Here is a 144,179-nt window from a genome sequence, read left to right on the forward strand (position 1 = left end):
AATTTATAGTTACCAAAGGCTAACAAGGGGAAGGGATAAATTGGGAGTTTGGAATTAAAAGATACATACTACTATATACACAATAATAGACAGCAAGGTTCTGTATAGCACAAGCAACTGTACTCAATATTTTGTAAGAGCCTATAATGGAAAAGAATCCGAACAAGAATGTATGTGCATATATTTATATGGAATTGCCGCGCCCTCCTCCAGGGGAGCTTCCTGACCCAGGGATTGAACCTCTGTCTCCTACGTCTTCTGCATTGGCAGGTGGGTTCTTTACCACTAGCGCCACCTGGGAAGCCCTATGTTTACACACATATATACACGCACACACATGTATACATGAATTACTTTTCTGTACACCTGAAGCTAATGCAATATTGTAAAGCAACTACACTTCAATTAAATGAAATTTAAAAATAAAAAAGACATGCAGTAAAAACTTTCATTCCCATTGCATTCTCCAATCACTCAGTTCCTATGTGTCACCCTACCGATACACTTGTACTTTTTAAATTAGTTCTAAGATGCCATTTTGTAAATATGGATGTATTATAACTTCCCTCCCTTTTTACACAAAAGGTATCATTAAACACATGATCTCTAAAGCCAGATTGCCCATGCTCAAACCCCAGTTCTTCCACAAATCAGCTGTGTCTTTAAGCAAGTTTCATAACCTCCCAGTGTCTCAGTTTCCTCAATTGTATAATGAGGGTAACAGTGGCAGCTGTCTCCTACGGTTATCTGAGGATTAGATGAACGAATATATGTACAAAGCACTTCGGACAGGGCCTGGTGCACAGTGAGCCATCTACATGTGATGGGTGCTGCTGGCACCGTGGAAGTTGCAGGATCAGAAGTCTAAGTGCACGGGCTCTGGAGTGAGACTGCCTGAGGTCAAATCTTAACTTCCTTACATGTGAAATGCAAAAAATAATAGTACTTACCCTTACAGGGTTGTTGTGAGATTGAAATGGACAGTGCCTCGCACTGGGTAAGCATGGCTGTATTTCATCGAATCCAAAATGCCATGTACTCTAAGACACGTCATTATTTTATGGACTAGGAAAGGAAAAAAACATTCCAATTAAATTATGACACACCTTTGACTATAACACATCCTCATTTCAAGTGAGTCACAAAGTGAAAAAATGCACGTCTTAGAATTGATGAAATATGGGATACAAGTGTTAGCTATTACGCTCTTATTTTCACTTAAAAATACATCTTGGATATCACTCTGTATCGGTACAAAGAGAGCCTCTTCTTTTTTTTTTTTTTAAGTGGCTATATAGTAATCCATTGTGTGGTTGAGCCATAAATTATTTAACCGATCTCCTATTAGTTTCCAGTCTATTGCTGTTACAAACAATACCACAATGAATAACCTTGCAGACATGTCATTTTGCAAGCCTGCTAGTCTATCTGTAGGATAAATTCCCAACTTGGCATTGCTGGGTCAACGAGTACACGTATTCGCAATGTTGGCAGGTACTCTAAGCTCCAGTTTAAATGGCCAGGTTACTTCCAGCTAAGGAATCATGGATTGAGGCCGTTTGAAAATGACCAACCTCATGGAACGGGACAGTAGGATGACAAGAGTCTCATCACACAGGAATGGGAGAAAGGAAATTTTTGTATGCTACTGGTGGCCACCTAAATGGGTCAGACTTTTTGAAAGACATTTTGGCTCTATCTTTTAAATTCTCATTCTGGAAAACTACCTCACTGAAATTCTAGCACAAGTTGCAAAAACATATGTAATAAATACAAGAATGTGTGACATGGAGAAACAGTGCAAAATGCTTACTCTATAAACTCATCAAAATCTCACAGTGCTAATTCTTCTCACAGGGCTAATTCTTCCCATTCTACAGACACGGACACTTGAGATGGAGGAGAAGGCTGCAGAGAGAGGACAATACTCAGGGAGCCTGCTCCAAGTCTGTGCTCTTAGCGTTATACAAGTAGACTCTTTGAAATAATTACAAGAAAAAAAAAGACCCCTGAAAGTCCCAGAGTGAATTAGTTAATATTATTATGGTGGTGGTAGGGAATAAATTAAGAATTTTGGATTAACATTTATATATTACTACATATATAATAGGTAACCAACAAAGACTTACTGTATAGCACAGAGAACTATACTCAATATTTTGTAATAACCTACAAGTGGAAAGAATCTGAAAAAGAATATATAACTGGATTCACTTTGCTGTACACCTGAAACTAATATAACATTGTAAATCAATTATACTTCAATAATATATATATTATAAATTCACACTTTAGGAAACTGTATAACCATGATAAAGAATGAAGTAAACCTTTATACAGCAACCTTAACTCATGTCTACAAGGTACTGTCTTAAAAAAATTAACACAGTCTGAGTACACTCCAATAGATGCCAATAGTCATGTATCAATCTGACAGGTAGATAATACAAGCTCTAGATCAGGATCTGGTGCTTGATGATCTGAGGTGGAGTTGATGTCATAACAGAAATAAAGTGCACAATAAATGTAACGTGCTTGAATCATCCTGAAACCACCCTATCACCCCATTTTGTCTTCCATAGAACTGGTCCCTGGTGCCAAAAACATTGCGGACTGTTGGTCTAGAAGGATAATTCAACAATTACGGATATTTTCTCCAAATCCCCCTGATTATGAGCGAGTGGTAGAGATTTCACTTTGTATACTTCCAAATTATTTGAATATTTTTACTGACCCTCTTGTTACTAAAAGGTCATTTACCTCTAGACAAAAGTGTTCTTCATTCCTGCACCAATGTCATCAGAAACACCAAGAAATGTTTGGGTATAAAAGGCCACTATGGACCCTGTGAGTTAAAAGGAAAAAAGAACCCAAATTTAGGGAAATATAACACTGACCTGTGCAATGTAAGAGAGTCAGGCTCGATCCTTGGGTCAGGAAGTCACGACTTGGTGACTGAACAAGGACAATTACTTGGGAAATGATTCAGCACAATCACCTGCTAAAGTCACTTATCAAATACTGTGCCGTCGTGTGCTGTGCTCAGGTGCCCGGTTGTGTCTGACTGCAACCCCATGGACTATAGTCCACCAGACTTCTCTCTCCATGGGATTTTTTCCAGGCAAGAATACTGGAGTGGGTGCCATTTCCTCCTCCAGGGGATCTTGGACCCAAGGATTGAACTGCATCTCTTGTGTCTCCTACATTGCCAGGCAGAGTCTTTACCACTGAGCTCACCAGGGAAGCCCTAATCAAATACTAATATCAAATATTAGTATCAAATGCTAATAGTCTTTAAATAACTAAAAGACCATTCAATTTCCTTTAGCACTTTTTATATTGTTTCCTCCATTTTTAAAGTTCTTTTGACTCCCTAGAATCTTCCTGAGCTCACTTGAATTTCTCTCTCAGATACCAATTAAAGTAAAATTTAAGATCTCTTACAGCAGGATGTACAAGGGACCGGGGGTGGGAGGTGGGATGTCTGTGAATGATCCTAAAGGGATTTCCCTTTTTGAAAGGTCCAGTCTAGGCTGAGATGGTGAAGTCAGTCTGGGCACACAGAGCAAAGTCACTGATGATTTCAGGAGAGGGAATACCCTGGTGGCCCAGTGGTTGCTGCTGCTGCTGCTGCTGCTAAGTCGCTTCAGTCGTGTCCAACTCTGTGAGACCCCATAGATGGCAGCCCACCAGGCTCCCCCATCCCTGCGAGTCTCCAGGCAAGAACACTGGAGTGGGTTGCCATTTCCTTCTCCAATGCATGAAAGTGAAAAGTGAAAGTGAAGTCACTCAGTCATGTCCAACTCTTCGCGACCCCATGGACTGCAGCCTACCAGGCTCCTCCGCCCATGGGATTTTCCAGGCAAGTGTACTGGAGTGGGTTGCTATTGCCTTCTCCGGACCCAGTGGTTAGGGCTCTGCAATTCCATGCATGCATTTGATCCCTGGTTGGGGTGTTAAGATCCCACAAGGAGAGCAAGGCACAGCTGTCTAAAGAGAGAGGCAATTTCACCCCAAGACAGCTCATGAGGGAACCCTGCCCTATCCACTCTGTCCCTCAATGATGGAGGTGGACAATGAGTTCACAGCTGCTCAAGAAGAGACTTGCTCTCAAGGAAGAAGGAGAATCACTGAAAAAAATGGCTTGATCTTTGGAGAAAGTCATTTGAAGTCATATAAAGGCAATTCTTACAGAACCCTCTACTAGGAAAGCCAAGAAGAGGACTAAAGTTTCATCTTCTTTAAAGAGCTAGGCTGCCAAGGTTCTCAGCAGGAAGCATCTCTTCCAGCCCACCAGACCCTCTGAGGTCCAAGCTTTTCCACTCACTTCAAGCTCTGGATAAGTTCCCATCAGGAGATCCTAATTTTTCATGCCTCTCTTCTTTCTATCACCCTTTTCATACTTCTTAAAGTGGTCAGCTCTCCTTCCTCTTAGCTTTTTTTTGGTTAGATTTTTTTTCCCTCTTTCATTCTCCTATTGAGAGTTTTCCTAGAAAACTCTAGGAAAAAAATATTTTGTCTTCTTTCTTGATCTAAAAATGTGATGTTCACTGTATCCTGGGAACCCTGTTTCACTGTCCTGTCACTCACTTTCCCATTATTATTCTGTCCTGGTATCTTGGAGGTGACTGGAAGGGGTTCCTGAATTTTTTAACTTCCTTTGTGTCCCGAAGTCAGAGGAATCCGCAGTCTCTGGCCACGGCTGGAGCCCCAAAGTTAGAAGTCATATTTACAGGCTTTACAGCAAAAAGGAACAGAATATACCTTCTTATTTGAGATCTTTCCCAGCACAGCTCATCCTCACTGGTGGAGACTTACCACTGAGGCTTTGGAGTTTGTGTTTCCTTTCCTTTTTTCCTTATTTAACTAAAACATTGTCTTGGTTTTCTTCTGCTTCACAGCAGCACTCAAAGTGTCTATTCTTTTCTGCTGTTCTTCCTTCATAATGAAAGCAGCAGGGGTGGGGGCAAATGGGAGCCTGGAAGAAGCCTGCTGTCTGATTCTGCATCATTTCAAGAAGATGCTTGCTGACGGGGCACCTCTTCTCAGGGGCGGTCCATACATCTCTTCTTTCTCCACTGTCCTCGCTTCTCTTGCAAATCTCAGTATTCTACCCCAAGCCATCTGCTCAAGAAGCTCCCTATGCAGCCACAGCAACAACGTCTGCCTCCCATACTTTCGACTGGAACTAAAGCACTACTTCCTGGTTGTGTCTTTATGTGAAATATAAAACTTCCTGGATTGCATCACTTCCTGGAGCCCAGCATTTTACTGAACCAACAACTTCCCTGTTCAATTTTGTCCTTGTCACTGCCTGACTTTAGTCCCTGGTTCAAAATTTAAGAGGGTGTTAAGTGTTCTTAACACAAACAAAGGGACATAAAGAAACTTTGAATGGTGAGGGATGCCTATTACCCTAGTGGTTGTGGTAAAGGTATCACAGCTTGTATATGTGTCCAAACTCATAAAATTATAGACATGATCAATATATACTTTATCAATTATGCCATAATAGACCCTCTTTAAAATAACTCCAATCTTTTGTAATATTCTGCAATATCTGGTTTTTTCCTTTATTTCTCAACCAACTCCTATTTTTTGGATTTGTGTGTGCACATACATACTCAGTGGGCAAAACTGAAGCATATCTCTGGTGGGTCAAAGGTTGGAGCTCTTGGGCTCCTGTGAAGGATTTGGGGGATACAAATACAGTGGTTAAATACAGTGATTACTAATCACGTCAAATAGGTACCTGTCATAGGCCTGAGATCATTTCCTTACGTCTTAGTCTGCTATTTGCTCTAAGTGTTCTCTCAGTCTTGATTTCTGTATAAGTTAGTTGGGCATAAAAATAGTTCCCATATTTTATCAGTGTTTTTTTATCAAATTAGAATTTTTCATTTTGTACTTATTGAAAGTGCTCTTTTAGACTTGTTTTTATCATTCATCTGTCTTGTACACACATTAAAAAAAGAAAAATTGGTTGCGGCACCACTAAAACTTGTCCACATTTAGAGCCTAGCCCTTCTGAATCATCACTGCTGTCTGTTCAACTGCATGAGGTTATCCTCTGCGCTCTGAGAAGTTGGAGAGAGAGCTTTTCTTAAAAGGCTACTTCACTAGTCAATAGGCTTTGGAATTTTCTTTTCAACCACGGACACTAATTTTGCAAGTGCAGGCAATAAAACTACCTCAGGACTCCTGCCTGGCCAATATAATTATAAGACACATCTCAATATTGGAGAACTAAAATGGAAAACATGAGAGTTTTTGAACTGGAGTAGTAGGGAATGTATTTTACATCATGTGCTGTAATGATTAATAACCTGACTATTGTTTCTTCATAATGTTTTGTGATAAAGATCTTTTTTTCTTTTTAGGTTTGGAAACTCAACCTCAGAAAGGTAAGGTAACCTATAAAAGCAATGGGAGGAAAGTTAGCACCACTGTGTCTGACCAAACCATCCCCTCTCTAGGCTCCTGCCTCTCCCACCCTGCTCCAACTGTCTGACGTTTCAAAGCCTCTTATTTTGCCTTGGAGGTTAACATCTTGGGGCACTCTGTTTCTCCAGGCCACACCAGTTTGGGGGGCAAGAGGGTATAACTGCATCATAAATAACATGAATAAATCCATGTTGCTCTGACGCCTCTACCACAGAACTACAGAAATCCCAGAGGCTCTCATATTCCTCCCAAATATCCAGGTGGGTCTCATATGCACTTCTCAGTCAGTCCCCAGGCCTTTAACTCAGTAGGCTGCCTACACCCCATTTGTCCTTCTGTGAGCCAAAGGTCACTGGCCAGAACTGCTACAGGGAGGACCTCCTATCTAAATACCCTCCAAGTGGGACTCTAATTTTTGTTCCCTGTTCTCAGAACTGGGTCCTTGTACCAAGTTTGTGGGTTGGGTATCTCTTCTAAGAGAGGCTCTCTGACCTGACCTCTATGGAAACTGATTCTCTTCACTTCAATCATTCTGTCTATGGCCTACCCACAACCCCCAACTTTCCAGACATGGTTAGATGCCCAGGAATTCACAGCTGTGGCAGCTTAAGGCTAAGCTCTAGATTGAAAGACCCCAAGACGCAAGCCCCGTCTCCCTGTATTAGTTTTCTGTTGCTATGGTAACAAATCGCCACAAATGTACTGGCTTAAAACAGCACACTTATTATCTCACATTTCTGTAGGTCAGAAGTCCAAGAAGGCTTGGTTGAGTTCTCTGCTTATGGTTTTTATTAAAGTGTCAGGACTAGGCTCTTGTCTGAAGGCTCTGGGGGAGAATCCACTTCCAGGCTCTTTCAGGTTGTTGATAGAAGTCAGGTTCTTGTGGTTGTAGGACTGAGGTCCCTGTTTCCTTGCTCTCGGCTGGGGGCTGGTCTTCTGTTCTCAGTTCAGTTCAGTTCAGTTGTTCAGTCATGTCCGACTCTTTGTGACCCCATGAATCGCAACACACCAGGCCTCCCTGTCCATCACCAACTCCCGGAGTTCACTCAGACTCACTTCCATCCAGTCAGTGATGCCATCCAGCCATCTCATCCTCTGTCGTCCCCTTCTCCTCCTGCCCCCAATCCCTCCCAGCATCAGAGTCTTTTCCAATGAGTCAACTCTTTGCATGAGGTGGCCAAAGTACTGGAGTTTCAGCTTTAGCATCATTCCCTCCAAAGAAAGAGGGCTGATCTCCTTCAGAATGGACTGGTTGTATCTCCTTGCAGTCCAAGGACTCTCAAGAGTCTTCTCCAACACCACAGTTCAAAAGCATCAATTCTTCGGCGCTCAGCTTTCTTCACAGTCCATCTCTCACATCCATACATGGTCTTCGGTTCTACATGCTGCCTTATTCCTTCTCATGCTTTCCATGTACCCCCTCCACCACCCCTACAGTAAGTCAGTTGCCTGCTCATGCTTTGAATCTCCAACTTCCTCATCTTCCTCCTCTGATTCCAGCAAGATAAAGTGCTCTAACTTTAAGGGCTCATGTGATTACATTTGGCCTCACCCAAGTAATACAGGACATCTCCCTATAATCATAAGATCCAAAACCTTGATTACATCTGTGAAGTTGCTTACCATGTAACAAAACATATTTATAGGTTTCAGGGATAAGTGCATGGTTATTTTTGGTGGGGGGCATGATTTGGCCTACCACACCCCTAATTAGTTTGGAATCTCCTTGCAGAGTGGGGGCCGTAAACAACCCTAAACTTGCAGGCACCTAATAAATTCTGTTGCTCAGAGGACTTGGAGGCCTTTTGTCTAACAAAGAAGGTTAAAGAGAAGAGTTCAAATTCCAAAGAATTTAAAAAATTCTTTACTCAAAAATTATAGGGGAAGAGATACTGCCTCCTTGTGGGGGGGTAAATGCCTTTAAGTCAGTGGCTCTGGCTGGTGGCACTCCTAAAGCTTGGTGCGAGAAAGGCTATGGATACCGTCTGCTGTTTCTGGGGTGGATAGAGCAGATGGCCAAGCTCCTGTTGGTGATCAGACTGGGCAGAGTGGGTTTATTCAGGGGCAGGAAGCTGGCCTTGGAGATGCTGGCTTTTCCCAGGCTGGCTTTCAGCCAGTGCCTTGGGAAATCTTGGACGGGGAGGCTGTGTGAAAACAAATTCACATGCATTTGATCAAGAACGCTTTGTGCTGGGGACTTAAACATTCTGGACCTCCCTGAGCCTCACAGAAACCCACCAGTAGCCTGTAGGGGCCCCATTTTACCAATGAGGAAACTCAGATTCTGCGAGGTTAAGGGACATGCTCAAAGTCATGCAGTGAAGCCACAGAGGCAACACTAGAGCCTGCTCTTCTCTCATAGTTCAGCCTCTGTCTTCCATTCTGCAGGTGCTCCCTGGGGAGGTAAGGAGCCGTGGTTTATCACCAGTGTATTTGTTAGGGGAAACACACTGCTTGAAACCACCCACCATGGCCAGGCACCACAGTAGCCACTTGCGTGAATTATTTTACAAAGGCAGGTCCTAGTAAGGAACACAGCAGTAATAAGTCACCACCAACCAGAAGAGCTCAGGAGAGGTCAAGAGGAGATGCCACGTGTCCTACCACCTTCCAGAATCCTTCTCACTGGCATCCATGTTAGCTGAGCAATGTGTGCACCACTAGGAAAGACCCTGAGTCAGAATGATTGGCCAAAGACAACCTAGAGGCTAATCCCAATTGCCTTAAAACCTGAGACTTCGAGCCACGTGGCAGAGCAGTTCTCCTGGGTTCCCTTACCCTCCTGCTCTCCCTTCCTGGGCCTCACTTCCCAATAAAGCCTCTTGCTTTGTCAGCACGTGTGTCTCCTTGGACAATTCATTTCTAAGTGTTAGACAAGAGCCCACTCTCGTACCCTGGAGGGGGTTCCCCTTCCTGCAACATATTGGGTGACTATGAAAGCTTCTTCATTTGTCCTTCTAGTCCTAGCCTACCTTTTTCCTGACCACCCCAACCTTTTTTTTTCCCCTTTGAGTTTCTGCAATATCCATTCATTCATTCTGAACTCAACACACTTAAGTACCTGCAACACACTAGGCATGATGTTGAGTGCTGGAAATGAAGGTGAGCAAGACAGATCATTCAGTCTACCCATCAATGAGCTTACAGAACTGTCTTCACTCTTGGAGAAGACAATTATATAACAGCTGTGAAGTGTGCTGAGCATTAGGGTGAGGAAATCAAGGATGTTGTGAGAGTAGCAGGGTGTAGGTTCTGACCTATTCTAGAGATAGGAAGAACCTCCCGGGAGGGATTATCAAAGTCAAGACCTGAAGAATAGGAAGAAATGAGCTAGATCAGGAGAACTGGGCAGGAGCGATGCAAGTGGAAGGGACATGGCATACAAAGGCCAGGAGGCCAAAGTACATGGCAAAATACTTCATGAAATCAGGAAAACTCAGCAAAATTGAGCAGGACCCTGTGGGGGCCCTTCCAAGTACATATCCTTTCCATGGTTCCTCTTTCTCGTTTGTAGGAAATAGGCTTCATTCATCCTTCTAGACCTTCCCTCAGTTCCAAAGAGCAGATTCAAATAGTTATTAATCAGGGTTTGATCCCTGGGGTCGGGAAGATCCCCTGCAGAAGGGAAAGGCTACCCACTTCAGTGTTCTGCCTGGGAAATCCCATGGACAGAGAAGCCTGGCTATGGTCCATAGGGTCACCAAGAGTTGGACACGACTTAGCGCTAAACCACCACAGGGAAGGCAGGGGATACAGAAAGAAGGGAGAAGCAGTCAAGAAAAATGGTGCAGCGATGGGACTGGGTCCCAGTTCCTCCAGGGATATAACATAACAATATTTTTGAGTTCTTCTACAGAAACTAAGACCCCTCCACCCAGGTGGAGGATGGTAGTAACTTCAGGCTGAGCCCAAGACTCCCGGAACACCACTCTCTTCCCCCGTCACCAGCCAATAGGGGAAAGTCACACACCCTGTAGCCCTCACCCCAAGTTTCCCTACAAAAACTTCTCCCCAAAAACCATTGAGGAGTTTGGGGTTATTGAGCAGAGGCCACCCATTCTCTTTCCTTGGCCTTGTGATAAATTTGCCTCTGCTCCCAACTCCAACTTTTTGGTGGGTTTGGCATGAGTGTGTATCGGGCAAATGAACTTGGGATCGGTAACAAAAGCAAAACAAAGAGTATCCATCTGAGATGTTTTGGAAAACAACCAATTCTGCAACACCAGCTGGGTGTTCAACAATTCAATTTAATTGTGAAACAAACTACACAAGAGTTAATGTACACCCTATAGCTTAAGCTCAGTCCCACAAAACAACCTCTATTTCAGATGCCAGCTGTAAGTTGTAAGCTGCACAAACCTCTGACCTACTGGCTATAAATAAGGGGCTCCCAGGACACCCTCCTTGGGTTTGATAATTTGCTAGATCAGCTCACCAAACTCAAGAAGGCACTTTACTTACACTTACCAGTTGATCATAAAGGATGCAAATCAACAGCCAGATAAGAAGTACACAGGGAGAGATAAGGAAGGCTCCTGAGCAGAAGAACTTCTGTCTCCCTGAAACCGGGGTGCACCACCCTCCTGGCACGTGGATGTGCTTCACCAACTCCGAAGCTCTTGGGATCTTGCTGTTCAAGGGTTTTTACAGATCTCAACCTCCAGCGTTTCCTCCCCAGCTCCCAGCGGGCAGTTCTCACCATTTAATCACTCGGTCCTTCTGTTAAGCAGCCCCATCTGGAGGCTCTCTAGGGGCCCCGCCCTAAGTCACTTCTTTAGCATAAACTCAGGATAGAAAGGGATTCCTCGTGAATAACAAAAGATATTCCTATCAACCCGGAAATCCCAAGGGTTTCAGGAGCACTGCGCCAGGAGAAAGCAGAGACCAGATATTTATTTAATAACATAGCAGTCTATAAGAAGCAGAGTTCTAGGCAGCAAATGGCAACAGCTGAGGCCCAAGGGATAAGAGGACCAGATCAAGAAAGATCTTGTTGATGAAGCTAAAGAATTCTACTTTTAGGGCAGTGGGGTGCCACTATGGATTGAAGTTGGGGAGTGATAAGGTGAGATTTATCATGTTGCTGCTGCTGCTGCTGCTAAGTTGCTTCAGTCGTGTCCAACTCTGTGCGACCCCATAGACGGCAGCCCACCAGGCTCCCTAAAGATGCTATTTGGAGAACTGATTATAGGGACAAAGCTGGAGTCAGAGAGACTAGTAAGGAAGATATTATGGTAATCCTGGTGGAGACAATGACGGCTTGGGGAGGCCGAGAAGATGGAAAGAAGTGGGTGGGGTCATGAGAAGGTCGAGATGGATTGACTTTGACATTGAATGCATTGTGATCTCTATTATTCTTTCAGAAATTGTGCTCTCCCTTACAACATTTATTTTTACATTTATTCCCCCTTTTTTATGTATACATTTTATTTATTTATGTTCACTATTACTTTTCAATTATTTATTTATTATCCATGCTGAGCAGGATGGGGATCTTAGTTCCCTGACCAGGGATGGCATCCGTGCCCCCTGCAGTGGAAGAAAGTGAAGTGAAAGTGTTAGTTGCTCAGTCGTGTGACTCTTTGTGACTCCATGGACTGTAACTCGCCAGGCTTCTCTGTCCTTGGAATTCTCCAGGCAAGAATACTGGAGTGGATTGCCATTCGTCTTCTCCAGGGGATCTTCCTGACCCAGGGATTAAATCCTGGTCTCAGAATTGCAAGCAGATTCTTTCCTGTCTGAGCCACCAGGGAAGTCCAGTGGAGTCTTAACCAATGAACCATCAGTGAGGTCCCTATTACATTTTAATTTTTATTCACTTATTTTTACTTCTTTAATGTTGTTTGACTTTTCATGCATTCATATCTATGATTCCAACATTCCTTAAGATCTTAGATTATCTCTCATACCTAATCAAACTGTAATTTTTTATTCTTTGGGCCTCAGTTTCCTTATTGTTAACATGTGGTTGAGAACTCAGGCTTTTCCTGCTTCATAAGGTTATTTTGAAGACCTAGCCTTCAATGGGAGAAGGCAGTGGCACCCCACTCCAGTACTCTTGCCTGGAAAATCCCATGGATGGAGGAGCCTGGTGGGCTGCAGTCTATGGGGTCGCTAAAAGTCGGACACAACTGAGCGACTTCACTTTCACTTTTCACTTCCATGCATTGGAGAAGGAAATGGCAACCCACTCCAGTGTTCTTGCCTGGAGAATCCCAGGGACGGGGGAGCCTGGTGGGCTGCCATCTATGGGGTCGCACAGAGTTGGACATGACTGAAGCAATGTAGCAGCAGCAGCAGTAGCCTTCAATGAGATGATGATAAAGATGCTCTAAATAGCATGCAGCTGCAATAGATGATTATCAGAAAGGAGTTACCTATCTGTATTAGATTAGCACTGCCCACAGTGGCATATATTGGTCAGGATACAGTCAGAAAAGAGAAAAGCTGGTTTACTGTCTCTTGTATGTTTGATTCATAAATTATGACTGAAGTTCAATCAATAATAGCCACATAATATTGACTTCAGCAAGAGAGAAGCCTGGAAAAATGTTTATTGTGATAATTGAGTTGGGTAGTCAATGGTTTCTTGTGTCTACTGGGGTAATCCTGATGTAGGAAATAGAGGGACTTCAGGTTAGACATTTATATACATATATATGCATATATTTATATATATCCTGTTTCCGTTTCCTGAGACAAGTGATAGGTGGGTTCCAGTTGAGACATTTACAATCAGCCTCCTGTTTGCCCTCCAAAATCAAGTAACAACAAAAACAGGGTAAATAGCCAGCACTTATCTCTTGTAAACACTTTAACATAAGAGTCATGGCAAAGACAAAGAGGGACAAAAACCTGTTTGAACTGGAATTGAAAAGGATTAAGGGATCTCCCTCCCCCTATTTTGGGACAAAGGAGACACTACACACATGCAGAAAGGCTCCTTCTGGGTCAAAAGTCAAGGGATAATGTTAGGCCATAATGAGTCTTGCTCTACCCAGAAGCCTTCACTTCAAGATCCGTCTTTGTCCCCCAGGGGAGGGTTAGCAGGGTAGGTCAGGTGTGATAAAGGAAAACAGATGATTGGCCTGAAGGAAGGCCAAGACCCGGAAGAACTGCCTTATATAAATGACTTAACAGGCTCTTAACTGTGCTCCTCCTCATGAGAGGGAACGCCCACACCCTTTCTCTCCAATTGTGCATCTCTGCCTTTCTTCTGTCTCAACTAAATTTTCTCTATGTGCTTTCCCGCTTGTTGTTTCATGCTATATCTCTAATAATAAACTTTGTACCCGCATTTACAGTTTCTGCTTCAGTGATAAATGCATTTTTCACTGGGTGCAAAGATCCAGGGGAAAATTACCTTCTAGCCTCTAGCCCTTGCCGGTTTTGTGGCTAGGATTCCTGGTTTTCATTCCTGGTTTTCCCAGGATCAATTCCTGGGCAGGGAATTAAGATCTCGCTTCATGCCACCTTTCACTGCTGCCTCGCTGAGATCAATCCTAACATCTCAATTGTACAAGTGATTGGCTGGAACCCGATCTCACAAGATAGGGAAAACCTAGGTCTTCTCCAAGATTTCTATGACTTCCCTGTCAGACAGGAGGTAGGGCACAACCTTTAAAAGAATAGCATAGACCAAGGACACAACGTAAACTGTTTAGAACAAACTAGGTCCAAGATGGCAGGTGAGTTGATTTCCACTAGACCTTGAGCCTCAGTATGTGTTCACTGAAACACATCAGCAAGTTAAATGACACACCCACAGGCACCAAGATAGATCTAAGTCTGACCGTGAAGATCTTGAAATGGGCAGTGGCCCAATTCCTGGAAATCTCCACCCTTTCCGCCAAATAGCTGGAATAATCTTCCCGTTCATCAGCCTGTGAAATTATCCACCCCTATAAAAACTGAAAAGACCCTGACGCTGGGAAAGATTGAAGGCAGGAGGAAAGGAGGACGACAGAGGGTGAGATCATTGGATGGCATCACCAACTCGATGGACATGAGTCTGAGCAAGCTCTGGGAGTTGGTGATGGACAGGGAAGCCTGGTGTGCTGCAGTCCATGGGGTCGCAAAGAGTCCGACACGACTGAACGACTGAACTGATAAAAACTGACAACCCCATACCCTGGTGCTGCTCTTGCCTTCTCAGATGGCCCACACTCTGTCTGTGGACTATATTTCTCTCTAAATAAATCCACTTCTTACATATCACTTTGTCTCTCACTTTGTCTTTCTGCTCTGAGACATCAAGAACCTGAGCATCATTAATTCCTGAGGCCAGGTGTGCTCTCAGTTAAAAGACCATGGGTTCAAGTCCCAATCTGAGTTGCAGTTTCACCTGGACCTATGTTTCTCAGCGTTACCTGACTCTAAATTTCTTTCTTTGCTGTCTGTGGACACACCTTTATCTCTATCCTAGAATTGCCCCCAAAGTTGAACACAGTCCCTACTCTGCTGCCCACTGGCCCTGCTCCCACAAGGCAGCTTTGGGTAATAGACATTTATTGGAGATTTGGGAAATAGATTACATTGGAGAGAGGATTGAATTGCAGGACTGCAGTCCAGAGACCTCTTTGTTCTTAAAAATCTTCCCCAATTTTTTACAGACTAGGGCATTAGTCTCTGATCAGATTACTTGGTTTTCCTTTTGCCTCTCTCCTTTGTTCTTCCTCATCCCCAAATTCTTCATTTATTTATTTATTTATTTATTTTGCCACACCATGAAGCATGTGGGATCTTAGTTCCCCAACTAGGGATTGAACCCAAGCCCCTGCAGTGGAAGTGTGGAATCCTAACCACTGGTCTGCCAGTGAATTCCTCCTGAATTTTTGTTCAATTCTTAGGCAGAGCTATTTAGCTATCTTTGTTTTTTCCTCCCCACCCATGTCCTTAGGGCCTCACCTTCTATCCCCAAGGGGCCTATCAAGGTATTTTCCTAAACAATGACATTTCCTTCCTGAAAAGGAACTCTGGTGCCAGCTGATAAAATAATGACTTCTCTTATCTGCTTCAAGAATGACAAGGTTGCCAGATCATGTTTATTCTTCAGAGGATCTGACATTAGTTGAGCCTTCTGGCAAATGGGGAAAGCAACCTGTCTGTGTCCCTGGTAATTTAGGTTTGTACCTGTTATGTCATTTGATTTGATGCTCGGAAGTTTGGGAGAAAGAGTAGGTAGCTCTGAGTAGCTCATTTTATGTTGGGCAAAAACAGCGTTTAGAAACGACAAGTGACTGGATAAATGCGCTTCTAGGCTCAATCTTGAACCCAGATCCAGCTCATTCAGTTGTCTTTCCCCTAAGAGTTTTCATGAAAATTGAAAATGTCCCTGGTTTATTAGCCCAGTAAGCTGTTTTGAGAATGAACTTGGTGTCCCTGCAAAGAAGGTCAAAAGAGACAGGGGTTATTTGACAGATAGGTTTTACATAAATGCTGGAAGAAAAGATAAGCTGTCAGCAGATGCTCTTCTGTGCTAAGACTGAAATGTTAGCCTCCTCAAGATAACCATCTTCAGGCCATTAGGAAAGACTAAGGCTACAGAGGAATCCAGCCAGATTGCTAGGTATGCGCCTCCTTCTCCCTGCCTTGGGTGCCTTGCCCTTTTCTCTCCCACCCCAACCTTATCCTTCTTCAAGCCCACTTTCCACTCCTCAGAATCCTCTGGGAAGCCATCCTGAACAGCCTCATACAGATGGAATCTTTCTTTCCTGGAAATCCCACTGGCAACTACTCTCTCTGCTTTGCACCAATTAGTGTGCTCTAGATCAGTGGCTTCCAAACTTGGTTGATTGCGACCTACAGTGAAAGGCAATGGCACCCCACTCCAGTACTCTTGCCTGGAGAATCCCATGGACAGAGGAGCCTGGTGGGCTGCAGTCCATGGGGTCGCACAGAGTCAGACATGACTGAAGCGACTTAGCAGCAGTAGCAGCAGCAGCAACAGTGAAAAACACATATTTTTTCATTTCAGTACACTCCCCCCTCCCCCAACACAGAAAGCAATACACACAGTAGCAATGCACAAGGTTTCATGCACAGATGTGCTGTGCTGTGCTAAGTTGCTTAAGTCATGCCCTACTTTGCGACCCCATGGACTGTAGCCTGCAAGGCTCCTCTGTCCACAGCACTTCCCAGGCAAGAATACTAGAGTGGGTTGCCATTTCCTTCTCCAGGGATCTTCCCCTTCCAGATATTGAAGTGGGGTCTCCCGCGTTGTAGGCAGACTCTTTACTGTTTGAGCTGCCAGGGAAGCCCATCTTATTTCATATGGTGGACACTAGTATTTCCTTCCTGTTCTACTTAGTGCTTTCTTATTCTGTGATACTAAAAAAAAAATGCTGGTTGTAACACATTAAATTGATTTCAAGACCCACTAAGAATAATCCTTCCTTTGTGCATGAGTGCTAAGTCACTTCAGTCGTGTCTGATTCTGAGCAGCTCTGTGGACTGTAGCCCACCAGGCTCCTCTGTATGGGATTCTCCAGGCAAGAATACTGGACTGGGTTGCCGTGTCCTTCTCCAAGGGATCTTCCCGACCCAGGGATTGAACCCACATCTCCTCCTTTCCTGCACTGGCAGGCAGGTTGTTTACCACTAACACCACCCGCGAAGCCCATCATTCCTTTGATCTCTCTGCAATTCAGTGTGACATTTTATCATATTCTGGAGCCTCCCTCCACCTCCTGACTCTCGATCTGATTCTCCAGATCAGCTCACCTGAGTACTCTCAGAAGCTCCTCACAGCCTCTTGCCCAACGTGTCTCTCTTTTCCATCCTCCTCATGGATTTTTCGAAAATGTAAATTTCATCTGATCATTCTGACGCTTCTAAGGCTTTCCATTGCTTAAAACTGCCTCCCAAATAAATAGCCCAAGGAGAAGACCCTTTGCAGATGGTCCCCTTGCCAGCCTTTTCCTTAGCTCCAGCAACTCAAGGCCCCCTCAAGTCCGCTGTTTCCTTCCTCTGTGACTTTGCACACACTGTTCCCTGCCTGGAAGGCACCTCTCTCTCTTCTCTAGTGGAAAACTACTTTCACTTTAAGAACTCAGATTACTAGAAAGAAGGAAATCCTGTCATCTGTGACAGCATGAAGGGACCCTGAGTGCACTATGCTAGGTGAGATAAGCCAGACAAAGACAAATATTGTTTGTGGAATCAAAAAAAGCCAAATTTGTAGAAACAGAGACTAGAATGGTGGTCACCAGAATGTGGGGGCTGGGGGGTGGAGGTGGGGTGGGGCAGGGGTTTTGGGAATGCTGGTCAAAGGGTACCAACTTGTAACTAGAAGATGGGGATCTAATGTACATCTAGTGATTATAGTTAACAATACTGTATCATGTACTTCAAAATTGCTACAAATTTTTTTTAAGATTAAAAAAATATGTTTACTTGGCTGCACTGGGTCTTAGTTGCAGCATGCAGGATCTTTAGCTGTGGGATGTGGGATGGGATTGAACCTTGGGCCCCTGCATTGGGAGCGCAAAGTCTTAGCCACTGGACCACCAGGGAAGTCCTGCTAATAGATCGGAAATGTGCTCACTACAAAAAAGAAATGGCAGGTTTGATCCCTGGTCAAGGAACCAATGGAGAAAGAAATGGCAACCCACTCCAATATTCTTGCCTGGAGGATCCCAGGGACAGAGGAGCCTGGCAGGCCATGGTCCATAGGGTGGCAGAGAGTTGGAAAAGACTGAAGCGACTAAGCACGCAAAGGAACTAAGACCCTGCTGCTGTTGCTGCTGCTAAGTCACTTCAGTCGTGTCTGACTCTGTGCAACCCTGTAGATGGCAGCCCACCAGGCTCCCCCGTCCCTGGGATTCTCCAGGCAAGAACACTGGAGTGGGTTGCCATTTCTTTCTCCAATGCATGAAAGCATGCTGCATAGCTGCAAAAAGAAAGAATAGCAATGGTAATGACTTGATTGGGCTTCCCCAATGGTTCAGGGGGTAAAGAATCTGCCTGCAGTGCAGGAGACCTAGGAGACATGGGTTCGATCTCTGGATTGGGAAGATCCCCTGGAGGAGGGCATGGCAACCCACTCTACTATTCTTTCCTGGAAAATCCCATGGACAGATTAGTCTGACGGACTACAGTAAACGGGGTCGCCAAGAGTCGGACACAACTGAGTGACTTAAGCACACGTGAACAGTGATTTAATAAAGATGTTAGCTAACACTATGGTGGTGGTCATACTGCAATACACAAACACATCAAATCCTTAAACTTACACAATGTTATATGTCAATTATATCTCAATAAACAAAAAATAAAACTCAGATTACTGTCACCATGAGGTTGGTGTTTTGAGTGTTCCTATATAGTGCTCTGATCTATTACGTATTATACTGAATTATAATTACTCATTCACATGTCTGCATCTTGAGAGATGCAGGCCAGGAATTTGTGTATCTCAACTGGTTTTATATCACTGGCGCCTAATGTAATGTCATTATCCAGCAAATGCTAACTGAAAATTAGCAAAGGAACACTGTTCTCCAGGGACTTCCCTGGTCGTCCAGTGGCTAAGTTTCCTTGCACCCAATGCAGGGGCCTGGGTTTGATCCCTGGTGGGGGAACTAGATCCCACATGCTGTAACTAAGACTCAGAGCAGCCAAATAAATAAAAATCAATATTAGAAAGAAATAAATTCTTTGTATAAGAAAAAGAACACTGTTCTCCAGTTCCATGTCATTAATTAAATTTCCCCAGTTCTATATTATCTTGATCTGTGGCCATTTTAATGATCCTGTTGTGTATGTGTGTGTGCACACATGTGTACACATACGTGTGCACGCATGCATGTTGGTGAGGTGGGGGGAGGGTGAGAGGATGGATTTTGTAAACAGCTGTTGATCTTACTGTGTCTGAGATCTCTCCTCCCAGCCAGAGATATTCACTGCCTCAGGGAAAACTGAGATTCTGATAGCAGGAATGCATAACAAATAAACAGTCAATAATCAGATTTTGACTTTCCAAATGTAATTTCAAAAATTCGTGGTTGAAGCAATAGTTTTGACAGCCTAGGGTTTTGATTTGAAGAGGAGAAAGGGCTCAATGCCAGAAGAAGCAGGTCACAGGGTTTATGCCACAAACAGTGGATTGGGAAGAGGCAAGATTAGGGATTGGGGACACCTGGGGTAGGGTAGGAGGCGCTCAGTGGGTGGCACCAGACCTAAAGGGATCAGGGAAGGCCAAGTCAGCATCAAGAGGATCCAGGGAAGGCTGAGCCAAAGCCTGGGGAGAATCTGTTGTCACCTTTACGCAGGAATCCACGTGAGCAGCGTGCACCTCAGAGGCAGGGATTCTCCTATCAGGCCTTCCTCCCATCAAGAGTCCAAGAGAAGTGACACCTGGCCATATCTGTGTTGCTTACACCATCCAACTACCCACAGGCGCAATCTCCTCCTCTGGTCTAGAGGGGCCATGACGATGTGGGAGGAGAGGTCCCAGTTCCTGTACCTGGTGAACTGAGCAGAATAAGCCCGAGGTTTCATTCAACAGGAAACAGTGGCAAATCCTACGCTTTTACACGCATTTAAAATATCTTCCAAACTAAAAAATAACCTTTCTCTCTCACTGACAAAAATTGTCTATTGTAGAAAAATGTAGCTCTTCAAAAAGGAGAGTGCTAACCTGTCATCTCATCACCCTGAGAAAATCACTGTTAGTCATCTCGGTCCTCCCAAGCATTCTTTTCTGCCCTGTATGTGAATTTTAACTGTAAATTAGAGTGGAATCTCTTTGCAAACAAGAACTATATCCTGTTCATCTCTTTCATCCTCACATCTAGGATAATATTTGATGCAGAAAAGATGCTTGATAAATATTTTATAAAACAAATATTTTGTAAAATAGCTTTTGCATGAAAATGCTTCCTAGTAGGTGAAGAGAGACTAGTAGGCTTCTACTTGTTTCCTAGTAGGTGAAGAGAGGCAAAAAAAGCTATTTTCACTGTCGTTACAAATGACTTCACCGTTGGACAAATAGGTGAATGTCAGGCATCCTGAGGGGCAGGTGGGACAGGTAGGGTGGAAAACCCTAGGGTGCGTGGGGCCCTGCCATTTCACGGGACAGTATCAAGCAGCCCCAAGGGGAAGATAGCGTTTATAGTGATAAGAAGAACCCAACAGAGCTCTCTAAGAACAGTCATTCGTCTGTGAACTAGTCTGAAGGACAATTGCTAAGCTGGGTGCAACCAACACTGCCTGCTGTTGGAAGTTTAAGAGAAGTATAAAGCAAGGTACCAAGCTCTGTAAAGTGCTCCATCTGTTGGCAGGGGGTGACTCATTTCTCATCACAGGCCCAGCCTTCCAGGGCACCGATTCAGGGCTTCCCATGGTCTGGCTGACCTCTTTCTCTGCCCCTGGGCTGTATCTCTTGCCTGGGATGCAGCTCAGGTTTCTCTCATCAGCAACTTCCTGGAGACCTTGTAGGGCTAAAGCTGGTGAGCCCCAGGCCCGGGCTGGGCTGTGACCAGGGCTGCAGAGGTCTAGCCTGGACCTCTGCTCCTCCTTCTCTGGCGTTTCTTCCCTCCCCTTCATGTTCCTGGCTCTTCCTTCTGCCATCTCATCAGCTCCAGGCCTCTTTGAATTGTACTCTCCAGGCCCCTCCCTGCCATTGTCCCTTGGGCAGGACAGGAAGCGGGGAGGTGCTAAAGGTCGCAGAGTCAGGGGCTCAGCTGGGAAGGCAACCCCGGTTCAGCCCCTTTCCAGCTGCTCGGGACAGGCAGCCTCAGAGGGTGGTGAGGTGAGCGCCCCCCTCTGGCTATCTCCAGATAACTCCTGCAGCAGTCTGTTGACAGCGACTTGGGGCAGCGAGGGTCCTGCTGTCCCCCACTGAGCCTTCTTTCTTCTGTACTTGGGGTGTTTCAGATCCTGGCTATTCTGTGTGTCTGCTTTGCCTGAGGCCCTTGTGCCTATATCTGGGTCATTCATTCTGGGGTGGGATGGGAGGTGGCAGAAGGGACTCAGCTCAGGAAAAATGGGCTTGATAAGAAGGCCATAATCTGCCACCTGCTGGCTGGATTCAAGCTCCTAGCAAACTCTTCCTGGTCTTTGAATCTTGCCTTAATCACTGTGACCTTGAAATCCAAAATCGTAGTCTTCAGTGTTCCCATCGCCCTCCTTCCACTTGAGCCCGCCCCTTTTTCATTGCCCCCTTGTTTCCTTCCTTCAATCTGTCCACCCTCTTCACAACAGCAGCTGAATACCGGAGGAAATCTGTTATAGGTAGAGCTTTGGCAAGGGCAAAGCTTCGCCCAAAGGGACTGTGCTAACGGGGGGATTCCAGGCAATGGGACAGCCAGGTATGAGGACTGGGACAGGAACTTCATAGAACTCTGCAGACCCGACCATGTAGCTTCTCACCTTCTCTAAGTAAGGCTGATCCAATTGAGTTTGTCACTGAATTAATTAAAATTCTAAGGGAAGATAGTCTGCAGGTTGCTCCCAAATAGAAACACAGAGGCACAGAGCGCAAGAAGCTTCTGCCAGCCTCGCCCTCTTCCTCTCCCTGATCCAAGGGCCTGCATCCCCCTGCTCCTCAGGCTGGCGGACCTGGGTTGGTGGGGATAGAGGAGGGGAGTCTGGTAAGGCTTCCTGTGGTGGAGGTGAGCGTCTGCTCCTGCTCTAAGCAGCCCGGTCAGCACAGCCTTCCAAGCTGAGGGGCAGGGCCCTTGTGGTGCAGGTGTTTGCAATATGAAATCATTTCGCACAGGAAAGAAGCAGCCACGTTCTGCACGGTCCACTGGCAGTCTGGGATGTGTGCCCAGCACCAAGAGAGAGTCTAAAAATGCCCAAGCCCATCTTGGGATCTCAGGAGGCTGACTGAAGAGAATCCAGGAATCAGTAAATCTGCAAACAACTGCCTATTTCACCTGGAACCCGGCAGAGGGTGGAACTCACCCCAGCCTCCAGGGGTTCCACATCCCGCTGGGTGACATGATGCCTATTGAGGGACCACTGGTTGGAGCCCCTCAAGGGCAAGCCTGGTTCTTTTCCATCTCTGGGTTCCCAGCGCCCAGTACTGAGTAGATTCAGCCACTCAAGGTGAGTTAGGCTGAGCTTAAAATCCAAGTAGGTGTTGGTATGCGGGGGATGTGTGACCAGAGTTCTAGGCCTGCCCAGAGGGACCTCTCCATACAAGAAAAGGGTCTGGAGTTTAGCCTCAGATATTCTCACCTGGAGCAAAGAAGGGAGCAAGCACCTGGTGAGGAACGTGGCATTGGGAAAAGGTATGAAAAGCCAGATGGGCTTCTTCTCCTACATGGTTACACTAATCAGAGCAATGTGGTAGGTGAGGCCGTAACTGGCCGCAGGATCAGCAAGGCCGTAACTGGCTGCAGGATCAGTGTAATGAATGAGGCGGCATGGAGCATATTCTAGTATGTGAAGAACTAAAGGACATATGTGGACAGCCAATGAGCAAGCAAGGGGTTCATCAACAAATGCACCTGGGAAACGGGCTGCTTGGAGAGAAATCACATTCACCCTGACCTTGAACAACCTTCCATAATAAGTGATAATTAAAGAGCTTCCTAGTTGGACTGGGAATTGGGGATCCCATGGGACAGAGGCATACGTGAGACAGATCACCGTGTGTATTCACCTGCCCAGGCTGGGAGAAGCTTTGGTGAAAGACCCAGCTCTACCCACCTTCTTCCACATCCCTGGAGAAGGAGCTTTGGAGTCCAAACTCTCAATGACCTTAGCATTTCTTTCAAGCCCAGCACTGTGAATTGATCCACATGAGAAACTCTACGGCTGTCTTTTTCAAATTCATGTTTCCTTAGAGTATATTTCTGCACCCAAGCCCTGTTGGAAGCCACCCTACTACTTCTTCTCTTGATGATATTGGGTTAGCCAAAAAGTTTGTTTGGATTTTTCCATAACATCTTACGGAAACTATTTCTTGTCTGCATCACTTGTGCTAGACAATTGGTGATCTTGGGGCTTTGTTCCATTCTCCTAATTGCTAGGAGAAACTTGTGGAAACTCAAGCGTCAGATCATTAAGGGACCCTCCAACTGTCCTACACCCTCACTTTATAGAGAAAGTGAAGCCCAGACAGCAGCCCAGGAGCAGTGAATCACTTCAGGTCACACAGCCCATCAGAGGTGAAGCTGGGCCTGGACCACGCCCTACCTATCCCAGGTCATGCCCCCTGCTCTTCCACTGCCCTTTATCATTTCCTCTCCAGCCCTCTTTCCTGAGATTTTCATTGCTTTTCTCTGCTTTGCTTTCTCTGGAGTTTTCTGTGGTATCCACACTGTCACATGACTTTGTAGACTGACAGCTCTGCTCCACGACCACCCTGGCTCAGTGAGAGAGGGAGGGTGGCCCAGCGGCCTGGCAGCCCCTTGTCTCATGACCCTGAGCCCTAGTCCTCCTTCCAGAAGAGACCCTGCCCAGCGCTGAGCCTGGCTGAGGACTGGGAACCTGTGCCTCCTCTGACTCTGGGCTCAGGAGGTCCATGTCCCTGTGTGTCTTCCCCATTACACCAGCTAATGACCTTGATTGAGCATGTCACATTCTGGACCTGACTACTCTTTTTGAAAATGGGAAAAATTAGAACACACCACTTAGAGCAGCTGTGAAGATCAAAGGAGTCAAGTACACGGAGTAGTTCTTTGTAAACTGTGGAGCAGCATCCAATGTTCAATGTAGGTGTCCTCTAGACCCCAACACAGGGCTGGATGTGGATGCGGAATAGTGGTTCTCAACTGGGGACAATTCTGACATCCCAGGGGGGACACTGGGTGATATCTGGAGACATTTTTGTTTATCATGACGGGCTTCGGGTTGCTGTGGCATCTGGCTGGCGGAGGCCAGGGATGCTGCTAAATAGCTGATTGTGCTCAGGACAGCCTTCAGAGCAAAGAATCATCTGGCCCCAGATGTCAGCAGTGCTGAGGTGTGAAGTCACACCTGTAGACACAGACATGGGTTGTTGTTGCAGAGGAGCAACAGAGCTGCAGCTGGGGAGTTGGTCATCAGGACACCACAGCGACCAAGAGGAGGAACCGCCCAGGTGAAACGAGCCGGCCGCGCCCAGGTCTGACAACTTGAAAACATTTTATTTCAATTCTATCCTTGGGAGGCAGCATAAATAATCACAGAAGACCACAAAGGTCAGTGGGGAAGAAAAAAAAGCTTTAGAAGTGTGGGGAGGAGGAGATGTGAGCTGACGCAGTCTAGCAGCGGGGTCTAGGGGGGTGAGGAGACCCTGCTTTAGCTGGCTGTGAGCGTGGAAGGCTCTTGGAGAAACAGCCTGAGGGTTTGGGGGGCTTTCCCTGCCCAGGTCACTCGGAGGGGCTTAGGGAGCCCCACCTCTGTGGATGGATGTTCTGCAGGGTGGCTGTGGGACAAGCAGGTGCAGAGCACAATGCATCTAGAGGTTCTAGCTAATGAGAGAGAGGTGTAGACACCCATTTCTTAATCCCCAGACCAGATCTCCCCCCTCAAACTGTGACTTTTCTGAGAACAGTGTTCATACACTCTGTGAGTAATGAGAAATGAAGGGAGAAAAGGAGGAAAAAAAGAAAATGGTAGACCAAGTGAAATGTGGCATCTCCCAGGGTCCTGTGGCCTTGAGCTGCTTCTCAGTGTTTTCATCTGCAAAGTGGGGAGAATGCTCCCTGCCTCTGGGAGCTGAGATGCGGCTCAAAGGGGATCCTATATGTCGAAGGGCTGTGTAAACCTTAAAGTGCTACACCAATGTTAGGGGCTGTGGTCCTTCTACAAGCGAAAGGCTGACCGTGGCTGAGAGTAGGGAGGAGGGACACGCGCGCAGAGCAGCCCTCGGGGCCAGCAGGCCACTGCTCAGCCCTCCCAGGGCCAGCTCCACCCTCCTCGGCCTCAACCTCCAGGAAGACAAGGCCTCATCTTGGAGTGAGTCACCTGGGGGGTGAGAGCGAAGGGTGGAGGCCAGGAGGTCGGAGGGATACTGAGTGTGGGGGAGGGGTGTGGCCCATCGGCACTACTGCTGTTGGGAGGCTCCCGGCAGTCCTCCTGCTCCCCCGAGACTTGGGCCCTGGTGATGCCCCTGTAGGATTGGCATCTTGATGCAGTGGGAAGCGCCCAGGCCTGCGGTCTGCACACCACTGGTCCTGGGTCCACTGTTCACCTGCTGGGTGACTCAGCGATGTCACTTCCCCAAAGCAACCCTCAGTTCTATCATCTGTAAAATGGGGACACTATTCCCTACCCTCACAAAGTGAACAGGAAAAGGGCATTGCCAGAGCTTTAAGCGCATCAGGGGAGGGCAAGGGGTCATTATGGCCTTGGTGAAGGATCCTCTTAATTCCCTGAAGATAAGAGAGAGGGAGCAAGACACAGGAAGGAGCTGGGCTGCTTGCAACCCTGGTCAGGCGAATGGGCTTCCGGGGCTGCCCAGGGCGAGGGAGGTAGGGGAGGGGAGGGAGACCGCGGATGCCTGCAATCCAGCCCTTACTGCGCGTCCATCAGGGCCACCGTGAGCCCCAGCAGGAAGCGCGGAGATGTCCCGGCAGCCCCCTCTGCCGGGGACAAGTTCAACCTCTAAGACTACTGGGGTTCTGGCTTCCCTCTGCGCTCCTTGGTCCCCAGAGGGCACTCGTCGGGGGGAGTTCACAGCCTTTGCCCAGCCGAGGGGAAGCCGAGGCTCCGGGGGCGTCAGGGAAAGGGATGCCAGCCTGGACTCTGGGAGAGGCTGGGGACTCCTATTAGCATGAGGTCGAGAGGTCAAAGGTCAGCTTCCAGTTCTTGAGGTGGCAGCCGGGGGGTCCTCAGGCTCTCCCCCAGCTCCAGTCCTGGCGCTCTCTCTGGGGTCACCGGAGAAGGGGAAGTTAAGGGACGAGTAGAAACAACGGAGAGATCGGCTTAGAAAGCAGCCCAGCCGGGGAGCTAACAGTTCTTGGGGCTATTGCGCAAGTTTTTCAGTTCCAGCTGAAGCTGCCGAATGCGGATGTCTTTCTGGGCCAGCTCCTCTTTCAATCTCCGAATCTCATCCTGCTGCCGGAAGAACATTCGAAGGAGCTGGTGTGGACGAGAGAAGGGGCCAGAAGGGTGGGAGAGAACAAGTGAGAAGGTGACCTTCGCCGGGGGAGAGGTACCCGTACCCCGTCCCTCCCCCCATGCAGCCTCTGTCCCTCTGACTCGGGCCTCCCACCCCTTCCCCACTCCCGGGTCGAGGTGACTCAGGTGGCCACTCTCCCATCTCTAGACTGAGCTCACTCATGCCCACTCCCGCTCCTACTCATGCCCACCCCCACGCCACCCCACCCCACCCCACCCCACCGTGTGAGGCAGAAAAGAAAGGACCCTGATCCAAGATCACCAATGAAGGGCCCAGTCCACACAGGCCAGATATCCTAAGCTTACCCATTTAGGGCTTCAAGCCTTAATAACTTACTTACTTACCATTCAGAATGGAAAGCTTTCTGAAATGTTTTGTATCGGCTCTCTCTCTTTTTTTGTTTTTAAATTGGAGTATAGTTGCTTTGGGGGTTTCCAAGGTGACATTAGTGGTAAAGAACCCACCTGCCAATGCAGGAGATGTAAGAGGTGCTGGTTCAATCCCTGGGTCAGGAAGATCCCCTGGAGGAGGGCATGGCAGCCCACTCCAGCGTTCTTGACTGGAGAATCCCATGGACAGAGGAGCCTGGCGGGCTACAGTCCAGAGGGTTGCAAAGAGCTGGAGTATGCGCACATGCACAGAGTTACTTTACACTGCTGTGTCGCTTTCTGCAGTACACCGCAGTGACTCAGCTATATGTATACATACATCCCCTCTCTTTTGGATCTCCTTTGCATTTAGGTCGCCACAGAGCAATGAGTAGAGTTTCTTGTGCTTTACAGTATCTTCTCATTAGTTATCTATTGCATACATAATATCCTTCTCTTTTAAAAAAAAAATGTTTATTTCTGTCCAGGTCTTCGTTGCTCCCTGGGCTTTCTTTCCCTAGCTTCCAAGAGCGGGGGCTACTCCCTAGTTGCGGTGCGCAGGCTTCTTGCTGCGGAGCACAGGCTCTAGGCTCTAGGCTCATGCGCTTCAGCAGCTGTGGCACGTGGGTTCAATAGGTGCAGCGCCAGGGCTCTAGAGTGCTGGCTCAGTAGTTGTGGAGCACTGGCTTAGTTGCTCCGAGGCCATGTGGGATCTTCCTGGGCCGGGAATCAAACCCGTGTCTCCCGCAATGGCAGGCGGATTCTTTACCACTGATCCACCAAGGAAGTTAAGAATACCTAATTCCTAAGATTCATATAGTTCTCTTTCTATTCATATAGGCTTCCGCCTATTCTTCTCGTTTCCTTAAGGTCAGGATATAGAATGGTATTTTTCCTGCTGATGGGGGACTAGCACAGCATCCCGAAATTTGCACTGGGCATTGCTGGAGTGGCTGTGAGCAAAACAGAGGAATCTGACAACACCTTTGCTGAGATGACTCCCTGGATTAAACACCCTCTGCACTGCTTCCATAAAACAGACTGGCCCACACAACACAGCCTCTGCAGGCTCCTGAAGGACCCCACACACTTGAGTTGAATGTTACCAACAGACAGTTGCCTTGGTCCTCCAACTGCCCAGTGTGAGTTGCAGCTGTCTTTGTAATTGCATAATTTAAATACTACATGAACTGATGAAATAGAAATACAAAAAGAGAGTGGCTCTTTCTATAAAAACTAAGTTGAATGCATTTGAGAATCTTGATGAAGAGGGGGTGCTAAAAAGTTGCTACTGATAGATATGGATGATATACACACAAAAGATTGAGGAATATTCTGTATCTTGATTGTATGGTAGTGGTTACACGGCTGTAGGCATATGTCAAAACTCATGGAACTCTACCCTACAGAGGATGAATTGTACGGCAGGTCAATTATACCTCAATAAACCTGTCTTTAAAAAAAACACTGGGGAAAACTTTGAAAAAACAAGAGCTTTGTTTTCAGATTGACTTTAAGTTCTCATTCCACCTAAAAAAACACTGAAAATGGAAATTGGAGTTAAAATGTGATTTATTTGACAGATACATAGAAGATCCCAACTGGGATGTCCCGAGAGAAAAGGAAGGTCTTGATTCTACATCAAAACATGTGGAATGAATGTATATGTTTTATATTTTAAACAAAAATAAACTGTTTAAAGAATGTATATATCATTTATATGATTCATTCCTTTAACTGACTTGGAAAAAATTTATATTAACCAACAAACCAGTTCTAGTTACCTCTGTTTCGAGAGATATTATGCTATATGCCCCACACTAAATAATTCTACATATACCTAATGCCTTCCAAGTTCTCAAAGTTTCCTTGTATAATTTTTTTGGATCAGCTTTTGTTTAAAAAACATATTTATTGAGGTATACTTCATATGCCATAAATTTCACTCATTTTAAGTGTCAGTTCACTGAGTTTTAGTAAAATTACAGAGCTGTACAACCATGTCTTCTCCCGTGTGTCAAGCTACCCATGTTGAACCAATTTCTCCACTGTTGAACCAATTTCTCATTCGTTGTTTCTAGTTTTTGTACTAAAATTGTGGGTAAAAGGTAAAACAAGAGTTACCAGCCTCTGAGCAAATTTTTTTCCCCCCAGGGAGGAAAGGACACAAGCTGTAGTGTATAGATTGTGGCATTTGTGTTGTTTGCTTAGAGACCCTTTAAAATATTTTTTCAGGTCCTCTGTTCTGATTCATATAGACAAGTTCACTCCCTGTAACTGCTATTCAACCCTGCCCTCTCCACACCCAGTACTAGAACAAACTTCAGGCTCTTATTGAGGCCCTAGGCTTGCAACAATTCAACTATGCCTACCTTGTCAGGGTACATAAAAAATTTCTTTTAAAGAAAACGCCAAATATATACAAAAGTGGAAAGAAAAGCACCATGAACCTCCAAGTACCCAACTTCCAACTTCAGCAAATAACATGTAACCACTCTTGCTTCATCTTTATTTTTACCTACTTCCCCTGTACCACTCTCCTGGGTGATTATTTTGAAGCAAATCCCATTGATCATAGTTTCATCCAGCCTTAGAAATCTGAGCATCCCTCTATAATGGCACATAAACATATTTTATAGCAATTAAAAATTTACCTGTCAATTTTACCTTTAAGACTAAGCCTTGGTGGTCAGGAATGATCATACTTTTATGAACGACAGTGATAATTATAAGATGGCCCTCATGTTATCCCCCTCCTTTCAAGGATGGACTGAACCCAGTAACTTGCTTCTTATGAATAGAATATGGCAGATGTGATGGGATGCCATTTGCAAGGTGAGTTTACAAAAAGACTGTGGTTTCCACCTTTGACACCCTCTTTTCCTCAAGGCCATGCTGTGAGCTGCCCTGTTTTGAGGTCCATGTGGCAAGGACCTGAGGGAAGCCTCTCGCTGTCAGCTCTTGAGGGAATGAGACCCTTAGTCTAATAACCTATGAGGAAATGGGTCTTGCTAGCAACCAAGTGAGGAAAGCCAGAAGCAGATCCTTCCACAGGCGAGTCTTCAGATGTGACTGCAGCCCTGGCTGACAGTTCACACCTTCATGAGAGCCCTGAGTCACAGGCACCCACAGACACTGTGAGATAATAAAACATTTGTGGGATTTAAGTCCCTAAGTCTTGGGGTAATTTGTTACATGGTTCTCATTGTTCAGTCACTCAGTCATGTCCAGCTCTTTGTGACCCCATGGACTGCAGCACGCCAGGCTTCCCTGTCCTTCACCATCTCCTAGAGCTTGCTCAAACTCATGTCCATTGAGTCGGTGATGCCACCCAACCATCCCATCCTCTGTCACCCCCTTCTCGACAGCTAATGCAGTTAGCCTCTCTGTGCATTGCATGTGAGCAGGAAAAGTGCTAGATACTTAGGGACGATCTCTTTAACTCTCACAGCATTTCATATCCCCATTTTGCCGTGAGGAAATGGACTTAGGAAGGTCAGGAAACATGTTCAGGCACAGCCAGGAAATGAGAGAGCCAGATGCAGGTGGCTCCCTGCAGCATCTCCACTTCAGCTGCATCCAGCCCAGGGCCTGGCACACAGTGGGCATTCCATGAATCCTGGCTGAGCTGAACTGTATTTGTGCCAGGGACCAAGGGTGTGGTGGAAGGCAAGGCCTCTGGGGGGTGTGGACAAGGCCCAGCTCTGGTTGCCCTGAGAGAGCTGCTCCCTTTCCAAATGGTACAAAGAGTACTTTCAGAAACACTCAGCCTCTTCCACAAAAACAGGAAATCATCAGACCTCGCGGCAGCTGCCATGCCAGGGAGGAAGGCCGTGCTGTAACACATGAGGCTGGCTTTCCCTCGTGAGCCAGGAATTTACAACTGCAGATGACAGCGACATTCTGGTATGGATTCACAAGGGGACATGTAACTCCAGGTTCTGGGATTTGTGGGGATGGGGAGGAGCATCAATATCCTACCATAGCCCAGCCTCTATTTATTGGGGTCAGAGGAAACAGAAGCCCACAGCAGGCTACTTACGGTATTTGTCACAGAAAGAAAAATGCCTCAGAACTGAGCTGGCCTAAGGGCCTGAAGCTCATAATTGAAATGCAAAGGTCTCACTCTGCCAGTGTGTGTGGAGGCAATAACTTATTTTTCTTACCTCATTCTCTGTCCTGGGTGGGACATTTTCTAGTAAATCTATTCCGTTGACCACCACGCTCTTCTTTTCTTTGATGGGAGCCTTGAACACCATTTTTGGGGACTTCTTATAGCCTTCTTTCAAAGACATCAACACAGGATCTAAGCAAGGCAAGGCATGTATTCTCACCAGCTATCCTGTGGACTCTCCAGTGATGGTGGCTCTCAGGACACCATGCCTGACAGTTGGCTGATGTGAGGGCGAGTTCAACGAGGAGGATATGCAAGGGGAAGGGGGTGGGCTAGACTGAAGGCCAAGATTTCAGTCTCCCATTCTCTTCTGGGAAGCCCACCCCCAGTGGTACCTCGGTTGATGCCTCCCAGCCACTCATCAGGGGTCAGAGCTGGCTCCGTGCCCGGCGTCATGGGGTAAATATCTTCCTGGTAGGAATCCGACTGCAGTGGGGTGGAGCAGAAGAGTGGACAGGTGGGGGACTGCTGAGAAGGCCCCTTCTCTCCAGTCAGAGTCTCCCCTTCGCTGACCTCCAACCATATACCTGCTCTCTCTGCTCCGAGTCTTTGTATTTAGTGTCTCCCACTTGGAAGTCCCACCTTGCCTTTGTTAGGAGACCAGACTGCCCTCACCTTGGAGTGGCCCTCACCCTCTGCACCCCAAATTAGGCCTGAAGACCCCAATCCACAGGAAAACACCTCCTTCTTCTGAGCTCCTCCAGGCTCACAGCCCCAGTAGTGAGGAAGTTAGCTTTCAATGCCAGGGGCCCTTTGCAGCCAGCCCGGCCCCACTCACCCTCCGGGGCACGATCATGGAGATGGGCTCTATGAGGCCCTTGAGAGTCACCAGCTTGTAGAATCGGAACACCTCGCAGGCAGACACGTCCAGCCCATGCTTGGGCATGACCCCTGCGGACAGGCACACACACGGCTGCATGGGGTCCCAGGAATCCCCCCAAGCAACCCTCCTTCCTGATGACCTTGGCCAGGGGAAAGGTGCAGTTGGAGGGCACTAGGTTTGGAGGCAAGGACCCATGCAGTGGACAGGAAGGGGCTGGGGGCTTCCCAAGTCAGGCTTTGTCTAATAAGCCCCATGGGCCAGACCTGTTTCACCAAGGTGCGTACTGTAGAACTGGGGGCCTTTGAGACCTGAAAGGGGCTGCACAACTACTTGAATCTGATCCAATCTCTTTGTAGGTGAGACTCTTGAGGGGCAGAGGGAAAGGGGCTTTTGCCCACAGTTACACAGTACTGTCACTCTATATACCCCAGAGCCCATCACCTGCTGAAATGAACTGGCTTCCCGAAGCCTCTGTGCTCCCAGTCTTCATAGAGAAAGGAGGAGGGAGAGGACTTCCCTGGTAGTCCAGTGGTTAGAAGTCTACCTACCAATGCAGGGAACATGGGCTCGATCCCTCCCTGGTCTGGAAAGATCCCACATGTCTCAGGGCAACTAAGCTCACGTGCCCCAACTACTAAGCCTGCACTCTAGAGCCCATGAGTTGCAACTAATGAGCCAGTGCTGTGTAGCGAGAGAAGTCGCCGCGATGAGAAGTCTGCACACCACAACCACAGAGTAGCCTGGGCTTGCTGCAACTAAAGAAAGCCCACCAGTAGCAACAAAGACTTAGCACAGCCAAAAATAAAGAAATAAAATAAAGGAAGGAAGAAAGAAAGGAGAACACTCTCCTGTGCACTCAGAGGTTTAAATGGAGCCCAAGATTGCTGTTTCGTCATGTGCTTTCTAGGATTGACAGGCACATGTGCATGCATGCGTGTCTGCGTGTGTTCATGTGTGTCCGTGTGGGCGCCAGACACAACAGCCCTAACAGCTGCATCAGCTGAACACCTGCTGGGGGAGCAGTTCGGTGTGGGGTCAGACACACCAGCTTTGGGGTGGGATAGGATCCTGAGTTTGAATCTTGATTCTCCCCCCCTTTCTGGCTGGGAGTCCTTGGGCAAATCACTGCCTCTCTAAGCCTTAGCTTCCCTGGTTGCCTAGAGGAGTCCAGTGGTGGCCCCTCATGAGACTGAGTGTGACGATGCTTGTTAACTGCCCAGCAGTGATGAGCACAGACAACATGAATTTCTTTCTCCAGGATGTGAATACGACTGAAGGTTCTACCTTTCCTCATCTGGAATGGAAAGATGCTCTACCAGAACAGAGAATTCCAGAACCTGGAGGGAAGTGGCTTCGTGGTACCGTGAGAAGCCAGGAGACTTGGGTTTGAGTCCTGGCTCTGCCACTTAGAGCTATGTTACCCGCCCAGGGTGAGTTAAGTAGCCACCCAGAGCCTGCAGAAAGTGCCTGGCTCGTGGTCAGTGCTCAACAGTGAATTCAGGTGAGGAGGACAAGCAGAAATAGTTATCCTCAGTACCCCCTCTTTCCCTTCTCCCCAAGTCCTGATGACCCAACTTTCTAAACATCCCCGGATCCATCCTCATCTCCATGCCATCCCCCTAGTTACCATCCTCTTTTGCCTAGAAGTCCACAACAGCCTCCTAACTGGTCTCTCTGCCTGCCTCCTGCCCTCTTAAGATCCAGCCTCCCAAATCCATTCTTCCTACAGGAGCCACAGCAATCTCAAACTAACCTTTCAGATCATGTCACACTGTCCCACTCTCACCTACCCACCAGCCCAAGAAGAATAAAATTCTACAAAGAGTTCCCAATGAAATCCCAACTCCTCCCCCTGTGTGATGGCTAACGTTATATGTCAGTGGGCTCAGTAAAGTGGATGACCCTCCCCAGTGAGAGTAGGTGGTGGGCATCTCCCAATCCACTCTGGGCCTGCATGGAGCAAAAGGCAGAGGAAGGAGGAATTTGCCCTTTTTTCCTGCCACGCTGCTTGAGCTGAGACATCTCATCTCCTGCCCTTGAACTGGGTTTTGTACCATTGGTTCCCCGGGGTCTCAGGCCTTCACACTTGAACTGAATTATATCGCTGGCTTTCCTGGGGCTCCAGCTTGGAGAGGGTAGATGGTGAGACTTCTCAGCCTCTGTAATTATGAGCCAAATCCTTGCAATTCCTCTTTTATAAATACATTTGGTTGTTTCTCTGGAGAACTCTCATACACCCTGTCTAATGCATCCCATGGGATCTGGCCCCAGCCCACCTCTCCAGCTTAATCTCCTAACACTTTCCCCATCTGCCACCTGTTCCACAGTCTATGCTGAGCCACACTGACCTCCCTTCTGCTCCTAGAACATGCCAGGCTCTTTCTGGCCTCAGGGCCTTTGCACTAACTGTTTTTTCTGCTGGCACTACTCTTCCCCCTTCCTGCCTTTCAGATCGCAGTTTAAAATGTCACTTCCACAGCGAGGTTTCCCCCAGTCACCTCATCTAAAACAGTCCTTCTCACTCTCTGTTCTATGATCCCATTTGATTCTCTTCTCAGAACTTACTACCATACAATATTTTCCTTACATATTTGTTTATTGTCTGTCTTCCCTTCAGTGGGCAGTGAGAGAGGCCGTGTTCTGTTTTATTTATTACTGTACCCCTGGACTAAGCTAGGGTCTGGGCACACAGTTGTAGCCAATAAACGTTTGTTGAATGACTGTGTGAAGGAGCAGAAGGAGCCAGGGACTCTGCTAAATGTTTTGTATAAGTGATCTCTAAGCTTTACAACAGCCCTTCAAAGTAGGTTTAATCCCATTTTACAGATGAGGAAACTAAGACTCAGAGGGGTTAAGGACACAGCTGAATCAGAGTATAAACCTAGTTTGGACTCCAAAGTCCAGGCTGCTTGTTATACTAGTTGATGATGGGGTGACCGTGAGGGAGGTGGGGGTGACAGAGCCCTGGGGAAGGGTGAAGTCAGTGGAATGGTCATCAGGACCTCAGGCCTATCTCTAGCTTTCCAGTTTGCCGTTGGTCACTGGGGCAGGGGGCGGGGGGGGGGGGGTGACCCTTAGGCCCCTGCAGCCCTGATGTCTCTGAAGCTGGCCCTCAGGCCCTGTCCATAACACCAGATCCTCAGAAGGATGAAGCCAGACTCAAGCTCTAAGGAGAGAAGGGAATAGAGCCACTCCAGATATTTCTTCCACTGGGTGATCTGGACCCCACATGGCGGACTGCTGAGTCGGATGCCCTGTCAGTGTGAGTCCCTGGGCACAAAGGCTTCACAGTAAGGCTTTAGTGGTGGGAGAGGGTGGGCGTGAAAACCAGACACTACATTCGTCAATTCTGGAGTCCTCTCTGGGATTTGCCTGAGAACCTGAAGAGCCTGGGGAGGTGGGGAGGGGACCCCTGGAATTCCTCTTGTCTTCTCAGGCAGGGACAGAGCTGCTTCGGGGGACTGGGGGGTCCTGGCTTCCCAGCAGCTTCAGGAAGGGGCCTGCACTTGGACCTGGTTCTGAGCTGTAGTTACTGAACCTCCTTCCACCATGTCAGAACCACAGTGGGCTTCAGCCTCCCTATCTGCAGACAGGAATGCAGGGACCGTGCACAACCCTGCAGGCTGCTGATGGCCAGAGATGGCAGCGGACGCCAAGCACCTTGGATGGATGGAACCGGTCAAATAGGCAGTGACAGGCTGGCTGAAGACGAGTAGGCTGACCTTCACAGGGCAGCACTTGGAGGTTCTATTCTGACTGGTCCATGAGTTGAGCTTCAGAGGCTGATTTTTCATTGTGGGGGAGAGGTGACCCAAGAGCTCAGTTCCAGTCTCTCCTCTCATAGTGTAACAGGCATGGCAGTCCCAGGGCCCCCTTACCAAGACCTTTCTGCGGGGCCGGGGAGCGGAACTCCATGAGGTAACTCAGGTAGGGTTTCTCCGTGCTGATCTCGTAGTACCGGATGTTCCCATCACCCTGGGGGCCAGGGGAGAGGGAGGGGAGGAAGAAGGAGGGGCAGGGGTGGGTTCAGCAGATCCTGGTCCAGGAGGCCACTGAAGAGAGCCTCCACGAGCCCCCAAGATGCTCAAAAGGCCATGGAAGCCTGGCTTCTAGGCCCCAGTGGGGATGCCATGCGGGACTCGCTGGGGGTGGTGGGGTGGTGTGTGTTGGGGGGTGTATGCTGGTGGGCATATGGACAGTCTTCTCGACAAACAAGATCTCCTGGCAGGTGCCTCAAATCCCATCATTAGGGATGATGCACTCCAGGCTCTGAGCCTCATTCCCCTGTAAAATCTGCCTCCAGTCCACCCCCAAGGGATCCTCAGTCACTGACACCTGAGTAAAAGGAGCATCCAGTGCAAGGGGAGGTTTTGATAGAAGACGGTGGGATCGTTTTGGGTCGGGAGAAGGGCAGAGGTTAGGCTCTTCTTGGGAGGTAGGGAGGGACTGAGGGCCCAATGGGGGCAGAGGTCTCCCACAGGCTGCCCCCGTCCCTCCCCCACCTTCCACTACCTTTCCAGCCAGGTAGAGCATGTGGGTGTCAGCGTCGTAGAAGGGGAACAGAAGGCCAGAGAGCCCATCAATTTCCTCCTCGATCAGGGGCATAGACAGGTCCTCCTGCAGGCGGGGGCCCAGGATCAGTATCCAGGCAGGACGGCAACTCACCTTCCCCAACCCCAGCCAGGCCCCGGGGCTACGACCCTTTGACATCACCCTCCTTCCCGCCTCCTGCGGCTGACCTGGTCCCAGAGGGCGATCTGTCTCGTGTTCCACCTGGAGACCCCCGTGGTGAGAAGCCGCTTCATGTTCCCCAGGAAGACCACCCGGTTCACTCTGTGGTTTTTGCAGTTCGCCTCCTGATGGAATCAGAGAGCTGGTGAGCCAGGCCCCTGACACTAGGGTACAGGCTGGGCTGCCTGGAGGGCCCCAGACACACATCCATTTCCCGACTCCCTGAACCTGTGGATGTTTCCTTGTTTGGAAAAGGGTGATTTTCACATGTGATTTTAAGTGAAAGACCTCGATATGGGGAGATTCACCCTGGATCATCCTCAGGGGTCCTAAATGCCATCACTAGTGTCCTCATTTAGAAGAGAGAGGCGAAGGGAGATTCCACAGATGCAGAAGGGAGAAGGTGGCGTGACTGCGGAGGCAGAGACTGGGCTGGTGGGGCCACCAGCCAAGGAGGCCCCCAGAAGCTGGGGACACCTTCCCGTGGATGTCTGGCCTCCAGAACTGTGCGAGAGGATCGATTTCTGTTGTAAGGCTCCCCGCTTACGGTAGTTTGTTATAGCCGCCGCAGGAAACGAATACAGGTGCTGTGGAGCATGGAGCCCTGGGACCAGGAAACCAGACCATATCCCAGAGCGGATGGGGACACGGACCAAGCCCCAGGCAGGGCTGGCGCTGGGCCGGGTGCCAAGTGCCCTCATGAGGTATCTCTCCGCCCGTCGCCACAATGCCTACTGCAAGGGCTCTCTGAGGATGCGGAGCTTGAGGCTCAGGACGACCGGGACTCACGCTGGGTCACTGCCGGCTGACTCACTTCACCAGGACCTCCTTCTAACTGGGCCGTCCTCTGTCTCTGCTCCTTCCTCTGGGCACCTCCTTTTCCTCCTAACACACAGCGGCCCTTTGCCAGGATGAGTCAGCATCAGGTAGGAACCAGAGGCTGGTGGGCAGTGCAGAGAGCCGGGCTGGCGTCACTCACTCTGGATTTTAGTTCCAAGTTCTGCCAAAAAGTGGAACCATGGAGGAGTCCCTCACCCTCTCTGGGTGTGGGATGGAGGTTGGAGGTCTCTGCTGTTTCATATATTTTCTGCTCAGCATGGGCTCTGGGGTCCACCTGGCTGGGTTTGAATTCTAGCTCCCCCTGTAACTCTGAGATTCAGGTCTGTCCCTCTCCAAGAAGCAGTATTCCCATGAGGGAAACGGAGAGGAAGAGCAACAGCGGCCACCACAGAGGACCGTCACAAGGATTAAATGGGGGTGGGGGGAGGGCGACGCGGAGCCCACAGTTAGTGCACGCCACACAGTGAGCTCTGCGTAAATACTGATGACACTAATAACTACAGTGATTATTGTCTGTAAACAGCAGTTGTTGTACATGACTTTCTGGTCCTGCAGTATTGGGTTTTTCCAAGATGAACGCGTCAGTCTTGCTTGTGTTAGGAGGTAAACCTCAGATCCCATCCAAATTTTCCAAGCCATCTAGTGCCACTACTAGCAGGAAGTTGGTACTCAAGAAATGTAAATTTCTTACTCCAAAATGGCACCTAATCCCTTCCTCGGAGTCAAGACCCAGAATCAAGGACCAAAACTGGAGCTTAGTTCACCATCCACCTCTCCACTTGGAACCGCCCCTGAGGCTGGCACCGTCTACCATCTCATCCCATGCAAGTGGCTGGGCAGTGAGTCCAAAGTCCCCTCCTCCTGTGCCCATGATGAGCACCCAGGGATTCATGTGCAGAAAGGGGTCACCACTTTGGCCTTCAGAGCAGGCAGAAGAATCCCATCTGGGGAGGGGGTGGAGTCTGTGGGGATGAGAGAGGCTACCGAGGTCCCTCTGCATCCAGAACAAGGCAGCGCTCCTATGAGCAGAGAAGGGCCCAGAACAAATGGGCTGGTCCCCAGAGGTGCAGGGCTGGTCCCCAGAGGTGCAGGGTGGTACATGGAAGACCATCACAGTCCTTCCTTCCAGGGCTGGCTGACAGCAGAGCCCCAGCTCCCAATACCTTGCCTACCCCTCAAGAAAGGTGCGGGGCTTCACCTGCAGGACGCGGCCAGAGCGTGGCTCGATCACGCGCAGTTTCTTGTCCTTGCACGTGGTGGTAAGCAGGCTGCCGTCAGTGTTGAAGGACATGCAGAGGATCACGTCCGAGTGGCAGTCTATCATCTTCACCGGCTCACCCACGTCCAGGTTCCAGATGAGGACCTGGGAGGGCAGACACGCAGGAGGCAGGCTCAGCCCTGCTGGGAGAGACGCCCTGTGCAGGGTCGCCTTGCTGGGATGGGGGCCATATCGGTGGGCTCTACATCAAAGGTGGCTGTGTCCCCGCCACACAAATCCACCACTGTCCTCGGGCAGATCCCAGCCCCGGCCGGGGCTCAGTTCCTACTTCTAGCAAGAAGGATGAGTGTTCCTCGTTGGGTTCCATATCTATTTTGAGGGCATACCTGGGGGTAGGATCTGGGGCTCCATTCTCCCCGCCAGCAGCTTTGGGTTCTTCTTTTTCCTACTAGGAGGGTAGAGACTACTTCTTGGTTAAGAGGTGGTCAGGTAGAGAGTGTGGGCATAGAGTGGGTATTTTTTTTTTCTTTTTTAAAATTTTTATTAGAGAATAGTTGAGTTCCAGTGTTGTGTTAGTTTCAGGTATGGAGAGGGCATGCTTCTCTGGTATATCAGGGCTGGAGAAGGCAGTAAAGATGCCTCCAGCTTCTGTGGACCGCAGAAATGACGGGCACACAGAAAATGCTCAGCTGTGTGCATGTCAAATGAGCGAATGAATGAGTGACTGAATGGATGTGACATTGGCCAACAGGCTTGGGGAAGTAACAGTGCTCCCTACAGCCCCCTAAAGATGCCCTTCTCTCTCCCTCTGCCTCCCTGCTGAGCTGGCTCTGGCCACAGTGCCCACGGGCTGCCCACCTTGTAGTCGTAGCCAGCACTGAAGAGGATGTTGTTGGTGGTGGGGTGCCACTCGACCAGTCCCACACGCCGGCTGTGCCCGTGCAGCTCCAGGAGAGCCTCCGTCATGTTCCGCTTCAGCCCGCCCTCGGGGACCTCCCAGATCCGCACCTGCAGAGCGGACGGAGGGCCAAGGCTGGTGGGCACAGGGCCAGGAGAAGCCCCTGCTGCCCCTTCCTTGGACGCCAGATCTGCCTAGTAAGACACCTCCTGGCCAGGGCAGTGGGCAGAGCCTGGCGGAGGCTGGGGCGTGAGGGAAGCTTGCAAAGGGTGGTTAGAGAGAAGAGACCATCTTCTCTGTGCCTTTGGGAGGATCTTCTCTAAGAAGTCTCTGCAGACCTTGGCAACTACTATCCCTGGCATGTTTGTTATTGTTTCTGTCTAGCCAGGCCCAGGGGACCACACATTGAGCAACTTTTAACAAGTGCTGTGTTCAAAGCCTATCTCTGTTTCCCTTCCCACGCCCTTCTATGAATGCCTTCAGCCTCAGCACCTCTGTTTGTACCACATGGCCTGTCCTTCATTCTGTCCCCCACCCAGAATGGACACTTGAGCAGAGGGAAACCCATCTGGGAGGCTGCGAGGCCCAGGGCCTCTCCTGAAGATGATGAACTAAGGGGCAGACAAGGGTGAGGTGCTGGACGCTGAGCTGAAAGCATGTCGAGCCTGGACGTAGTCTTGCGGATGCTGATAAACAAGTGGGAAGAAAGAGGAAGGTGGAATTTAGAGAGAGGAGTGACCATGTGACCCCAGAGAGAGAAAGTGAGCAATTTCTCTGTCATCTTCGAATTGCACACATGCATGCTCAGTTGCTAAATCATGTCTGACTCTTTTGGGACCCCACGGACTATAGCCTGCCAGGCTCCTCTGTCCATGAGATTTCCCAGGCAAGAATACTACAGTGGGTCACCATCTCATTCTCCAGGAGATCTTCCTGTCCCAGGGATTGGACCCGCGCCTCCTGCATTGGCAGGTAGATTCTATACCACTGTGTTACCAGGGAAGTTCGATCTTTGAATTACCTCTTGATTATTATGTTAATGTTGGCTATTTCTCAAGCCAAACATACTTTGCACAGTTTCAACTATAAATGGGGGGGAGGTTCAGTTTTTACCTTGCCTTGCCTACTGGCAAAATAAAATAAGCTACTGATTGTAAAAACTTGTAAAGTATAAAATGCTCTAAAGACCTATGGGATTATAGTTCTTGTTATAATTATCATCGTAATCATTAATACCATTTATTATGATCTAACTGAGTGGAGAGGAAAAAGCACATGTGCTTACAGCTTAGGACACCTTTATAACAAATATTTTGAAAATCTGAACTCCACACTTCCTAGAAAGGAGAAAAACAGGGGAAACAGCTTTGAGATACCATTTATAATCTTCTATTAATAAAACAACCAACTGAAAGAAACAGTGTTGGCAAGATTATACTGGAGCTTATGGATTCAATTGGTGATGGTAGTATTACAAATCAGAGTAACTCTGTTTTGGAAACAATTTGTCAATCTTTAGTAGATTGTTCCCCCTTTGCTGCTGCTGCTAAGTCGCTTCAGTCGTGTCTGACTCTTAGCGACCCCAGGGACTGCAGCCTACCAGGCTCCTCCACGCATGGGATTTTCCAGGCAGGAGTACTGGAGTGGGGTGCCATTGCCTTCTCCGGTTCTGCCTTTAGTAGGAACTATAAAGACATTTGGATTATATTCTTTGACCTAGTAATTTCGCTCTTAAATTTCAATATAAGCAAAAATCTCCATGCATGAGGATGTTCACTGCAATGTGGAAAATTCACAAACACTCTAAGTGACCACTATTAGGGAAATAATTTAATATGTCATAGCAATATGAAATATTAGCCAAAGATAATCATGATGGCTCAGAACAAATAAGGGAAGTATACTAAAGAAAGTCAAAGGCAATCCCAAAGACAGGGGAGCAAGGCTGGCAACTGGGGGTGTCCCTAAGGGAATTCCCTTGATGTGGTTTCCTTTCTTGGCACTTTATCCTCAGAGTATAGAAATGAGTATTTCCCACACACGTGTTCTCCTGAAGACCCAGCTCTGAGCATACCAGCCACGGGAGGCTCCAGGTCTAGCCAGGGATTTATGGTTACTCTTGGGAGCACCATTCTCGGCTCCAAAAAACATATTTGAGAAAAAGTTTATAATTAGGGGACAGTTTAATGTTTTTCCATCCTCAATGTTATAATCTCCTGTGGTTGTCCCAGCTCTCTAGGAAAGCCCAACACTCCACACAGCCCAGCATGCTGGTGGCAGCTGGGGGGAGGGAGGTGACAGAAAGGGGACCCAGTGTGCTCCCTGGTCTTTCCCTGACCGCCCTCTGCAAAGGCCTTACGAGATGAGGTCTCACAGAGAAGTGGCAGAGAGGGTGGAGTGGGCACCAAGGTAGATGACTCAGTAGTCGTCAGTAAGACACGCGTTCTTGGGGCTTCCCTGGTGGTCCAGTGGCTCAGACTGTGCTCCTAATGCAGGGTTCAATCCCTGGTCAAGGAACTAGATACCACATGCAGCAGCCAGGAGTTTGGGTGCTGCAACTAAGGCCTGGCAGAGCCAAAAAAAAAAAAAGACACACATTCTTCTTGTCCTGCAGTGTCCCAGGGGAAGGTGACTGTTGAAGAGTGGAGAATAAAAAATGCTTGTGTTACACACACACACACACCACACATTCAATACCCTCCCCTTTCTTTTTTATCCAAAGGAATGCTATGATCCATACACTTCAGCGACTTGCTTCTCTCGTGTAACGAGAGCTGGTGGGCATCTTTCCACACCACTACACGTGGCCCTGCCTTAGCTTTTTAAGTGGCCAGAAGGACAGCTGCTTTGTGGCCATGCCATGATGGATTTAATCAACTTCTGTGAATGGACACCTGGGCTCTGCCCACTTTTCTCACTGTTGCAATTCATTCTGTGATGATGAGGCCTGACATGCAAGTTTGGGCACAGCCAGGAGTATTCCTGTAAGACACATGCCTAGCAGTGTTTCACTTTTTTAGTCCCTGTAAAATTGTCCTTCAAAGCTGTCTCCGGTTTCACCAGCAGAGTCAGTGTTTCTTTACCTATATCTCTAAAACTGTACCTTCAAAACCAGGTTTTAGGGACATCCCTGGTGGTCCAGTGGTAAAGAATCTGCCTGCCAATGGGAGGGATACGGGTTCAATCCCTAGTCTGGGAAGATTCCACATGCCACAGGGCAACTAGATCTGCCCACCACGACCATGGAGCCTGTGCGCCCTAGAGTCCAAGCGGCACCGCAGGAGAACCCACGGCCACGAGGAGCCCACGGTGTGCGGCAACTAGAGAGCAGCCCCCATGCAGTATTGAGAAAAAAAGACATTAAAAAGCCCACAGGTTTTTGTTCTTGGATCAAGAAGGGCTTCCTGGTAGCTCAGCTGGTGAAGAATCTGCCTGCAATGTGGGAGACCTGGGTTCAATCCGTGGATTGGGAAGATCCCCTGGAGAAGGGAATGGCTACCCACTCCAGTATTCTTGCCTGGAGAATCCCATGGACTATATAGTCCATGACCCCACAAAGAGTTGGACAGGACTGAGCAACTTTCACTTTCAAGAATGCCATCTCCCTGCTGTTGGATTTGCAGGTCTTTGATTTTTAGCAATACGGGGCATCTTTTTCCATGTTTGATAGACTACCCTTGTTTGCACTTGACAGGAACCTTGAGATGCTTTCAGAGTCAAGGGGATGAAACTCTAAGGGGCAGGAAGATAGGCCAATGGGGAGGTGTATGGGGACAAAAGATCTTGTCTACGGACACCTCATACTGTATCTTGAGGACAGCAGAGAAGCACAGACACACAGGAACCCACGGCATTCAGTGCACACACACTGACTGAGACTCGAGAGAAAATCTGGCCTTCAAGAAAATCTATGAAACAGGAAGTTGGGCCTCACTCATTCCATATACACCTCTCATGAGCCAAGCCCTGGGTATCAATGGGATGGGAGCTGAGGTCATCCCATGCCTGTGCTTGATTGGCACACAGTGGGGTCACAGGGCAGACAGCCCATGGGAGCACAGGGATGGGGGAGCCTGAATCCAGTCTGGAGGGTGATGGGAAGATCCACGAGGTGCAGGGTTAGAAGAGATGTTGACCTGCATTTGAAAAGACAGGTTGGGAATGTGGGGAAAGACAAGGAGACAGAAAAACGACTCCTGTGAGTGGCTGCAGGCACAGTGGGTGGAAAATTAGGGGTGGGGCAGCCTGGCTGGTGTGGAGCAGGCCAGCGGGTGACAGAGGAAGCCAGAGGCTGGACCCGAGCAGCCCTGCTTGGGCTGAGTCTCAGAAGAAACGCTTTTTCCAGAACAGCCTGATTCTTGAGGATCCAGCTAACTGAGGCATCACTGGGTCACATCACAGGCAGGGTAAAGTAGAGACACCAGGGAAGCTGTGAAGAGTGGGTCCACTCCGGCTGTAATCCAGGGCCCAACTAGATGACCTTAGATAAGCCAGTTAACCTCTGTGAGGCTCAGGCTCCTCATCCAGATGATAAATCGAGAGATACACACCTTTCAGAGGTTAGGGTTGAATGAATCTGGACTTCTGGGTCCTTGTGAGTCTGAGGCTTTCTAGCCGCCCACACAGGTTGGTTTGTTGGTGTGACAGCTCTGCCTGGTAATGAAGGGGCTAAGCCAAGGGGAGGGTGGGGGGCAGGTGGTGTATATGCCCAGGCACAGCCGCTGGACTGGCTCCAAGTCCAGAGGAACAAGGGCTGCAGCGGGGGAAGCCAAGAATTGTTTTCACCAATAACTGCTAGAATTGGGTCTCAGATGGAACATGCCCCACAGGGAAGGAAAGGGGAGTCTTGCCTTAAAACCCCATTTGATTCTAGCCACTTTGCTTCCTGGGGTCCAGTTTCTTCTGCTGCATAAAGTAAAATGAAAGTCGCTCAGTCGTGTCCGACTCTTTGTGACTCCATGGACTACACAGTCCATGGAATTCTCCAGGCCAGAATACTGGAATGGGTAAGCCTTTCCCTTCTTCAAGGGATCTTCCCAGTCTGGGCATTACAGGCGGATTCTTTACCAGCTGAGCCACAAGGGAAGCCTTGCTGCATATTGAGACAGTATTCGTTAATCTTCCAGACTTCTCTGCTTTTGACACCACTGAATGTTATCACTGGGGAAAAGAGACTACTTCTGTTTGATCCACCACAACAGCTAACAGCTGGCAGCACACGCAATGGGAGCTCAGAGGAGGAGCTGGAGTTCACAAAAGGCCCAAGTAGCTGGAAAGGAATTCCAATCCCTAAACATTCGAGGGATTTGCTGGGAACCAAGAATGGATGGGTGCGGTAGGTAGACCTGCTCACAGGTTGCTCTGGAAGCGGTTACTTCAACAGGAAACCCAGTAGAGTCTGCCAAGTTGGATTTCTGGAAGGAAGGGGCGGGGAGAAGTGGCAAAAGCGCTTTCTCCAGCTAAGCCAGCTGTGTCTGGGGCTGTCCCTTTCATAAGTCCCTGAGTCAGAGCCCTGTTTAGTTAAACTCAGTTACAATCAAGTCAACGTGTTGGACACTGGGGGCCAGTCCTCAGCCAGGAGCTCACAGTCTTGCAGGGTCGATGGCAGACACGGCTAAGGCAAGGTGGGTGAAAGGCACGGTTCATAAAGCTGCAAAACCAAGTGTCCTGGTGCACAGGGGAGGGAGCACGTGGCTGAGCTCCATTCAAACCCAGGCTCTGACCTTAGCTGCGAGACTTCAGCCAATGTTCAACCTCTCTGAATGTCAGTCTTCTCAACTGTAAGAATAATTCCACCTACCGTTATTGTTGTTATGAAGATGAAATAAACTATATACCCTGCCAAGCAGATTAGTAATACTTAACAATGCTTTGTTGTTTAATGGCTAAGTCGTGTCCAACTCTTTGCGACCCCCTGAACTGTAGCCTGCAATCCCTCTGTCCATGGGATTTCCCAGACAAGAATACTGGAGTGGGTTGCCATTTCCTTCTCCATAACAATGCTTGCTTAGTATTCACTAAGGATTATATACAAATTTTAGACAGGTCCCATTTTAGATGTGATTTCTATTTTTCATATGTGCTTTGTGGCCCCCTGAGTAGTCAATGAATGTGGTAAGAAGTCTGTCTCCATTTTATGCAATGCAAATACATTTCCTCTTTAAAATTATTATGTGATTATGAAGGTGTCTGGCTGGATCTCTCTGCTTTCTGATACATTGAGGACTGTGGCTGCTAGTGACTTAGGCCCAGGGCCTACTCAGCCCCTCTGAGAACACTGTTACTAAGTGACAGAATGCCCTGGTTAGAGGAACTGCTTGTTACATAGCTACAGCAAATAGTACTTACTGCCTACATCTGTGGTATAGGAGCTCAGAGGAGCGGAAGTTCATAGTGGTCCTAAGTAGCTAGGAAAAGATATGGATTCCAACTCCTTAGTATTTACTTAAAAAACAGTTCTTTTTGGCGTAGTGTAGGGAGGAACGGGCAAGTATAAGGTATAGTTTCTGCCTTCCGATAGTATCCAATTAAGCTGTACTACATTACATAGCCACGAGCCCAGGATTTCCATCCAGCAAATCCACAGGTACACTGCCTAGAGCTGAAGTCAGAGCAACTCTTCTCTTGTCTTTTCTGCAGTGAGAAGAAAAAAATCATGAGGGTCTTGCCCAGAAGGTCTTGGAACACCCACCTCCTTATTTCTTCCCAACTATTCGGTTTGCTACTAGAAACAGAGTGCATCGCCACTAGCCTGAACAAGGGGTAGAGCCTCCAAGTTCGCCTTAACGTTGATATCTTCTGACCACGTAACTGGTTCCTAATGTGGGAAACAGATCGCTCCAAAGAGAAGGAGGAGAGAAAGGCCAACCGAGGGTCCAGAAGAGAGCATGACTGAGCGTCTACTGTTGAGAATCTTATGAAGGGGCTGCCAGCAGATGAAATGAAATGGTAAACATGAGGTTGGACGCAGGAAGGGATATGTGTTACTTATCATCATTCTTATTGTTATTATTAATGGCTCTCCTTACATAGGTAAGGAAATGAGCCACAGAGAGGTTAGGGAACTTGCCCAGGTTGCACAGCTAGGAAGGGAGAAGCTGGGATTCAAAGGCTGGATTGGAACCAGGCCAAATGCCCTGTTTCTCTCCTCTGAACCCCTACCCCTGCTCATGCCTTCCTTCTTCCCTGGATGGAATCTGGCAAGCTAGAGAGGGTGTGGTCCGTCCTTCTGCTCATCTATTCCAAGAAAGAGGTGCTACTCCATGACCCCAAGAATCTAAAAATTACCCCATCTGGGGCACAGACAACCTTCCAGGCCTCTCACTGATGGTCAACTCCTCCATTCAAGGGTGGGTCTTTAAATCCACTGCCCTACTTCTAGGACAAGGAACAGTGCCTGGCACATCATAGACACCTAAGACACGCTTGTTAAATGAATGAACCAACAGAAGAAGCTGAGAGGCCCGGAAGCCTTCCGACCATCAGCAGCTTCAGCAACGAGTCACCCGTGGGGGGGCATGCTAGCTCTCGCTTTGGCCAGTAGTGAGCTGGGTAGATGGCAAAACACCCCTTTAGTCCTGAATTGGAAGAGGGGGGCCTGGTGGGGATTTCTTTCCTAGATTTTAAGGCTTAGCACTCAGCTTAGTCCTTTTGGGAAACCAATGATGAAAGGCCTACTGAGGCCTCAAGAAGCACAAAGTGACATACATAATGGAAAGAATTTTGGAAAAAAAAGAGTCAGGGTCTCTTTCTGTCCCAGCCCTTCAGCCTGCCCTCACTGGGACAGGATATCTAGACGCCTTGGCCCACATTAATGGTTATGAAGTTCTTAGTAGCCAAGAAACACTAGATTCATTTTGCTCTCATGATAAACCATTTTACAGCAGGGGAACCGGGGCCCAGAGAGGTTAAAGAAGCTGGTAAGATCACTGATCTGGGAGCCTGGCTGCCTAACGATTGAGCCACCCCTCCACACTGGTGGAGTCTCTGCAGCTGCCAGGCACACTGGTGAGGCCTCTCGGGGCTATGTGCTTCCATCTCTAAAAGGAGTGCGATGCTCCCTTCCAGCTCCAAGAGGTATTGGTTCTCAAGTTTATATGTGTGTGTAGGAGGGCAGGGGGGTGGGTGGCTTCCGGCTGCTTCCAGCAGGGCTGACATTCTGCCCCAGCCCACCCCCAGCTCCTGGCGGGGTGGGGAGCATCACCTCTCCTGGGGGGGTGCTGGGTGAAGACAGCTGCTGGATGGAAGAGCAGTGGAACAGAGGGAAAGGAAAGATGCTGAGCCCAAGAGAGGGGCCCGTCTCCCTTCCCTCCTCCCACTCTCCTGGGATCGCTCTCTCCTCTCCTTGAGATGTCAGAAACCTCTCTCTGTGGCTGCTGGAGAAGGGCTGGGAGCATGAGGCTTGGAAACCCATAGGGCCCTTCCCTGCCGCCTGCCAGCCGCCCTCCCTAGCTGCGGCAGAAGCTATAAAAAGCACAGCCCTTCAACAATAGGTGACATCACCCAGCGGCGGAAAGAACTGGATTCTGCCAGATGCCAGGGAGAGTTACAGCCCCCAGCCTTCCCTCAGGACGGGAGCCCCTTGGGAAAGGGCTTGGTATGCTCTTGGATCCCTGAAAAGAGGGGCTTCGACTCTTGAAGACCTCCTCATGCCCTAAGGGAGAGGAGACTGGTGGGGGGAGGGGGGCAGACCTGGGGGATGGACTTCACTGGAGATTTTTCAAGGGATGGAGATATGGGAAAAGAGCTGGGAGCAGGGTTGAGGCTGGCTGGATCCCCTCAGTGTCCTCTGAACGTTGTGAGACAAGCAGAGGGTGGGGAGTGGGTGTGCAGGGCCTGCCAGGGTCTCTCTGGGTCCCTTTGGGAGCTGGTTCCCTCCCCAGCTCTGGCACGTGGCACAGTGCCTGGTATACAGTGCATATGCTGACTGACCTCTTAACCTTGGTTCTGGGTGTGGTGTCTGAGGCGCAGTAAGTTGGTCATGTGATCTGGAGTGGGTTGAAGGGTGCCTGACGCTGGAGGGAGCAATGGCAGAGATGGGAAGGTCAATCAGAGCGGTGCTGGCAGCGTTGACCAGCCTCCTCACCCTACCCTGGGGGCAGCTGGTCCTCTGCCTTTCCAGCTCCCCTCCTAGGACCTGGGCAAGGATGCCCTGCTCTGTGTGCCCTCAGAGCCCTGCACGGGCTTGGCATAGGGAGCTCGCTGAGTCGGAGAGACTGTGTCAGATGAATCTGAACTGTCAGCCCCTCCAGGCTCTGAGCCTCAGTTTCCTCACCTAAAGCCAGGGCTGTGGGTAGTTGCTCAGGGTGCCGGCTGGGAGTCAGGAGACCTGGGTTCCAGGTCCGTCTGGGACGTAAGCCCCTGTGTGATCCTGGGCCCTTGGTGTGCCCTTCTCCAGGAGGGGCTTGTTTCCAGTCATGGCAGGGGCAGGGGGGATATTGACTCCAATGCCAAGACCTCTGGCCCTGAGGCTGGGGAGGGGCAGAGACATGAGCTGGCTGGACTGGCAGCCAGAGCGGAGAGTTTAGTTCCTCTCTGTTCTGGAGACTTAATCCCCTTCTCTCTGGTGAGCAGCCCCGGGCCAACTCCTCTCCCTCTGTGGCCCCAAGCCCCATGTTCTTTCTCTTTATACCCTCAACATGTACACGAGTCATACCCCGCTCCTGGGCACTCCCTTTCTCTCTGAGCCACATTCCAGCACCAGCCCAGCTGGCTGGAGTTCCACTTCTTCCACAAAGCCGCTGTGACCCATCCAGGCCCTTCCTTCCCTGACCCCAGAGCATTCAGTGTCTCCACGCCACACAGATGCAGGGGCTCCTGTTCAGATGGCTTGAGAAGCACAAGTCTCACTTCAGAGTTCAGCTGCTCACCCTGGCGTCCCAAGCCTTCCCTCTCTGCTCCTGACCTCCGTTCACAGCCTCCCTTCCTGCCCAGTCACCGTCTCCATTTTGCTGCAGAAAGTAACCGAACCTGATGGACTGTGCCCATCACAAATTCTTGCCCTCATTTCTTACGCTGTGCCCTGCCCCTGATGCTGCTGCTCTCAGGAATCCTCTTGAGTTGACTCAGGGCTTTGACTTTTAGGAGTTGGTCAAGCCTATTCTATTCTATTAGCTCCCTCCGCAACACTCCCTTTTACTAGACACTGTGCCAGCTGACCTCCTCCCTACCCCCTAATTTATTAACCAATGGGGACTATTTGCTGTGAATCTTTTTCTTTGGATAATTCATGAGATGGACTATATTCATTCTCATGTATTCATTTATCTTTCTGTTCAATTCATCTACCTACTCACCTTCATCCTGTCATCCTTCCTTCCTTCCATCCGTCCATCTATCCATTATCCATCCATTCAGAGATCTATGCATCAGTGTAGTCATCCATCCAAAGATCCATTCAGCTAGCCATCTGTTTGTCCATCCATTCATCCATCCATCCAACCAACCATCCCAACCAACCTACTAAGCATCTACTAGGTACTAGGCTCTGTGGTGGATGCTTGGGATTCAGAACCAAAAGGCCATGAGCTCTCAGGCCAGTCTGGAAAGACAGGAGACATGAGCACCAAAGTTTCTTCTAGTTCCAATATCCTGGGAGTCTATGACCTGCCCCCAGACTATGCCAGTGAGGACTAGCGAGATGCCTGTGGTCTGATCTTCCCTCATCTGGGAACACCAGGGGCTGGAGCAGCCCCTCCTCGCCAGCTCAGCTGAGGCTCTGAAATCCCGTCTTGCTCCCAGGCTGGTGTGTTGACATTGCTGAAGGGCAATTGAAGAAAGGCCTGGGGCCCTTCTCCAGAAACACAGACACTGCTGCCAACACCTGACTCTGCCTGCACGTGTGCAAGTCAGCAGAGCCTGGGGAAAGGGCGACCAGAAAGCAGCTTCACATGTTGCTCTCCCTGGATTCTTTATCTCCGCTTTCCAAATTGTCTGCCTCCTGTCTTCCCTCATCTCATCCCTCCAACCGGTTCTCTCTTCTCCTTCCCTCTGTCTCTCTGTTCCCTCCTCCTCACTTTCCTTCCCCTATTTCTTCTTTCTCCTCATTAAGTGGTAGGATGCATGGTGTTCAAATCCTGGGCCACCCCTGTGGGTCCTTGGACAAGTCATGACAAACCTCAGCCTGGTGCCCATCCCTAAAACCATGGCTCACAGAGGACGAAACTACCCAGGCTGCAAGAACAGGGTCTCTTTTGCTCATGGCGCATCCATTTCTCCCCCTTTCCCCTTCTTCCTTGCCCATATTCCTCTTCTGATCCTTTTCCTTTTGTGGTCACAGATAAGTGCCAAATCACAGATTTAATCTTTTTGTTCTGTTCTCACCTACAAAGTCAACACCTCTGAACGAAATCACGGTAAAGGCAGCAGACCTGCCATACAGTTCATGGACTGGCTCCCTGTCCTCTTCCTCACTTCCCGTCTCGGGGCTAGCCTAAGGGATGACCAAGAGGGCAGAAGAGGGGCAAAGAAGGGAGAAGGAGGAAATTTAGGGAGGAAGGGCTCCAGGAGGAAGCACGGAGGCATCCCCGTGCACCCACCCTCTCCGGGGAACACCCCCCGTGCTCACCGACGTGTCCTCTGAGCACGAGGCAATGATGTTGTCGATGAAGGGGTTCCACTTGATGTCCAGCACATTGCCCTGGTGGCCGCAGACCTTGGGATAGTTGGGTTCGATCCTGCCCGTCTGCCAAGGAGAGAGAGGGAAAGAAGAGAGAGGGGATTAGTTTGATGGCCCTGGGATGACCCAAAAGAAGAGCCAGAAGGTCCTAGAGGGCCCACTAATGTTTCTGGATCCCTGCATCCAGCTGGGCCAGACTGCTCTGTGGCTGCATCCTCCCAACCCTGAATGGTGGTGGGAGGGTCCCAGAGCAGGGTGGGTGGGGCCATGCTGGTCCACACGGCATCTGAGTGCAGCTTAGAGAAAGGTGTCCCTTCCTCAAGTGAAAACATCTAAAGTTAAGATGTACCCATCCACCTGAACCACCAAAGCCTGGTGGGCAGCAGCGCTGGCAGTTCGTGGGCCGTATGTCTGTACTTCCGCCCCATCTCTAGGGGGAGCTGACCCGGACATGTTTGGATCAAGAGGCGACTCTTTCCTGCCGCTCCAGGAATTGGTGGAGAGGTCTGAATCTCCGGGCACACACACACGTTAATCTGCCTGGGAAGTGAACGGTGCTGTTCCCAGATGCGGTGCATGCTTGTTCAGTGTGTGCCCGGTGCCCTGTGGCTGAAAGCACCGTCTCTGGAACCACATAGGCCTGTGTTTGAATCACAGCTCTGCCGCTTTTGAGCTCAGAGGCCTTCAGAAAGTCAACGAACTTCTCTAGGCCTCGGTTTCCTCATTTCCTTTCTTTCTTTTTTTCACTGCTTCAGCAACTTTATTTTCAGACACGTGGATATTAAATCAGCTGGAAAGCTTGAGAGTGCAGCTGTCATAAGAGAGGTTCCTCATTAGTATTGCTGTGAAGATTAAATGAGCGAACGTGCTTAACAAAGTACTTAGCGTGGAGATTATCATCATAGTGAATGCCCCATACCCAATACTAGTTATATCATACAGGTTAGATGACACCTCCTCCAGGAAGTCTTCCTTCAAAGAATTAAGCACTCCTCCTCGGTGAGCTCATTGTATTCTGTTCTTCCCTCTATTATAGGCACCATCACAAAGAATTGCAGTCTGCTTCTGTCTATGAGCAACTGAGGACTGCCTTGTCTCTGAATCTCCAGCAACTTACAAGTCTGGCAACAGTAGGTGCTCAGTACATGACTTGAAAGACATCCTGCAGTGGAGATGTAGTCCACAAAAGATGGAGCAAGGGGAGTCGGGGTGAGGGGTAGTTCCATGCCTACTGGCTGCAAAGGTGGAAGAGAGGAGAAATTGGAGACAGAGGCTGTGTCTCCATCCCCAGGTTAACATGAGATTTTTGGTGTGTGGAGGAAACAGGAAGGGTTTTCCCAGTCACTGCCCATCAGCTAACAGTGGTTAGGTGATCAGAGGCACCTGAGGCAGGTCAAACCTCACCCTCCTTATATTCCTCAACTGAATAAGCAGGAAATCAACCAGTTTCAGGCAAGCCCCTGCTACACGTGCCTTATAGTTCACCACTGTGATGGGGCAAGAGTTATTTTAGAATGTGTGTCCTGCCGTAACCTCTTCCCCACCCACTTCTTGTCTGAATGTCTATCTCCAGGTTGATTTTTTTTAATAACACAGCAATGGCAGTGGTATGGAGGGTGAGGCATGAGGCAGAGAAAGAGAGAGAGGAAAAAGGCCTCGGAGATTGTACTTGGGAGAACTTCACTGACACTGTATCCTGGGGGAAATTAGAGATTTAAGGAAAAGGATTTGGGGAATATGGCTCTCAGTTCAGAATGGGATCCCCTTTTGCATCTTATGAGGGACACGATATGACCTGGAACACCCTTTTCAATTACTTTTAGGCTGTTGGACTATGTTTCTGTAATTGAGACTCTGAGCAGAGACTGATCCACACATGGCCCTTTGGATTTACTAGAGTTACGAAGTAGCTTCTTAAACTCTCACAAAACCCTGGGAATTAGGCATGAGGAAATGAATGCCCAGAAATGTTAAGCAATTTGCCCAAGGTCACCCAGCTGAAAGCAAAGCTAGGATTCCCACACAGGGGTGACCCTCAAAGCCAAGCTGAACCCCACTGCTTATTGCTGGCCAACTCCCCTCCTCCAGCTCTGATGTCCACGGGCTGACAGGCCCTGCATCACCTGTTTCCACAGCTCACGCGCTCTCTGCCAGAGCCTTCTCTCCTTACATCTGATCCTGAAGGCTGCCCTGAGTAAAGCTGTCTGCATTTAGCTTTCGGTACCCAGGCAGATCTCAGGGGCACTGAATCAGTCAGTCAATAGGTAGCCAGAAGCTAGCAGCAGCTTCTGGTCAGCAGCCTGCAGGTGATGTCCTGGAGGGACAGGTGAAGCCACATCACTGGAGTGTATCAGAATGGGGAGAGGTCAAGTTTCTACACTGGGGGGTGGGGGGTGGGGGGTGGGGGGTGGGTGGGCTTCCCATGTGGTGCAATAGTAAAGAACCCACCTGTCAATGCAAAAGATGCTGGAGATGCAGGTTCGACCCCTGGGTCAGGAAGAGCCCCTGGAGAAGGAAATGGCAACCCACTCCAGTATTCTTGCCTGGGAAATCTCATGGACAGAGGTGCATGCTGGGTTATTGGTCCACGGGGTTGCAAAGAGTCAGACACAACTGAGCTCGCACCCATGCACCATCCTGACAGAGCGTATCCTTCCAGGTGGACTTTCCTTTTCAAAATGGATGCCTTCCTCAAAGGGATGGTTAACGTTGGTTTTCATGGCTGAATCACATTGTTGTTCTCGTAAATGGTGACCCGCAGAGTTCTGCAGTGCAGAACCTGCTCAGCTGTACACAGCATCCTCAATGGGAGGGACCTCTTTTCAAATTGGCAGCTCTGAATTTTTCTGTTTTATATAGTAGGGATCAAACTCTGGCCCACGGCAGTGAAACCACTGAATCCTAAACCACTGGACTGCCAGGGAATTCCCTAAATTTTGTTTGAAAGACAAGATTCATTGCTAAGGAGAAAAGTTTGAAAACCACAGTTATATAGAGAAATCAAGCAAATTTTAAAATACAATTATTAACACCAGGAGAAGAACTGCATAAGAAAGCTTATACAATCATAGTCATAATGACTTATGGACAATATTTACATTGTGGTACTAATGTAAATCCTGAATGCTTATTTAAACATGGACTTCCCTGGTGGCTCAGATGGTAAAGCGTCTGTCTACAATGCGGGAGACCTGAGTTCGATCCCTGGGTCGGGAAGATTCCCTGGAGAAGGAAATGGCAACCCACTCCAGTACTCTTGCCTAGGAAATCCCATGGACGGAGGAGCCTGGAGCAGGCTACTGCCCGTGGGGTCGCAAAGAATCGGACAGGACTGAGCGACTTCACTTTCACTTTCAATAATGTAAATCCTGAATGTTTATTTAAACATGAGTTGTGCTATAATACACTGGGCTGGCAGAGGTAGGAAAAATGTGTGTGTGTAGAGTTAAGACAGGAGACGGAGCTGCTAGAGAGCCAGATCCTCATCTTCCATAATAGGAAGTCAATAGACAATGTCTAAGATTTTTAAAAATCAAGACATTGAAGAGAAAGCATGTCATTAAGAAATACAAAGAGAAGTACAAAAAGACCCAGCTCAAAACACTGGAAGCAGCTAAGGAGTAGGAAATGAGGGGTGTAGCAAAGTAGGGTAAAGATCGAGGGGGGAGGGCCTGGTGTGCTAGCAAGCATTTAACAACTGATTTTCCAGGAAAGAAAGGCCCTGGTTTGGAACATTTGCCAATTTCAGTGGCAAATGCCCATCATTTCAAACTACCATGGTGCTATCACCAGAAGCAGAGTTAAAAGAGACTTGGGAGGCTTCCCTGGTGGGGACAGGGGATAAGAACCTACCTGCCAATGAGGAAGACACAGGTCTGATCCCTGGTCCCGGAAGATTCCACAGGCCAAGGAGCAACTAAGCCCAGGAGCCACAGCTACTGAGCCTGTGTGCTGCAATTACCAAAGCTGGTGTACTGCCTCTACTGAAGCCTGTCCATGCAGAGCCCATGCTCTGCAACAAGGGAAGCCGCTGCAGTGAGAAGCCCACGCACCGCAGCTAGAAAGGAGCCCCCGCTCGCCACAGCTAGAGAAAATCTGTGTGTAGTAACGAAGACCCAGCACAGCCAGGAAATAAATAAATTAAATAAATGAGATGCATTTATTAGGAAAAAAGAGACAGCAGCACACCAGACAGTAGTAAAATAATTAGGAAGAAATAAATTTTTAATATTTAGTTCTTCTGTTTTTAACATAATTCATTTAATTGAAAGTTGCATAAATTGTAATAATCGTGCTTAAAAAGTGGCAGGGAAAACTCCTAAAAATTTAACAACATGCAAAAATTAAACAAAAATTTAAACATGAGCTGGTGTAAGCCCACCCCAGCACAGCCCTTGCAGTGTTATAGGCCTCAGTACTATTAGACTTCATGACCCCTGTACAATTATTACTCTTAGAGACCTGACAAAGAACAAACAAATAAAATGCATGTATCAGGTGTTCTAAAGGAAGCTTGTTCTGAAATTGTTTTCCTGAATTTGTAATAAATGTGAACAATCCTCTCCCCAGACCCTTCAAATGCCTCTGTTTTCTGTTCTACTTTCTGGATGCAGGTGTGGCTAGAGACCAAATGCAGATCTGGTTATTCATGGCAACCCAACACTGCAGTCTCATACTTGCGCCCATGGCAACACTAATAGCTATTATTAACACAGCAATATAATCAAACATATTAATTTACAGACACCATCACATTTAATCCTCATAGCAACCCCAGCTTGTATCTGAGAAAATAGTTGTGTAAAGAGCTTCTCCCAGGTGGTGCTAGTGGTAAAGAACCCGCTTGCCAACGCAGGAGATGTAAGAGACAGGGGTTTGATCCCTTGGGTTAGGAAGATTCCCTGGAGGAGGACATGGCAACCTACTCCAGTCTTCTTGCCTGCATGTCCCACGGGCAGAGGAGCCTGGTGGGCTACAGTCCATAGGGTTGCACAGAGTGGGACGCAACTAAAGTGACTTAGCACAGCACAAACAGCTTCTAAGGAGTGAAGTCAAAGTTTCTCACTGTTTCATAACTTTAGAATCACTGTTGAGATGGTCAGCTCACAGAACTGTTCCAGCAGGAGGGTTCCCCGGGGTCCTGGGGTCTAACCTGCCATTTGAACCTCAAAAGGAGCTTGAGCCTCAACAGAGCTGGGACAGAAATCTTGCTGCATAGGGTGGGGAGGGGGTGCCTGTTACACGGTGTCTATAATCACTGGGGAGATCTTCAGGCTGTTAAGGGCAGGCCTTGTCCTGGCCACCTTGAAGGACAAATCCAGTTGGGACAGACCTTCGATGTCAGATGGCAGGGGCCGTGCACCCTGAGTCTTCTCAAGGAGGAGCCCACAGCTGGAGATCAGGCTGCAGCTCAAATATTCCTGAGCTGCCAAAAGACAGAGCTGGGAGGGGCTGGGACATGGCCTCTACAGGGTGCAGGGGAGGGCCAAGCAGGGCAAATTTCCCACAGATCTATTTGACAGGGTCTTGGGCTTCCCCGGTGGTTCAGACAATAAAGAATCAGCCTGCAATGCAGCCTACCTGGGTTCGACCCTTGGCTTGGGAAGATCCTCTGGAGAAGGTCATGGAAACTCACTCCAGTATTCTTGCCTAGAGAACCCCCATGAACAGAGGAGCCTGGTGAGCTACAGTCCATGGGGTCGCAAAGAGTCGGACACGACTGAGTGACTAAGCACACACAGGACAAAGACTTTCGTTTTTATTTGTATTATGTATTTTTCATATTTTGGCCGTGCCACGCAGCTTGTGGGGCCTCGGTTTCCAGACCAGGGATCGAATCTGGGCCGTGGCAGTGACAACACTGCATCCCAATCACTAGGTCACCAGGAAACTCCCTCGGAGACTTTTAAAAGTTTCTTAGCCTTTGATCAATAACTCCACTTTGGGAATGCATCCCAGAGAAATGAACAGGGACGCATACTAAGACATTCACTGCCTGGTTATTTGTAAGAAGGAACAAAAATAAAAGCTCAACAATGGTACATTGCGGAAATGAATTTTAGGATGCCAATATAATGGACTATTATGAAATCACTTAAAATCATATTTTCAAAAAATATTTAATGACATGGGAATTGCTCAAGGGCTAATGGTAAGTGAAACAGTCAGAATCAAGTTTATACCTGAAATGATCCCTAGCTATTAAAAAAAAAAAAACAGTCTGTAAGAAAATGCATCAAAAGGTTAATAGCGACAATCTCTCGTTAGTTGGATGTTAGTTTTTCTCACTTTTATGCAATGAACATTTATAATTTCTAATAAAATATAAATGTCATTTAAAACACACAGACACTCACCACAGTGTTTTGTTTCTGGTACCCCAGGTGGGAGATGATCACCATAGATTTGATTGAAAACTATCCCTCTCTGGTTTCAGTTAAGCAAGTCTTAAGGAAATGAGATGCAGGCTCATACTGACCAGATTTACATGTTTCAGAAGCTTTGGTGGAACATAGATATGGTTTGCTCATACAGGTTTCTTTACTCACTTGTTGCCACACAGATAGTTTAGGGGAAAATAAGATCCTTGAAAGTGAATAAAATTATATAGCTAATTGAAAATATGTTTCAGCGTGTGTGTGCGTGTGTGTGTGTGTGTGTGTGTGTGTGTGTGGGTGGTGCATGTGTGCAGGCAGGCCAGGCTCTCCCTTGGAGAGGCTGGACGGTGTGCCTCACCCAGCAGATTGCCAGGGGAACGGCGGGTACCCTGGGCCCCAGTCCAGGCTTTATTTGAACCCAGTGAACTGACTGAGATATTTTCAAAACAACCTGCATTGCAGCTTCAGCTTCCTAGAATTTCCCATGGTTGCAAAGCTGAATTTTGTACACAGAAGCAAAATGTTTTCTTACCTGGAGAATCAGCTTAGTGAGGCAGAAAGAAAAGAGTGAGCAGGAGGCAGGCTTTCTAGACCCGGTCTCAGGCCATCTCATCAACCAAATGACCTTGAACGTGCCCCTTGGCTTCTCCGGGCTTCCCAGATTCCTGGACCCTGGGCAAATACCTTTCTGCTTCTTCCTGGCTGCCCATTTTACGGTATGAAGCCAGGCATACCTGCAACCAGAGGGCCTAGCTTCTGGCACACCAGGACAGAAGGCATGGATGAGCATCAAATCATGGGGATGGCATCACTGGAGATCACAATGAAAAAGATGAGGATGGCGATAAAGATCGTTTGACAAGTGCTTACAGTGTCTCGTGCTCAGCAATTTGCATACATTATTTTATGTAAGTCTTGTTACAAAGTTTTAGTAACTCCAGCCAGGACCTACTGTATAGCACAGGGGACTCTGCTCAATATTCTGTAATAACGTAAACGGGAAAAGAATTTGAAAAAGAATAGATGCATGTATACGTATCACTGAATCACTTTGCTGTACCCCTGAAACTAGCACAACATTGTTAACCAATATAAATTTAAAAAAAATTAAATTTATTAAATCCTACAACTCCCCTATAACAATCCATTTTATGGATGAGAAAACCACACTCTGGTCAATGATTTGCAGAAGGTGATGCAGATGGGCAATGAGAAGCTGCAATTTGCATTGGGTGCTGTCTGGCTCTGAGGCACCTCGGCTACACTGCCCTCCTATTTCAGAATGTAGGTGAGGGCCTCCCCGGTGGTCCAGGGGTTAAGGATCTGCCTGCCAATGCAGGTGACATGGGTTCGATCCCTGGTCCAGGAAGACCCCACATGCCAGGGGTCAACTATGCCCATGTGCCACAAATACTGAGCCCATGCTCTCAAGCTGCGCTCTAGAGCCCGTGCTCTGCAGCAAGAGAACCCACCACTATGAGAAACCCGTGCACCACAATGAAGAGCAGTTCCTGCTCACCGCAGCTAGAGAAGGCTGGCACACAGCCACGAAGACCCAGCGCAGCCAACGATAAATGAATAATTTTTAAAAACAGCGTAGGTGAGACACTTGATAGATAAGTGGTGATTGTTGTTCAGTCGCTCAGTCCTGTCCAACTCTTTGCAACCCCAGAGACTGCAGCACACCAGGCTTCCCTTCACCATGTCCCACAGCTTGCTCAAACTCACGTCCACTGAGTCGGTGCAGCCATCCAATCATCTCATCCTCTGTCACCCCCTTCTCCTCTCACCTTCAATCTTTCCCAGCATCAGGGTCTTTTCTAATGAGTCAGCTCATTGCATCAGGTGACCAAAGTATTGGAGCTTCAGCATCAGTCCTTCCAATGAATGTTCAGGGTTGATTTCCTTTAGGATGGACTGGTTTGATTTCCCTGCGGCCTGAGAGAGTCTCAAGAGTCTTCTCCAGGACCACAATTCAAAAGCATCAATTCTTTGGCACTCAGTCCTCTTCATGGTCCAACTCTCACATCCGTAAATTAGGGGGGAAAGTCATGAATCAGAAGTAGGCCTTCAGAATTTCTCATAAGGTTATCAGAAGGGACTGACTGGCAACTCAGTTGTGAAAACCCTCATGCTTGCTCCTGAAGACCCTCCCTTCCCCAACGCTCTCTTTCCTCTCCCTCGCCCTAGTGGTTCTCAAACTTTGCTTTTGTTTTAGAATCACATGGGAAGTTTTAAAAATTCCAGTGCCCAGGTGGGGATCCCGTATCAATTTAATCCCAGTGTCTGGGAAGGGGGAGCCAGGCATCAGTGTATTTTAAAGATTTCCAACTGATTCCCTTGGGCAGTGAAGTGTGGGAGCCACTACCCTAAAGACTCCATATTCTGCTGGGCCCTCAGGGAAGTACCTGCAAAGCTCATTCCTTCTGGCACAGGAGCAGAGACTGTTGGTGTTGCTAGATGTGGATGCCAGGGGTGAGAAGTCAAAAAACAGCATTGCATGTTTAGTGCAGGTCCAGATAAAGCAAATAGGAAGAAAAATGGTCACATCAGGTGATGTGCGATTTAAAAGAAGCCCCAGAGCAATAGATAACCCTGACCCAGGAGATGGGTGAGCTCACAGTGGAACCCCAAGCTTCTGCATGAGAGATGTTTTGGGCTCTCCACCCTTCTGCCTCTGTCATCACACTCCCTCCTCCATGTGCTGCCCCAGGTGTCCCAGACTATCTGAGTAGGCTGCCTACTACTGTCTTCCCTTCTCTGGATGGACGTGGACATTAGTGAGAGAGTTATTATAAACTAGGCAATGTAGTCCTTCTCTCTAAAGCTCTGGGCAGAGTCAGGCCCCTGTGTCCAAGCCTCCTGGGTGTGAAGGAGGCCTCGGCCTCCAGCTCTCAGCCTTGACACTTCACAAAGCACTTGCGCCTGCATTATCTAATTATTAATGCCCAGGGAAGGGGTGACCCAAGGGAACTTGCTCCTGGTCATCTCCACGTGGCAGTGACACCAGAACAAGATTGTGCAGCCTCAGAGCTCCGGGTACCACCATGGCCTTCTCAGCAGGGCCTAAGCATTGTGTGTCCTTTGTCCAAAGCAGGGGTCCCCAGTGTCCAGTATCCAAAGCCTGATGATCTGAGGTGGGGCTCATGTTATAATAATAGAAATTAAGTGCACAATAAATGTAACGTGCTTGAACCATCCCCAAACCATTCCCCTCTGCCCTGGTCTGTGGAAAAATTGTCTTTCACGAAACTGGTCCCTGGTCCCCAAAATGTTGGGGACTGCTGGTCCAAAGTGTGGGTACCACCACCTCAGGTATGCCCAATCTGCCAGTGGCTGTCCCCAACACACGAGCACACACAGGCACGCACACTCACACATTTACACATGCCCTTTCCCCCCATATAAACTGCTCTCCACACCACTTCTTCCCAGGCCGCCGACTGCATTTCCTTCCCTCCATCCCGATCAGAACTTCCTGGGCTCATGTCCCACACTTCAGGGCCCTGCACTCTTCAGCCCGTTAATCTGAAATAATATGTATAATAAACAAGAGCCTGCTAAGGAGAACACTGGAGGCTAATGGGTCAGTCCATTTCTCCCTGTGGGCCATCGATGTGCATGTTCACAGCAAATTTTTAGAGAAGACCATTTAGCCCAGAGGTGGTCTCTCCTGGGTGTCTGGACCCCTGGGCAGTCCTCTGGGAGCTCTATTTTGGGTGGAGGGCTTTGTTCGTGCTAGAGCTCACAGGACTGTCCTCAGATTTCTGAAGTGGGCCTGCCGATTTGCCCCTGTCTCTAGTGTCTGCCCTCTGCAGTTCTCTCTGATCCAGCTTGCATACCGTTGTCTAATTTTTCCAGAGTACAGCTCTGCTGCAGTAAGTCTCCCACTCTGAAATTTTCAATGGCTCCCTACTCTCCCTACTATCTTGACTTTCAAAGCCAAATTCCTTATGAGACATCAGAACTGCTGTGGTCCCAGCCTGACCCTGCCCTGATACAATCGCCCACCCTACTGCTCATGTCACACGAGTGACTCTCCACACCCCCGACCTCCAACGCTCCCGCCACCTGATAACCTTTGGTTCCTGGCTCAGCCCTGCCTCCCGGCTGTGAGCACCCCGAGGCTGGTGACCTTGGCCCCCCTGCCTTCAGAGCCTCATTTAGTGCCCTGCTCATAACAAGCACTTGCGCTGGGTGAATGACTATCAGCCCACTTCCCACCTCTGAGTCTTTGCTCACGCTGTTCCCTCAGCCCGGATGCCCTTCCCCATCCTCAGCACCCAGGAAACACTGTCCAGGGAGCAGACATATCTCTCAACCTTTCCCACTCTGGGAGATAATACTGGATCCTGCTGTTCTGACCTTGAGAAATTCTAGGTCTGGGGCTGAGCTTCGGAGTAGATTCACAGTCAGAGGGCAGAGTGTGTAACAAAGGCTGTGATGCTCTGAAGGCCGTCACCCTGTCAGACAAAAGTTCATGGAGAGACCTCAGGAAGCCTCCCAACTTCATGACTTCCTGTTTTGAAATTTCCCCTCGGTCTTTTATCTTTGTGTTTCTCAAGCTGGAAAGGGTTTGCTGGTTTTTCCAGTTAAAATCCCCAGTGTGCATGCGTGCTTATGTTCTGGGGGAAAATGGTGGGAGCGGGTTCCCTGGGGAGGGTGGGTAGAGGGTTTGTTTGGGGAAGAGCTGTAAGGAATTCTCTTTCTCCTGGTATGTATTTGAGCACTTGGAGATGAACCTGGTTTTCCCAGGCTCCAGCAGGAAGAGGTAATAAGGCCACCTTTGTCCTCGGTCCTGGCCTGTGTCATGCGGCAGACCCCAGGGGAAGAGATAAGAGACTCCTTGAGGCTGAAATGGGAAAAAACTGAGTAACAATGGATGTGTAAGTGAGTGTGAGTGTGTGTGTGTTGGGGAAAGGGATGCCTGGGACCTCAGTGTTCACACTAGTCCCTGTAGTTTCCTGATTACTGGCCCCTTTTTATTAAGATAAAACCCCATGCTAAAACATAAAGAAAATAAGAAAACTCCAAACTTACTGTGCCTGAAGAGTCTACACAGAGTGGGGTGTTTGAGGGGGGGTCATGGGGGTGTGGGTTTCTGGCCCTGGCTGTTCACGGTCTCCTGGAGAGACAGACAAAGAGCTAGACAAGGTGCAGGGTGGGCTGTGCTTCGGTGGGGGAAATGCCGGGGCTGTGGGAGTGTGGAGGGGGGCAAGTAGTTGAGGCTCTGAAATCCAGAAAGGCTTCCCAGAGGAAGTGTGGAAGGCCCAAAAGATTGATAGCACACAGCCAAGGACGGCGTGGGGGATGCTTACGACACAGAAGGACCAGTCCCTGCCAGATAAGTGGAGAGAAAGACCAGAGAAGGGCCAGTTCAGACGGTTCAGGAACTCGCTGGCCTCATGAAGGGGTGCGGGCTTCACCCCGTGGGCCGTAAGTATAATGGGGCTGGGGACCACAGAGAGGAGAGTCCCTCACACCCCAGTCCTGCCTTCATGTCCCAGTGTCCCACTGTGGGGAAGAAGGGGAGTGAGCCAAAATCTGTGCCTACTGGAAATGTAAAAGAATTGGCAAAAAATACAAAACAGCATCCATGCAAATTGTGGGGGAAACCTTAGTTTTGTTTGTTTTACAATGGGCAGAAAAGCAAATCTCTGGTGGTGTCAGAAAAGCAAGAGAAAAGGAGAGTGCTTGCACCATCTCGAGGCTGTCCACACCAGCCCTGTCCTTCCTCCCTGTCACAGAGCCAAGAGGACAAAAATCCCTCTTTCTATTTGCCGTCTGGCCCAGGGAGAAAGGACAGAGAGGTGGACCCCTCTGCCTGAAGCTCTTCCTGCAACCTCCCCACACACCTATTTCTCCTGCAGAATGAGAGGAAATTCATTAGGGGCCATTATTTTGGGCCCATCCACCCGGGTTTGGCGAGCATTGCTACAGCTCTGTTCCAGTGGACGGGGCAGCAGCCTGGAGTCAGGGCTCCGGCAGATATTGTTAATTGCTTCCTGTGTCCCTCCTGAGTCCTGCCATCCTTGGAGATCTGAGCTGGACATGGATGAGATGAAGTCTGAATGTCTGCCTGGGGCCACGTGACCCCCTAGAGCTCTGACAGCTGTCTGCTAAGCCTCTGAGACCCCTGGGTACCTCTCCGCATTCACAGGAGATTCCCAGAGGCCTCGGGTAAGTTAATCCTCACAAATACCTTCACATCCGCCCCTTCCTCTCCAGGCCCACCCTGCCTCCCACCTCCAGGCACTCATACTCTCCCAGCTGCTCTCCTTCATGCCCGCCTTTTCCCAAACCCCACTGTGACATCGGCATTCTATTAATATAATGATTTGCACTGTGCAGCTCCTCCAGAACTTTCCACGGTTGTAACCATTTGTATGAATGTGGTAGTTTGGCATCCAAGCTTCCCTCCTGATCTGGGGGACTCTCCTGCTGTGGGCTGCTCTGATGAGACGCAGTGCCTCAGCTCCCATTGTGAGAGCTGAAATGGGGCTCCTCCGACCTGGGGTCCCCCGCTGGCAAGCAGGGACATGTAGCTGGGCTTGGCCAATCAGACCTTCTGCCAAGGGTGGCCAAGCTCTGATTTAACTTGGTGCTCACTTGTGTTCCAGTTCCATTTGCCAGCACCCAGCCCCTTGGATCTATGAAGGCCCCCAACCCTCTTTTGCTCAGGAAGATCAAAGGCGACTTTTATGGCCAGCTAGGGATCCAGACTGAGTCAGCGCCCTTGTCCCTACCTTGATTAGATCCAGCTCATCGGCCTGGCCCTTGAGGGACTCACACACCCTGTTCCACACCCTCCACCAACTTACCAACCAGTTTCTTCAACACTACTGGGGGTCTTACTTCTCAATTTAAAATATTGTATCTCAGGTCTTTATAAAATACTGCAATCTCCCTACATCCCAGTATTTTGATGACCACATTTTTTTTTTCCTCAGACTGCTTCTCACATCTAGAAGAAACACAGAACTTCTTTGCCAGGTCATATGTGTCCTAACCCTTGAGTTGGGAAAACACGGTCCCCAAACAGGGTGCTCCTCACTGGCCCATGACAGCCTCACTCCCCCTCCCCACCTTCCTCATAACACATGTCCTTCCCAGGCTGGGCCTCTGAACCTATGCAAGCCTTAGCCATCCTTCCCCTTAGCTTCACAGCTCTCCCCGTAACTCACCACTTGTGATAATACTGGTGATCACTGAGGGCCTTCGACATGTCAGGCCTGAAACCAAATGTTATTTCAATTATTTACCAAGATAACTGTATAAAGTACATATCATTGTGTCCATTTTACAGAGGAGGAAGCTGAAGCTCAGTGAAATTAGTTAACACAGTGTAAGGCCAGGACTCAAGCCTCAGTCTGTGTGACTTCTGAGTTAGAATGTAATCTACCTGAGCGGCAGTGCTTGGTCTAGTTCTCTGCTGTAAATCCAGTGTCTGGAATTGTGCCTGACGGATGGTAGGCTCTCAGTAAATTTTCATTGAATGAATTAATGATGCCATAAACTTTGGGCCTCATCGGGTCCCCTGTACAGTTGCATGGGTTGTGCACTGCACAACTCAATGGACTCCAATTCACATGGTGTGGAGCCTTCTGCAGTGCTCTGGGCTTAGCCATGATGCTGCCCTGCCCCTTCACTTAGTACTGCCTTGTGTTTGCTCTGTTTCATGGTTGTTGGAGATTATCAGTACCGTCATCTTAGATGAGATAATCATGGAGGTTTCTCAACAGAGTGTGGGACAAAAGTGAAACCTAAGACACGAGAGACATGCTTCTTATGCCCTCTGGCTACAAACACAAGGTCAGGTCTGTACTCGAGATGGAGCGACTCCCCAGCCTCATGCTGGCAGTTGCACCGGCGCTGCTTCTGTCAGCAGCGGGAGAGGCATCCACCTCCCCCAGGCTGGACCACTCCTCCGCCTTATCCGCTGAGTGAACCCACCATCCACCAAGAGCCTGCCGACTGTGCAGAGGGAGGCCCAATGCCTGCCATCTCCCGTGCTCAGACACCGCCAAGGCTCAGCCCTGGGCTGCCGCTGGCCCCTGGAAGCTGTGAAATGCATGGGCAGAGCAGCGGACCTCTGGCTCAGCCCCTCAGCCTTGCTCCATCAGGGACACCTAAGAGACCAAGAAAGGGATGCACCGCCTCCAAGGCAGTGGCCTTGGGACCTCAGTGGCCTGGAAAACTCCCTTTAAATAGGGAGCGAGCAGCCCAGTCCTTAGATGTCCTCCCTCTCCAAGCCTTCTCCTGGCTGAATCTGTGCAGGCTGGTGATCCTCAGGGGTTGGGGCTGGGCTCGTGGGAGAAGGAGCCTACTGAAGCACTTTAAGCTCTCAGGCTCTGGGGTCCAGTTTCGACTCTGCTCTCACTGATGGTGACTGAGCAAGTTCCTTCCTCCTGGGCTTCAGTTTCCTCATGACAATAAACGCATGCTCGCGTAGCACAGTGCCTGGCACTAAGTAAGCACTCAATCGATATCAGTTATCATTATCATCTCCAAAATGAGGGTCTGCACTCCCCTTCTACCCCTGTGCTCTGCACAGCAACCCCGCCCCGGACACTCCCTCCGCTGCCCTGTGCTGTATCTCATGGCTCCATCCCCCTACCATCCAGGGCTGGGTGTGTGTCTAACCCATCCTCATAGCCCAGGCCTAGCACAGTCCCACCCAGCACGCATGCCCAGAAGTGACTGGTGAACAGAACTGAAACCTCAGGGTCCTTCCAGCTCTGTCTATGGTGACAAGCTGAACCTCCACGCAGACGCTCATCAGACACAGACAAGGACCCTCCCTGGGCTTGCCACTGGCCACCTAGAGATGGAATCCCTTCTCTGAATGTCAGCTCCATGACAACGTGTGTTTTTCTCACCGCTGTAACCACAACACCTAGCACAGTGCCAGGCACACAGTAGATTCTACTGATAAACATTGATTGAATGAATGCGACAGGGAGAAGCAGGTGACGTTTCCAGGAAGGCGCACACCCTCTCTCACCCACCTGGAGGGCCAGGGCAGGGCTTCGCTCTTCAGCCCCTCTTGTCAAGCTGAGTTGGGCTGTCAGAGGGGCAGGGAGGGGAACACACCCCCTGTTTATGCCTGCCATCTGGCTTCTAGCCAGATCCATTATCTTTCCATTGACTTGGGGCTACGCTAATTCTCAAAGATAAATGGGACGGGAGGCCTGGCCCGGGCTGAGCACTGGGGGATGCAGTCATGGAAGCCTGGGGCTACGTGAGTGGTGCTTGTGTGTCTGCAGGCTCTGCATGGGAGGCGGTGTGGGCCGCTCCTCTGAGCCTGGCCCTGACTGCCCCACCTGCCAATCCCTGGCACACTCAGGTTGTCCAGTGGCCCCATGGCCACGTTCTGGGGGCTCTGTGTGGGGGAGGGCAGAGAGGGCTTCCATCAGTGTAGAAATTTGGGCTTCCTGATCCTTCAGAACCCACACTCTGCACTGAGGAGCCCTCGGCCATGCCTGGCTTGACGGTCTGCCCAGACTGGGTGGCGAGGGGTTAACCCACGAGCAGCGGCATGGGTGCTGAGCATCTCCTGGGGGGTGTCAAGTGCATGACCGGCCTCAGGAAGGGATAGTGGCACTCGGAGTGCAAAGTGGAGGCTCTTGTCAGTTTCCGAAGGCCAAGCTCAGTCTCCCTGGGCAAGCCTTTGGTCCTCACTGGGCCCCAGGAGGAAAGGGTTTTCATGGAACCTGATCTCTGCTTGGGAGGGGAAGGCAGCTCCTGGTCCGGTCCAGCCTCAGGTCTAGTTGCAAAGACCCTGTGGCCAGTGGAGTCAGAGGACCGGGGTCTGTTCTTGACGTGATGGTGGAGACCTTGTCCTCCAGCCGGAGGACAGGAAGGAGGCAGGCCCAACAGGAGGGGAGGGGAAACGTCACCCTCTGACCCCGCAGTCCCGACAGCTGAAGACAATGACCTGCAGCTAGTTAAAGGCCAAGGTGGGCCAGGAGGAGAAGCGGTTCCACTTGAATTCAGGGTCCTCCCTTGGAGTGTCTACTTAGCTCATAATGACTCCCTTACCAAGACTTTTACCCACAGATGTTGAGGCTCAAAGCTATGTTAATTCCTAACACACACTCACACTCACACATACAAAGCTGACTGGATCAGAATGAACATCTATTGATACTTCAAGTTTAGCCAAACAGATTCTCTGATCTGTCCCTCCCCCTCTTTCCCCTCCCCCACCCTCCCAATACACATGTACATTCAGCTGATTGGATCAGGATGAACATCTAATTCAAGTGTTGAGCCAATCAGATTCCCTGATCACCCTATTTAAAGTTATAACCCCCTCCTTCCTGCCACACCTCTGTCATCTTCCTTAATTTATTTCTCTTCCTAGCATTAGTTACATACGCTACGATTTACTTCTCTGTCTCCCCTACTAGAACACAGGTTCCACAAAGGCCAGAATTCTGTCTGTTTTATTCTCTGCTGGGTCCCCATTGCTTCCAACAGTGCCTGGCACATCTAAGGGGCTCAGCGAAAACTGGATGAGTAAGTTAATTCTTCCCAGGAAATATAATAATGGCTTACATTTATAGAACACCTACTATGTATTTGCGCTTTCTAAGGACCTTCAAGTGAAGTCGCTCAGTCGTGTCCGACTCTTTGCGACCCCGTGGACTGTAGCCCACCAGGCTCCTCCGTCCATGGGATTCTCCAGGCAAGAGTACTGGAGTGGGTTGCCATTTCCTTCTCCAGGGGATCTTCCCAACCCAGGGATCGAACCTGGGTCTCCCGCATTGCAGGCAGACGCCTTAACCTCTGAACTACCAGGGAATACATATCTAAGGACCTTAAATATGTATTAACTTGCTATAATCTCCATTTTACAGATGACTTGCCTAAGGTCACACAGGGAAAGCTATCTCACAAGTGCTATGTATCTGTATGTGTGTATTACGCTATTAATAACCGTGGTTTTACGGTTTACAAACATGTTTATTAACATCTTACTTGAGTCTCACCACTCCCCTGCAGGAGGCATTATTTCCTTAATTTTAGAAATGAGAGAACAAAGGCTCAGAAAGGTTAACTGACTTGCTCAAAAAAGTGAAACTTTTTTTTCACCAAAGAAGTGCCAGAGCTGAAACCACCACCAAGGATTATACACCCTCCCCCAAAGTCCCTGGGTCTTTCCAGACATCACAACACCCTGCCTGCATCTAGAAGATGCTGTTCCAGCCTCAGAAGCTTATGCTTTCTTCCCCTGGGAAGGTGAGTTAGAGGAAGAGACAGATCTGTAGGCCCAGGGGGAGGGGGAACTCATCGAGGATGGGGAATTGGCACAAGCTCATTTCCCTTCAGTTACTGAGAAATCCTGACCGAGGACGGACAGCAATGCAAAAGGCAGACCCTGGAAGGGGAACTCCAGAGCAGACTGAAGGGGGATACAAACACTCCAGTTCATGCTGGATCAGAGGTATTCTCAGCATCAGGGCTGCCTTCTTCAGATCACCTTCTGCTCTAGTTCCCAATTAAAGTATGGCTCACGGAGCTGAGAACAGTACGGTACTTCCAGCCTGTGGTCTGACCAGTACCAAAGGGAGGGGGAAAGACCTCCTCCTTCTTTCTTGACCACAGGATTTTGCTACCTTTTTATAAAAAGAACTCTGATTCTCTCAGCTCTGAAATTCCACCATTAGGGATTCATTCCTTACACTTCACAGCTCTTAACATATAGATACTATTGATTAGAGCAGAGTGGTAGGAGATATTGTTGGTCATTGTCTACTCATTCTGAATGAGCTCTGGGAACTTTCCTAGAGGCAGAACTAAGGGGGAAAGAGCATGAGGACACTGGTGGAAAGGTTAGAGAGGGGGAGAAAAAAAGAGGATGAGGAGACTAGGGTCACTGCGAACTCTTAGCCTCAGAACTATCTGTGTCCTACAGGGGAGCCCCTGTCCACGAGCCTGTCTCTGGCAGTCAGGGGCCCTGGCCCTCCACCTACCAGCAGTATAGACCCAGAGAGGAGAGGCATTTGTTCAAGGCCATGCAGGAAATAGCAGATGATGCTATGCCCAGGGCCACGCCCAGGCTTCCAGACACTCAGTCTCCAGTACCAGCCCTGTCAGTTTTGGAGGCGCCACTCCCAAAAAGGGGCAGTAAGGTCGCCCCAAGGAGACACAGGGCACACATCAGTTACCTGAGTGCAGTTTGCTGGCTTCACTCTACATCAGACACTGTGGGGCACTCTGCTGGCCCGTCTCGCCTTTCTGGCACATATGTACAGGGGCTATCCCCCCACTTCCTTCCTGAAGTCCTCTCATCAGGGAGCTCTTAGACCCCAAAGGGTTGCTTGTTATGTGGAAAGCCTACTGGAGCCAGAGGAATAGCATAGTGGCCAAGCAGGGAAAGCTGTGCTGCCGCCATTCCACCAGCAGAGGGCGGCGGCTGCGCTGCTCTCAGCTGCATCCAAAGTGTAACGGTACAGGAGGAAACTTACCCCACCAGCTCTTCCTAAGGCTCTGGTTCCTGGGACACACTCTTGCCTTCGCTTAAATGCTTCCAGGCAACTCTAGCTTACCACTGTGCTATATTCATTAGATTCTTCTTTATATTGAGATGAAAATCTGCCTTCTTGAAACTCTCACCATGAGCACTTAGCTATGCTTCTGGGCCACACAGAAAAAGTCAACCATTTTTTTATCTGCCAGGTCTTGAGAGTTGGAGCTGGCCACCTGCAGTGCTGTGTAACTTTTAGCAAGACGCTTTCCTTCTCTGGGTGTTTATTTCTTATCTATGAGACAAAGGGAAGGATCCTGATAAATCTAAGGCTCCTCCCAACTCTGACATTTCAAATGACACTCCTTTCACAGTGACCACTGAAGGACAGAAGAGGGGATGCTCTGCACACACTCTTCGGGGAAATTTCTGGTATTCACGCTGCCTTCCAGGCACTGTGTTATCACCTTCAAGCTACAGCCTGTTCTTAGACCCTTTCCAGGATCTGGGTTGTCCTGGCCACTACACACTCACCCCCTTCCACCTGAGCCCCTCCTCAGCCCCGGCCACACCTGACACCTTCACTAAGGGCAGCTGACCCAGCTGCCATGCAGGGGGCTGCTCGTGAGCCATGGAGCTCATACCCCGGGTCTCCTCATCCTGCCTGGCATCCCCTGGCCACTTGGTGGGGAGGGGAGGGACAGGCTCACGGGTGGCAGGTCCCCGCCTCATCACCTGGAAGCGCCTCGATGTGTTCTTTCCCTTTCTGCCTCCCCTTGGGCCTCTCATCCTGGGTAAGGATTCTTCTTGGTTCTCAGAGAGCCTTTTCTCATTTCCAAAGCTCGGTCACTGCACCATTTGTGGTTTCCTTTGAGAATCAGACGAACTCACTGTCCTTAGACATTTTTGCTTTAATTTCAAAAGTCATCCATACTCAAAGGAGACAACTTGAAAACACCCCGGAAGTACACACACACACACACACACACACACACACACACACACACACACCCCAACTCCAGATTCCCAAGTTGTTCTACTATCCTCAGGAATAATCACTATTATTTTTGGTATAAGTATTCCCTAATGTGCACTCAATGAGCAAGTGAAATAAGGGCCTTTTGTTCCTGTTCACTATCCCTGTGGGCCTCCTATCAGGCTCCCCCAAAAGTCAGGCATAAGCAGAACTTTGTGAGTTGATGCACAGCCGCCCACAGCCCCCTGGGACACTGTGTGTTCCTATGAAGTCCTTTAGTCTTGGGATGTGGTGGGAGGCAGCCTCCAGGTGGCCCCCTGCAATCTCCACATCCTGCTGTACACACTGTACCCTCCCACACTGTACTGGGGTCAGCGTGTGATGCTAAAAACTGCAGTGAAGGCTACAGAAGCTGTGGCTTCTGCCTTGGGCTCTCTTCTCCCCTTGGATCACCCTTCAGAGGAGGCCAGCTGCCATGAGTGGGGACACTTAGCTTGTGGAGAGGCCTAGGTGGTGACGAAGGAAGACCTCCTACCAACAGCCATGCGAGAGTGAGCTTGGAAATGAGTTCCCCCAACTGAGCCTTCAGAGGACTGCAGTCCCAGCCAACTGCTTAACCTCATGAGAGATTCCGAGCCAGAACTACCCAGCTAAGGTTGCGGGTCTTTTGTTATGCAGCAGTAGAAACTCATATGGACAGTTTCCATTTGTTGTGAGGGAAACATAATAGGCGTTAGCATCGGACTTTGACATGAGAAAATGAAGCACAGAACAAATAAGCCATGTAGGTGAGACTTTCACCTCCATGTTTGTCCACTGCCAGGGAGGAGCGAATCTGATGCATGAACTTTCTTGGGTCTCCGGTTTGAGGTCCAAACCCCTGATATTTCAGAGGCCCCCTCCTCACTTAAAAAAAGGCAGTAATTTTAAAAAAAGGAAAGATGGGAAATAGAGAGGAGAGATAACTGCTATTCTACCCTGGTGTATATTAGCTTCATTTTATACCCAGCTGGAGAGTTTTGTTTCCCTGTGCCATTAAATATTCTTTGACATGACCATTTTTAATGGCTGTATGGTATTTCATAGTAAGGCTATATCACAGAATATAACACAATCCCCTACTTTTGGATCCATAAGAGGTTTATAATTTCCATCACTTTAAAAAGGCCATGGTCAACACAGCAGAATCTTTGTACACATTTGTAATATTTTTTTAGAAGGAAAATTCCAGTACGTGTAATGGCTGGGTTAACAAGACTGCACTAAAAAATGCTTTTGTTATGGATTTTTAAATGTCCTTCAAAAAAGCTGTCCTAATTTATATTCCTATCAGCAACTCAAGGGGATGACTGTTTTCCTCATATCTCTAATAGCGCAGGATGTTGTAATATCTTTAACTTGCTTATTTTTAGATTAAAAAAATGAGATCTCATTGTTTTCATTTGCAAGTCTTTGATGTCTGGTAGGATTGATTATGTCTCCATTTGCTTACGGGACATTTGCATTTCTTTCCTTGTGAATTGCCTCACTGTATGAGGCACACAAATTTTTTCTCATGGGACGCTTCCCTTTTTCTTAGTAAGCGCTCTGTGTGTTAGTTCTTCACATTTAGTAACCCTTCTCACTTTTGACCCATGCGCTACAACGCATGATACTAAATACCTCTACTTTGCCTCTTGGTCCCTACGCGGTCCCATATCTGGCTGGTTATCTATAAATGATCTTTTAAATTATTTATTCACTTGGCTGCGCTTGGCCTTGGCTGTTGCGCATGGGCTTTCTCTCACTGTGTCTCGCGGGCTCAGCAGTTGCGGCACACAGGCCCAGCTGTCCCAAGGCCTGAGGGATCTTCCTGGAGCAGGGACTGAACCTGCGTCCCCTGCACTGGCAGGTGGATTCTCAACCACTGCACCACCAGGGAGGTCCATAAATAATCTTTTTATTAGCAGGATTTCTTTGTAGAACCCAAAGAACCAGCCTTGAGATGATCTTTCCAGTAAGTTCAGATTTATTGCTGGCCCAGGGGCACAGACTCATAGCTAGCTCGGAGGTAGTTTTGCTCACTGTTCTCAGTGATACACCAAAAAGTCAGGGCCAGTCACGGGAACGGGTTCCCCTTGTTAGCTCTCCTGGCCCCGGCCCACTCCTGTGCTTATGCAAAGAACTGCAACTGTTTTTAGAGTACATGCTCCACCCCCTGGGCCAGGAAAATCTACCACAGGCCTCACACCAATACCCACTTTGCCAGAGAGATGCCCTGTCATGGTTCCCATTATGGATTTCACCCATCTGTAGGTTAGCAAAGGCACCTGTATAGATTTCAGACACTCAGATGCAAATAAGCTACTGTCCAGGAGTAAACAAGATGCTTCACTTCTCAAGGTCAAGTCCTGTCTCCAGGCTTCCTAAGGAATCTATTATTATGTGAATTTCTTCACCAGCTTGAGTAAGAGGCAACCTTGAGCTTGAAATCCTCCAGTGGCTTCCCATCGCACTTAGGTGAAAATCCTAACTGTCAGGAGGTCTCCAGAGTTCTAGGTAATATAGTCCTGTCTATCTCTCCACCGCTCTCCTGCTCACCCACGATGCTGCCCTTGCGTCAGCCTTCTTTTCTGTGTTGGGCCTTAGCATGTACTATTCCCTCAGCTGAGACACTTCTTCCTGTGATCTTTAAAAAATTTATTTATTTATTTAATTTTACTTTTCGGTTGCATTCTGCAGCACGTGGGATCTTAGTTCCCCGATCAGGGATCGATCCCATGACCCCTGAAGTGGAAGCGCGGAGTCTTAACCACGGGGAGTCCCTTTTGCTGTGGTCTTTATATGACTGGCTCCTTCCCAGCCAAGTTTTCAAAGAGATCATTCTTGACCATCTTATCCTATACATACCTCCCAACTCTCTATTGCATTGCTAAGATGTTGTTGTTATTTTCACAGCACGTAGCCCTATCTGAAACGATCCTAAGACTGGATTGTTCCCAGTGTGTGTCCTTATATTGTCTGTGACTGGCCCACATAGCGCCTGAGAACAGGGACCCTGTCAGTACACTCTATCTGCATTGTATTCACGATCCAGAAGGTTCTCTGACCTTCTGTAGCGTCCCTTGCTGCACTCCCTCCCATCCCAAGCCATGCCTGCAGATTGCCAAATCTGGGCATTTAGGGGGCAGGCAGACACAACCCAGGCTGTCCTGCTGACTGAGACTTGCTAGGTACCAGGTACTGCTAACCTCTTGATCTACATCATCATCTTTCTTCTGGTTCTATCATTATCCAGCTGAGGGACTTCAAATAAGTTACATAACTCTCTTGTGCCTCAGTTTCTTCATCTGTAAAATGCAGCAGGCCCTGTTTCACAGGGTTGCTGTGAGCGTTCAGTAAGACAAGGAACAGTCCCTGGCCCACTCCACGTGCTCAATAGGCATGTGAGTGATTACTGTTCTCATAATAACCCTACCAGGTAGGATTTGTTAGTTCCAGTTTATAAATAAGAAAACCAAGGTTTTAGGGTCTATAGCTCAGCTGGGAAGTGGCTCAGTCAGGATTCTAAGCCCCAAGGCCTGTGACTTCGTGGGCACATGTTCTTCTTAAAGAGACAGACCTAACTGGTCTGAAGTCTCTTTTCCTTTCCAGTGACTGCCTCCACACAAGAACAGAACAGGCTCTTTCTGCATTTTTGCAGTGTGAGGCAATGCCACATTACCCCAGGCTTCAGTGCACTCTCCCATCTCACAGATGAGGCAACCTGAGGCTGAGAAGGAGCATGTGGGTGAGCAGAGAAGCCTGGTGCAAAGTTGGTTCACCTAATTCTGCTCCCAGACACTCAAGCAGGCTGAGTCTCCATGTGGGGGGCCTGACTGGGATCTGCTGGAAACTTTTGCCTTGCCCATAGGGGCTCACCCATTACATCTCTGGTCCAGAAGTTTAATTTCAAAGATCTGTAGTCAGGCAGGCTTGGAACTTTGGCCAAGACACGGCACCACCCTGAGCCTCAAACGATTTCCTCATCCGAAAAGATCTCAGTCTAGTATCCTGGTGGAACCCTGGCTGCTGGGAATAGAAGGATGAGTGGGAACTGTCCCCAGGCTCAAGGAGCCCAGCAGGTAGTAGCAGGAACAGGTGTGAAACAGACGGAGACCCTGGGAGTGGCAGGGATGGGTGTGAGCATAACCAGCTGGTAGATCAGAGGGAGAAGCAACACAGTTCCGGGAGGTTTCTCCAAGGTGGTACCCTGGAGCTGAGGGGGCAGGACAGGCAGGCATCAGCCATGTGAAGAGTCGGGGAAGGGCACGGAGGTGGGAAAGGCCAGGAGGGCTCAGGGCTGGGATGGAGGATGTGGTGAATCTCAAAGGAGGAGTGGAAGATTCAGTGGAGCCAGGCAGGTGTGGCCTTAATCCGGAAAGGGAGGGGGAAGCCTTGGGAGAACTCAGGGCCCCAAGAGAGTGAGAGGAGATTCAGAAGGGGTGAGGCTGGAGAGAAGGACCTCAGGGCCTGTTTGTCATGCAGATGGGCACGTCCATTGTGACTATGGATCCTCTCGTGAACCCCAGGAGGAGGTGAGACTCGTAACTTGCCCAAAGTCACAGAGCTAGTTTCTGGCACCAAGATTTGGACGCAAGTCTTTCAACCATAAAGCTGTGTATTACTTATATATAATGTCTCAAGGAGGTGATCCCAATAGTATAAATTTAAAAAGACAATGCAGAAGCCTCCAGCCCACTATGGAGGTGATAGAGACACAAGCTCCTTTGGCCCCTTCCTTACCCACTCCCTACCCCCAACCCCCAGCCCCACACGCCTCACTTTGATGCCCACTCCAGCTATCCAGGAAGAGCTCATTCAGGGAGAAGGGAAGCACCTTCTTAGGCCATTTCCCTTTCTTTGTCTGGGGCTCAGCCTGGAGGGCTCAGCTGGGCAGGAGCAGGAGAGGGAGAAAGAAAGGAAGAAAGGAAATTCCCACCAGCTGTCAGGAAAGAGGCTGTCTCTTAGAAATGCTACCAGCCTCTCCCTGGGTGCTATGGAAGACTGAACACTCGCAGTGGGGGAGGCTGTCACCTCTTGCTTTCACATGAGTATCACCACACCCAGTTCACATCCTAAAACCTCAGCTCCCCCTCCTTCACTCTCAGAATGTCTGAGATCATCTGATGGCTTAGCATATGCCAGGCCTTGTGCCAGCTGCACAGAATGTCACCAAGGGATTCTCTGTCTGAAGTCTCTTCTCTGCTTCAAACTGGGGCACCTAGTTTTGGCAAGTAGAGTAAGTTGTTAATAGTAGAATCTAGGTGGTGTTCACTGCAAAACTATTTAAACTCTGACGTATGTTTGAAAAGTTTCATAATAAAATGTTGGCAGAAAAAAGCTATCTTTCCCAACCCAAAGTATTTACCGGATAAACATCTGACGTATCACCACCATTATCTCAGGATAAGACACCGCCATTATTTAACACTTTCCTGGAGGTACTAGCCAATGAAATTAGAAAAGAAAAAGATACTAGAGGTATAAAAATTATAAAGAGGTAAAATTATCACTACTCACAAACGATACGATAGTACTCCCAGAAAACCCAAGAGAACCACTGAAAAACTACAGTTAACAGTGAATTTAGGAACATGGGGGGATAAAAAAATTAACATAGAGAAACCAGTGGCTTTCAAATATTCAATCACCAGTTAGCAGATATGATGGAAAGAGGGCCCTACATACCATAGCACGGAAAAAAACTAAAATAAACAAGCAATGAGGGTCAGCTAACATTTGAGAAAAGACCATGATGAATGATTACTAGCTTTATTGATATTAAAACATATTATAAAGCCTTAGTAACACAGCATTATGACATTGGTACATGAACAGAGAGACAGATCTGTAGAAAAGAATGGACAGCCCATAAGAAAAACCCCAATATATTCAGAAATGTAGAATGGAGTAAAAACTCCATTTCAAATCAGCAGAGGAAAGATGGATTTTTCATTAAGCAGTATTAAGACAACTAGATAACCACCTGGAAAAAAATTCAGCTGGATCTATATCTCCTACTTTACACCAAGATAAATTTTAAATCAAGCAAAAATTTAAATATAAAAATGAAATTGTCTAAGTATTGGAATGCCTGGTAGGAAGACTACTTTATAACCTCAGAGAAGGAAAAGACTCTACCCATAGCCCAAGATACAGAAGACACAAAAGACTGATAAATTGGACTTCTTGAAATTTAAAAGAGGAAATCCCAAGTGCAAAAAGCACCACTTGGAAGGTATATTTGCAACTTATATCCTAAAAAAGGGACTAATTTCCCTAATACATAAATAACTTTTAAAATCAATAAGAAAGGAATCAATTGAAAAAAAGGGTAAAGGATACGGACAGACAATTCACACAAAGAGGAAATGTAAATAGATTTTAAACATATAAAGATGTTTCAACCTCATTTTTGATCAAATGTTAAATGAAGTTACTCTGATAAAGCTTCCCACTTACCATCTTGGCAAAAATTTTTAAAGTATGGTAACATTCCATTTTCAAGGGGTGTAGGAAAATACACACATGTATACTTTGCTGGTGAGAATATAAATTGTTACAACCTCAGTAAAAGACAATTTTGTAAACGTCTATCAAAATTTCAAAAGCACATACCTTTTTCTCCTTAATTAAAAAATTTTAACTATGGCATATTTATATCTGATAAAAAACAGAGATCTCAGCTGTATAACTTCTTAAATTGGTACATAGGTACACACTCACGTAATTACCTCTGCAATTAAGATTTCTATCACCCAAAAAGTTTCCTCATGCCAACGCAAAATGCAGCCCCTGTTCTGACTTCCAGCGCCACAGGCCGGTTTTGTCTATTTCTGAACTGTGCATAAATGAAGTCATACACTGTGTATAGTTTTGTGTCTGGCTTCTCAGCATATGTTAAAGAGCCATCATTGCTGCTGTGGGTAACAGGAGTCATTCCTCATTACTGCTGTGTACTGTTCTATTTTATGAATCGACCACAATTTGTTTATCTTGCTGAAGGGTATTTGGGTTGTTTCTAGTTTAGGGCTATTATGAATAAAGGTGCTATGGACATGCTTCTACAAGTCTTTTTTTGGATACATGTATTCTTTTTTTCTTGGGTATAAACCTATGAATGGGATTGCTTAGTCATAGCATGCAGATTTGCTTAACTTTATTAGACAAGGCAGAACAGTTTTCCAAAGTGGCTGTAACATTTTACAGCCTCACCAGCAAAGTAGGAGAATTCTAGTTGCTCCTCACCAACACTTGACATTGTCAGTCCTTTAAATTTTGGCCATTCTGGTGCGTGTATAGTAATAACTTATGGTTTTCATTTGCATCTTCCTGAGTAACAATGGGCACATCATGAGGATAAACAATCTACACAAAAATGAAGGGAAATAAATGTTAAACAGAGAATTTCGGCCTCAGTCTTGATAAACAATGCTAATTAAAACTACTCTGAGAAAGTAGCATCTTTCATAGGTTTAGTGGTCATTAGAAGTTTATTGGTCATCCCACTTTCATGCAATGCCCATTCAAGTCTTACACACCCCATTTTTTGACCATTTTTAAATTCAGTCATGTATTGGAGGTACCAGTCTTTCCTCAGATATATGCATTACAAACATTGCCCCCATGCCTGTGGTTTGCCTTTTTACTTTCTTCATGGTACCTTTTGATGAGCAAAAGTTTTTAATTTTAATAAAGTCTAATTTATCAAATGTTTTATAATTATTTTTTTAATATCCATTTTTTATTTGGCTTAATCAGGTCTCAGTGGCAGCACTTGGGATCTTTAGTTTCAGCATGTGGGATCTAGTTCCCCCACCAGGGATCAAACCTGGAGCCCCCTGCATTGAGAGTACAGAGTCCTAGCCACTGGACCACCCGGGAAGCCCCTATAGGGGTAATTTTTTGTGTCCCATTTAATAATCTATGCCTACTACCATGTCAGGAAGAAATTCTTATGTGTGTATCCTTCCTGGGAGAAAGCACATACCTCTTGAACCACCAATTCAACTTCTAGAAATTTATTCTACACATATATGTGAGACAAGACATGCCCATAGTTCTCTGCAGCATTGTCTGTGAAAGTGAAGTTTGGAAACAATCTAGACACTCCTCAGCGGGAAATATGTGGCTCAACAAACGGTGGTACGTCCAAACAAGGGAATATTGTGCAGCTGCGAACACAAATGAGGACACTTTCTGTATTTGACATGGAAGGATCTCCAAGATACATAATTACATGAAAAAAAAGCAAGATACACAGAGAGCAACGTAAGTACTGTGCTATGTTTGTATAAAAAGGGGTAAGTGTGTGTGTAAATATATATACACATTTCAGGAAGGACATCTGAGAAACAGCACTGGTTGCCTCCTGGTAGAAGAACTGAGTAACTGGCAGATGAGCATGGAGGCACACTTTTCACTGCAGGTCCTTCGCTTCTGAAGTTTATGAAGATTTTACCTATCTGAAAAGAAATACTTACAGACACATGTTAGTCTCAGTAGGTAAGGTTTTGTGTTTGTGGATATTGGTGAGAAGGGGCAGCCCAGAGAGGGGAAGAGCTGGAGCAAAGGTGCAGAGGAAAGTCAGGTCCCCCACGCCTGGGGAGGTGAGAGCACTCACAGACTGTTTTGCCCAGCCTCCGCACGGCCTCGGTGCTACCTTCCAAACAGCAGCAGTGTTCACTGTCTCAGGGGTAAACCCCCAGGAACAAGCCCTCTGGGATGGCTGGTAGCACTGAGCCCACAGGGAAGTATCTACCACTGTCAGTATTGTGTTGGGGTACTTGATCTACCCTGTGTGATCTAAACCTTGTTCCTATCTAATGAGCAGTCTTATGAATTATGTCTCTTGTTGGACAGAGGAGGGCAGTGAAGCTCAGAGAGGCTGAGTAACTTGTCCAAGGTCACACAGCCATGACATAGCCAAACTGGACCCTGGCCTATATATCCTCCCTTCTCTAGACCTGTGCAAGAGGAGATAGGGAAAGGGAGGGTGGAAAGAGTTAAGCACCCAAGAGGAAGCAACCGGGCTCTTCCCTGGCTCTTTCTCAGGCAGCCCCTCCCCCCCACCAGGTTGCAGTTTGGCCTTGGGCCCCATCGGCACCCCCCCACCCCCCCACCCCCCTGCCGACTGCAGGAAGGAGGCACAGATGGCAGGCGAGGATGAGGCCCCCAGCCAGGCTCACCCAGCTGTCACTTTGGAGAGCACCATGCATCTCCTCCTCCTCCTCTCCTGAACAATTGGGAGCAGGCCAGCCTGGCCCCAGCTGTTCCCTCTTCCCGGTCCAAGGCTCCTGCAGAACCACGCTTCTGAGGCCTTTGTCTCCAGGGGAGGAGAGACACAGACTCCCGGGATGTGAGAGCCAGACAAGAAAGACCTCAGAGGACAATGGGTTTGACAAGTCATTTTATAGATGGGGAAACTGAGGTCCAGAAAGGCAATGGGACTTGCCCAAGGTCACAAAGAACAGGCAGAGAAGTCAGGCTTCCCCACTGCCAGCAAAGCTTAGGATTTGGGGGTGCCTCACAGGGGTGCTCGGGCAGGTTTACTTCCCCCTCCCCACCAAGCTTCCACCAGAGCAGTTCTGCTTGTCTCAAGTTAAATACAATTATCATCTGCCTGCGATTTTATGTCAGGGGTCTTTATCCTGGGTCCACACACCCTTTAGGAAGTCAGTGAGCTTGGCTAGGAGGAAAATCATGTCTACATTTTCACTAGCTTCTAACTGAAATTTAGTATGTCGTTTGTTTATAAATGAAGCAATAAACCCAGAAACATTAGCTGAACCTGTAACTTTTTCATCAATAGACTTCACAGATATTTTCAGATCACCTTACTCTATTAGAGTTATCTCAAATACTGTTTACGCTCATCACTTCTCTGAAACGATAGTACTGATTAGGCTGTCCACTTGAGCATGTTATTTAATGTGCTAATATAAAAGCACATTGACTACTAGATCACAATTCTGCTATATATTTTGATAACTAAATTTCAACTTAATTGGCTTTCTTTATAATTTGTATATTTTATTTTATGTACTTAAAAACTCTGCTCTGTGGAAGGGTCCGTGTGTGTGTGTGCACTTAGTCACTCAGTCATGTCCGACTCTTTGCAACCCCATGGGCTGTAGCCTGCCAGGCTCCTCTGTCCATGAGATTCTCTAGGCAAGAATACTGGAGTGGGTAGCCATTCCCTTCTTCAGGGAATCTTCCTGACCCAGGGATTGAACCTGAGTCTCTTGCATTGCAGGAGGATTCTTTAAGCCCCTGAAGGGGTCCATAGGCTTTTCCAAAGAGCCAAAAGTGTCTAGGCCTGCTGTCCTCAGAAGTTAAGAATGTTTTATTTGAACAAAATATTCCAGGGTTGAAAATTTAAGTTTGAAACTTTTTGTACTAGATCTGTAACCTTGTAAGACTGATAAAATTGGGACTGAATTCCCTTGAGATAAAGGAGTATGCCTGGGGGTGTGGGCATGGTTGGCTGGTGCCCTATGTGGGAAGCCCACACACAGAGAAGACTTGCTCAGTGCCAAGCACCCTCCCAGTCTTTATGTAACACATCACTGAATCCCCAGAATAGCCTTAGGGTGTGAGCGTGTGAAGTCGCTCAGTTGTGTCCGACTCTGCGACCCCGTGGACTGTAGCCCGCCAGGCTCCTCTGTCCATGGGATTCTCCAGGCAGGAATACTGGAGTGGGTTGCCATTTCCTTCTCCAGGGGATCTTCCCAACCCAGGGATTGAACTCGGGTCTTCTGCATTGCAGGCAGACACTTTATATCCTCTGAGCCACTAGCATTTCTCCCATTTTGCAGATGAGGAAACAAAGGCACAGAACAGTTAGGTCACTTGCCCAAAGCATGTGGCTAGTAAATGGTGGAGCTGGGACTTCAATCCAGATCAACCAATGCCAGAGCCTTTGTGCTTCATCACTGGGCATCCGGCATCCCTGTCTGGGTAGACGTGAGCCTCCAAGAAAAGTCCCTTTGGTGTGGCTGCTGCTTAGGGTCTGCTGCCCCAGCTGATCATTTGACACAGGGGGCACTAACTGGCTGGGCAACCGTGACCAGGTCCATTGACTTCTCTGGGCCTCAGTGTATCCATCCATAAAATGCGGAGTTCTAAGCACTGTCACCCCTACCTTCCCCCTCCTGGGATCACTTGAGGGATGACCCACTTGGAAACCTAGCATAGGTTGCTTAGCAACTAAAATCAAGGTCTTTGCTGAATAGAATGGAGAGTGGGGAGGACAGGCTAGCATGATGCTAGTTGGTGCCACAGAGCAGTCTCTTGTCTTAAGAGGCTGAGTGCTGTGACCTATCCCACCCCATCCTATTCCTCAGCCGACGTGACCTGACCCTCTAAGAGTCTTGGGATGGGGATGGAGGTGGGAGAGGGACTTGAGGAAGGCCTTCCTGAAGAGAAACATGCCTAAGGACAAAGGCAGACCTGGGGTTTCTGAGGCTAACACTCATGGTTCTGGAAGCTGCCAAAAGATGGCAGACTAGGAAGGGTCTCGGCCAAGGCCTCAGGGCCCCCCTGGAGATGCTCTGCTCCCAGCCAGTCCATCTTAGTTCCACTCCCCATTCTCCTCCGAGCCCTATTCCACTTCTGCTCCTCTAGTGTGGGAGTCCGTGGGCCCAAGAAGAGGGAGCTTCTGAAAGTGCAGCCTCAGGCCTGACAGAGTAGGGCATGGGGAAGGCTGCCCTGTGTGGACAGATCCCCCTGCCTGTGAAATTCCACGGTTAGCAACACACTCCTCTGGGTCTCAAGTGTTTGGTCTCCTTGAAACTCACTCCCTGGTAAAGGAAGTCATCATCATCCCCAGCACCTTAGGAGGTGTGACTTTGGACTCAGGAGCTGCTAAGTGCAAGGATTTCTGGGAAAGGGCACAGAGGGCAAGCAGACACACGGGGCAGAGTTGGATAAGACACTTCTCCTTGGGGCCAAGATTTCTCCTGGGTAGAATGAGGTGCTGGGTACAGTGTCCATGGAGACGAATCAGGGCCCTGGGAAGGTGGGCATGGGCTATGAGGACTGTGTGGCTCAGGGCATAGAATCTCACACTCAGGCCTACCCAGTGGGCCTGTGCCTTGAATTCAAGCCAACTGGATTTTAGAGAGCCTGTGTCCCAGATTCCCTTGCCCTTGCCCACCCTCACCAACCTGAAGCTTATTCTGGCAGCTGCAATAATAGAAGCAGAACAGCACGGGTTTTCTGAGCAGTGGCTGTATGCTGGGCGCTACGGTGAACCTCTGCACGCCTTGTATCTCATTTAACTCGGTGGAGAGGAGGACCCCAGACAATCAGGCAGGCTGAGTTAGAGGTACAAGAAGTACATGCTCGTGCTAGTAGCTCAGGCATGTCCAACTCTTTGTGACCCCGTGGGCCACAGCCCGCCAGGCTCCTCTGTCCACGGGGTTTTCCAGGCAAGAATACTGGAGTGGGTTGCCATGTCCTACTCCAGGGGATCTTGGGTCCCAAAGCAGGTGAGGCCCCTGCCCTCATGCCCTTCCTCCAGGGACTCACCCGGTACATGAGTGTGCCCCTCCCCCGCTCTGAGGGCTCTGGGTGCCTCCCCTTTAGGCAGTGTGTGGAATGCTCAGGGGATTGTCTGGAGGCCAAAGACAAGCCTCCCCACTTGCTGCCTGTGGATGCAGAAGCCCACGGGCTATTTCTGGGCCTGAGTGGACTGAGGAAGGGGAGGAGATGGGCAAAGCCCTGACGTCACCACAGCTTTTAGCTCTGGAGCACACACTCCGTGCCAGGTGATGTGCTAAGTCCTGATACAGAACCTCATTTAGTCATGGTGGCACCTGAGAAATAAATACCATTATTATTTCACAAACAGGGAAAGTGAGGCACAAAGAGGTTACATACCCAGGGCTCCTGGCTAAGGGATGGATTTCTAAACGTATGCGGGTCTCCATCAGGGGGAAACGGGGAGCAGCCCAAGGTGACTGGCAAACTGGCTTTGCTAGGGGAAACACTGACTGAGACCACCCACCCTGGCCGGGCCCCACAGTAACCATTTGTGTGAGTTATTTTACCACAGGAGGTCCTGGTAAGAACATGGAACTAACAAGCCACCACCAACTGGAACAATTCGGGAAGGGTCAAAAAGGGATATCACATGTCCTACCAACCTCCCAGGGTCCTCCTTGCTGGAATCCATCCTGGCTGAGCAAAGCATGTGCCACCAGGAAGAGCCCTGAGTCAGAATGATTGGGCAGAGACAGCCCGGAAACTAATCCCATCAGCATAAAACCCCAGACTCGGAGTCATGGGCCAGAGAATCCTCCTGGATTCGCTTACCCTCTTGCTCTCCTGGGTTCCCCTACCCTACGCCCCTTCTAGATAAAGTCTCTTGCTTGTCGGCACATGAATCTCCTCAGACAATTCACTTCCGAGTGTTAGACAAGAGCCACTCTTGGGCCTGGAAGGAGTTCCCCTTCCTGCAACAGTTTGGAATCTAGGGTGGTGCCTGTGGTCAGAGCGAGGGCCCATGGCCCAAGTTCACAGAACCTAGTGGACCAGGGCCTATTACTTCCAGCTTCACTGACTCTGCTAGGAAAGAGAAGAATGAATCAAATGGAGGCCCTGGCCCCAAAGCAGAGGGATGGACTCTTTGGCGCCTCCAGGATACCCACCAGCCCCTGCATCCCTAGTCTATATCCCTTCCAGAGACAGCACCCAGTCCATTATAGAGAAATAAAATCAGGGAGCAACATTCCCACTTCTACTGAAGAGCCTGCCTTCACTTTTCTCAAAAATAAGCAGTCGTTCTTCCAAAAAAGGGAAAAACACCAAGCAAGGCTGTCAATCTCAGGCCTCAGACAAACGCAACGAAGTTGAGGCTTCTCTCCCTTTCTTCCCCTTTCCCCCAAGTCACTTACTGTACGGGCAGGCTGTCACAGGCTTTGAGATGCAAATTGCACCAAGCAGAAGAACAAAGAACAATTGGAGAAAGATCTGAAAAATGGATTCGGAAAAGGTTCTCTTAATTCCTCAGGAGAGGGGAGACCTCTCCACAGAAGGGAGCGGGAAATGAAGATTTGGAGCCTTTTTATGGGAGAGAGAAGGATTGAGAAGCCCAGGGCTGACAATGGGGAGTGATGGGGAGGGAGTGTTATACAAATCATGCAAGCCGAGGCTCTGGGTGAGCAAAGAAAGTCTGCTTTGATTACAGTCCTCAGCACTGAGCTGGGCACTTTCCCCTCCTTCTTTTAATATCAGGCATCGCACATGTTACATACTTTGACTCATGGAGCTAACCTGTCTGCCAACATTCAGGTTTGATTCCAGAGCAGTTGGGTTGGGCAATACTGCTCTAAGGGCTTGAAGGGGAGGCTGCAGCCCTCTTCAGCCAGGGCAGCCCCTACAGGGCACCACACGGTCCTTGGCGCATGGAGGTGAGGGGCTCCCAGACCAGCAAAGAGAAAACCCCAGCCAGGAGACGTGGCATGGTGCTTCTGGGACCGAGCCGCAGGTCACACCCATGCCCACTTGCTGAGCGCCTTCTGTGTGCAGGCCCTGTACACATCAGACACCTCCCTGCCTCAGGGGCTCTCAGCCTAATCAAGGTGGGGAGCTGGACTGCAAACTCCGTGCAGGTGGAGATTGGTCTTATTTACAGTGGCGTCCCCAGTTCTAGAACTGTGACTGAAACAACAGGGGCTCAGTAATCATTTATAAGATGGACGGGTGAGTAAGCGGGTTGGCGGGTGGGTGGGTGAGTGTATAGGTGAATGGATGAATGAATGAAGAGACAGGTGGCTAGATGGATGGATGAGTGGATGCATGGATGGACAGATGGACAGACTAACCATGTAGAAAAGAAGGAAGCATATAGACAGTACTCCAAGCAATGGACACAAAATGCCTCGGATGGGTCCTGGGAGGGGGAAAGCTTCATGGAGCTGGCCTCATTGGAACTGGTCCTTGAGAGATGAGAAGGAACAGTTCTTATGCTCTGCACAGTGCCTACCAGCACACAAATGAGGACATATTTGCATAAAAGAGGGGAACGGAATGTGAGAGCTAAATTGAACTCTAGGGATCATGTGGCCCAACCCCATCACTCTGCAGAAAGGAAAACTAGGGCACAGAAAGGTAAAGTGACTCACCTAAGGTCACTCAGCAGCTAAGTGGCATGGCAGAGACTCAAGTGAGGTCTGTTTGCTTCTAGAGTCTGATCTCTTAGCCCTGTCCTATGCCGCTCTCTCACTCCAGGGCTCTGCTCCTCTCACTGAGATGCCTTGTGGATTTGTGCTGCTTTTTCTGCCCCAGTCCACCTCCACCAGCCATCCCTGCAGGGCTGGGGAGACCCGGAGCAACTGTCCAGCCTTGGTTAGACCTCCACCCTTGAGTAGCAGAGCCAGGAGAAGAAGCAAGAGGAGGCCACATTGACGGGGCTGGGGGAGGACAATGCAGCACCCCACCCCAAGATCCAGGGGGAAATGTTCCACCACCAGATTGCCAAGACTGAGCAGACATGAAGAGGGAAAGCGGAGGCCACAGGCTTACACAGGAGATAGGAGTGACCCCTACCTGGAGATCAAATGCATCCCAACCCCAGAATTCAGTTATGTGCATTATACACAGCTAAATCTGAACATAAATGAACCAGGGATTCCAGTTTCTGGAGAATGCAATTAATGTCCATCATTTTGAACCGCCAGCAGGATGAACAGTTAGGATGAACCTGTTCAACAGGGGCTTCCCTGCTGGTCCAGTGTTTAAGAATCTGCCTGCCAATGCAGGAGACCCGGGTTCGATCGTTGGTCTGGGAAGCAAGATCCCACATGCCATGGGGCAACTAAGCTTGCGCACCACAGTTACTGAGCCCAAGCTCAAGAGCCCGTGAGCTGCAAGCACTGAACCTATGTGCCGCAACTACTGAAGCCCACGTGCCCTGGAGCCCATGCTCCACAACAAGAGAAGCCACTGCAATGAGAAGTCTGCACACTGCAACTAGAGTCGCTCCCACTTGCCACAACTAGAGAAAGCCTGGGCGGAGCCATGAAAACTCAGCACAGCCAAAAATAAATACATACATACATAAAAATAGCTCCCTCCCTGAACCATGGAGTTGGTTCCTCAAGCAAGACATAGGGAGGACTCTCTCAGAGACCTCCAACCCACTGGTCCACCAATGAGATGCCCCTTGGACGTATCAGAGACAAGGCCTGATGCTACTTGGGTCTCAGTGCCAGGCATGGGGCTGGGTGCCCAGTGCCCGCCCCGTGACTGAAGGAGTGGTGCTCTCCTGTGTGGTCCTCTGCTCCGGGATGCCTCCCCCCACCTCTCCTTGGTGACCGAGATTGTTACTTCTGTCCTTCAGAGACAAAGCTTCCCTACCTTCTAGCAAATACCTGTTCTCATGGCTTCCAGAAAAGATGGACACATGAGGTGTCAGAATATCACAGGAGTTTACAAAGTACTGGCTGAATTAATGCTCCATGTTGAATTAATTCATAATGTTCATTCACTAACTCACAATTCATTAATTCATAATGTTCAATTAATGTCCAACTCTACTTGGAGGTGTGGAGATGTTCAAATGATGGTGATAATAATACAAGGCACCTCTAGACACATGGCTCTTCCGAGTCCTCTTACAGAGGTGGGCCGGCATGTGGCCAGGGGAGCCCTGGTTTTAAATTCGGCCACTCGTGTGCTGTACAAGTCTCCAAGGAGTCTCTTGACTTCTCCAAGGCTCTGTTTCGTCATCTGGAAAATGGGATGAACAACTGTACTTTCATCCTGGGGTTGGAGATGAGATTCGAAAAGAGCTGGTATGTGAGACCCCCAAAAGCTCCCCAAAGCTGAGGACTGCTGGTTGTAAGGGGAACCCAGACCCCTGATGTCCAGGCCAGGTTTCCTCCCTTCCTGCCATGTACCACATGGGTAGCAGGTAGCTGGCTAATGCTTAGCCATGCCAGGCCCGGCTTCCAGCTTCAGCCTGGATGTGGAGGCGGCAGGTGGGCAGCCCTGGCGGAGTGTGGCAGGAGAGGGGTGGTGTACCTGGGGAGGCCCGAGCGGTTAATCAGGCCTCTGGGCACCGTGCTTGCTCTCTGGAATATTCATAAGGCCCCTCCAGCTGTGCCAGGCAATCAGGGTGCTGATTGCTCCCCCATCTGCAGCTTAACATTCCACTCCAGAGAGGACAGAGCTGGCGGCTGAATGTTAACCAGGGGAAAATCCAGCCTTCACAACAGCCGCCTGAACACAAGCCTGGGAAAGACAAATCCACCCCTTTCAGATCTGCCAGCTCGGCCAGAACTTACCCGTCCACCAGCGTCATGGGCAGTGGAAAGAGTTTCAGATTCAGAGATAAGTGGGCTGGTTTCCAGTCTGGTTCTGCAGCCTCAGTTTCCCCAACTGTAAAATGGGGATGGTTCTACCAAACCCCTTAAATTCAACATTCAAAGAACTAAGATCAGGGCATCCAGTCCCATCACTTCATGGCAAATAGATGGGGAAAAATGGAAACAGTGACAGACTTTATTTTGGGGGGCTCCAAAATCAGATGGTGACTGCAGCCATGAAATTAAAATATGCTTTCTCCTTGGAAGAAAAGCTATGACAAACCTAGATAGTGTATTAAAAAGCAGAGGTATTACTTTGCTGACAAAGGTCTGTCTAGTCAAAGTTATGGTTTTTCCAGTAGTCATGTATGGATGTGAGAGTTGGACCATAAAGAAAGCTGAGCGCCGAAGAATTGATGCTTTCGAATTGCGGTGTTGGAGAAGACTCTTGAGAGTCCCTTGGACTGCAAGGAGATCAAATCAGTCAATCCTAAAGGAAATCAGTCCTGAATATTCATTACAAGGACTGATGCTGAAGCTGAACCTTCAGTACTTTGGCCACTTGATGTGAAGAGCTGACTCACTGGAAAAGACCTTGATGCTGGGAAAGATTGAGGGTAGGAGGAGATGGGGGAGACAGAGGGTGAGATGGTTAGATAGCCATCACTGACTCTACTGATATGAGTTTGAGCAATAGGGAGATAGTGAAGGATAGGGAAGCCTGGCCCGCTGCAGTCCACGGGGTCGAAAAGAGTTGGACACGACTGAGCCACTGAACAATAACTACCACCTGACTCCCAAGAGGGCTGATTAAGACAGAGTTTGTTGGACTGGAGTGCTAAACAAAGGCAAGCCTTCATTGTTTGTTATTGTTGCATACTTCCTCCCCTGGGGGAAAGCTTGTCATCACAAATATTGAGATCTCAGCAAGCTGGCTTGGGGGGAAACTGAGGAAGGAAGAGAAGCTTCTGGAAGAGTCGGCCTCAGGCTTGGCCTCAGGGCAGGTGCCAATCTTGTTATTCTCATCTGCCCCAAACCTCTCAGAGAAGCAAGAAAGGAATGGGAAGGGCATGTGACAGTAGATGGCCAAAAACTCAGAAAAGAACTCCAGAAGCAGACAGCAGCTTTTTGCATGCTCAGGAAAATAGTCTTGGAGCCACGCAGGGCAGGGACAAGAGTGTGCCGCTGTGAGTTCACAGCGCATGAGTAACGTCCAAGCAACGACCAGAACTCGCCAAGAAACGGCCGGAACTTTGCCTGTGTTTCTGTTGAGTAATACAGGAAACTGTTTTCAGAGAGATTTCTATCTAAACCAAGAAAATTAAAAACTGGAGCTAAAATAATAGAATCTTCTTCCTAGAAAACTGCCCAGTGAGGAACAGTTCATCTCTCCTACTGGCAGATCAGGAGGGGGCTCTGAACTGGGCATTATTGCTACTGCTGTTTGTTAGCCCTGTCCTCCCCACTCCCCCGAGACCAGCCAGCCCACAGCGGTGGGCTCCGCCCTGACCACAGGGGCAGGAGACTGACAGCTTTGACCCAGGCAGCTGGGGAAAGGCAGGCCCCTCTCTGGGCTCAGGACTCTGTTCCATAGTCTCAGACATCAGGGTCCTGCCTTGGACTAAACCAACTGCTCAGCCCCAGGACCTGCCTTGCCCCCACCCGTCAGCCCCTCACCCTCACTCAGGGTACTTCCTGCTAGCATTCACTACAGCCAGCTCAGAAGCACGTGTTACTTTGGGGGAAAACGCTGGGCAAAATACATAAAAGGAGGGCTGACCTGAGTCCCTACTCTGGGCTGTTTGTCTTCTGAAACCTCTTTACATCAACCAATTGTTTGTATTTCTTTTTTCCCCCCTAAAGTATGAAACATTGTGCTCATCTAAGATAAATTCAGTAGACACAGTTAAGGAAAAAGAAAAAAATGAAGAGAGCACTCATGATGCCAATATTCACAAATAACCACTTTTAAACCCATAAGCGTATATAGAAAGTGAAGTTGCTCAGTTGTGTCTGACTCTTTGCAACCTCATGGACTGTAGCCTGCCAGCCTCCTCCGTCCATGGGATACTCCAGTATTCTTCCCTGGAGTATGGGCAAGATCTTGCCTGGGATCTTCCCGACCCAGGAATCGAACCCAGATCTCCCGCATTGCAGGCAGGCTCTTTACCGTCTGAGCCACCAGAGAAGTTTAAAAAAGTGAAAGTAGCTCAGTTGTGTCCAACTCTTTGCAACCCCATGGACTGTAGCCCGCCAGGCTCCACTGTCCACGGAATTCTTCAGCCCAGAATACTGGAGTGGATAGCCATTCTCTTCTCCAGGAGATCTTCCCAACCTGGAGAGCGAACCCAGGTCTCTGCATTTCAGGCGGATTCTTGAGAAGTGCATATATTTTCCCAGTCTTTTCCAAAAAGGTGAATGGCTACATAGATATCATTTAATGGGATTAATTAGATTTTACCTTTTTTTTCCCAGCTAACAGTAGGTGATAAAATTTTCTTATTAAATATTCCACTGCATTGGTGGTTCTTGAAGTGTGGTCTGGGGACCCCTGGGGATTCCCAAGACTTTTTCAGGGAGTCTGCTGGGTTAAAACTATTTTCATAATAATAGGAGACATTATTTGCCTTTTTACTCTTGTTCTCTCAGTTAAGTATACAGTGAAGTTTTCCGGAGTCGTATGATGTTTGATATCTCAGCAGGCTGAATGTAGAAGCAGATATTCAAATTCAGCCATCTTTTATTAAGCCAGATTAATTTAAAGAGATTTGCAAAAATGTAGAACAATGTAATTCTCAATTTTTAAAAAAATATAATAATTTTTCATAAAATACAGTTTTCTGTAAGGATGTGAAATGGGTTTATTATTAGGCAAATAACAAATGCATATTTTTGAAATTCCTACATTTTTATTTTGAATATGCTATATATTTTTTTTTAATTTTATTTTTGGCTGTACTGGGTCTCCGCTGCTGCGGGCTTCCTCTAGCTACGGTGAGCAGGGGCTACTCTCTAGCTGTGGCTGCAGGCTTCTCACTGCAGCGGCTTCTCTTGTGACGGAGCACAGGCTCTAGGTATTCGGGCTTCCGTCGCTGCGGCCATGGGTCCAGTAGCTGCAGCTCACAGGCTCTAGGGCACAGGCTCAATAGTCGTGGCACACGGGCTTAATTGCTCTGAGACATGTGGGATCTTCCTGGACCAGGGATCAAACCCAAGTCTCCTGCATTGGCAGGTGGATTTTTTCTCATCAGGGAAGTCCCCTGAATATGCTAAATGTTAACAGGTACATAGCTATATAAGCAAAAGCTCTTTGGGGTCCTCAATAATGTTTAAGAGCATAAAGTGATTCTGAGGCTAAACTTTTGGGAACAACTACTCTACATCAGCACCTTTGGTGACTGTATAGCACCCCTCTGTGTGGATGGCCCCGAATTCGTTCACGCATTTCTTTATTGATGGATCTGCAGGTTGCTTCCAATTTTCGCTGTTATAAAAGTGCCACAGAAATCCTTGGGTCCCTGGGACTTCTCTGGCAGTCCAGTGGTTAAGACTCTGTGCTTCCACAGTAGGGGGCAGGGGTTCGATTCCTGGTGGGAGAACTAAGATCTCACATACTACATGCCATGTGCAGTGTGGCCCCAAACCCCACTACCACCAATAGAAAGCAGATGGCAACCCACTCAAGTATTCTTGCTCCCATAGACAGATGTAGCCTGGCGGGCTACAGTCCACTAAAGAAACAAAAAGACACCACCACCAAACAAACAAAAAACCCCAACACCACTCGCCTTCAAAAAGCAGATCGAGTACCTATATAGACTGAAAACTTCCAAAATGAAAGAAAACAAGAGAAACCAGCTGGAAGTCTGAGCCATCACTGTTAGTCTATTATTAAATTAAGCAAAAGGTATCACAGGATATGAACAGATGAAGTTGAAAGGCTATGTGTACACTGAACATACATGCATGTGTACAGATACATATGTTTCCAAAGACAGAAACTTATGCTCTATAAAGAGCTCTTTTCCCCCTTGCTGTCCATGAAGTGTTTACAGAAACGGACCATATTCTAGGGCAGAGTTACAGACAATATGAAAGTCTTTGGTACCGTTACAAAAATGGAGAGGAGTTTAGAAACTTGTAAGCAATTTGAGAGAGAAATTTCATTTCTCTAGAAAATAATTTTAAAAAATGATACTTGCAAAAAAATAAGTACAAAAATGCCATAAACTTTAAAATATATATATGCCTGAGAGTATTTCTGTAGAATACATTCCTAGAAGTGGAATCACTGGGCCAATGGACACATCTTTAAATGTCACTAGATATTGCCAAGTTACCTCTGTTTACACCTCACCAAGAGTAATATGTTAGTCCATCAAATACTCAGAGCATATTTGAGTGCCTGCCCTCACATCTTTGGCAACACCAAAGATTATGACTCTTTTAAATCTTTTTCTACTTAGTAGGCTAAAAGATATATTCTATCTTCTATAAATTGCTTATTCATAGCCTTTGTCCATTTTCTATTGGGTCCTCTTATTGATTTTTCTTAATTCTTTATATATATATATCCTGGATGTGCAACTTTTGTCTGTTATATATAGCAAATATTGTACTCAATTATGTTGCCTGCCTTTTAATTTTGCTTACATATCTCACTAGACTACAAAAATTACCTTTAAAAATACTGTTATAAATTTATTCTAATCTACTAATCATTTCCTTTATGGTTTTATGGATTCTTAACTAGCTTAGGAAGCCTTTCCCTGTTTTATGATTTTAAAAATACTCTCCATTTCCCTCTAATACCCTTACAGCTTTTCACTTTCTTTTTTAATGTTTAGATTTTCAATCCACCTGGAATTAATTTTTGTTTTATTACGGTGTGAGGCATTGACTGTTGACCTTTGCAAACCATGTAGTGGAGTATGGCAGGGTGTCAGCAATGGACTTGAGCCCCAGTAAGAACCAGCCCATGTGTTTCTAGCGACCTGCAAGCCTGCCTACTGCAGCTGGAGGTGAGCTGGTCCCTGCGGGGACAAATATTTGAGCCCATCTGGCTCAGGAGCAGAGACAAGCTACATTTCAGAATTCTTCCTAATGGGATAGAGCTGCTGTGAGCATCTGCAAAGTCAACAGGGAGAGCTGATAACACTTCCAAGAAAGAACCAGAACATCTTTACCAGGTTGCTTGGTTCTCAAAGAGCTTTCTGCCCATCACCCTCTCAATGCCAACATCACTATGGAAGTGGAAGGGGATTTAAGGGGTCCACTTTACCGCTACAGGAAAATAAGGTACAGAGAGGTTAAGTGACACACCCAAGGTCACACTCCTGGTAAGTGACAGAGACCAGCCAGAACCTAGACGTCCTGCCCGCAAGCCCACACAGCTCCTCAGCCGGCTCCCTGAGCCAGGCTCTGTGTCACCGTCACTGGCTTCCCTCTTCTGTGGAAGGGAGGGTCTGGCCTAAGGCTTTCCCAAATCTGAGCCCCCACCACTGTGGGCAGGTGAGACTGGAAAAACCCATCCTCCACCACCAGCTGACAGCGGCTTTCTGGCCCCAAGGATTTCTTGGGCACGTACCTCCTCCATTCCCCAAGTGTCTGGCTTGGCGGAGGACGGGAGAGGAGATGAGTCAGGCCGGGGAGGGAGAGCTCAGCCATAAACAAGCGGGACTGACAGCGAGCGCTTTCCCCGAAGCATGTGACCTCCCACGGGCCTCCGGGGACTCCGTCTGAATGGCAGAGCTTCAGAATTTCATGATTGAGGCTCTGCAGATTGAATTTGCCAGATTCACGAAGGCAGCCACAGAAGAGAAGAAGCTTTTAGAGAGGAGGTGGGGGATGAGAGAGAAGGTAAATTATTCCTAGTCCCTCAGTGAAGAGCTTGAAATGTTGTTTTTAATGGGTGTGTCATTTTTGCAGATGCCTGCCCGATGTGGCTATGCTGGATCTTTAGTGTCTCCAGCTCCAGAACGAAAGGACACACAGGAAAGACAATCGTAGAGCCAGATCTGGCCTGGAGATCAGATGATCCAATCTCTCAGGGTCAGTGGGAAGCCCGGGAACCCCAAAGCAAGTGACTTGTCCAGGCTGGGGGTTCTGGGAACAGATCTCAGTCCGCCTAGAGAAACGTGTCCTCTCCTGGATGTTCCTCAGGTCCCCCAGCTGCACCTGTTCCGGTGATTCCTGGGGAGAACTTTGGGGAAGGTGCAGCCACTGGACACATGATGAAAAAGTAAAAGGTGGGGGGGCAGGGAGCCATAGGGCAACGGGCCCACGGATGACCAAGCGGGGTTTCTCTCTGCCCTGGGGCAGCAGCCAGGCCGAAGGAGGTGTAGGGGGCCTACCTGTTCCAGGGGGATGACGAGGAAGGAGCCGCCCCCCGCACTCTCGGTGACGATGGCCAGGAAGCGGGCGTTGACGGCACAGAAATGGTTATCATGCACATTCTTGGTGATGGGGATGCCGTCAAAGCAGTGCTCCCGGTTGGCCACCTTCCCATAGACGTTCCGGAACTTGGAGCTGCGGTACTGCGGACGCCAGGACATCTGTAAGAGGCCGGGAGAGACACGGGTCAGGCCAGACTGTCCCTGAGGAGCTGAGCTGGGCACAGGCGTGAGGGAAGCGGCTCTCGAGAATTTAGGAGGTGAGGAAAGCCCGGTGCCTGCCCTCAGGAGGCAGAAGGGAAGGGACCTCCAAGAATCAGACGCCTGGCCCTGTGCAAGAGGACTTACTCTTTGAATAAATTCCCGCAAGAGCAAAGACTGGCACCAGGGCGCTCACCCATTTCTTCGTTCAGTACACCCGCCCACACCACCTTTCAGAAAGGATGGAGGAGCCTTTCACTTCCAAGGCATGTGCCATGTGATAGAGCCGACCATCCATCCAAAACATGTCTGGGCTGCCTCTTGCGTGTCAGAAACTGTGCTTAATTTAGTACGGGACGTGCAGACAGAGGAGGCTGGGTGTTCACAGAGACACAGAACACTTCTGATGATGAGGGGTGGGGGAAGAAGGCGGCCCCTCTATGTGCAACAAGGCAAATGACCCTCCTCTGATTGTCTCTAGGGCTCCTAACCCACAAGTACACCCCAGAATCTCAGTCCTATACATCATCATCAGGCCCAGAGAGGTTAAGTGACTTGTCCAAAGCCACACAGCTAATGAGTAGGGCCAGAGACACAAGTCTCCTGACTGGAAATCTGAGACTCTGCTATGCCAGATTACTCTTTGGAGCAAGGTTTCTCCATGCGTGACCCACAGGTCACTTGTATTAAAAATCTTCTGGGATGGGGGAGGTTTCTAAGCCTCCCATATCATTTGTTAGAAATGCTGATTCTTGGGTCCCAATCCAGACTTACTTACTGAATCCAATATATTGGGAATGGGGCCCAGACATAGGTATTTTAATCCAGCTTTCCTGCGCCAGTGAGACAGAAGCGCACTGAAGTTTGAGAGCCCTTGTTCTAGAGAATGGAATGGCACCCCTCCTCACCCTTCCTGCCCACCACCCACAAGACAGAATCCAACTGACCAACCAGCTGGCCCCTACTGCATGCATGTCCCGTGCTAGGCACTGCAGAGAGCACAGATATGCACGGACAGACGCGCAGGTGAAGGACAGGAGGGGCAGCCCGACCATGCAGTTCAGCTTTGCTGTAGGATGGCGCCTCCTATGGGAAACCCTACGAACGGGCGCCATGGCAGGTGGAGCCCAGAGGGGTGCTATCCTGGCAGACAGGCATCCAAGCTCAAAGCACCCAGCTGGGGTCTGGCATTCAGTAGGAGCTCAATAAGGGTCTTACAAATGTGAACATGCGGGCTTCTCTGGTGGCTCAGTGGTAAAGAATCCGCCTGCCAGTGCAGGAGACATGGGTTCGATCTCTAGTCCAGGAAGATCCCACATGCTGCAGAGCAACCAGCCCAGGAAGCCGCAGCTCCTGAAGTCTGCACACTCTAGAGCCCGTGCCCAGCAACAGGAGAAGCCGCTGCAAAGAGAAGCCTGTGCACCGCAGTGAAGAGCGGGCCCTGCTCGCCGCAGCTAGAGAAAAGCCTGCACAGCTACGAAGACCCAGCACAGCCAAACACAAATGTTTAAAACTGCAAAAAAAAAAAAAAATGTGAACATGCTTCTGACCCGACTCTGCCTTTATTTGCCATCATCCACCCCCTGCTCTTCCTGTCCCGTCTCCCGATATGCCTTGAGTCTCCCAACCCATCTCTGAACAGAAATTTCTTCAGATGAAATTCCCAAGGGGATGGAAGGCAAAAGGAAATAACCGCCACAGAATCAGGAAACCAACCCTGGAAGTTTGCCTGAAAACAGAACTTTGCATTGGATTTAAATAAAACCAGGAGCTCAGACACAAAGGCCTCTTTATTGAAGGAAGAAGTTCAGATCCAGCGAGGAGAATCCCAGGGATTCTTCAGGCAAAGCCTCTTCCTGCCAGCTCTCTGTCCTGCCTTCCCTCAGGCCACTGCCCTCCCCTCCACTCCACCCCACTTCCCAGCCTCTGCCTACACTGTACCCTTCCCACCTGCCTTCTCCTCTCTCTGCTAAGTTCTGCCCACGACCGTTCATGGCAAAGTCCTGCGGCAGAGCCAAGAGCACTTCTGGCTGTGTGATCTTAGGCAAGCCCCTTCTGACCAGATCCTCAACAGGATTACATCAGTGACGCCCTGACTGCAGTCCCAGGTGGTCACTCATGTTCCTTTACATGAGATGAAGTTTTTAATTTTACTAGCATGGTGTTTATTTTTATTTATTTATTTTTTGCAGGTGTTTTTAACGTGGGCCACTTTATTTATTTATTTATTTTTATTTTACTTTATTTTGCTTTACAATACTGTATTGGTTTTGCCATACATTGACATGACTCCGCCACGGGTGTACATGAGTTCCCAATCCTGAACCCCCCTCCCACCGCCCACCCCATATCATCTCTCTGGATCATCCCCGTGCATCAGCCCCAAGCATCCTGTATCCTGTATCGAACATAGACTGGCGATTCGTTTCTTACATGATAGTATACATGTTTCAGTGCCATTCTCCCAAATCATCCCACCCTCTCCCTCTCCCTCAGAGTCCAAAAGTCCATTCTATACATCTGTGTCTCTTTTGCTGTCTCGCATACAGGGTTATCATTACCATCTTTCTAAATTCCATATATATGTGTTAGTATACTGTATTGGTGTTTTTCTTTCTGGCTTACTTCACTCTGTATAATCGGCTCCAGTTTCATCCACCTCATTAGAACTGATTCAAATAAAAAAGTTTTTTTATTGAATTTGTTATAATATTGCTTTTGTTTTATGTTTTGTTTTTTTGGCTGCTAGGCAGGTGGCATCTTAGCTCCCCAACCAGGGATCGAACCCATACCCTCTGCACTGGAAGGCAAAGGCTTAACCACTGGACTGCCGGGGAAGTCCCTCATGTGTTTATTTTAATTTGTATTAGAAAAAACATGTAACTTAAATCCACGATTTCATAGATATTAGTGCTAAGAAAGCTATGTTTGAGAATAATGAATTAACTCAAAGAAAAATACAGTATGAAAAATATAGTATGGGTGGTACATGGTCCTGGCAGAAATTTCGTCTGATATTGAATACTGGCAATCACTCTGTCTCTTTCAGGTAGAACATTCTAGATTCCACAGTCCTCCCAAAGAGAAAGGAGCCTGCTCATTCCAATCTCCTGTTTCTTATAGGTGCAGATCTGGTCCGGAAGGCCTTTGCCCTTTTCTCTGCCCTGCCCAACCTTCAAGGCCTGACTTGAATCTCACTACCCTTCCAAAAGTCCAGCAGAGAGAATCTCTGTTGGGATCAGCCCCAGCCTGCATCCAGGGAAAAGCAGAGAGCATCTTGCAGCAAGCCTGGCCCTGCTTCTCCCCCATCAGTTGGTAGACTGGGGCTGATCTCTCCTCAGGACCTCTGGAAGGATTAGGGGAAGGAGGCCAGGGGGCCCTTATCACTGCACCTGTACCTTCACCCGACATGAAGCCACAGCAAGCATGCCTGGCAGAGTGCTGGACTGGGAGTCTGCATTTCTGGATCCCTACTAGCCTCGGAAAAACAATTTGCCTCCTTGAGATGTTCTAAAACAAGAACCATAGTTTCTGACGTTCTGTGGTTACTTTAAGAATCAAAATGAGATATGTAGATACAAGATCCCATCCAAGATAAGATCGCACCACTGCTCCTGTGGGCCCAGTCGACTGAGAGGTGTCTGGAAAGCATCAGACACAGACCCTGAGTTCAAATATCTTAGGAGCCTTTGGAGGAGATGAAACCAATGCTTGAAAAGTAGTGAGAGGCCAGGGAAGCAGAGGGCACTGGGGTAGGCTTCATGGAGGTGGGGGCATCTGCCAGCATGGGACACTGAGAGAGCCCAAGGCACTGTCCACAGTCCCCCGAGAGGTGCGAATTACGACGTCCTTGTGGTACGGAGTGGGAAACAGACCCAGCCCAAGTCGGACGCACACGATTCACTGGGACCTGCTCTGACTCTGCAGACCTGATTATGTTTTTTCCAACTTCTTATCATAAAAAACTTCAGAACACAGAAATAGTTGAGAGCATGGTACAGTAATCACCCACCACCTAGGTTCATGCGCATCAGCATTTGTCACAGTCCTTCTTCTCTCTGTGTGCCTGTCTTCCTTATTTTTTTTTCAGTTTTGTGGAATTAGCTGAAACGAAGCTGCCAGCATCATGACTCCTGTCCCCTTATTACATCAGCCTGCATTTCCTACAAAGGAGGACAGTTTCCTGCATAAGCATATCATCATTACCATATCTAAGAAAATTAACAACTCCTCAGTACCATCTAACACCCAGCCAATATTCAAAATTCTTCAAAATACCTTTTACAGGGACTTCCCCAGTGGTCCAGGGGTTAAAACTCCATGCTCACATTGCAGGAGGCAAGAGTTTGACCCCTGGTCAGGGAACTAAGATCCCACATGCCATGCTGTATGGCCTTAAAAACCAAAGAAATGCCTTTTACAGCTATTCCATATTTTGAACCGGGATTGGGAACTGTGTTGTTCCCACGTATTTCATTTGGTTGTGATCTCTCTTTTGCCTCCTTGAAATCTAGAACACTCCCATTACTTTTTTTTTTTAATTTAAAGTGACACTGACTTTTTAAACACACCAAGTCAGTTGTCTTACAAAAAGTCCTCGTGAGGGACTTTCCCGGTGGTCCAGTGGTTTGGACTTCACCTTCTGGCACAGGGAATGCAGGTTTCATCTCTGGGCAAGCAGATCCCAGATGCCTTGGGGCTAAAACACCAAACCATAAATCAGAAGCAAAGTTGCAACAAATTCAGTAAAGACTTTAAAACACAGAAGAAGAAAAAGAAGAAAAAGTCCTAGTGATTTGTCTCCTGTTGCTTTGTGGTCTCTTCAAAGCCATTCTTGGATTCCCTATAAAGCTGAGGAGTCAAACGTAAAGCTTTGATACAATTCACTTTAAAGATGCCCCTGTTATTAATCTCTGGCTTGGCTGAGGGCGAGCATATAGAGGAAGGGACAGAGGCAACTCGGGGGCACGCACCTGGCTGAGCTGGTGGCAGTGAGGGCGGCTGGCTAGCGCCAAGCTGTTCTGGAGGGTAGGGAACAGACAGCTGGAGGACCTGGGAGGCTGGCTCAGGCACTGGCAGACGCTGCGGGGCCAAAGCGGAGCATCTGGAGGCCCCAGAGGTCTGACCGCTCCGCCCGCGCTGACTTCATTCTGAGGTCAGATGCAGGGGTGTGCAGGCAGGCAACAGCAAAGCCTCCTCCCGCCGCTGCAGAGAGAGGAGGCCATGCTGAGGCTGGCACTGCAGGAGACACCCAGACCTCAAAGGGAAATCAGCGTGGCAGCCAAGAGGTCCCCTAAGAATCTAGCCCTTTGCGCTTTGCTCCTAGCCCTCAAGCTCAGCCCAGATCCTGGTGGATTCCCCAAAGCTAGTTCCAGTGAGGACAGGGCATACACAGTCTCTCTGAATATCCCAGGAGCAATCAGCACAAGACCGAGATACACTGGAGCTCCCTAAAAGGAAGGATTTTCTTAATGGTGAGAGCGCCTGAAATGGAAAAAGAAGGTATCATGACAGGTAATGAGCCTCCCATCTCTGGGAGGATTTAAGGTTCAGGTAGATGACCTCTGGTTAAGGGCAATGTGGAAGGGAGATGGGACTAGATGGCCTTCCAGCGCCTCTCAAATAGACCTTGTGTTGCATGAGAGAAGGGGGCTGGGGTCAGAGAGTCCCAGGTCAGAGGCCACTCTGGCCAGTGACCTTCCTTCTCTGTAACACAGGGATTTCAGTGTCTCCCCAGCTGGGTTGCTGTGACACAGAATGACAATGGTTCTTGTGCCATTTGGCATCTCCCCCTAGGCCTCCTCACATTGCTGATCAGTGCACAGTCACTTATTTTAAGGTATGAATATTTTCTCTCTCCCAGTACTAGACTGTAGGTTATGTGATCATCCTACTCCTTCTGGGCCCTGCAGAGCCCCTCCACCCCAGGCCTGGCCCTCGACTTCTGCTTAGCAGGAGTCTTCTGGTGACCCTGGTTGAATAATCTCTTGGTACGGCGGGAAGGCAAGGGCCAAGTGCAGGCACACTTGCCCGGTTCCTTGGATGCAATGGGATGAACCTCACTCCAGGGCTGTAACTTCAGTTTACTGAGATTTTGAATTTTCAGCTCATATCCCCCACTCCTGGCCACAGGATGAGGGGCCTGGTCCTTATGCTCAGCCCATGAGGGCTCTGGGCCCAAGCCCTTCTTTGTAGTGTTTGTCTTTCTGGTGACACAGCCCCATCTCCTCTGGGCTTCTTGTCACCAGGATGCCAAGGCCTCTTGAACTCAGTACAGCGCTCAAGATGGGGCTTAACGAGTCCCTTGCCATGGACAGCACAGTATCAGCAAGGCGACTAGTTCCATGACCCTCCCCAGACACCACCTCCACGTCTCCTCGTTTGCCCCCAGGTGCCTCTGTCCAGCGGGCAGCGCTGGACGGGTACTACAATCCCATTGAAAATATCTGGTACATACATGACTAATCTGAGGCTCAGGGAGGTTAAGAGGCTGTCCCAAAGTCATAGGCTGTGAAAGCCACAGAGCCGGGCCCTTTGTCCAGAACTTCTGACTCTTATAAAGACGTGAGTGACCTCAGGTCCTGGTTCCATCACTTAATGGCAAAATCCTTCTGGTCAAGTTTCTAAACTGACCTAAATCTCTGTTTCTGTAGCCATAAGAGAGAAACAACTATGTTATTTGCCCAGTAAGTTATAATAAGAATTAAATGAGATAACTGGATAGAGTGCTTAAGGGGAAAAAGGAACTTCTGATAGGTTACTGTTCTTTCCGACATAATACCCGCCTTCTCCTCTTTTGGCCTCTCCACCCAAGCTATTCATTACTCCTCCCTGCATTTTTCATACAACGCAGGTTTATATTTTGGCTGTTATTTGCTAGCTGTGTGACTTCAGACTAGTTACTCAGCCTCTCTGAGCATCAGTTTCTTTATCTGCAAAGTGCAAATAATGTCGTCCAAATCGCTGAATAAAATGACGTGACCAAATGCCAAGTGCCTGGCAAGGTACCTGGCATGGAGTGGCATGGGTGACGCTTATCACACGCTAGTTCCACCCTCTCCCTTCTCCTGTAAGGGAGAGACTCTGACCTCAATTAAGTGTTCACTTGGGGAGGCTGGGCTCTGGCAGCAGAAGGAGGAGGGAGGGGAAAGCTCTGGCCTCCAGATGTGCGTGGTTGCCGGGCCTGGCCCCTGGTGGCCTCTCCCTGGGCACAGGGCCATCCTGGTCTCCCTCTGAGAGGGGAGGGCCCGGAAGGAGGAAGTACGCATTTTGCAGCTGAACGGCTCTTATAGCCTCTTAAGAAATAGAGGCAGGCTTTTTTCTCCTCTGAGATAATTGTTATGAACACTCCACATGGAGACAAACTGTATCCTGTCCTCCAATCCCCAAAATGATGCATTTTGGCCAGCTGGAGCACTTTCTAGATGATGATGGCTAAAACTCAGTCCTTTAACTGGAACACACAAAAAAATACATGGGGTAGTTTTTGTTCTCATCTCTAACTAGGGTGGGGTGGGGAGCTCACGGCTACATCCTCGGGGAGAGTTGTCAGCCGGGGAGCGCAGGAGGCCTCAGGACCTGCCCTGGCGGCCACTGGATACTTGTTCCCACGGGCCAGCCCCTCAGGACCTGTGGGAGGGCCACTTCCTGTCCCTATGCCACCAGAGAAAGGCTGACATTTTCAGTCTTGTCTGGGTCATCACCCGTGTGACCCGGGGTAAGGCACCTTCCTTCTCCAGGCTCGGTGTCCGTTTCGACAAAATGTGGATATCAGCCACACCTACATCTTGAAATTCCTATCAGGATGGGACGCCTGGGGACGCCAGGGACAGAGGCTTTGCAGAGGGTGCGCCACTCTAATCAACGACAGACACTATCATCAATATCGCTGCCGAATTCGCCCACAACATTCTGGGTTCACAAGCCATCGCTGGTCAGCCGGTCCTCCTCCATCTCTGAGCCAGCTTTGCTTTCCAGAGCCCAGGACTGGACACATGGGAGGAACAGGGCACATGTTCTCAGACTGGAGGGAGCAGTAGATGAGCCCAGGGCCTTGAGAAGCTTGTCAGGTCAGGCGGGAATTACTGGCGGACTCTTCTCTCAGTTTTCTCCTCTGTGAAATGAAAAGCTAGGATCTTTTTTAAGCAGAAGAACACTTTCTCTAAATAAAATATGACTCAGAACTCCAAAATGTAAAACGGGCCAAGCTGGAACTGTTTGCATTCAAATCTAGCAGGGAACTGGGAGCACCTTCCAGCAATGGTCCTGGGACTGCACCGCGGAACTCAATCCGAGAACCGCTGGTGTGAGGGAAGTGGCCAGAAACCCACGTTCCAGCGGGCTCAGCCACTAGCCTACTAGGGACCCTCTGGTAGATCCCTGCTTCTTTCCCTGCAGGAGATGGCCCACCCTGCCAGCTCTGGCATTTAATAGTCTTACTGGGTTCTTACTGGCTTCCAGGACTTCTGAAAAGATCTTGAAACCACTCAAGAAATTTCTAGCATGAAGAAGCTGGACCACGAGTGTTCTCGCTTAAATGCTCTCTTTCTGAATCTGCTCAGTTTGAGCCTCCAAGGATCCAGGAGTCCCTCAAGGGTCTGCTTCTGGATTCTCTGCACCCACAGCACAAGCAATCTCAGCAGGGGTGCAGGACAGCGGAGGCTGACCCACTGCCATACTGAACAGCACAGATTATAGATCATTCCCATCACTGCAAACCGTTCTACTGCATGGTGCTAGGAGAATATCAATTAGCTCACAAAAGTCACACCCCAGAAGAAGAGACTCCAACAGAACCTCCACATCGGGGAGCTCCGGCTGGGGTGCACATCGACCACAGAAGGCCAGGATCTGGAGCCACCGCACTGACTTTCTCTCCATCCCCAGCAAATTCGGAATTCTTAGGTTCCAGGCCAACTCTCAGAGCCTCTTGGGCAAACCCCTCAATCTTCTCAACCATGAAAAGGGGCTTCCTCCCCTGTCATGCTCCACCCTGCCTGCCTCACACCATCAGGGAGCAGATCAAAGTCAAGCGGGAATGAACACGGTTGGGATGGCGCCTTCTCCACAGACTACAGATGGAAGATTCAGATCAAACATCCATGGATGCTGCACTCTGCCCATCACCCAACACAAGTCCAGCCAGATATGGAGTCTATTCCGGGAGCAGGCTTCCGCCCCGAATCCCTGCAGCCTTTCCTGATCTGCTGAGCAGGACTGGTGGACACATGAACAGAAGGCTGCCAGCCTCCTCTGCTCCAAGCTCTTCAGGAGAGCTTCCCATCTCCCCTGAGATGACTCCTGAGCTGGGCAGTTGCCAGATTCTGAAGTCCCCAGATTCTGTCCTGGGCTCCCCTTTTTCTAGCTCATCAGACTAATAACAATAGCTTACATTTATTAAGGGTGGACTGTGACCCAAATATTTTACAATCATTACATCCTGTAATCCTTATAATAACCCCAAGGTATAGATGCAATTGGAGAAGGCAATGGCACCCCACTCCAGTACTCTTGCCTGGAAAATCCCATGAACAGAGGAGCCTGGTGGGCTGCAGTCCATGGGGTCACTAACAGTCGGACACGACTGAGCGACTTCACTTTCCCTTTTCACTTTCATGCATTGGAGAAGGAAATGGCAACCCACTCCAGTGTTCTTGCCTGGAGAATCCCAGGGACGGGGGAGCCTGATGGGCTGCCATCTCTAGGGTCGCACAGAGTCGGACACGACTGAAGCGACTCAGCAGCAGCATAGATGCAATTATTATCTCTATTTACAGATGCAACTAAGTTTGTCCGAGGTCACTTAAGTGGAGGAACTGAGATCTGAACTCAGACCTGACACAAGGGTCTCTTGTTCGTTGTTCAGTCCCCAAGTCGTGTCTGACTCTTTGCAACCCCATGGACTACAGCACACCACACTTCCCTGTCCTTCACTATTTCCCAGAGTTTGCTCAAACTCATGTCCATTGAGTCAGTGATGCCATCCAACCATCTCACCCTCTGTCACTCGCTTCTCCTCTTGCCCTCTATCTTCCCCAGCATCAGCGTCTTTTCCAATGAGTCAGCTCTTGGCATCAGGTGGCCAAAGTATTGGAGCTTCAGCTTCAGCATCAGTCCTCCCAATGAATATTCAGGATTGATTTCCTTTAGAATTGACCAGTTTGATCTCCTTGCTGTCCACAGGACCCTCGAGAGTCTTCACCAGCACCACAGTTCTAAAGCATCAATTCTTTGGTATTCAGCCTTCTTGAGTGACTTTCTTGCCTACTTCCCAGTAGTGACATGACTACTGGAAAAACAATAGCTTTGACTATATAGGTCTTTGTTGGCAAAGTGATGTCTCTGCTTTTTAATACATTGTCTAGGTTTGTCATAGCTTTTCTTCCAAGGAGCAAGCATCTTTTAATTTCACAGCTGCAGTCACTGTCCATAGTGATTTTGGAGCCCAAGAAAATAAAATCTGCCACTGGTCTCTTTATGTGTCTGCTCCCCAACCACACTGGATGTTACTGAGAGCAGCAACTATGTCTCATCCTTCGTTCTCTTTCCTGGGCTTACCTTTCTCTAGGCTTAATATAGTATTGATGAATGTTTACTAAACGTGTGAATGAGTACAGGAACAAGAGGACAGGAAGAAGGAAGAGTGACCCTGTCACTTCCCCTTAAAGCCTCTAAAAGCCCCCAGATCAGAAAGCTTGACCATCTCCTTATGGGGATCTGCAGGCTGATTCTAACTTGCAAGATCCAACCTGGGCAGAAAGCAAGGAGAAGGAAGTATCTGCCTCCCTATGAACTCAACTTGTCTTACATGTGGTCCTGACACAAAAAGACTTTCATAGAACCATAGCCTGTCAGTGCAGAAAAGGACCCTTGGGTCCACTAAAATCTAGCTTCTCATTTCACAGACTGAGGCCCAGAAAAAGGAAGTGACTTGTCCAAGGTCACACAGCAAGGTCACCTGATGACCAGTCTACACACTGTAAGCCTCCTTGTGGGAAGGTGGGGGGTAAACAGATGTGAGGGGCGTGGTTAAGGGGATTGGATATGGCGCTGCCATCTCTCCCCTGCAGGCAGCCCTGGAGGGAGTGTCTGGGGTGGGCAGGCCCCATCCAAGGAAGCACCCACATTCTCCTGGGGTTCTGAGCTCTATATTCCTCTGCCTAGGGAGGGAGGGGGTGGTGGAGCTCAAAGCACAGACCCAACAGATGGTTTCTATTTGCAGCCACTGCGCCTGGTCTGTGCCAGACTCCTGACCTATTTTGAGGAACTGAGGGCCCCGCTGGCTCAGGGACAGCCTCCCACTCACACCCCTTAACCCATGATTTGGCAAGAGATCAGATGGGTGGTTCAGGGCCAGTGGAGACAGGGAGTGGAGGAGGAAAACCTTTGAAAATGAGGCTGGGGTGGAGGTCTGCAAGCTTGAACTCCAGAGCACAGATTCTCAAAATGTGGCATCACCTGGGGTGTCTGTGGAAATTCAGGTTCCTGGGCTCCTCGGCAGGCCTGCAGGACTGCGCCCTCGGGGAGTGGGCCAGGGACTCTACGTTTGAATGAAGCTTCCAGGCGATTCCTGTTTTTGCAGTGTACTGTCTGTGGGCCAACAGCGCTGGCATCATGTGGGAGCTGGTTAGAAATGCAGAATCCCAGGTCCCACCCAGGACTGAAGCAGAACCTGCAGAATCCGCATGCGTCAGAATCACCCCCGCAGGCTTGTTAAAGCACAGATCACCGGGCCTCACCTGATTCAGGAAGTCTGGGGGTCTGGGAATACGCATTTCTAACAAGTTGCCTGGTGATGATGAAGCTACCTAGGTCCCTGAGCTGTAGTACAAGGGGCACTGTGCCCTTTGGGCATCTGTAAAATGGATATAACTCATATCTTTTTTTTTTCCCAAAGCAGTGTGAGGCACCAATAAAATAACAACATGTGTGAAAGTGTTTTGTGAATACTTTGTGAATTATTATTTTTAAATAGTAAAGACTATGTAAATTACATCAATTTATACTTCACGAAGTGTTGTAGATGATCTCACTGGCTTTGACAATCACCCTGTCTTATAGTAAGTCAGTCAAAGAGCCATGCATTCCTTCAGGGCTTTATTCTGCATCCCGGGATTATCCAGCACAGGACTAGGCAGGCGATAGCTGCTCAATAAGGACTGGTGGAATTCAACCCAAGACGGCTGATTCACTCTCTTTCCAACCTCTACTTCTCACATCCTCTCCTTAGAGGCCCTCTGGTCCCTTGTTAGGTGAGACTTTTTTTTTTAAGGTTATTTGATAGTTGGGGCTAAAGGGTGAGCTTTAAGGAGACTCCAGGCCCAGTTGCCACCCTCAGGCTCCTCCCCTATGAAATGTCCTGTCTGACTCTCAGGATGAGTTGGGATCCCATGTTGAGAGCACCTGGCCCATCCCCTGGCACCTGGTGAGTGTGTCCTCGAGGCAGAGGTTCTTCCCCCACAGGATCTGATCACCCGGCTAACTCCAGGCCGGGGAACTGCAAGGCTTGTACGTCTGTGGGCAGATCTAGCATGGAGAAGGCAATGGCCCCCAGCTCCAGAACTCTTGCCTGGAAAATCCCATGGACAGAGGAGTCTGGTGGGCTGCAGTCCGTGGGGTTGCTAAGAGTCGGACATGACTGAGCAACTTCACTTTCAATTTTCACTTTCATGCACTGGAGAAGGAAATGGCAACCCACTCCAGTGTTCTTCCCTGGAGAATCCCAGGGATGGCAGAGCCTTGTGGGCTGCTGTCTATGGGGTCACACAGAGTCGGACACGACTGACGCGACTTAGCAGCAGCAGCAGCAGCATGGGCTGATGCTACTCCCTGTCAACAAAACCTCCTAAAATGATGTGTTGGCGTGGTCTTTGGGAAAGGAACAATTGGAGCTGTCCACAGGCGGAATCCCATGGGCCTCCCCAGAGCCCTGCAGCGGGGCCCTTCTGCTTGGTCCCTGTAAGCAGGAGGCTCTCAGACCGTCTACCTCATAGACAAGGACCATAGCTTCCTGTTGCCTGTAAATGCAGATAAAGATGGGCTGATAAACAGTCCTTGAGGGAACATGTAATGTGGCCCGGGCCTTCTCCTTCCCAAGAGGTCATTTATCTAAATTGCATCCAGGGGAGGGCTGCAGGATCTCTGTCAGTGAACAGAGGAAGCCGGCCCATCTCTCAGTGTCTCAAATGAGAAAGGAAAGGGGCGAACCCTTTACATTCCTCTCAGTCATCTGGGGCATAAGAGAGGGCAGTGAGCACACAGCAGGCCACATGCACAGAGCTTACTTGAGAAGACTCTGCACTGTCCTCCAAGGGATGTGTGTGTGTGTGTGAGTGTGTATGTGCGTGTGTATGTGTGTAAGAGTCAACATTTCTGCTAAGATGCTGGTAACAATTCAAGGGGACTCACCAGCTGAGGGTCTAGAGACAAGAACAGAAACTTTTTGATTAAATTTCACATTGTTGTTGCTGTTTAATCACTAAGTTATGTCCCATTCTTTGCGACCCCATGGACTATATCCTGACAAGCTCCTTTCTCTATCGGATTTTTCAGGCAAAGACACTGGAGTGGGTTGCCATTTCCTTCTCCAGAGGATCTTCCTGACCCAGGGATAGAACCCAAGTCTCCTGCATTGGCAGGTGGATTCTTTACTACTGAGTCAACAGGGAAGTCCAAATTTAACATTACTGAGAAAATAAAATGGCTTTTGTTTGAAAAAACCCCCTGACCAACGACTGTCTTATGATGTTCTGTGCTAGTGTGCTAAGTCGCTTCAACCGTGTCCAACTCTGCGACTCTATAAACTGCAGCCTGCCAGGCTCCTCTGTGCATGGATTCTCCAGGGAAGAATACTGGAGTGGGTTGCCATTTCCTCCTCCAGGGGATCTTCCTGACCCAAGGATCGAACCCATGTCTCTTATGTCTCCTGCATTGGCAGGCGGATTCTTTACCAGGTATGATATTCTACCTGTCACCTTACGAGAAGAATCTCGGAGTTAATTTAGGACCCGGCGAGGAAGGAAGACTCCACCTGGATATTTGGCTAGTTCCCCCAGCACAGCACTCGTTCCCCAGACTCACAAGGGACACAGCCTCCTTCTAGGTGGCCGTGTTGTGTCCCAGGGGACCTCCAGCTCAGCTCTAGAGCTCTGCCCAGTAGGAGGGACCCACACTCAGCGGTGACAGGCTGCGGGTTTAAATGTGAGCTCTATGAGGCAGTGGCTGGTTACAGAGAGAAGGGCATGGGGAGGAGGACAGAGAGAAGTGTGAAGAGCACCATTTTTTCTTCCTAAATATGTCACTGTGCTTTACTCTTTAGTATTTTCTAACCACAACCTGCCCTCTCTTCCTCCTCGGGGCAGCCGTTCACCCAGAGAGGGTTAGGATTGTTCAAACAGCAATCCGAACAACTCAGCTTCTGATATCCACGACAGGATCTGCAGCTACACAACAGTCTTAAGAGCCAGACTTGAAAGGCTGTTCTTGACTCCCATTTCCCCCTGATAGCCAATGAAGAGAGTCTCCTGGATGACTGGACGATAGAGTGTCCTGGTCAGACACCAGAACGAGGGGAAGCCCACTTCTTGCAGAAGGAGAGACTGAGAGTGAGAAGGAAACAGAGACGACAGGAGATTCAGATGCATGCCCTGATCTTCCACACGCTCGGCCTGAATCTCAGTGAGGAGGTGGGTGTGCTTTGTAGGTTGAGAGTGGTGCTGACGGCGGAGGGTAGAGGTGTTTCTCTCCAACTTCTTGACTGGTATTCTAGAAGGAGAGAGACCACTACTCAGGATGGCCCTGGGCCAAATAAGAGGTGACCTCTCAGAATTAAGATGGCCAAGGGAAATGGTCAGACAGGGAGGGCCAGGCATGCACTCTGGAGCCTCTTTCAGCATTTTTTTTTTTTTTTTAAAGAAAGACTAACTAAAACAAGTGTCATGAAGAAAAAAACTGGAATTCATACTGAAGCTTGCTTTAAGAAATGGATGTGCCTAAAAACTCCCCTAAAAAACCTGCAGATTTTGCCTTGCACTTTTAAACATCTTTTTATGTAAAATAGCGTCGATGCATCTCTGCATATTTCCAAGTTTTTTATCTTGCTGTGAGAGCCTATGTCGTGACTGTCATCGACAGTTTTATTTACTGGTTTCTTTGTGAAGCTGAAAAGGAACATTAAATGAGGTGAAAAAGCCGACTTATTTTTGAAGTGGGTACTTATAAATGAGACGTTATTCTATGCATAGAGGAGAAAAAGACCAGCAGTAATGTCAGGTGGGTGGCATATTGCATTAATTCTCAGGCAGAGAAAAGAATTCTGCTCGAGAGCCTTGTGATGTTTCTTCTAGCGCAGAATTTTTCCAAGGTCTAGTTTTTAGTTGCAAACTTGACTTTGAAATGTTTCTGTTGGTTATCACGATCAAGGATATTTGAAATCACTACTGTGTCGTGCTGCATATGGGGTTGGGGTGGGTGGGACAAAATTAATATTCTTGGTTAACAGTGGTTAAATATGCTCTTGGGTGGTGAAGGGAAGCCAGCAGTCTGGCCCTGCACACCCCACAGGGAGGACATGGAAGATCCAAGAGCCACAGGCCAGCAGGAGGTTGCCATGGCGAGGGGCAAGCTCACTGAAGCGGAGGCTGTGAGGAAGACAGACAGTGGGCCAAAGGCCCAGCAGGGGATGGATGCTGCCCTCAGGGCCAAGGGAAAATGGACTACGAGTCTGTCCACTGCAGACTCCAGTGCAGATGCCCAAGGAATGCCCTGCGAGGGGACACCAGCCACACCTCAGCAGACAGCAGCCAGGACATGTCTGAGGACCGGCCAGAGGTCTCCCTCCCCCTGACACCCCAGGTCAGGTAAGCCCTGCTGTCGACATCCCCAGGTGCCATTCCACAAAAGAGTCGGAAGGGGAGGAGCTCTGAACAACGACCCTTGGGAGTCACTCAAGCAGAAGCCAAATTAGCTCAAAGAGGCCGAGTCTTAACATCACAAGACTGTCTAAATCACTCAATCAGACTGGCTCTACTGCGTGGAGCTCCACGCATTCCATCACTGTGGCCCTTCAAGGCGGGGCTCCTGAATGAGATCAGATCAGCCTTAGAGAAGTAAAGAATCTGTATCTCCTTACACTCTATTATACACAAAATAAACAAGGACCTACTGTATAGCACAGGGGAGAAGGAAATGGCAACCCACCCCAGTACTCTTGCTTGGAAAATCCCATGGACAGAGGAGCCTGGTAGGCTGCAGTCCATGGGGTCGCTAGGAGTCGGACACGACTGAGTGACTTCACTTTCATGCATTGGAGAAGGAAATGGCAACCCACTCCAGTATTCTTGCCTGGAGAATCCCAGGGACGGGGGAGCCTGCTGTCTATGGGGTCGCACAGAGTCGGACACAACTGAAGCGACTTAGCAGCAGCAACCATATATCACAGGAAACTATATTCAATATCTTGTAATAACATATAATGGAAAAGAATTCGAAACAGAATATATATTCTGTGCACCACATGAATGGTGTCCCCTGGAGTTATGCACGCGGGGGCAGGGGTGCCTGCGAGTCCCTTCACAATGAAGAAGCGGCCGCAGAAGCAGGAGGTGGAGTGAGAGAGATCCCGTCACCACCACAGAGGCCAGGCTTGAGCAGACAAGACAACCAGGGGGACCCCATGTACGTGTAGCTCTGAAACGTCATCCCAGGCTTCTGATGCCTGGTCTTGTGGCTGCTCTGGGATCTGGGGAGTCAGCTTGCTGGTCATTCTCTTGTCTTCCATTAGTAACGGTCAACAGAGAGAGTCTTTCTACCAACAGAGATCCCACTCAAGCAATGCAGAGGGACAACGTCTGGCCTTTCTTGGGCAGCTGCCCTCAGCCACTCTGGCCCCCAGTCTACACTGGCAACTGGAAGTGTCTCGTCCCTGGCAGCTCAAGAGAAGGGACTCTTCTTGAACAGGCATGTCAGGACTTTCTCTGCTGTGGTTGCTGGTGTGAAGAGGCTAGTGATATGGCTGATTCATGTTGATGTATGGCAGAAACCATGACAATATTGTAAAATAATTTTACTCCAATTAAATATAAAATTAAATTAAAAAATGAAACACACACACACACAATGAGGCCAGTGGATTGGCTCCAGTGGGTCTCTGACCACACTGTCCCTGGAAACTCGCCCTTCCTGCGCACTTGCAGCATTTCCTGGCCGCAGGTCCCAGTGGGTACTCAGTGTACACTTCACGGTCTGATCTGTTCTCTTTACATGTAAAAGGAAGATGCAAGAAGGCTGTAAGCTGGGCCCACATGCCAGCTTTGCAGGTTGGAAAGAGCAGGCCTCTAAAATCAGACAGACCTGTGTTTAAATCCAAGTACCACCACTTACTTAAATAAGCAGGGTGACAATACCCAGACTTGACATACTCTTTTCCCAATTTGGAACAGTTGGTTGTTCCATGCCTGGTACTAACTGTTGCTTCTTGTCCTGCATATAGGTTTCTCAGGAGACAGGTAAGGTGGTCTGCTATTACCACCTTTTTAAGAATTTCCAACAGTTTGCTGTGATCCACACAGTCAAAGGCTTTCGGATAGTCAAAGAAGCAGAAGTAGATGGATATATATATATTTTTAATTCCCTTGCTTTTTCTATGATCCAATGGATATTGGCAATTTGATCTCTGGTTCCTCTGCCTTTTCTAAATCCAGCTTGTACATCTTGCACAAATTGGGAAAGGAGTACATCAAGGCTGTATATTGTCAGCCTGCTTATTTAACTTATATGCAGAGTACACCACACAGAATGCCAGGCTGGATGACTCACAAGTTGGAATCAAGATTGCCAGGAGAAATATAGCAATCTCACATATGCAGATGATGCAACTCTAATGGCAGAAAGCGAAGAGGAACTAAAGATGAAGGTGAAAAAGGAGAGTGAAAAAGCTGGTTTAAAACTCAGCATTCAAAAGGCTAAGATCACGGCACCCAGTCCCATTACTTCATGGCAAATAGACAGGGAAAAAGTGGAAACAGTGACAGACTTTATTTTCTTGGGCTCCAAAATCACTATGGACAGTGACTACAGCCATGAAATCAAGAGATGCTTGATCCTTGGAAGAAAAGCTATGACAAACCTAGACAGTGTATTAAAAAGGAGAGACATCACTTTGCCGACAAAGGCCTGTATAGTCAAAGCTATTGTTTTTCCAGTAGTCATGTATGGATGTAAGAGTTGGACCATCAAGAAGGGTAAGCACCAAAGAATTGATGCTTTAGAACTGTGGTGCTGGTGAAGACTCTTGAGAGTCCCTTGGACTGCAAGGAGATCAAACCAGTCAATCCTAAAGGAAATCAGTCCTGAATATTCACTGGAAGCACTGATGCTGAGGCTGAACCTCCAAAACTTTGGCTACCTGATGGAAAGAGCTGACTTATTGGAAAAGACCCTGATGCAAAGATTGAGGGCAAGAGGAGAAGGGGGTGGCAGAGGATGAGATGGTTAGATAACATCACTGACTCATTGGACATGAGTTTTGAGCAAACTCTGGGAGACAGTGAAGGACAGAGAAGCCTGGTATGCTGCAGTCCATGTGGTTACAAAGAGCTGGACATGACTCAACAACTTAACAACAATCACCATCACTTGCTAGGTATGTACCACACTTTGGACAAGTTCCTTAGCTTTTCAGAATTTGCCTTCTCATCTGTAAAACTGGAGGAAAACAATGCCTACCTCTCTGGGCTGCTTCCACCCTCTTGGTCTCCCTCAGAGTGTCCTGCACATAGGGTCAATAGCCAATTGTTGGGTAAGTGACTGGATTTTTGGGGTTGGAGGGAGGGAGTCAAGCATAACTTTAGAACTGTTCCATGACTCTGCCATCTGGGTATTCCCTGAGAGCACTGGGACAAGTGCCTGGAAAAAGGGTGTTATGGCAGATGCTCCTGACTGGGTACATGCCAGCCATCCCCATCCCTTTCCACCCACTTCACTACAGGAGGGATACTCACTGTTCTAGCATCCCTCACACTTAGGAGATACCCTATCACCCAGTTCAGTGGGGGACTCTTGGGAAAGATTTTTTTTTAACTCATTAATCGAATGAGAGACATAAAAGCTCTTTCTTACCAAACTTGCTGATATACTGCTTCCAGGCTTTGTTAGCATTTGGGAATGTAATGCCTGGAGCTGTGGCAGCCTTTGTGGGCCCATGAGGTGATGAGCCCCTGATCAAAAGCTAACATGATAAAGAGGCAGACAAGAAGGATAGAAAAAACCTGGGTTCTTAATGACACTGAGTTAGTGAGTGATAGTTGCTCAGTTGTGTCCAACTCTTTGTGACCCCAGGGACTACAGCCTGCCAGGCTCCTTTGTCCATGGAATTCTCCAGGCAAGAATACTGGAGTGGGTTGCCATTTCCTCCTTCACTTAATGATACTCAGTTCAGTTCAGTTGCTCAGTCGTGTCAGACTCTTTGCGACCCCATGAATCGCAGCGCACCAGGCCTCCCTGTCCATCACCAACTCCCGGAGTTTACTCAGACTCGTGTCCATTGAGTCAGTGATGCCATCCAGCCATCTTATCCTCTGTCGTCCCCTTCTCCTCCTGCCCCCAATCCCTCCCAGCATCAGAGTCTTTTCCAATGAGTCAACTCTTTGCATGAGGTGGCCAAAGTACTGGAGTTTCAGCTTTAGCATCATTCCTTCCAAAGAACACCCAGGACTGATCTCCTTTAGAATGGACTGGTTGGATCTCCTTGCAGTCCAAGGGACTCTCAAGAGTCTTCTCCAATCCCACAGTTCAAAAGCATCAATTCTTCGGCGCTCAGCCTTCTTCACAGTCCAACTCTCACATCCATACATGACTACTGCTGAACCACAAAACCAACGCTAGACCTCCTCTCTCCAGGCCTCTTGTTCAATAAACTGTGAATATGTCTAGAGCTTGAGTCATTCTCAATTGGCTGCTTTTGTTACTTACAGTCAACAGCATCCCAACTAATAGAGATGTAGCAGAAAGGGTGAGGGTAGCAGATGTCTCTGGATATGGTCATTACCTGTGACCTGCCTCCATGAGGTCTCCACGTTTCAGACGCTCTGCCCCCACGACCAAGAACCTAGAGATTATGAAGAAGCCTCATCCATGCCTGGCAGACCCATCTCTGCCAGAGCGCGAAGGAAACCACGGCCCCTCCACTCCCTTTCCAGGTTTCCTCTCCTCTCTGAGCGGGGTTTCTTGGGGTGGGCTGATACCTCTGCCTCTTGTGCACGTGCAGGAAACGTTGCACAACTCGGGGTAATAACACCGACCACTCGGGGAAAACGCGGTCGTCAGACTCACACTGCCCGTTGCTACACAACCACCCACACAGCGCCTTCCCATCCGGCAACACTGTTGAAGCTTGCAAGAAAATTTCCTCTACCATCCAGCCTCCCCCCCCACCCCAGCCCATTTTCTTTATTCCACTGAATGCTGTCATTACTACAGAAACTATGAGGAAGGAGGGTGGAGACGAGAATGAGGCTACGTATGTAAAACATCTGGCACAGTGCCCAGAGGGATAATGAGCAAAACCGCCAGCACCCCGTCTTTCCCTTTCAACAGAACGGCAGCGCGGTGACAAGACACGGCCGTCGGGGATGCCTCTGGCAGGGCATCCTACTGTCCTTGGTTTTTTAAAGGAATTTATTTACTTATGTATTTTACTTTTGGTTGCACTGGGTCTCCATTGCTGCACGGGCTTCTCTCTAGTTGTGGCGCGTATGGGGCTGCACTCTAGTTGTGGTGCGTGGGGTTCTCGTTGTGGTGGCTACACTTGTTGTGCAGGTCTATAGGGGACAGGGGCTCAGAAGTTGCAGCTCCCAGGCTCGAAAGCACAGGCTCAACAGTTGTGATTCAGGGGCCCAGCTGTTCCATGGCATGTGGGACCTTCCCAGATCAGGGATTGAACCCATGTCTCCTGCATCGGCAGGGGGATTGCCATCCACTGTGCCACCAGGGAAGTCTGGGTTCTTGGTTTTTGAAGTGCTTTCCCCTTTCTCTCATGGTATTCACACATACACTCACCCAAGTTCCTTGACTTCCCAGTGAGTTGAGGTCACAGTCACAGGGTCAGGGTTCTCAATTAGCCTTTTCTTCAGCCCCATCCCAAAGCGCTGGATCTGGTCCCCACCAAGGCTGCTGCTGGTGCTGACCATTCTATGGGCCCCCATCCACTTCATGAGCACAACACAGAGCCCGTGAAGTTGCTGGGTGCTCAGTGTTTTCTCATCCATCACTGCATCTCAGTCCTGGCCCAAGGTTGGATTCTTTGCTTCAGGCCTCCCTGGTCACTATGGAAATCAAAGCTGAGGTTCCCTGAGTATCAACCTACTGGCAGCATCTGGCCTCTTGCAGCCTCACCTCTGCAGGTACAGTTTCTTTATTGACCCAATTATGGGAGTCAGACCACCCCAGTCTGTACGGTGCTTTGACAAGAACAGACAAAGGGGCCCCTTCCTCTTGGCAGATGCAGCTCCAGGCCAGAGCCCATTGCTCCATGGGTAGAACTCAGGCTGGATCACAGCCCCAACTGCTTCTCCGCCAGGTGCCCCTGTGCAGGGCACAGCTCACACAACTCTCCATGGCGGCCATGCATGGAGCTTTTCCAATTACCCTCCTGTGTTTCTGACCTAAATGCTACTCTCGAAACTGATAACTCTAGAACTTTTGACATGGAGCACTGACAGAACACCAAGACCTGCCTAGTACCCCCAGCACAATCCCAAGGCTAACCCGGCACTCCCTGGAGGGCTCACCTCCTGAGCGCCTCTCTGCTAACACAAGTTGAAGTAAAAGCACCTCTGCCACCTAGTTTCAATTCATTCCTCCCTGTCCCACCTGGAGGAGAATCACACAGCTGTCCCTGGAGACACAGAGGTCCCTTCCTCCTGTGTTAGCATCCCACCCTGGTTAGAAGTCTTCCTCTACCATGAACCAGCTACTGTCATGGACCAGTTGCTTTACTTCTCAGGGCTCTGTTTGCAGGGCAAGTGGAGATAACAGTGGTGCTTCCTCATGGGTTAGATATGAGGATTAAGTGAGAAAATGCAGGTAAATTGCTGACGACATTATCTGACACATACTATGCGATTCCATACATGCAGCTAGGCTGAAAAATCCTTTGACTCCGAGTTCCTACTTCTTTGTCTGTGACATGGGTAAAGCGATACGTTGCAAGTTTTCATGTTTTTGACAATATGTAGGATTCACTGTGTGTTAGGTACTGCAGTTATAATTTCACAATATCGACTTACGTCAATCTCACAGCACTCCAATGAGGCAGGTGCTATATCTTCTTGCAGGAGAGGAAACGGAGGCACAGTCAGTTGCCCAAAGTCACCTTGGGAAGCGGTAGAACGGGGATTCAAACCGAGGCCTTCCAGCTCCACTGGGTGTGTGCTTAACAAGTAAGCTGTGGGGCCTCGGTGGCTATTGTGAGAACTAAATGAGATAATGCATGCGAAGTGCTTGGCACGGAGAAGCCATTCAATATACGGTCATTATGCTAATGAGGCATTACTCTTGAATGTTCATCATCATTATTACTAATATATGCAAAGTGCCCACCAAAATCAAGCTGCCTTTTCATCTTTCTCCCTCCCTCCAGCACTGAGGCTGCTGTGTTTTGGTGGTGGGTGGGATTCCTGGCACTCTTTGTAGAGGGTTCCTGCTGGGTTTCCAGTTTGGGGGCAGGGAGAGATTTGGGGTACAAAGGAGAGGGCGAATAAACGGCGTAGAGCCTCATCGAGCTAGTGATACCTCAGACACACAGCAAATCAAGTTGGTCCAACGGGGACACTGGGAGGTGGGAATAAGTAGGGGGAGCCTGGGGGTCTGTGGGATGTGGAAGCAGATGGAGGGAGACCAAGCTGCCCCTGCAAGATCCAACTCAGCAAACGATAACTGAGACACCTAAGACCATCTCTGAGGCCCAGTGCAAATGCCCCTCCCTTCAGGAAGCCTTTCTAGATCTCCCAGTTGAATCAACGTCTTCCTTCCCTCTGCTCCAATAATACCTTTTTTTTTTTTTTTTCAACTGTACCATGTGGCACTTGGGATATTAGGTCCCTGACCAGGGAGTGAATTCATGCCCCCTGCATTGGGAGTGTGTAGTTTTAATCACTGGACCACCAGGGAAGTCCCTGCTCCTATAATACTCTGTATTTCTAGCCCAACCCCACCCATATAATGCCTACTTTGTTTTAGATTCCCAGCACAAAGAGGCCAAATGTCTCTGACTACAGGCTTCTGGAGAGCAGGGACCAGGTCTGTAATATCCGTATCTCCCGCAGGGCCTTTCGTACAGCAGAGGTTTAATGAGGGCTTGTTAATTGAATGAATGAGACACACCTCCGCCCGCTTGGGGCCTCTCTCTTCTGTGGGCTCATCACTGCAGAGCGACTGTGTGGTTGGGGAGACTCTGAGTTGGCCTGAGAGGTGAGCAACAAGGGCCCAGTGAATGTGGGGGGACGTGGGTGATGATGGCCTCCGTTTCCACCAACAACAAAGGTTGGGCCTCACCAGGAGGAGGGCAGTGTTCCCCAGGTCACCCTTCCTTCCCTGCCTTGGCTCTGGCCAGTGCCCAGTCACCCCTGAGTCACCCCTTCAGGCTGGGGGGTCTATCCAGGCCCCCCTCCCTCCTGCACACTTCCTGCTCACATCATCCCATCCCATCCAAAGACAAAGACAGGACCAGACCAGCCCCTCTCACCAAACCATCACTCTGGGTCTCCCCTCCCAGGAACTGTGCTGCAGCCAGACTCACCTCGTCCCGGGCACGTGGTTACTTTCTCTTCCCAACCCCGAAATGGCCCAAGGGGACTCCTGTCCTCTTCTCTCTGTGTGCTGGGGTGCCACCAGTCCCACCTCTGCCACACAGCTCCAGTGCCCTCCCCACCAACATGTTCTTCCTTGCTAGGATCCCTTCCACACTTTGGGTCCCTTCACAGGGATTCCAGGCACATAGAGTAAGGTGCCCCACCCTGATGTATTGCTTTTCCTGTGTTCAGATCTTGCTTCTAAATTTCCTGAGGATTAGAATAGTGCCTTAGTCATCTCCAAATCTCCCTATGAAACCCACACAGAACAAAAATAATAATGAATTCACAAAATAAACGCAAAACAGATAAGCAAGCAAAAATAAAAATTAATAATAAGTAATGGAACAAATAACATTCAGGCACTGTTAGAAGCAATTTACGTGTATTAACTAAGTCCTGATTATCTTTCTTAGGCTGACATTATTGTACCCATTGTGCAGATGAAGGAATGGAGGCAGAGAGAAGGTAAGTAGCTTGCTAAGCAGGCATGAAATTAAAAGACGCTTGCTCCTTGGAAGAAAAGTTATGACCAACCTAGACAGCTTATTAAAAAGCAGAGACATTACTTTGCCAACAAAGGTCCATCTAGTCAAAGCTATAGTTTTTCCCAGTAGTCATGTATGGATGTGAGAGCTCGACTATAAAGAAAGCTGAGCACTGAAGAATTGATGCTTTGAACTGTGGTGTTGGAGAAGACTCTTGAGAGACCCTTGGCCTGCAAGGAGATCCAACCAGTGGCTCCTAAAGGAAATCAGTCCTGAATATTCATTGGAAGGACTGATACTGAAGCTGAAACTCCAATACTTTGGCCACCTGATGCAAAGAACTGACTCATTTGAAAAGACCCTGACGCTGGGAAAGATTGAATGCAGGAGAAGGGGACGACAGAGGATGAGATGGTTAGATAACATCATTGACTCAATGGACATGAGTTTGAGTAAGCTCTGGGAGTTGGTGATGGACAGAGAGGCCTGGTGTGCTGCAGTCCATGGGGTCTCAAAGAGTTGGACACAACTGAGTGACTGAACTGAACTGAAGGTCCCACAGTCTGCAGTGATGGGACTGGAGGTTGGACCCAGAAGTCTGGTTCCAGGGCTGATGCTCAGAGCCCTCATGGCTCTCATCAGTAACTGCTAAGGGGCTCAGTGATTCGGGCCTCTTAGCTGATCTATAACTTCCGCAGCAAGACTGGCAGCTGAGGGGCTAGGGCTATGGCCCCAGCCTCTCGTCATACTTCCAGGCCACTATTTCTAAAGCAGTAGTTCTCAGCTCTTGCAGCACCTTAAATTCACCTGGGAAGGTCTCTTTTCATAAGTACTGATGCCTGGGCCATCCCAGCCGAGGAGAGAGAAGGTTGATGAGGGGGTCTGGGCATCTGTATTTTTAAGAGCCCCTCTCAGTGACATCTAAGAGCCGCTGCTCTAAAAGCGGTGATTGCCATGGGGACCCCAGCTCGATCTTGCTATCTTGTCCCCTCACTCAAAAGCCGGCAGTCCTGCATCTGTTATCATCCAGGCTGCTGTTTTCTTTCTGTCCATATCACTCCTCCCCAGAGGGCGCAGAGGAGGCGAAAGAGCAAAACTCAACCTCGTCGTGGCACCAGGCTCCCCTGCATGCAGCCACAGAAGGCTTTGGGGTGGAAAGAATCTGGAGTAGTCTCAAGAGCTTTTTTCACTTTCGCTCTGTCCTTAAGGCATAATGACATAATTCAAACCCCCTAGGGATTGGTGCTATTTTTCCATCATTTACATGTTTGTGCCATTCGGTCTTCATCTTTCCTAGGAACTGGCTTTGATGGTATCACTTGTAGGGGCCCTTGTGTTCCTTTGATCTGCCGAGCATATCGGGCAGAGGGCTCCAGAGCCCTGGACCTCCCAGGGGAAGGGCTGAGCTGCCTGAAATGAGGCCACAGCTTGTTCTCCAAAGGGTGCAGCCAGACTTCCAGGACAATGGCACTGAAGCCTTTGACAGGGTGTGCTCTAGGAATAAAACAATCCAGGGGCAGTGCCAACTTCCTGGTTTGAAAATAGAGCATCTAAGGGTCAAGTCCATGAAAAGAATGGATTGTGAATCAACCCCTGTGCCCAAAGCACCTGCCCAGACCCGCTGACCTGCCACGCTTTGCAGGGTCCAGCCTCTTCCATGCCACACCTCCCCACCCATGCTGATTCTTCCAATGGCCTGTCCCTCCTAGTGGCAAACTCTTACTCATCCAAGGTCACCTCATCTGGGGAGCCTTTCACTTAGTCTCAGGGACTAGGTACAGTACTGTCTTCTCGAAACACATTTTCACATGGCTCACGGAGCCCCTACCCCAGGGTGCAGTGTCTACACTTGTGGGTCTACAACTCTGGTTTCTCCCACTAGTACAGGACCTCGGGGCAAGAGTCCTTCCTCTCCGCATCCCTAGTACTTAGCACAGCACTAGCTACGGGCCACAAGACAAGATCCAGAGACTCAATCTGGCTTGCAGATGTGGGGCTCGAGGGCCAATGCCATAAATCAAATGTTCTGAATTGGTTGCCAAGATTTAAAAAATCAGGATATTTCTCATCAAGATTCAGATTTCTTGATTTTTTTGAAACACCAGAAATCAGAAGATGTGTCCCCTCTAGGCCCATATTTACATCGCTGCCTCTTCAGGAAGTAAGTGGGTTGTCCCTGTCCTGCTCAAGTCGCCTCCCTAATCATATTTCTTGTCTGTATCTTGTAGACACTTGACCTCTGAGCCCTGGAAGAGGCATGCTGGAGGTAATTACAAAAATGTTGCAGGAGAATGAACTACTTTGACTTTTGAAGCAGCCAGTTCAGAAAGATGTATATGTGAATCAAAGGAACAGCATTTCTTGCTAGACAGGATTTCTGGACAACAGCTGGGGATAATTAAATTACCCCAGGAGGATCCTTGGGACCTTGGACTGCAAGGAGATCAAAACAGTCCATCCTAAAGGAAATCAATCCTGAATATTCACTGGAAAGATGGATGCTGAAGTTAAAGTTCAATACTTTGGCCACCTGATGAGAAGAACTGACTCATTGGAAAAGACCCTGATGCTGGGAAATATTGAAGGCAGGGGGAGATGGGGATGACAGAAGAGGAGATGGTTAGATGGCATCATCGACTCGACGGACATGAGTTGGAGCAAACTCCAGGAGACAGTGAAGGACAGGGAAGCCTAGCGTGCTGCAGTCCACAGGGCTGCAAAGAGTCAGACACAGCTTAGTGACTGAACAACAAAGAGGAGGATACACTGTGGCACCTCCATACTATGGACCACTACTTAGCAACAAAAAGGAGCAAGCTGCTGACACACCCAAAGCCATGGAGGAAGGTGTGGAACAAGCCAGACACAGGCTTCCTGAGTGACTCCATTTACAGGCAGACCTCGTTTTACTGTATTTCGCAGATGCTGCAGTTATTGCAGCTTGAAGGTCTGTGGCCACCCTGCAGCCACTAAGTCTACTGGGACCAGTTTTCCAACCGCATTTGCTTACTTTGTGTTTCTGTGTCCTGTCTTGGTAATTCTCACAGTCTTTCAAGTTTTTCATTGATATTATATTTGGTGATCTGCGATCAGTAATCTTTGATGTTTCGATTGCAAATTTTTTGTTTTATATATTTCCTTTTTAGAAACATTATTTTTAATTTTTGGCTGTGCTGGGGTCTTTGTTGCTGTGCATGGGCTTCCTCTAGTTGCAGTGAGCAGGGACTACTCTCCAGCTTCAGTGTGAGGGCTTCTCCTGGTGGTGGCTTCCCTTGATGTGGAGCACAGGCTCTAAGGCACAAGCGAGGGCCTCAGCAGCTGTGGTTCATGGGCTTGGTTGCCCTGAGGCAAGTGGGATCTTCCCGGACCAGGGATCGAACCTGTGTCCCCTGCATGGCAGGTGGATTCTAATCACTAGATCATCAGAGAAGTCTGTATTTTTCAATCAAGGTATGTACACAAAGAGTCGGACATGACTAAAGTGACTTAGCACGCATGCCTATTTTTTTTTTTTAGACATAATGCTGCTGCTGCTAAGTCGCTTCAGTCATGTCCGACTCTGCGGCCCCATAGACAGCAGCCCACCAGGCTCCCCGATCCCTGGGATTCTCCAGGCAAGAACACTGGAGTGGGTTGCCATTTCCTTCGATGTGTGAAAGTGAAGACGCTCAGTCATGTCTGACTCTTAGCAACCCCATGGACTGCAGCCCACCAGGCTCCTCCGTCCATGGGATTCTCCAGGCAAGAACACTGGAGTGGGTTGCCATTTCCTTCGATGTGTGAAAGTGAAGTTGCCCAGTAGTGTCTGACTCTCAGCAACCCCACGGACTGCAGCCCACCAGGCTCCTCCGTCCATGGGATTTTCCAGGCAAGAGTGCTGGAGTGGGGGGCCATCGCTATTACACAGGTTTAAGTGCATATAGGCTACATTAGAGTGTAGACATAATTTCTGTAAGCACCTCCAAATTTTTGTGACTTGCTTGACTGTGATATTTGTTTTATTACAGTGGCCTAGAACAGCAGTATCTCCAAGGCATGCAGGTATATGATATTCTGGAAAAGACAAAGTTATAAAGACAGGAAACAGATGAGTGGCAAGGCCTGGCGCTGGGAGAAGTTGACTGCAAAGGGGCAGAAGGGAACTTTGGGGGGTGGTGACAGCAACGTGCCTTACGATCATGACAGTGGTTACATGCTGCACGCAGCTGCGGAAACACACAGACTGTACACTAGGCAGGACGACTCTTACTGCGTGCAAATTATACCTCAACAAGCCTGGCCTTTTTTTTTTTCCCCCTTTTGAATCAACTTTATTTCAATATCATGCATAGACAATACAATGCATCCATTTTAAGCATATAGTTTGATGAGTACTCCCCACAAATAAGAAGCTGAACAATTCCACCATCCCAAAGAGTCCCCTGATAGGTACCTTTGCAGTCAGGCTCCGCTCCACCTGCTGTTCTGGCCCATGGCAACCACTGGTCTGACTTTTGCTACTAATGGACTAGCTTTGCCTTTTCTAGAATTTCACATAGATGGAATAGAGTATCGACTTTGACATTTGGCTTTTTTCCATGCAACATGAAGTTCTTTTGAGATTCACCCCTGTTGCTGCGTGGATTAGGTTGCTCCTTTCTACTGCCCGGCAGAGCCCCAGTGAGGGGGCAGTGTCCATCCACCGGGTGCTACAGACAGTAGGTTGTTTCCCGTTTGAGGCTGTTGCAAATAAAGCTGCTGGGAACGTGCCTATACCATTCCTTGTGTGGACAAACGTTTGGAGTCAGTACCTAGGAATAGAATTCCTAGGTCTTAGAATCAGAAGCCTGGCCTTAAAAACAAATTACTGAAAGAAGTTTTTGTCCTGGCCTCAATGCAGAAAGTTTCATAAAAGAAAGCTTCCAGTTGAGAGATCCTAAGCCCTGTTTGGTGGACCGAGCAGACCTGGGTCCCTTTGCCTAGGCAGTGATGTGCTCTGTACACCCGCTGTCAGGAGCCTTACTGTAGCCAGGAGAAAGGGTCCTTGGGAATGCTGCCACTTGTCCTGTAACGTCCCTGCTCTGGACGGGTGAGACCTTCAGCCACTAGCAATGGAGCTAAAAACAGAGACTCTCAGCCCCACCTAAGAGCCACTGAATTAGAATCTCTGAAGTCAGAGCCCAGGAACCTGCTGGTCTGATGTTTAGAAAGCCCCTCAGGTGAGTCCAATGTATAATATTAGAGATATATCATATATTGGTTTTAGGTCCTATAGATAGTAGTTCCCGATATGAGTTCCAGGTTGGAGAAAATAGTGAATGGTGTCTTTCAAAGGCATGGATGCTCTGAGCATCATCATTAATATGTTTGTCAGTAATTATGATCACTGTTGGGTCTAAAAGCTAGCCTCAGCAGGGTGCTTCCAGCTGACAGAGCACCCTGACATGGATGACCTTGTCTAAGTCGGGCAGCTGGCTCGCTTGATTTATCCCCATTTTTTGGAGGAGAAAACAGAGAGAGGTTAAGTCGCTTGCCCAGATTGGGCAGGAGAAGAACCTGTGACCCTAGTGGTTTGAGTCCACTTCATCCTGTCCCTAAGGCTCAGAATTGTCCTTCCCATGGAGGATGAACCCAGAAGGGTTGGGCAAAGAGGGAGGAATCGGAAGGGGTTTCCTCTCAATCCAGCTGTCAATATCCCTGTTTGCATTCCCGGTGCCCAGGCTCAGAGCAGCAGCTGAGATCATGGCGACGGCAATGAGGGGGTGGGCTGCTCAAGGTGTCAGCCTCCGATCTCATTCCAGGCAAGTGGTGCAAACCAGGATTACCCAGGAGTTGTGACCCAGCATGCAGTGATCACATCCACTGTTGCCTGCCTGTGTCTGCTGCTCCTGGGATCCTTAGGTGCCCGGGTGCCTGGATGGAGAAGCCATCAGGATCTCCAGAGCAAAGGGAGCTGAGGGCCGCCCTTGGCTTCTCACACCAGGATGCCCACAATCTCTCCTGGACATTGTCCAAGAGGGACTCACCCACTTCTGTGGCTGTAGGAGGCGACAGGGTGGCACTGAGGAGGCGGGATAAACAAGGCTATAGGCAGGAGAGGCTGGAGGTTACTGCTGGCAGCCTGTACACGGCAGATACTGCCCGGATTCCCACGTGGCCTCCCAACAGTGCTGCTAGGGGCCCAAGGTCTCAGTCCAGCTGCTCAGTTCTTGCCCCAACGCTGCCACTCTGGCAAGTCTCAGGACCTCACTTCTAGAGGCACAGAGTGAAGGTGAAAAGGACAGAGCCATATCCTTGCTGTATGACCCTAAGCAAGCAACCTCAATTCTCTGAACCTCAGCTTTCTCATCTGTAAAGTGGGGATGATATTTATGGTGCTTACCTTACAGAGTTGATGTGAAGATTAGATTCAATAAAATATACAAAGCACCTCACACATTCTAGGCCTCTATAATTTCAGCTGTCACCACCACCACCATCCTCAGTTTTCCAGTTTGCAAAATGGGATTAATTCTAATCCCTGCCCTGCCAACCTCAGAGGGGTATTGTGAGATAAGGTAAAACTGTAAATTCCATGAAGACAGAGCCTGAGTTTGCCTTCTCCTCCAATGCATCCCTAGGATTTAGAACAATGCCTGGTGTTAATAATATTTGCAAGAGTCACATACAACTTAGTGACTGAACCACTGGTAATTTTAGGTGCTTAGCAAATATGAATGAATGAATGAGTGAGTGAGTGAAGCCTGGGGATGTTTCTTGTGACTCTGAAGGCAGTCTACATGGGTGAGCTGCTTTTATGTCTAATGAGTAGTCAGTGATGTCCAATGACAAAACAGGTCCTGTTTGGAAGTGCTGGGTTCCCCATCACTGGAGGCAATTAAAGAAACTGGAAGGTCACTTGACTCAGGTGTCAGATATGGGACTCACACATCACGTGGGTGACACCTCACGAGTCCTTTCTAACTTACACTTAAACACATCCCATCCATATCCTTCAGCCACGAACTGCCTTCTCTTGTCAATTCACACTTCAGTGACTGTAAAACCACCCCTGGCATCACAGACTCCGCTCAGACAGACGGCCTCAAACTGTGCTCACGTCCACACACACCCCACTTTACACACCCAGCCACTCACTGAGCAGTTGCCACCATCACCACTGATGACGGCCACAGCTGACGTACTGAATGCTCACTCAAAACCAGGCTTTGGCTAGGTCCTCCTCAGACGTGGTCTCATTCAGTTCTCACTCCTAAGAGGAAGGGCTCCGTATCCCCATTCTGGAGGTCACATGGGTTGGTGGGAGCTGTTTTGCTCAAAAGCCTGTCCTCTTGAGCCACCCTGCCTTCCTAACACAAATCAGCAACCAAACTAAAGTGAACTCAACCGGTTCTCACCAGGCTGCTTCCAGCCCAGCTGACATCCCAGCCTTGATGGCAGAGTCAACCTGCCCACTGGGAAAGGCGGATCGTGAGGCCAAAGGCACAGTCTCACCTCAAGTGCGTGTGTGCTGGTCTCCAGGCTCCCGTGCGGAGCCCCCGTCAGCAGCGGACTCCCGCTGGGGCATGAGCAACACAGCTTGTGAATGGTTCCAACCCACCTCTGTAATTCGTCTCTACTCCTGCCTCCCTCACCCACATAACCCAGCCAAGCCAGACACTCCCTCGGCACCTCTGGGCCTCTGCTCAGGCCTGGCCTCTTATCAGGAACGCCTTCTCCTCTCCTCCTGGCAACCCCCACTCTCCTGCTCAGCTAAGCCTCTCTGGTCACTCCCTCCTCCACGCTCCCTCCATGACACTTGGCCCAGTCTTCCATGCCAGCACTGACTGCAGTGTTCTCTGCCTTGTGGTTTACATGTCTGCCTCCCTGGCCAGACTGTGAGTCCCTTGGGGTGAGGGCAGTGTCTGGTTCAATGTGCAAGTCGCTCTGTGAGCTCAGGGCCTGGCATGGCAAAGACGCCCAATCAATGCTGTAGTCCCATTACTCACAGCCGGGAAGGTCCCCACACAGGCCACGGGCAGTGTTGGCAATCATTATAGAGTAGAGAACACTCATGGCTGATGTCATCCATCCACACAGAGCCGAGTAACAAGCCCTGTTAGCAAGCAGGCGAGGAGAACATCTGGGGCTCCTTTGGAAAGCGACAGATTCTGGGAAGTGGATCGTGCAGAATCGGGACGTACTGTTCACGCTGCTCCCAAGTGCAGCCCGGCTCACAGACCGCCTTGATTTCACCCGGCTGACTTTCTACCATTTGTTGGGGGATTTCATCACGGAAACTGGCTCCCTGCCCGACCCTGCCTGACACTCACAGGGGCCAGTCTGGCAGTGCTCGAACCCTGGTCAGGCCGATCCCGTTCTGGGCCTCAGTCTGCTCATCCGCAAAGCAGAAGAAACAATGACCCCTGCTATGTCTGCCTCATACAGCCAGGAAAAAAGGGGATGGTGAGTAAAAGACAGAAGGGACTTCGGAAATATAGAGATGATTCAAAAGCCAGAGGCAGGGCCAAATGAGGTTGGAGGAGGAAGACTCACTTCACTCCTGTGGTTTCATACATCCCACAGGACCCACATGCAAGGTCCTTTCTGGGCCATGACTTCGTTACTTGTCAGATTGAGGTTCAAATGAATCACAGTTTTCCAAACTTCATAATTTGTGTACCCCTGTCAACATGACTTCACTATCTCTACAAGTCACCTGAAACATATTTATTTTTAAATTTTTTATAAACTGACTTTCTAAAATTTAAATATCTAATTCAGCTGCATCCTAGACAATTTTATCCACAACCAAACTGGGTTGATCTGTTAGCTGCCTTTGTTTATAATACACATGAAATAAATACGTGACAATTAAACCAAACAATGTTCATTCAGGCCCCACTGAATGGTGGCCTGGTGTACAAGGCCCCCTCTGGTATACCACTGGTGGTCCACCTCCATTCTTTAGGAAACAGAGGGACTTCCCTGGTGGTCTAGCAGTTAAGACTTCACCTTCCAATGCAGGAGGTATGGGATTGATCCCTGGTTGGGGAACTAAGATCTCACATGCCTTGTGGTCAAAAAAACCAAAACATGGAAAACAGAAGCAATATTGCAACAAATTCAATAAGAATTTTTAAGTGGTCTACAAAAATAAAATTTAAAACAACACAAAGAAAGGATCCTTCAGGCTTCTTCCAGCTCCAGTTGTCCAGGGTTTACATCTATGTGATGCACCTACCTGGCACCCAGTCCTGGGACAGAAGCCATCAGTTCAGTTCAGTTCAGTCGCTCAGTCGTGTCTGACTCTTTGCGACCCCATGAATCACAGCATGCCAGGCCTCCCTGTCCATCATCAACTCTCGGAGTTCACTCAAACTCACGTCCATCTAGTCGGTGATGCCATCCAGCCATCTCATCCTCTGTCATCCCCTTCTCCTCCTGCCCCCAATCCCTCCCAGCATCAGAGTCTTTTCCAATGAGTCAACTCTTCTCATGAGGTGGCCAAAGTACTGGAGTTTCAGCTTTAGCATCATTCCTTCCAAAGAAATCCCAGGGTTGATCTCCTTCAGAATGGACTGGTTGGATCTCCTTGCAGTCCAAGGGACTCTCAGGAGTCTTCTCCAACACCACAGTTCAAAAGCATCAATTCTTCGGCGCTCAGCTTTCTTCACAGTCCAACTCTCACATCCATACATGACCACTGGAAAAACCATAGCCTTGACTAGACGGACCTTTGTTGGCAAAGTAATGTCTCTGCTTTTGAATATGCTATCTAGGTTGGTCATAACTTTTCTTCCAAGGGGTAAGCGTCTTTTAATTTCATGGCTGCAGTCACCATCTGCAGTGATTTTGGAGCCCCCCAAAATAAAGTCTGACACCGTTTCCACTGTCTCCCCATCTATGGCCCATGAAGTGAAGCCATAGGAAGTGGTAATTCCCACTTTCTAGGAGAGTCCAATCTTGTTTGTGAAAAACTGTTTTCCAGTTGTTTCAGTGCGTTTCACTCGTATTTCATTTAAAGCCTGCTCTAAGGCACTATGGGGGCTTACCGGGTGGCACAATAGTAAAGAATCCACTGCCAGTGCAGGAGATGGAGGTTTGATCTCTGGGTCTGGGTCAGGAAGATCGTCTGGAGGAGGAAATGCAACCCACTCCAGCATTCTTGCCTGGAAAATCCCATGGACAGAGGAGCCTGGTGAGCTACGCAAAGAGTTGGACATGACTGAGCACGCACTCACACAGGCACTTTCGAAGGCATTATCATCAAAGTGTTAGTCACTCAGTCATGTCAATTAGTTGTTGCCAATTCCTGCTCCATTGCCATTTCCTACCCTAAGGCGTTATACCTAAATATGTATTATTATAGTGGGATGAAAAATTAAGCAGGTGACAAAAATCAGATTATAGGAAAGTCAGGGTAGGAGAACTAAGGCAAGGCAAAAGGAATACATAAAAGGCCACTGATTAGAGCACTGAGCTTCCTAGCGGCCAAGTAAAAAGGGAAACATGACTCATTCTCACCAGTGTGGTATATATGAGCAACGCCCTCAACTGCATTCCCGAGATAAATATGATGTGCTGGTCTCTGAGGCTGCTGACCGGGGCGGAAAGATGCTGCTCCCTTCTCCTGACAGGTGCCCTTGCCTCTCCTTGAGCCCATCTCCTGTGCTGATGCCATTGTGACAGCCCCCCTCCCCAAATAAAGCTTTGACCAGATCACTTCCCTTTCTCAAAAATGTACGTTTTCATCTTACCTCCAGAATGAAATTCGAAAATTTCAGGGTTGCATCCATGCATCACCATGAACTAGCCCCAAAGTATCTTTAGGGTCAAACCTCTAGGAGTCTCGTATTTGGATCTCAGTGAAACTGCCTGAGTTCAAATCTTAGCTCTACCACCTAGGAGCTATGTGATCCTGGGCAAGATACGTAGCTTCCCAAAACCTCAATTTCCTCATCTGTACCATGAAGGCACAAAGAGCTCTGTCTCATGGGGACATTCTGAGAAGGGAACACGATGACCCTGGAAAGGCGCTGCTCACATTCCATTAGCTCTTCTTTGCTCTTCCATGGGGCCCTCTCGTAGCTCCACAGCTTGGGCTGTGGCTTCAGTCTGGATGACCATCCTCGTCTCTGTTGACCGAAATCCTATCCTTCACCCAGATGCAGTTCAAGTGCCACTTGAGCCAGGGGCTTCCCCTGACTCTCCCAATCAGAAGAACCCATTCCTTGTTCTGACTCCCCACAGCACATCGTTTAAATGCAGTACAGTCTGTGCACCATGTGCATTTCTCACCCTGGAGGGTCACCTCCTACTAGGAGGTTATGAAACCCAAGTGGTAGGTTGCTACTGGCAAAAAAAGAAAAAAAAAACTAGAAAATATCGGTATGTGTGGCATGACTTTGGATTTGATTTTGTATATATGATGTGTGTGTGTGTGTGTGTGCTACTGCTAAGTCGCCTCAGTCGTGTCCGACTCTGTGCGACCCCAGAGACGGCAGCCCACCAGGCTCCCCCATCCCTGGGATTCTCCAGGCAAGAACACTGGAGTGGTTGCCATTTCCTTCTCCAGTGCATGAAAGTGAAAAGTGAAAGTGAAGTCGCTCAATCATGTCCAACTCTTAGCGACCCCATGGACTGCGGCCCACCAGGCTCCTCCGTCCATGGGATTCTCCAGGCAAGAGTACTAGCGTGGGGTGCCACTGCATTCTCCAGTGTGTGTGTGCATTTGATCACAAAACAAAGTGATTTTCTTACTAGAAGTGACAGCCAAAAAAACGTCTGAAAGCCACAGCACCGTCTGTGGGTTCCTGGAGGGCAAGGACCAAGTCAGGTGCACCTCTGGGTCACCAGCAGTTTGCACAGAGCCTGGCACATAGTAGGCACTCAGTAAACACTGACTGAAGTGAACTGAAAATCTAGTGATCCAGAACAACGTGTTCACTAGGGCATTCCAGGTGCCTGAGCTTCAACCATAAACCCCAAGTTCAGCCACAACTTCTGAGAGCCCCATTCAGACACAGGGTCAAGCCAGCAGGATTCCAGTTACCCAGTGGGGATTCAAAATGAGGATGCTGGGGGACTTTCCTGGTGATCCTGGGGTTGAGAAGCCACGTTGCAATGCAGGGGATGTGGGTTCGAACCCTGGTCAAGGAACTAAGGTTCCACATGCTGTGGTGCCACTGCAGAGCCCAAGAGCCGCAACTGGAGTCTCCACACCACAATGAAAGATCCCACGTGCTTTTAACTAGGCTCTGACACAAGCAAATAAATGAATGAAATGGAATAAAATCGAGGGTGTTGGGAAAAGGACAATGTGGCTTAGTCCATGCTTATCTAGGGCCCGCTCACAGGACTCTCTCTTCCGTAACAAGAAGTGACGATGGCAGCAGGGCCCACCCCACAGGGAGAGAACACAGGGAGGAAAGTCCTAGACTTGACCTGCTCCTGCTCTTCACATCGAGTCTGCTGAGAAAGAACACACACAAGCACGTGCTTCTACTCATGCACGCATGCACCCACTCCCAGGCACACACACACAGTCACAGACACGCACGTACACTGCCCTCCACTTCACAGGTGGGAACGTGGAGGCCCAGTGAGGGCAAGCGACTTGCTCAAGGTCATGCAACAGACTAGGGGCAGAGCTGGGATCAGACAAGTCCCTTGGTTCCTAGACCAAGGATGAAGAGAGGACAAATGATGTATTAAATAGAACGAGGTTCAGAAAAGCACAGAAGGTCCCTTTCAAGGCTGAGAGGCGGTGTCAGGCCCAGACCCACGGTCTGCAGGGGCTGACATGGTCCTCTCCCTCCACCCTGCCTCTGGGTCCCGGGCCACCCCAGCCGCCGGCCCCCTACGGCCACCTTGCCAGGACAGCCTGTCCCCTCAGGAGGGCCGGGGGAGCCAATGTCTTTGGAAAGCTGTAACTCAGGCCCGTCAATTCCTGGGCCATTTTCTTAACTCCCCAGAGCTGTAGCTCCTCATCTGGGAAGCACAGTTACTGCCCCACTTTCACGGTTTGGGGAGAATTAAACGAGACAAGATAAGTTAAGGGCCTGCACGTGTAAACCTGAGCTCCTCCGATTCCTCCCTCCTCCTCAGAACTTGTTATTCCATCCTCAGAGATTTCTTCCAAATAAGAGCAAAACACCTCTGGTCACATCTTCCTCTGCGCTAACACCTTCAGTGTCCTACACTAAGAGAAGAAAGTCCAAGCTCCCCGCAAGACACTCACAATCCTTCATGGGTTGGATTCTGGTTCTTTACCTCGTTAGCTCTTTGTCCATCAACAGAGCCATCATTTTTATCCAGCCCGTCACCTGCGATCTCAGGGTTTGCTGGGAATGAATACATGCACACACCTAAGCACGCACACATGCGCACACACACACACACAGAGCATTCGTTCCTCACACTTGCCTTCTCCACACCATCCTTTCAAACACCCAATTCCAAAAGCCTTCTCAGACCCATGCTATTGGAATTAGTCTGCCTGTGTGAGCTGCGCTCCAGAACCTAGTGCACTTCAGCACGCCGTCCAGTCCCTCCTTGCATGTCTTTCCCCTGAGACCGTGAGCACCCAGGAGGGAAGACCCTGACCTTGGGCCACTGGGCCCAGACGCCCCAGGGCTCTCATGAACGATGGTGCTGTGGGTCTCCTGGTGCGTGTCAGCATCCACGTGCCGACGCCTGCACGCAAGGCCTGTCAGAATCACTCGGGCTGCAGCCTGGAAGATTCTCATAACTGCTCACGGCTTCCAGCAGGCATTTGATCCAAGATCCAGGGCAGCCGCCGGCTTTTAAGGGAGTGTGGCATGGCAGAAAGGTCAGCGGGCCAGGCAGCAAGAGACCCTGGTGGGGGCTGGTGACCTTGAGCAAAGACTTCTCTTCTGTGGGACTCACAGTACAATTTTGAAACCTATAAATAACACAGAAAAAAGGCTAAATGCCTGTCTGAGAAGGAACTAGGACAACTGAGAGCTTTTTCAGGCTACATACATCCTGCCCAAGATTCTAAACCCTCCTCTCCCTAAAAAATGTGTATCAGAAACTGGGTGGGGGGCAGGGAGTAGACAAGAGGCACGAATATTCTTTTGAAAGAATTCTGATTAGTCATGTCCCCAACAGCAATCATGTGGGGCCCATGACTATACTGTCTGGTACCAAAGCGCAAGCTCCAGGGTCAGTCCCTGGCCCGTAGGTTCTACACCAGAGCGCGATGCTTGACCAGTCCGAAGCAGGACACGATGCGCTCCAGGCAGGGTGCAGGGCAGTGAGAGACGGGTTCTTCAGCATAGAGGGGAGGAAAGGGTTTGCTGCCCAGGCTGCTGGGTGCGGGGAGGCAGTGAGCCCACGTGTCAACCAGCCGCGTGTCTGGTCCACAGACGGGCTCTATAAGTGGCAGCCTCCCCCACCCTCCTCCTCTGGGGGAAGCCTGTCTTTCATCAGGCAGGTTCCGTCAGGCAGGAGTACCTAGGAAGGAAGGCTATGCATCTTCCCTCTGCTGTTGCTCCAAGCCTGACCATGGCCTCTCACTCAGGAATGGACCCATTATGTCTCAAAAAAACCCTTTCTCATTCCACAGGCATTTACTGTGTGGCTGCCAGGTCCTCAGGTTAGGGGCTTCAGAAGAGCAAGACCCCCCTGCACTCCCAAGAGGTTCCCCGTCCAGGGGAAATGACTGATTTTCTGTCAACTCAGGTTAGGAAGGTCCATGTCAGTCCTGTTCCTTCGGTGCCCGGCCACATCACAGGTGCCTCAGGGAATTTCTGGCTGGCTGGAGCCAGGGTTAGCCAGAGAGCCTCTCTTAATGACCAAACAGTGAGTTCTGAACAGGTCTGGGAGCCCTGGGAGCTGGCGGGATGGGGACCATTCCCCTGACTGTGCTGAACTCGCAGTGGGCTATCGTTCCCCTCCCACCTCGGTCAGGAAGGCCTGCCTGGCACCCGAGACGCTCACCCCTCTGCTCTCAGAGGCCCCGCTGCAGAGCTCACCTCCTGCACCCAGCACCCCCACCATCCCCTCCTCCGGCCATCCAGTGCCTGGTAAACAGGACTCTGTGGGGGGCCGAGCCCCCATCCCACCCGGCTCCCACACACAGAAGCTTTGTCTGAGCGGCTGATGCATAATACATGGGCACAGGCCTGGACCAGCCGCAGGCCCATCTTGGACAACAGGCCCGTCACTAAGAGGTTGTGAGGGGTGCAGCCAGGACACAATGTGCTCCAGTCAGAGCTGAGGGCAGCGGATAAAGGCCCACTGGGGCCCTGGGACCGGCCCCTCCCCCAGCGCTCAGGGCAGGGATGGAGAAGAAGGCTGCCCTCAGAGGGCCCCGGGGGTGGGGGTGGCTGTCCTGAAATCCTCCCAGCCACTTTCCAGGGCAGCCGCATCCTTGGCTCTGAGCCTTGGCTGTTTTTCCCCGTGGCCGGTGGAGAGCCGTCTAGGAGCCCTCCTTGTCTTGGTCACCATGTTCCTGTTTTAAGTGGGTTTCTCCAGCAGGCACTGCCACTCTCAGGGTATAGCGTGCTCCTTGAGGTCTTGGGCTCCTGGATCTTGGCTGCTCCAGAGGCCCCACACGTACCCACGCCCAAGCATCAGTGGGAAACAACCGGGGATAAGAGAGGATAAGAGGGAGGCATGATGAATCACCCGCTACTTCCTAAAAAAGGCCTTGCGCAATTTTATGTGATGGAACAGCACCCTTCCTCTTGCAGGATATTTAAGTAGGATAAATCCACATGCAGTTAGCTCTATGTAAGCAGAACTGGGGAACTATACATATATCTGCCTTAGCAATAAAGATCCGCAAGATTCCCTTTTGAACCACCATGCAAACACATTAAAGATGTGTTCAGAGGGTCTCACTAGCACAGAGATGCTTATTCTAAGGCCCACTCCAGAAATTCCAATCCAGGAGGTCTAGATGAGAGCCCAGGAATTTGCATTTGAATAGGCACCTAAGAGACTCCTGTGTAGGTGGGCCACAGATGACGCTTTTTAAAAAAATATATGTTTTACTTTTGGTTGCGTAGGGCCTTCATCACTGGGCCTGGGCTTTCTCCAGTAGAAGCAGGCGGGGGCTACTCTTCATTGTGTTGCACGGGCTTCTCCCTGCAGTGGCTTCTCTTGTTGCAGAGCACAGGTTCTAGGCACGCCAGCTTCAGGAGTTGCAGCTCACAGGCTCTAGAGCGTGGGCCCAGTGGTTGTGGCACATGGACCTAGCTGCTCTGAGGCAAGTGGAATCTTCCCAGACCAGGGATTGAATCTGTGTCCCTTGCACTGGCAGGTGGATTCTTATCCACTGCACCATCAGGGAGGTCCCAGATGACACTTTAAGATGAACTGGTTAATTAAAAATTATAGGTTTCAGATATGCAAATAAGTACTACCCAGGGCTGGTTCACTAAACAACCCTCAACAAACTAAATCAATAATGATAGAGTTAAACTCACAGCAATTTTCAATTAAAAAGTAGAAACATCAGCAATTGGACAGTGGCACCAACTCAAGATGACACCAGGGGTAAAGTAATGCTTACTGAGAATTTCTGGATTTCTAGCACACAGTAGGAACTCTGCTAAAAACTGCAACGGCACCAGCCATCCTTGTAAATTTTAAGGCCTCAGTAAACTATGGATGTACTAATTTGGATTTCCAAATACCAAATATGGCTTAATAATCCTTGTTGATACAGGAAGATGCCCATAAGCAACTTTTGGTTGTGTATTAAAACAAAAATCAATGGAATTGTGCTTCATTGGCTTGTAATTCCAAATCTGTTCTCAACCGTTCAGAGAGAGATTAGCCCCTTTATGTTCACTTTTGGTCCTTGTCAACATGCACATGTAATTGCATCAAGAGCCTCTAAGACTTTCATTAATTTCAGCTCTTCTGGGAGTCTACTCGAATAAACAATGACCAATGTGGACACACTTCACATATCCGGAAGTTTCTGAAAAGCAGAGAGTTGCACCCAACTAATTATTCAACAATAAGAGGCTGATGACATTGAGTATGTCTGTGTTCAAATGACAGAGCATCATTTTCAAGCATAAAAAGTATGTTTTTGAAGCATATACCATATCTTGTCACTCTAATTCAATTGATTGTGGGGCTGACCATTAATTTCTGTTCTTCTGAGAAGGAAAAACATGTAGTGATAAACTATGATATGCTATCTATTGAAAATATATCCCAATCTCAGAGATCACAAAATGTGCAATATTATAATCAAGGAAATATAGTATAGATAACCCCATGGGGAAATGCTCTTGATATAATATTATAATAATAAATGTCAAAAGGTAGGATATATTTAAATACACTCATAGGAAAAAAAGAAAGGGAAAGCAGAAGAATACAAAGAATGGTCCAGGATGAACACATATCATCTTTATTGTCTGATTTTTTTTATCATTAAAAAAATAATTATAAGAATGAATTGGTACTGGAATGGCAATGTCATGGTGAGCACGCACACAGTCACAGCCAGTCTCAGGGCTGGGCACCGTCCCTCTCGCTGAAGAACCACAGCTGGCTTAGCTTAGTAGTTGCTCAGTACAATTTTTTGCTAACAGAAGCTTTAAAGAGCCCCTTTCATTTTCCCTCTTGGGTTATTTCCTTGGCCACTTGCAGGGTGTGGCATGGAACATGTTACTTGGCAGCCCTGTGAGTTGAAGCCAAGGGACAGGCTGGTGTCTGAGGTCCATTTTCACTCTCATCCCATTTCTCTAATGCGAACATTCTTGACTGGCCTGAGGCCTTGCTGGCCTCCCAAACCCACCTCACAAAGGCTGAAATTCTTCAAGAGAATCACACTGAGAGCAGAGAGCAGAGTATCACACTCTGCAAGGTGGTAAGTCATTTCAATAACTGAAATGAAAACATCAGTTCCTGGAGAGATGGGAGCCTGGGAGAGACAGAGCCTCAGGTACTGAAGATGGATATAGGATCTAGTCTGAGGCCAGGTGTCTACAAACAGAACTTAAAGGCACAAGGTGCTTGGGGGGATGAGAGGGAGGGATGGAAGAGCAGGAGGAGGTGAATGAGGGAAAACGCGGAGAACCCATGACACCAAAGGAAAGGGCACGAAAAAGGAGACCTGGAGCCTGGCAGACAATCTTCTCCAAGGAAAACGGCAAGCAAGAGTTTCTGCCTGCCTCCCTGCAGAGCTAGGCAAAATGCTGGATCTCTACCTTCTCTGGGCAATTCCCTGGTAGCTCAGCTGGTAAAGAACCCCCCTGCAACGCAGGGGGATCCTTGTTCGATTCCTGGGTTGGGGAAATCCCCTGAAGAAGGGATAGGTATTCTTGGGCTTCCCTGGCGGCTCAGCTGGTAAAGAATCTGCCTGCATCGTGGGATACCCGGGTTCGATCCCTGGGTTGGGAAGATCCCTTGGAGAAGAGAACAGCTACCCACAGTACTGCCGCCTAGAGAATTCCATGGACAGAGGAACCTGGCAGGCTATAGTCCATGGGGTCTCAAAGAGTCAGACACAACTGAGCGACTTTCACTGCCATCTCTGGATGCCATGCCAAACTCCCTAGTTTGATTGTAGGAAATCAGAACCTAGGAATTTTGATTGTAGGAAAAAGGGAGGAAATGGAGGTGAGCAGAATGGTGTGAAGATGTCGAATTCTCACAAAGGGTCCACATCCCCATCAGGATGTCCCTTGGTTGTGTTCATGACCAGCAGCCCCAAGGGATCAGCCAACATGTCAGGATCAGTCAGAACGTTGAACTGGAACCTGGAGACTAAGGTTTGAATTGTGAGTCTTTCAAGCGACCCTTAGTACATCATGTCCCCTTCAGTACTCGTTTTAGGAAAAATTAAACTGATCGCATGAATCAACTGATCCTAAGGTCCCTTCTGATCTGGACAGCTTAAGGTTCCAAACTAGACGTGACTCAGGCAAGTCATTGATTAAAAAATGTTTTTATTTTCTTTTTTATCTAATAATAATAGGACATACTTAAGGTGTGATGGTTTGTTATACTTAACATGATGATTTGGTATACACATACACAGCGAGATGAGCACTGTGTTCAAGCTAGTTAATTCAGTCATCTCCTCACATGGTTATCATTGTGTGTGAGTGCGCGGTGACAGCACCTGACACCTACTTCAGCTCAGCTCAGTCACTCAGTCGTGTCCGACTCTGTGTGACCCCATGAACCGCAGCACGCCAGGCCTCCCTGTCCATCACCAACTCCCGGAGTTCACTCAGACTCACATCCATCGAGTCTGTGATGCCATCCAGCCATCTCATCCTTGGTCGTCCCCTTCTCCTCCTGCCCCCAATCCCTCCCAGCCTCAGCGTCTTTTCCAATGAGTCAACTCTTCTCATGAGGTGGCCAAAGTACTAGAGTTTCAGCTTTAGCATCATTCCTTCCAAAGAAATCCCAGGGTTGATCTCCTTCAGAATGGACTGGTTGGATCTCCTTGCAAGGGACTCCTTGCAAGTCTCCAAGGGACTCTCAAGAGTCTTCTCCAACACCACAGTTCAAAAGCATCAATTCTTCAGCACTCAGCCTTCTTCACAGTCCAACTCTCACATCCATACATGACCACAGGAAAAACCATAGCCTTGACTAGACGGACCTTAGGCGGCAAAGTAATGTCTCTGCTTTTGAATATGCTATCTAGGTTGGTCATAACTTTCCTTCCAAGAAGTAAGCGTCTTTTAATTTCATGGCTGCAATCACCATCTGCAGTGATTTTGGAGCCCCCCAAAATAAAGTCTGACACTGTTTCCACTGTTTCCCCATCAATTTCCCATGAAGTGATGGGACCAGATGCCATGATCTTCCTTTTCTGAATGTTGAGCTTTAAGCCAACTTTTTCACTCTCCACTTTCACTTTCATCAAGAGGCTCTTTAGTTCCTCTTCACTTTCTGCCATAAGAGTGGTGTCATCTGTATATTTGAGGTTATTGATATTTCTCCTGGCAATCTTGATTCCAGCTTGTGTTTCTTCCAGTCCAGCGTTTCTCATGATGTACTCTGCATATAAGTTAAATAAGCAGGGTGACATCTACTTACTCGTAGCAAACATCCAGTATTCAGTGCAGTATTGCTAACTACAGTCACCATGCTGTGCATTAGATCTCTAGGCTCATTCATTCTGTTAACCAGAACTGCATCCTTCGACAAACCTCTCTCCGTTTTCCCTACCTTCCTGCCCCTGGTAACCACCATTTCGAGCTTTGCTTATATGTATTTATTTAGATTTTTAAGATTCCACATATAAGTGAGATTATAGTTTTTTTTTTTCTTTCTGTGTCTGACTTACTTCACTGAGCATAATATCCTTCAGATTAATCCACGTTGTTGAAAAATGGCAAGAAATTTTAAAAAATTTTTTTAATTAAAAAATTTTATTTATTTTTTGGCCATGCAGGATCTTAGTTCCCCAACCAGGGATTAAACTCACACTTAGGCTGTTTCTATATCTTTCCTATTGTAAATAATGCTTCAGTGAACATAGAGGTACAGACAGCTCTTCGAGAATCTGAAGAGGATTCCGACTATAAACCCAGAAGAGGAATAGCTGGATCATATGGTAGTTCTACTTTTAAATATTTGAGGAACCTCCAAACTGTTTTCCATAATGGCTGTGCCAATTTACATTCCCACCAACAGTGCACCAGCGTTTCCTTTCCTCCACTTCTGTGCCAACCTTTTGTTACTTTTTTTAAATAACAGCCATCCTAACAGGTCTGAGGAGCTCTCTCATTGTGGTTTTGATTTGCCTTTCCCCAATGATTAGCGACATTGAGCACCTCTTCATACGCCTGTTGGCCATTTGTATGTCTTCTTTGGAAAAATGTCTGGTCAGATCCTTTCCCCTTTGTTTTCTGTTTCTGCTCTTTGTTTACCCTTTGTTTCGGAAAACAACTGTTTTCTGTTGTTATTCATTTGGTTTCTGTTTTATGCTATTGAGTTGTATGAGTTCCTTTTAGACTTTGGATATTAGCTCCTTATTGGATACATGGTTTGAAAACATGTTCGCTCAGTCCCCAGCTTGCCTCTTCTTTTCGCTGATAGTTTCCTTCGCCGTGTAGAACTTTTCAGTTTGATATGGTCCCACTTGTTTATTTTTGTTTCTGGTGCCTGTGCTTTTGGTGTCATATCCAAACACTCATTGCCAAGGCCAACGTCAAGGAGATTTCCCCCCATGGTTTCTTCTAGGAGGTTTACGTTTCATGTCTTACATTTAAGTCTTTACTTCACTTTGAGATGACTTCTGTGTATGCTGTAAGATAAGGTTCTCATTTCACTCTTTTGTATGTGGATATCTGGTTTTCCCAACATTTACTGAAGAGACAATTCTTTCCCCAGTGTGTTTTCTTGGCACTTCTGTAGAAAATTAGTTAACGGTGTATGCTCAAAAGTTTATTTCTGAGCACCAGTCACTCATTTCGATCATCCAAAAATTTCTGAATATATTATCTGTGCAAGGCACAGCATAAGGACTACAGATGCTGCAAAGCAGAATGAGAGGCCACATTCACGGAACATTTCATACTTGTCAGGCACCCATTCTACAGACAGTAAAACTGAGGCTTAGACTTGTTAGGTCATCTGCCCAAGGTCAAAGAATGATAAATAGTTAAATTGAGAGCCGAATCCAGGTTAAGCCATTCTGCTTCATCTTCCTGCTAAGAAATAGAGCTCCACTTTTGCCTTCAAAGAACTCAGAGTCCAGTGAGTGTCTGAGTTAGGCAACCACAACAATACTGAGTGGGAGACAGAACAATGCCTGATTGACCCAACGGAGAGATGAAGGGGAGTCGAGGAAAAGCTGGCATGGAGTCTGCCTGAGGCTTGACTCAGATTCCAGATCCGCAGTGTGGCAGCAGGGGCGAGGGAGGGAGTGGCATTGGCTTTTCGGGAGGAGGAAACAGCACAAGGGGAGGATCCAGGGGACGAGCTCACGGGCCACCAGGAAAGGGCAACGAGTCTGTTGCTGCTGGAACAAGGGAGCCTGGAGACTAGCCTGGGAAGATGGGCGGGGCCAGGCGGCAGCGGGTTTTGGATGTCAAGTTAAGGATCGGCAGTTGAGGGGGTGTGCCTGGACCTACGCCAGCCCTATGGTCAGGGGGAAAACCCAGAACTTCTGGGCAGGGAGTGGCTGGCTCATCGCTTGCTTCCTAAACCACTAGAGGCACCAGAGACCCCATCCACCCTGCAGAGCCTAGGCTCCTCCGCAGGGCTTTGAGACCAAAAACTCCCTGAGGACAGGGCCCATTTCTGACAGGTCTTCAATGCCTGCCCTGTGAGAGGTGTTCCATAAATTCTCACCTACCTCATTTTGAATAACAAGTGGAATTATCACCACATCCTTTTTCTCTCCGTGTCTGAGTCTCTGGGCAGGTTTCCAACAAGAAAACTAAGGGTGGAGGGGAGAAGCTGGTTACACAATTCCAGGGCCCCACGGGGATGGGCTCGCTGGCCAGTCTGGATGACTCATGCGGATTCCAGGCTGAAAGGGACCTCTTCACCCTCCCTTGCCCCATTCCAGCCTGTCTGCCATCATTGCCAGTGACAAGGGCCCAAAGGCCCATCCACAGGAGTGCGGGGAAATCGGGTCTCCGGCCCCATGTCCTTGCTGGCTGACCCCAGCTCACCCTGGGTGGCCAGCACAGCAGTCTGCCATCAGTAGCTTTTATGCCTTTGATTAAGTCACAAGGAGGCTCTGGGGGAAAAACACAGCAAAGAGGCAAAGGACCAGGAGAACAGGCCTGGCGCTGGGAGGAGCTGGGAGGCCAGCCCCAAAGAGAAAAGGAGACCCCAGTGACCTCCTCCACTCAGGAAACCTTCCACCAAAGACAACTCAGCAGACACCCGTGGGAGGCAAGGCCCAGCCTCAGGGCTCAGAGACCCCCCTCCCCCTTCTTTCTCCCCTCCATGGACTCTCCTCTGGTTCAGCCTCTCATCACCTCCTGCCTAGATGCTTGGTGTGGACAACAAACTGACTCCCTGAACTGGTACTCACATAGCCTCACCTCTTCTTAAATGTGGACCCTGGTGGGAATTCCCTGGTAGTCCAGTGGTTAAGATTCCATACTTTTACTGCCAAGGGTATGGGTTCAAACCCTGGTTGGAGAACTAAGATCCCATAAGTCGAATGGCATGGCCCCCCAAAAAGAAAAACAAACAAACAAAAAACCCAACAAAAATAAAATAATATGGACCCTGCTGGGAAAAAGAAGAAAGATCACTCCTAATGGCTGGGTGTGACCCAGTCCACCAGATCCTCTTTCTCCTCTGCCCCAAGGGCTCTGGACAGGGAGCACCCGAGGACAAGGGCAGGCGCTCTCTCTCTCTCTTTAAATATATATTTACTTATTTGGCTGTCTAGGGTCTTAGCTGTGGCATGCCGGATCGTTGTTGCATCATGAGGGATCTTTTGTTGCAGCTCACAGGCTCTCTAGCTGTGGCCCACTTGGTTCAGTACTTGCAGTGGGGGAGCGCACAGGCTTAGCTGCCCCGTGGCATGTGGGGTCTTAGTTCCCAATCAGGGACTGAACTTGAGTTCCCGATGATGCAAAGCAGATTCTTAACCACTGGACCACCAGGTTCCTTTGACACAGCAAATATGCCCCTGCAGGGAAGCTGCATTCCCGGTCCCAACAAGGCCCCACACTCAAGTCGCACTTGTTATCATGAGTTCCCATGTCCTGTCTGCTGGGCCAAATCCCAGCCATCCCCAAGGCCCAGTCCACACGTGCTTCTCCTTGAGCCCGCCCTGCTTCCCCGGTGCCCCGTGCTTTGACCTGGGGGCCCTAGGGACCGCCCAATGCACTGGCTGCCACCGAAGGTCAGCTTCCACTCGCTGCCCGTGGAACACAGGCTCTGAGTCTGAGCTCTCTCTCTCTGTGTCTGACATCGAGTAGAAGTTTTAGTAAATACATGTTGGGTTTCAGGGGATACTTGTTGGAATACTTGCTGAATGGACAGATGGAGAGCTGGAACAGTGGACACTGCGGGAGGCAGATGACGAAGATGATGACAGTGATAAAGAATTCCAAGTCCCCTCATGGAGCTTCATCACTCTGCTGGTGGGAAGCCTGAGAAAGGGCATTTAGGAGTCCAGCTGGGGAGGGGCAGGGAACAAAGCTTTGAGGCTCCAACCATTCAGGATTCAAGAATCCTGGTTCCAGGGGGTGGTCCCTCCTTTGGAGAGGAGGGGCTGGGAAGAAGAGGAGAGGGCATTCCCTGACCCATGGTTCTCACATCATCCTGCAACAAATCCCTGCAGTGCACAGGGAGCCAAATTCTTGAAAAACAGAAATGCACACACACACACACACACATATACACACACAAGGGGGAGACCGCTGGGCCCCCTGCCAGTCAGCAGGTGAGCCTGACCAGGGCAGTTGTCCTGCAGGCCGCATTCTTCCAGGGAACCTGAGGAGAGGGGAGGGAGCACCTGCCTCGCTGGCCCTTTTCCCAGAGGCCTAGACACTGTGACCACTGCCTTCTGGTCTGGCCGTGGGCAGCCAGCCGCAGGAGGCCAAACACTGATCACTTTACCGTGGGCACTGCTCAGCCTCTGACTTCCAGCTCTAGGCCTGCTGTGGCCCTGCTGAGGCCACCAGGTCTAGTTTCAGTTGTCCCAGTCCAAGGGAAAGGAAACACTTGCCCAGGATAAGCGTGGTAAATCCCCTCCCAAGGGTGGCAGCTCACAGTCTACAAACCCTCTTTTGAGGCTGCACTCCAGTAGCTGCAGCTGAGCCGAAGGGTGGCAGTCAGGCACGTGAGAGTCCTCCTTTCAAAGCCTTGGCTTTTGGGGTCCTATGTCTGAGAGCGTTGGATTTTGACTAAAATAGGATACATGCCCTGAAGTCTCGGGGAAGATGGGGACATGGACACAGGATGGCAACTGTTCCTCTAAACCTAGTCTCACCCACCTTAAACGGGCTGGAAGTGACTAATCCAGAGAAGTGT

At 48.8% G+C, this 144,179-nt stretch overlaps 1 protein-coding gene across 1 annotated transcript; it reads right to left on the reverse strand.

Moving 5' to 3' along the window:
• Positions 1-24,559: 24,559 nt before the first annotated feature.
• Positions 24,560-94,885, reverse strand: CORO2B (coronin 2B). Its single transcript, XM_068964468.1, has 11 exons — positions 94,685-94,885; positions 51,123-51,239; positions 39,517-39,666; positions 38,638-38,802; positions 36,608-36,724; positions 36,381-36,485; positions 35,747-35,843; positions 31,824-31,936; positions 31,381-31,471; positions 31,038-31,177; positions 24,560-26,463 (listed from the first exon to the last, which is right to left on the reverse strand). Exons 1-11 carry the CDS (start codon positions 94,883-94,885, stop codon positions 26,332-26,334), a joined length of 1,428 nt encoding a protein of 475 aa, XP_068820569.1. The 3' UTR covers positions 24,560-26,331.
• Between the last annotated feature and the right edge of the window lie 49,294 nt (positions 94,886-144,179).

This window comes from Capricornis sumatraensis, chromosome 2 (genome assembly GCF_032405125.1).
Source record: "Capricornis sumatraensis isolate serow.1 chromosome 2, serow.2, whole genome shotgun sequence".
NCBI lineage: Eukaryota > Metazoa > Chordata > Mammalia > Artiodactyla > Bovidae > Capricornis > Capricornis sumatraensis.

Coding starts and splice junctions, on each gene's coding strand:
- CORO2B (XM_068964468.1), bottom strand. CDS start 94,885: ATGTCCTGGCGTCCGCAGTACCGCAGCTCCAAGTTCCGGAACGTCTAT. Junction 51,240..94,684: donor TCGTCATCCCCCTGGAACAG/GTAGGCCCCCTA, acceptor TCTCCTTGGCAG/ACGGGCAGGATCGAACCCAA. Junction 39,667..51,122: donor CGTGCTCAGAGGACACGTCG/GTGAGCACGGGG, acceptor TCCGCTCTGCAG/GTGCGGATCTGGGAGGTCCC.